This window comes from Gadus chalcogrammus, chromosome 7 (assembly GCF_026213295.1).
Source record: "Gadus chalcogrammus isolate NIFS_2021 chromosome 7, NIFS_Gcha_1.0, whole genome shotgun sequence".
In the NCBI taxonomy this organism is placed as follows: domain Eukaryota; kingdom Metazoa; phylum Chordata; class Actinopteri; order Gadiformes; family Gadidae; genus Gadus; species Gadus chalcogrammus.
Genome location: NC_079418.1, coordinates 28,720,527 through 28,853,762, shown reverse-complemented (window position 1 = coordinate 28,853,762; position 133,236 = coordinate 28,720,527). Strand labels below are relative to the sequence as shown.

General features: G+C 43.7%; 18 protein-coding genes and 1 non-coding gene across 23 annotated transcripts in view; 7 read left to right on the top strand and 12 right to left on the bottom strand.

Moving 5' to 3' along the window:
- Window positions 1-4,085, top strand: part of rhogb (ras homolog family member Gb) — a 10,285-nt gene extending 6,200 nt beyond the window's left edge. Inside the window, exon 4 of the mRNA XM_056595102.1 lies at window positions 245-4,085. Coding sequence (XP_056451077.1) covers window positions 245-520 — 276 coding nt within the window. The 3' untranslated portion in view covers window positions 521-4,085. The remainder of the gene's footprint in view (window positions 1-244) is intronic.
- pgap2 (post-GPI attachment to proteins 2) lies at window positions 1,599-9,614 on the bottom strand. Its single transcript, XM_056595094.1, has 6 exons — window positions 9,202-9,614; window positions 8,476-8,644; window positions 8,106-8,355; window positions 7,632-7,738; window positions 6,809-6,917; window positions 1,599-6,419 (listed from the first exon to the last, which is right to left on the bottom strand). Coding segments are annotated over exons 1-6 (768 nt in total). The 5' UTR covers window positions 9,204-9,614; the 3' UTR covers window positions 1,599-6,288.
- Window positions 9,615-16,437: 6,823 nt separating this feature from the next.
- On the bottom strand, window positions 16,438-17,406 carry LOC130386117 (odorant receptor 131-2-like). The gene has a single exon (XM_056594896.1). It carries the CDS (start codon window positions 17,404-17,406, stop codon window positions 16,438-16,440), a length of 969 nt encoding a protein of 322 aa, XP_056450871.1.
- Window positions 17,407-20,297: 2,891 nt separating this feature from the next.
- Window positions 20,298-21,260, bottom strand: LOC130386116 (odorant receptor 131-2-like). Its single transcript, XM_056594895.1, has one exon. The coding sequence runs from the start codon at window positions 21,258-21,260 to the stop codon at window positions 20,298-20,300; it is 963 nt and encodes a 320-aa protein (XP_056450870.1).
- Window positions 21,261-23,950: 2,690 nt separating this feature from the next.
- Window positions 23,951-24,919, bottom strand: LOC130386115 (odorant receptor 131-2-like). The gene has a single exon (XM_056594894.1). The coding sequence runs from the start codon at window positions 24,917-24,919 to the stop codon at window positions 23,951-23,953; it is 969 nt and encodes a 322-aa protein (XP_056450869.1).
- Window positions 24,920-27,813: 2,894 nt separating this feature from the next.
- On the bottom strand, window positions 27,814-28,776 carry LOC130386114 (odorant receptor 131-2-like). Its single transcript, XM_056594893.1, has one exon. The coding sequence runs from the start codon at window positions 28,774-28,776 to the stop codon at window positions 27,814-27,816; it is 963 nt and encodes a 320-aa protein (XP_056450868.1).
- Window positions 28,777-31,460: 2,684 nt separating this feature from the next.
- LOC130386113 (odorant receptor 131-2-like) lies at window positions 31,461-32,429 on the bottom strand. Its single transcript, XM_056594892.1, has one exon. It carries the CDS (start codon window positions 32,427-32,429, stop codon window positions 31,461-31,463), a length of 969 nt encoding a protein of 322 aa, XP_056450867.1.
- Window positions 32,430-34,877: 2,448 nt separating this feature from the next.
- Window positions 34,878-39,334, bottom strand: LOC130386112 (odorant receptor 131-2-like). Its single transcript, XM_056594891.1, has 2 exons — window positions 38,947-39,334; window positions 34,878-35,794 (listed from the first exon to the last, which is right to left on the bottom strand). Exons 1-2 carry the CDS (start codon window positions 39,332-39,334, stop codon window positions 34,878-34,880), a joined length of 1,305 nt encoding a protein of 434 aa, XP_056450866.1.
- Window positions 39,335-44,683: 5,349 nt separating this feature from the next.
- LOC130386273 (odorant receptor 131-2-like) lies at window positions 44,684-48,173 on the bottom strand. The gene is made up of 2 exons (XM_056595092.1): window positions 48,123-48,173; window positions 44,684-45,788 (listed from the first exon to the last, which is right to left on the bottom strand). The coding sequence occupies exon 2, from the start codon at window positions 45,733-45,735 to the stop codon at window positions 44,767-44,769; it is 969 nt and encodes a 322-aa protein (XP_056451067.1). The 5' UTR covers window positions 45,736-45,788; window positions 48,123-48,173; the 3' UTR covers window positions 44,684-44,766.
- A 3,986-nt stretch (window positions 48,174-52,159) lies between these two features.
- LOC130386111 (odorant receptor 131-2-like) lies at window positions 52,160-53,158 on the top strand. Its single transcript, XM_056594889.1, has one exon. The coding sequence runs from the start codon at window positions 52,160-52,162 to the stop codon at window positions 53,156-53,158; it is 999 nt and encodes a 332-aa protein (XP_056450864.1).
- A 2,392-nt stretch (window positions 53,159-55,550) lies between these two features.
- Window positions 55,551-56,528, top strand: LOC130386110 (odorant receptor 131-2-like). The gene has a single exon (XM_056594888.1). The coding sequence runs from the start codon at window positions 55,551-55,553 to the stop codon at window positions 56,526-56,528; it is 978 nt and encodes a 325-aa protein (XP_056450863.1).
- A 1,439-nt stretch (window positions 56,529-57,967) lies between these two features.
- Window positions 57,968-79,395, top strand: nup98 (nucleoporin 98 and 96 precursor). 2 transcript variants are annotated; one of them, XM_056595065.1, is made up of 35 exons: window positions 57,968-58,141; window positions 59,577-59,688; window positions 60,059-60,154; window positions 60,315-60,500; window positions 60,624-60,772; window positions 60,964-61,071; window positions 61,312-61,492; window positions 61,828-62,060; window positions 62,238-62,378; window positions 62,548-62,680; window positions 62,785-62,877; window positions 63,216-63,356; window positions 63,502-63,635; window positions 63,754-63,941; window positions 64,384-64,500; window positions 64,625-64,817; window positions 65,272-65,386; window positions 65,765-65,878; window positions 66,156-66,294; window positions 66,898-67,075; window positions 67,512-67,673; window positions 68,851-69,087; window positions 69,490-69,616; window positions 70,214-70,494; window positions 70,939-71,117; window positions 71,426-71,706; window positions 72,295-72,579; window positions 73,499-73,656; window positions 74,190-74,330; window positions 74,657-74,817; window positions 75,481-75,702; window positions 76,986-77,227; window positions 77,678-77,832; window positions 78,308-78,419; window positions 78,984-79,395. In XM_056595065.1, the coding sequence occupies exons 2-35, from the start codon at window positions 59,610-59,612 to the stop codon at window positions 79,187-79,189; spliced, it is 5,667 nt and encodes a 1,888-aa protein (XP_056451040.1). In that variant the 5' UTR covers window positions 57,968-58,141; window positions 59,577-59,609; the 3' UTR covers window positions 79,190-79,395. The 2 variants fall into 2 exon arrangements, with proteins under 2 accessions (XP_056451040.1, XP_056451039.1); XM_056595064.1 differs by having other exon boundaries at window positions 63,213-63,356.
- A 2,310-nt stretch (window positions 79,396-81,705) lies between these two features.
- On the bottom strand, window positions 81,706-84,810 carry zmat2 (zinc finger, matrin-type 2). The gene is made up of 6 exons (XM_056595097.1): window positions 84,743-84,810; window positions 83,837-83,939; window positions 83,499-83,622; window positions 83,092-83,165; window positions 82,695-82,840; window positions 81,706-82,439 (listed from the first exon to the last, which is right to left on the bottom strand). The coding sequence occupies exons 1-6, from the start codon at window positions 84,758-84,760 to the stop codon at window positions 82,296-82,298; spliced, it is 609 nt and encodes a 202-aa protein (XP_056451072.1). The 5' UTR covers window positions 84,761-84,810; the 3' UTR covers window positions 81,706-82,295.
- A 390-nt stretch (window positions 84,811-85,200) lies between these two features.
- Window positions 85,201-90,485, top strand: LOC130386272 (uncharacterized). Of its 4 annotated transcripts, none has more exons than XM_056595089.1 (9): window positions 85,201-85,286; window positions 85,717-85,881; window positions 86,324-86,395; window positions 86,569-86,652; window positions 87,280-87,423; window positions 88,049-88,219; window positions 88,711-88,879; window positions 89,100-89,229; window positions 89,487-90,485. In XM_056595089.1, the coding sequence occupies exons 1-9, from the start codon at window positions 85,249-85,251 to the stop codon at window positions 89,549-89,551; spliced, it is 1,038 nt and encodes a 345-aa protein (XP_056451064.1). In that variant the 5' UTR covers window positions 85,201-85,248; the 3' UTR covers window positions 89,552-90,485. The 4 variants fall into 4 exon arrangements, with proteins under 4 accessions (XP_056451064.1, XP_056451062.1, XP_056451066.1 ...); XM_056595087.1 differs by having other exon boundaries at window positions 86,321-86,395; window positions 89,487-90,484; XM_056595091.1 differs by lacking the exon at window positions 86,569-86,652.
- A 3,714-nt stretch (window positions 90,486-94,199) lies between these two features.
- On the top strand, window positions 94,200-101,376 carry fam53c (family with sequence similarity 53 member C). Its single transcript, XM_056595081.1, has 4 exons — window positions 94,200-94,285; window positions 94,725-94,782; window positions 95,681-96,723; window positions 98,258-101,376. Exons 1-4 carry the CDS (start codon window positions 94,205-94,207, stop codon window positions 98,570-98,572), a joined length of 1,497 nt encoding a protein of 498 aa, XP_056451056.1. The 5' UTR covers window positions 94,200-94,204; the 3' UTR covers window positions 98,573-101,376.
- An 8,341-nt stretch (window positions 101,377-109,717) lies between these two features.
- On the top strand, window positions 109,718-113,015 carry LOC130386283 (early growth response protein 1-A-like). The gene is made up of 2 exons (XM_056595103.1): window positions 109,718-110,276; window positions 110,662-113,015. Exons 1-2 carry the CDS (start codon window positions 110,054-110,056, stop codon window positions 112,059-112,061), a joined length of 1,623 nt encoding a protein of 540 aa, XP_056451078.1. The 5' UTR covers window positions 109,718-110,053; the 3' UTR covers window positions 112,062-113,015.
- A 634-nt stretch (window positions 113,016-113,649) lies between these two features.
- trnav-cac (transfer RNA valine (anticodon CAC)) lies at window positions 113,650-113,722 on the bottom strand. Its single transcript has one exon. It is a non-coding gene; the product is annotated as a tRNA-Val (tRNA).
- Window positions 113,723-116,780: 3,058 nt separating this feature from the next.
- Window positions 116,781-120,080, bottom strand: LOC130386109 (uncharacterized). The gene is made up of 7 exons (XM_056594887.1): window positions 119,798-120,080; window positions 119,213-119,329; window positions 118,920-118,950; window positions 118,339-118,439; window positions 118,081-118,139; window positions 117,172-117,510; window positions 116,781-116,795 (listed from the first exon to the last, which is right to left on the bottom strand). Exons 1-7 carry the CDS (start codon window positions 119,802-119,804, stop codon window positions 116,781-116,783), a joined length of 669 nt encoding a protein of 222 aa, XP_056450862.1. The 5' UTR covers window positions 119,805-120,080.
- A 195-nt stretch (window positions 120,081-120,275) lies between these two features.
- Window positions 120,276-125,863, bottom strand: si:ch1073-15f19.2 (T-cell surface protein tactile). The gene is made up of 7 exons (XM_056595083.1): window positions 125,668-125,863; window positions 125,131-125,472; window positions 124,327-124,439; window positions 124,026-124,182; window positions 122,696-123,130; window positions 121,574-121,670; window positions 120,276-121,296 (listed from the first exon to the last, which is right to left on the bottom strand). Exons 1-7 carry the CDS (start codon window positions 125,744-125,746, stop codon window positions 121,176-121,178), a joined length of 1,344 nt encoding a protein of 447 aa, XP_056451058.1. The 5' UTR covers window positions 125,747-125,863; the 3' UTR covers window positions 120,276-121,175.
- Between the last annotated feature and the right edge of the window lie 7,373 nt (window positions 125,864-133,236).

The window sequence follows — 133,236 nt, the reverse complement described above, 5'->3', positions numbered from 1 at the left end:
GGTTAAACACCAACCCTCACTCCAATATTAATGCCATGCAATGCTTACTCTTAGCTTTATTATAAAATATAAAAATCCTACATATTTATGAAAATATGCATCGATATTTATTTAACAGAAAAGTATCCATAGCTTTACAGGAGGTCAAGACACATTTCTTTCACAACTCGTGTCCATGCACCAGAGTGGCATGACGTGTGTGTGTGACTGTGTCCTCCTCCTCCTCCTCCTCCTCCTCCTCCAGGTGTCCCACCACTGTCCTGGCGTCCCGGTTCTCCTAGTGGGCACCAAGAGCGATCTCCGGAACGACACGGAGACCCTGCGGAAGCTGAAGGAGCAGAACCAGATGCCCGTCACCCAGCAGCAGGGCTCGGCGCTGGCCAAGCAGATCCACGCCGTGCGATACCTGGAGTGCTCGGCGCTGAACCAGGACGGCATCAAGGAGGTGTTCGTGGACGCCGTGCGGGCCTTCCTCAACCCCCAGCCCACCGTCGCCAAGAGGCCCTGCGTTCTGCTCTGAGGCCCGGGCGGACTCGCTCACACGGAGCCGTCCCCGCAGACGCCGTGTACCGTCAGAACCCCGCCCCGACGCCACCCTACACCCCTCTAACGAACTCTGGCTGAGCCACCGACCCAACCTGATCGGGACAGGAAGGGACAGTCAGATATAGATATATATATATACATATACATTTATTATTATTTTGTTTTGATTTTTAATCTCACCGAAATGTGGGAGGATGAAAGTGGTTCTTGGGTTTCCGATGTTTCAGATTCTTGTTGCGAAGAGGCCTTCTAAAGGGACCAGGTCAGTCTCACCCCCACTGATTCTGTATGGGCTTTGTGTTTTTTGGTGGGTCTAATGCTAAGCAGGAGGGTCAGGAGGGGCAAGCACAGGGAAAGACCTAAGAGATAAACACTATTTACTGTTTTAAAATGGTACATAGAGTGCAAACTCAAGTTAGGTGAGGGGGGAAAGGATAGTAATATAATACGTTTGCATTGTAGTACATTAAGACAGAAAAATATTTGATATAAGAAACCAGGTGATTCCAAAGACCTCCTTGGCATTTCATTCAAATTATATATCAGAGTGTGTGTCTTAGATCCTAACTGGACAGCACATGCTTTTTGTTGGTTTTCAAAGTTAATTGTACCTGTAAACTCCCCTATTACCATATGCTATTATGGACATCTCTCCACCAAAGTGTCAAAGATCATCTCCTCAATGCCTAACTTATTATTTTTTTATTCAACCAACCGACAAATCCCAATGGTGTCTGGAATCTGCAGTCAGCGCTGCTTTTTAGTAACCATTCAACTAGCTTTTAACTTTGTCGCTTTGAATCGGCGGAAGTGAAACCAGCTTATTTACCATTGACTGTGCTGACACAGAACTCTGGCCGATTACAACACAAGTTTCGAGTTAAGGAAGACACGTCCCAACTCTTAACTTCTTGGTTGGTCAGGGCTTATAGAATGACGTAAACGGTGTAGACTCTGCAACACACTGACATCGTAAATTGAGTTTGGTTGTTTTGTCGTTGTCATTTAGCAGAGGTCCCTGTTTATGCATTTAATGGGATTATCTCTTTAATATTATTTTAAAGATAGCCAATTCCATTCATATCACAGACACCCGTAAAGAATTAATTGCTTACTCTATCTTTGTACATAATTGAGACCAGTGTATGAGTTCCTGTTTCAGCCTACTTTGCAGCCAGCTACGCAAGTGGATGCATATGCAGTGCTACTGTTTACCCCTAAGAGTCTGCGTTCCAGGAAGTCCTCCTTCTGGAGTTTCCTTTGACGAGGCAGGGAGCCACTTCCTCCTCTCCCTCATTTCCTGTCAGGGGATGAGACATTCTGGAACACACAATTAGAACGGTAGGAACTGGTCTATTCGTGGCAACATGGCTGCCATAACGTTTTGATGTTTTTTTTATTGTTATAAGAAGCTACATTTTGTGAATTCTGCTTGTCATCATCTCAATATCCCTGTAACAAAAGTGATACATTCTTAATCTACCTAAAAACATTAAATGTAATCGTAATCAAATTCATATTCTATTTTCAGATTAAGGTTCATGTTTATTTTTAGTGTCTTAGGATCGGGTTCAAACAAAACGTTGATCAGGCTAGTAACTTCCCCACAAGGGTAACAAACTCCATGCAACAATGCTAGGACAGACAGACAGACAGAGATTGCAGTAAATATTATTCATGTTAGCATTTTCCCTATGCATAACAAATCTCAATTTCCTTTTCCCCGGGCCTCACCTTGTGGGATGTCTTCAGTGAATGTCCTTTATTTCGAATATTTATCAAGCTGTAATTTATGTCCTGTTTTATTTTTTTTATTACTTGTTGTGATTGAATATTGTTGGTTTTTGTGCAAATGTTCTGTTCATTCCTGTGCAATTAAATAAGAAGGCACACATTGTCCTGTGTCTGCCATATCACAAGAGGATATTGTGTTGCAATGGGGATTTTTCTGAAATACCTTAGAATAAGCCAAACTCTATTTCCTGAAATTGTCCAGTTGAGGTCTAACCAGGGACCTTTTTCTAAATGACCAAATGTCTAAGAAAAACTTGAAATTATACTAACATAAAGAACTGTTGTGTTAAGGTGGTTTGCATTTTTTTAATGCAATATTATGACCAAATAATATTAATAAAAAAGATTTTATTTATTTGTTAGATGATGGATTTTCATTTTTGCGGTTGGCCTGGTTTCCAACCTTTGTCAGACTAGACCAAACAAGCCCATAACATTGATTTGAAGTTAAACAAAGTTAATTTGGGGGTTTAATAATTTGAATGAAATGTTTTATTTCTGCTGTCAAGCTTCAGACCAAATGCTTTGAGGGCAGAATAGAATAACATGAACCACATAATGTTAAAAAGGGACTGAATTCTGTGTGGATAAACAAATTATGTAGAAGAGGATGTTAGAGAAGCTGGCAAAGGGGAACTCGAGACCATGAGTATTCTTCAAAGTGTGACTCACGTCCTTTTGCAATACCAATTGATCTAAGTTCACACACCTACTAGAACAGGCAATATAGAAAAAATATTCTCCTACAAGCGACTTGGAAAATGCAAACCCTTTCAAACCCATCACAAGTATGTAAAACAGGCTACCTTAAGAAAAAAGCACACACACTCCCCACAAACATATAGTATAAGGCACACATTAGGTAGGTACATTCCACAACATTTGTCCAAACCTGCCATTTACTACCTGTGGTATTTGCAAAGCTTTTCAAAAGGCATAGAGGTTACAGTATGTGCATCATATCTCAAATACTTGTTCATGCTGTTAATACATCAATGGAATAATATTGCATCCCTTTGGTTTCGAGTATGGCAATCCTCAGTCCTTCCCCGCGTCAGCGATTTCAGAATCAAACATAGGGGCAGGCCTTAGAGCAGCCAGCACAACACAAACATTTGCCTATTTCATCATAGTATCATGACTTGACGAATTACTATGATATTAAGCCATCATCTGAATAAAATATTTACATAACTATTTGCATTTCTAATATTATAAACCAATAGGATTGGGGGCTAAAATTGCAGCTAAATGTATTGTATACCTGCACAGTAGGTTAAGAAGGCACCTTAGTCAGGGGTTAATTTACAATGTAGCTCATTGATACAGCCGGAGAATGTTCAGTCCCACAGCAAAAACCATTATGGCACAGCAAATCAAGAATGATCTAGCCTTTGAGCTTGCACTGGGTACCTAGGTATACCTAATCAACTCAACTTAAACCCGTTACCAGGGTGTATAGAAATGTGTTTTCTGATGAGGCTTACACAAATAAAAATAGTATTATACCATATAAAGCCTTTGCTTTTACTGAATGGTCCTCCAACAAAATAGGCTTTATTTGCTTTGATATGTTTACAATACAGTGCATATGATGGTGCAACCGGATAGTCTGGTTAAATATCGTAATTCAGTTCTCAAGTGTGTTTTAAATGTAAGGTAGAGTCGTATGAAAGTCAAACAAACTGCACCAAACACTTATTGATCCACTGTCCAAAACGACCTTCTCCCTGTAAAAAGGAGTTGAACTGGGAAACGTAGTTTCCACAAAGGAATCCATCCTTAAGGGACACAACTTAAAAACACATCAACATCACATCTGAACATTACTTCATACGTTAAGAAAAGACTGAAAAGAAGGGGAAAGCCCCACTGGTCAGAGTGTCTGTATGTAGGATGTACAAACATGGTGCTGTACTATAATAGCTTTGATGACACCCAATGCCCAAAAACATTTTTTTACCCAAATATACTGATGGAATCAAAGCTTTGCATCTAGAAAACACATCAGTTTCATTTTTAACAAAGTCCTAGCTTGTAGAAAATCTCTTGATTACAACGTTGGCATGTAAAAATTAGCTCCTTTACATTTCCATTCTGAAAGATAACAAATATAGAAAGCCGTCAGTCACTAAACGATAATACATTTTATGCTCACATTTTGGTAGCTTATCGTTATGTTTTGGCCCTAGACACCACTGACCTTGAATATACTTGGTTATTAGGGCTGGGTATTCACAATTCAATTCAATTCTTTAGGTCTTGATTCGATTCGATATCGATTAGATTCGATAGTGATCCAATTGCTTCGATGCCGATTCAATAACAAGTAAAGATGACAAAAATACCTAAATATTTAGAATTAACCATTTCAAAATGAATTAACCATTTCATTGTGCTTTAACTAGAAGAAAGGGAATACACCATTGTATAGTATTGTTCCTGAGCTAAACTTGCAGCGTAAAATGCCCCATCTTAACCAGACCAGGGAGAGTCGCCTTCATAAGGCCTACGGCAGCAGAACAGAGCAGAACAGGTACAACAGCTCTTCATGCCACTGATGGACAGAGTGGAATCAGACGACTGTAGAGCTGAAAGGTTTGGCTCATGGAACCAAAGTCTGGGTTCCAAAATCATGAGGATGAAAATTAAATGGGTGGTACCATTTAAATAAAGAAGTTATGTTTTGCATTTAGAATGTGTTTATGTGTGAAGATACAGCCAATTCAAGATAAATCTGAAGTAACTTGTTGAAGTTCCCCTCAAACACGTGAACAAATCCATATCTGAAGTCAATACACAGACCTTCTTACATGCTGCTCACCTCCTATCATACTGCTGTCAGGTATATAGGCCTATCATGACATGGACAAATGTAAATGGGCATGTACATTTAGACATACTGGCTTCTAGATTACAATGACTGAGTATGTTTTTGTTTTGTTTTTATGGAAATAATCTATTAAAAAAAAAAATCTGAATCGAGAACAAATTAAATTGCAGTGCATTGATGAACTGATATTTTTACCCAGCCCTATTGGTTATGCATTTATTAGGTATAATTTGATTCAAGATCTAGAATATTTAACATCGTCCTTTGGATAGATACTTATTCAGGAGCCCAACTTTAACATCATTCCAACATGTTGACCACTATACAAAAGAGTGGAATGTGTGTTTATGTGTGCGCGCGTGCGCTTAACGTTCATTTCGACCACGGCAAGGCCGAACATTGAAATGTTATGACCAATCCTGTGGCCAGTCAGTCGATGCTCTCAGAATGTCCGAACGTGGCTCTGACCGAGAACGAAGTGCTGAGTTCACAGCCGGTGCGAGTGACGTTCCTGCACAGTCAGGAGAGCGCCGGGTAGCATGTGACCTCGCTTGGCCGTGTGTGAGCAGTTTGTGCATGACAGCAAATTAGCTTCCCATCTTTCCATTAACCTCTATTACTTCCTCTGTGCGACTGGATAGACCGTCACTTAAGCTAAAAAAAAAAACTGTTGATGAGCAGGGGGTTTTAAACCAGCTGTTGAAAATGACACATCAGCCCTTTGTTGCCACATTTCATCAGACAGCATTTTCCCTTGGGGAAATACTAGTCTGAGTGTATAGAGCCCTCGGGCAAGGCACTACCGCAACACAGTCTATTTCTGCAGTCACAAACAAAATGTATGCATGTGCTATTTGGTAAATGTATACGCGTGAACGTCCACAAAGAACCCATCTGGTCAGATTTGCATGTTCTTAAGCAGACTACGGCGCGTGGTAGAGAACTAAAAACCTTATGTTCAGAAATGTCAATGATCATCATCGCGCATCAACAGCAGCCTCCCAGTCACCCCGAGAACCACCGTCCCCCTGGCCTGCTCTAGCCCAAGACGTTAGTGTCCGTCAAGGTTTTCTTGAGGCACTGTGGGGGTGGTGGTGGGTGGAGCACTGTCCGGTTCAGTATCGCTTGTCCTCAGGACGCGTGGCCACCATCACCTCCTTGCTCCCAAAGTCCAAGAAGGCGGTCATATGGAAGGCCATGTTGGAGAGGACCACCATGTACTCACAAAGTGCAAACAGGGTGTAGACTGGAAGGAGAGGGAGACAGCAATGAGGATACACACAGAGTGGGGATCGGAGAGAAAGACCGATAAATACTAACAGGCAGAGGCCTGGGAACGAGGAGAAGCACTTTTAAAAATAAAAGCAGAAACTAAATACGACCAACGGGTCTGAACAGAAACTGCAGATTTCAACACATTTAGTCCGTTCCCTGAGCACACTTCCTCTAATGAGGCTGTTATTTAAAGACATGTCTGCTAGTGATGGTGGCTTAGGTTCAGAAATCCCATCAGACGAGTCCACACAAGCAGAATGTTGGTACCTGGCATAGGTCCCCACCAAACAAGTTGTCCAAGTAACTTTTATGGAGGGCCAAAACCATTAGGAAAGAGCCAATGCACCGGTTGCGACTTACTTCCAGATTCACAGTACTTGTTGTGGCGGTTGAAGAAGTACACAGCAGCGATGCAACAGCTGATATTGAACATGAAGATGCGCAATTTCCATCGGTACGACGTCACTTCCTGAACGAGAGAGAGGATTTTATTTAATACGAGATCAAATAAAAGGCACCCTTTGAATTCTAGGAACTACTCGCTATTGTCTCTGGGATGGGTGGAGAAAACTGCAGCTGTGCAGACAAAAAAAAAAGTGAAGTGTAGCACTTCTTTCTGGCCTATTTATTTACCGAAGTTAACAGTACTAATGCTTAACCTCAAATCGTTCCAAACTATTTGAGCGGATTACCCGGCAATCTGGATAAATGGACCCTAGAATGGAATTTCATGAATGAGGAAGTTTCAGCTTTTTTCACACTAGTTACTACAATCAGAAGTCTACATGGTCAAAGATGGCTATTGTGCCTACAACAAAAACACTGAAAGTTCAGGGATATTGTGCCAAAGGGATTCCTAGGGTCAATCGGAAGTCGAAAGGCCTGAGCAGCTATCATGTTGCTTGGCAACGTGTCTGGATAAAGGGCAGAGTGTGAAGCTGGAGTTTGGACCCTAACCAGAGACAGTTAAGCACATTGGGGCGGTAGAATGTAGTGGCCCAAGTTTGGGCACAGATAGAACGACAAGTAGGGTCACAATTTGTTGTCTGCATTGCATCCAAGTGTTATCACTCTGAAGATGGATAATGAATTCAAACCTTAAGGTTAAGACAACGCTCTAAATGGCTTATGGATGCTATTGTCAGACAGACACGCACACAAAAACATAAAAACAAATGGTAACCTCTGGGTGAATGCAGTGTCTCTTGATGACCTGCCACAGCCAGCAAGTGATGAGCATGTGCAGCTGAGAGCTGGCGATGAACACGATGAAGCCGTTTTTATGGACACCTGTGGCGACGGGGAAAGGTAAAAAAAAGGAATGACGCAGTGCAAACAACATGGAAATTGGCACTGTAGTCAATTAGAATATTCTCCTTTTAACACATCAGTGTCGCGTCTAATGAGCGCTTTGACAACTTCTTTCATTCGGCTGCTAAGCGCTGCCTTAAATAAGGCGGACCAAAGCGTCAACTCAGCAATTTCACTCATAAAAGACGACATCCCTCTTTGTACATTAATTTGTTTTCAAAAGAAAAATGTTACACGACACTACAGTGACACTCACTGCCTGTGAAGCAGCACATTTTCAGTGAAACAACAGTGGGGGGGGGGGGTTTAGCAACAGCGAGTGCCGCCCCGGCGTTTGTGTACTGACTGTAGGTCTCGGTGGAGGCCACGTAGGTGAGCAACAGCAGGCCCGTGTTCTCCGCCAGGCCGCAGAGCAGCGCCAGGCCACTGAGCAGCAGCTCCAGCCGCCTCCTCGCAAAGCGCCCCCAGTAGAAGCTGAAGTAGGCGAGGGCCACCAGGTAGCGCGGCGCCGAGTGGAGGCCGATGCAGCAGCGCCAGATGTAGCGCTCCGGCACCAGGCTGATGGACGCGCTGATGGACGGGAGGTAGTTTGGTACCTGTGGCCGGCAACATGAACCGAGTGAGATAAACAGACCTCTTCCGCCCACTTTCACCTTCTAGCTCTCAATAAATCGGTTCCAAGTAGTAATGACGTGTGAAGAAGATACACAGCTTACATGACAGTGTGTATAGGTTGATTCCTCAAAGTGGTACAGTAGTGATAAGGCCAGGCAGGCTAACAAACCGGTCAGAGCCAGCAACACTGTGCCAACCGCAAAATATGTGAATGGAAGCCGGATGAGTGGCTTGTCCTTATCCAGGCCACCATACGGCCCCTGCAGCATCCTGTAAATATCAACACAGCAGGTAGATGGCATAGATAACTAGGTCTTTAGCAGTTGGATTGGTATATGGATCATCAAGGCGATGATAGTTGCTGGTATTCATTCATAATTGCGGGTTTGTTTTGACGCCTACATTCACCAACCTATTAAAAGTCGAAACAGGAACTGAAGGAAAGTAAAAAAGAACCGATTACACACATTTTATCAGAGTTTATCAGAACTTTTAGGAATTTAAATAGGGGAAAACACATATTGTGGGAGTTTCTGGTGAAAGCAGAGTGGACGATTTATCCGAGAATACTCATACTCAATAATCTATTCTGACCAGATTTAAATCAACCACACGAAGCGTTGACATGACTATTAGACGGCCTATTTGAGATAAGCATTAGTAAAACTCAATCATAAGCGCATTATTATGTTGTTACATATTCAATTTTAAGTCGGTCGTGTAGGTATAGCCCTCATCTCCTTATCCGACAGTCGCATCGAATATTAACCTGAAGAAAATCACCAGGCCCAAAACCATTAACAGGGTAGAAAAGCACTAATCCTTACATGGGAATGGTTCGGGTTACATCTGCCAGGCGTACTGTTTTACACCCATTTGACAGAGATTGGCTGTATCACAGTCAGATGAGCTCATTGGTTTCGGCTTTTGGACAGAGCCGATTGTCACTGCGCTGAAAAGAGTGGTACCAGGCATAAACATTGTTGTCACCAAAGCGTCGTCTAGATGTCCACATTTCCCTTGCTAGTTGACAACGACTGTGACTTGATTTGTTATTAATAGTTTGATCCTAAACTCGTATGCACAACTCTGAAACAGGAACTATCGCTATGCATGTCGGCCATCGTTAGCCTGAGGGAATTGAACGCTAGCCTTCTTCCTTCCGTTTTCTTTGGCTATGAAACACCTGCCGACGCATTGCTGCCCCCTACTGTTTGTCTTCTTCTTATTTCACTTTTTTTTTAAAAGCAGACTGCGCATAAAGCAACCGCCAATTTATGGTAATATTACTGATAATAAAATGTAGGAAAATATATTATATTAAAGCTTCAAATACCTCTGTTAGAACTACTCTCTCAAAAAGGTTGAGAGTCACAGCCACAGAAGATGTATGTTTGTTACATGAGCTAATATAAAACAACCCTCCAAATCGTCATGCATGAAATGATCTTACAAGAACTTAAAGAACATAAACCGGAGAACTAGGTAGGCCTACAATCAGAGCATGTCTAATAGAAAGACGGCTCTGGTACAGCTCTGGTACAATCAACGCCAGCTCTGCTACAAACATCACGAAATCTCAACTGGCCAGGAGGTTTGAGTGACAGGTCTGGTGGCCCTCCCTCGCCCCGAGTGGCGAAGTCACGCCTCTTCCGGTAGAGCCCATGAGATCTATGAGATCGACAAATATGAATGGGTTTCAATGGAGAGAAAGTAATTATCTTCTGGTCACAGTCTTTATATGCCCCGGATAACACATATGTTGTTTGTGTATTTAAATGATAATTTTTCATGTCAAGAGTTTGACCGTTTATTGTGCAATTGTTCAGTTAAAGGCTGTAGAGAAAACACAATGAGAAAGACCACACGTCTCAGAAGACTTTCTTTCTGTAAATACGCACACGTTATTCAGAATTCCCTCTATGTGTTATACTGCAATCATCTCAATTTAATATTTGATAGAGGACACAAACTGATACTCGTATTGTAAAGCTGAAGGGCATTAGAGATTGAGGCTAATAATTATTTTAAATACAGCAACTCTGAACATGACCCGTGACCTGTTTAAGGTCTTTACATGTAAAATGTGTTGCCTTTTCAGAAACTCATAATATTAAATGGTAGTTGTACAATTGTCATTTGCAAGAACTCTTTTACCTGGATAAGTGAAAGGTTAATTGACTTAAAGGGGTAGTTCGGAATTTTGGACATAGGGCCTGATTCCGAAGTGAGCATTGGTATTCTATATCACTGGAGACAGTTTTCAACACATTTCATTCAGTCCTTCTAGTTGCAGAGTTCGCTCGTGCTAGGCTAGCGCAAGTCAACGGGCAATGCTAGCCTGCTATTAAAAACAGTCTTACCCACTCCACAGTACACCCGAGGTAAATCAATTATAACGCCAGACTATATATTTAAATGTCTGTGTTGATAGAATAATGTTAGAAATAAAACTAACCTTGCATCGCATGAATCATCGAGGGACTACTTTCTCAGCAGAAGCGGAATTCTACTATGCGCTGGTTAGGTTTGTAACCGAATCACGACAGAAGAACGTAAACAGAGAAGCGTGGGACAGAAGCGCAATTGAACGACTAGGCAACATGATGGTTCAGTGTGCTTTTAGAAATTGTAGAAATAAACGGTACAGATGGGCACCACAAAGTTTCCACCAATTTCCAGTGTGAGATCCAGAAAGGACTCAACTGTGGCTTGTTGCTGCTGGCTTTGACATCAAAACACCGGCTCGTACATGTACGGTTCGTTGGATACAACAAATTCCTCATAATCGTCTTCAAAAGCAGATGCATCGCTAACTCCTCCAAACGTGGCCATATCTTGTTAATTTAATACGCTTGTAGAATTCCTTCGTTCACTGTACTCTGCGTTTGTAGCAATGACAGCGGCAGGTAACCTAGGTATCAGTCCGCCGCTGCCGTAGCCTACGTACAGGAATATAAACACTGCTGCTGAGACCCCGCAATTCCCTCAAAATGCAATGCAATGCAAGGTTGGTTTTATTTCTAACATTATTCTATAAACAGACATTTAGATGTATAGTCTGTCGTTATAATTGATTTACCTCGGGTGTACTGTAGAGTGGGTAAGACTGTTTTTAATAGCAGGCTAGCATTGCCCGTTGACTTGCGCTAGCCTAGCACGAGCGAACTCTGCAACTAAAAGGACTGAATGAAATGTGTTGAAAACTGTCTCCAGTGATATAGAATACCAATGCTCACTTCGGAATCAGGCCCTATGTCCAAAATTCCGAACTACCCCTTTAAGCATCTGAAAATGCTTAATGTCAACCCCTATATTGTTCCTCATTTGTCTAACAATAATGTTAATTATCAATTTATAACATCTCCTACAACTCCAATACCACAGGTTTAATTTTACTGTAGGAAATTTGTGCTCTGATTGTGATTCTGTATTGCACCACTGGAGGGCGCATTGGTTCCATCTCATTCCCTCTATTTCCCTCTATTGACACATTCATTTCAAACTCACTGCAAAGATACTTTACCACACAAAAGCACATTGTGGTTGTGTTAATTTTGATGACGGTCTGGATAGTCTTAATTATAGTCCAGAAATGGTCAGCTATTAATGCTAATGTCATCAATATGAAGAAACAATGGATACTGTGGTTGTGGTAGGCAGTTAAAAATTGAGTTGAAGAGTAAAAGAAAAGCCTACAGCCCAGTTAACCAGCCTATCTAACATGTATTTAAAGTACAGAGTTAGATACTTTGGCCCTAGCAGCAGCCAATAATCAACAGAGGCAAAAAAATACTTGGCAAAATAAAAATGAGCAACATTTGTTGATGTACTATGAGACAATCCTTACTTTGATTTAAATAAGCAGTATGACTTATGTCCTTTGGTGTGCAAAAAATCATATCCAATGTTTTATTTAGTGGCTGATTGGTTTATTTAAATTAAATATTGATTACATGTATTAAGAGGGGGGACCCATCGGCTGGTGCCTAATGCATACTGTCTCTAACATTACATGTATTGCCCTACAGTCAAAAGGCTAGGTAATTCTTACCATAAACAAAGCTTTAAATGGCATTTTATTGTTATGAAATCATAGAGAATTAAATGAAATAGGCAGACAATTAATACAATAATACTACATCTAATTAGTATTATAGTTGAAAAGCAGTTGTTTATGTTTGTGGGTACACTTTTTGCTTGACAGAATTACGTGGATTTTGGTAGTGGGTAGGCATCGAAGACATTGTGAACAGCGACCTATTGTCTCATATTCTGCGTTCAGTTAGGATATTGCATTTACACCTTTATTTTATTCGGCTTTTTGACTTACGGTTTCTCAATTATTTTACCCTACATTGTTTAAAATCAGTTAACTTCCAGAAACAATCCTGAAAATGTTATGACAAGTGTGAAACTAGCATATTGGGCCATTTCATTCCTAATAAGAGGTGTTGTATCAAGATCGGTCTGATCATTTGATCCCTAAAGCCATAAATCAGACAACTAAGACACCTGGGGAGGGTAATGAGGAGAACGAACATAACAAACCAAATGATCTTGAAAGTGATCATATCTAGTTTCCCACTGAGGCCTTTCATTATCGTGTTCACCAGGGTAGATGACAGACTCAGGCTCAGCTGAATCATGTGCAACAGGACTGTCTTGGAAGCCTTATTGGCTGACACTTTGTCAATGGAGGCGGCCTTGGCCGCCACCATTACTCCCACGTAGGAAAGGATAATTATCAGGCCAACTGACACAAACTCAGCACAGACAAAACCACTCTCAAACTCAGAGAATATTTTCAACTGGAACATGTTGCTCTTACCGCAGGGAACGCCCATGAACTGACCAAAGGGTCTGGAATCAAGAGCCGTTAACATGATAACTCTGATCAACATGTTGGCAATGCTGATGACCCAAACCACGGCAATGGCCCCGTATGTGGTGGGGACCGTGACGATGCTGGCGTACCTCAGAGGGAAACACACAGCCACATATCTCTCCAACGACATCACGGCCAGGCTGAACGGCGATGTGACAGTGGTAATTATGGTCGGTATAAGGACTAGAAGGCACACTAAGCGTGTCATGAACACAAGGCCATAGGCCAGGAGAAGCATCATCTGAGCCAATGCCATCTGTAAGGTTTCAGCCAATAGGAGGTTGTAGAGCAGGAGGTAACGGGAGGTCTCACGGAACACAGGCTTGCTTCTCAGTGTGTACAGCATCACACAGTTTATGTAGAGGAAGATGACGGATGGGATGATAGAGAAGACGACCCGATATCCCTCCAGGTACTCTCCGTTCCCTTCAGAGGGAGAAGAGTTCTGTTGCAGTTGGAATTGGTTCTGCATGGCCTTCTCTCAAATCAGAATGTATCTGAAAGCAGAATGACATTATATACAAAGATTATGTTTAGACAAACACACAGGGACATAACATCCTTGATCAATGTAGGCCTATTTGAAATTATTCTTTTTTTTTAATGTAATCGTGAAAAGCACTTTTTCACCTTGCATCATGTTCGGAGGAAAGTCAACTAAACAAACCCATAATGCAGAATTACCAGAATACCAAAAAGGCTACAACAAAACAATCTCCGAGTTTGAGTGAACTCCTGGTTAAACTCCTGAGGACTCCTGAGTGAAGAGGAGAATGTCTCTTTTATAAATTGTACTGAAATACTTAGAACACCTCTTCATACATCAATTCATACATCATTAAGGACTGGAGCCCCACCCACCAGCATGTCCCTGCTTATGAAATAACAGTGCAACAAAAAATAAAATTCATCGGTCCCTTGACAGGATACCAGGTGACTCAAAATGCAGTGGTAAAAGTTGTCCGTTCACAAATCTTTGATAAAATCAATATCATTCACTTTTTAATTGCCATGTGGTAGTTTTTGTATAAACGTGCTTGGTATTTGCTATGCATTTACTACTGGGACGATTAGATTTTTTTTCGTCATGTTTGTATCTGGATAAATGTTTTTAGTCTAATCCCAACACAAATAAAATGTTCCTTTGAATAAGTAACCATGTATCTTTAAAGGTTCTCCACCAAAGGCTAATCTGTTTGTGACAAAGAAAAACATAATTCTGCTATCAAGCATGGTCTGAGAGCAAGCATAACAACATTATTGCAATCAATTAATAATCTTTCCACCGTAGGCATATGATGGGAAAAAGCAAAGATTTGCGTCTTTTTCTGTCCTGTTCAGTTGGTTCTATTTGGAGTTTGACGCATGGTAATAAAGAAGAACCTATCTACTGTTTGTAAGATTAGCTGGGGTGACTTAATGCATTCTTAATTTCTGCTTAATGGAAGCATTGCTTCATACTGTGTGCACGCTAATACATTTGAAAAGGTCCAATCTGAATTTATTTTGATGTGACGGAGCTGGAAATGAAAAAATACTAGATAAAACTTTTGACATTAAAGTACTATTTCATGTCTTGTCTTAATTTGAGATTCATGACATCGATCCCATATTTTGAACTCAGTTTGTGGTGCCATTGACTCTCGCCTATGTTGTGAACAAATGGAATTCATTAGCTGTGTGTGTTATGGCCATTCTGTCATGGTCTGTCGGTTTCCTTGTCTTGTTTAGGTGTGTTACATGTTTTACTTTGGTATCAGTCTTGTTTCTCCCCATGTCAGGTTTCCCTCCTGTGTGATTACTGCGCCCTCCCCTAATGTGTTTCAGCTGTTACTCGTTGCGTGCCCTGTGTGTGTTTGGTATTTAAGCCCTTGTCTTTCCTTTGCTCCTTGTCTGATCATTTTAGTTTGTGCTGAGTGTGTCCTACCTGTGTTCCCTGCGTCACCCTTGTTCCTTGCCTTTTGAGTTAATAAATTATCCTTTTACCTGAACTGTCTGCGATTGGGTCCTACCTGCCTGCCTGCCACCCGCTAACCGCGACCCATTCAGCGTTCTATGTATGATCAGGACTTTGGATGAGGTTCATGGGGGTATCAGGGACAGTTAGGGCCATCTTTCCCAGAAGTAGTCAAGATACATAGCAGCCTTAGTAATATAGTAAACAAACACAACGATAGACTTTTATATTCCGACAACATAAAAAAATAACTAAGTGTTTTGGTACAATGAAATCCTTTAAAGGCAATATTTTAAATTGCAAAGCCTGTTTGATTGTTTAAAAAGTTTGGCATTTCATTTTGAATGTAATTAATTAAATGTAAATATTTCTAAACATCTCATGCTCCTTTATATACCATTAGTGGTTAACTTGTTCCTACTACACACCTCCATCTCCTTCCATTGGCCGTTGTGTTAAAACCTTTTTGTGATATACTAAAAGGAAACACATTTCATTTGGTTGTCTGTTGTCTGTCTAGTAGACATTTACATCCATTCCCTCAATAACAGAAACACATGTTCAACATGTAAATATTAACTCAAAACCTTTATTTACTGATAAGCAAGCATTGTAACATTCTATATGTTCAAAACGACTTAGAAGGGGACAGGGTTACACAACATGAACATGCAGCCTTACCTCCCAGCAGAGGGTGAAGAAGCTCTAACGCCTTGGGTATAAAAGTTTGAGATGCAGTTTCTAATCAAACATTTCAAGAATGTACTTTCACATGGTTCTTGTTTATCTTAATTAAAGAAGCACCTCAAGGAATGTATTTTGTTTGGATGCAATTGTATGCACTTGACTAACAAAAAAATACAAATACACTAAAATATTCTATAAGAAACAGGAACACATTTTACTGAAGTAAAGGCCTATGTACTTGCTCTTCCTGTCAGATGCATAGAATACAGAGATATAATGGGCCTATAAAGGCCTATGTATAGAATACATAGAATACAGAATACAAGAATAAGATTAGTGTATTCTGAGTTTTGGTTTGAGTTGCTGGAATATGGAGAAGTGAAGTTAAAGCAGTAACTTTAAATTATTTTCTTTATTTTACACCTTTAAAAGCGAAAAATTTGCAGAAAATGTATTAAGTGTAGTATAGTCTACATTTTATGTTGTGTTCCGTAACATAACGAAGGTTACTGTTAGCAGGTGAAAGTTCGCTTATTGATTTATATATTGAGTGTAAGACTTGAATATTTCGCAATTAATTCCTAATCTGAGGTGTCGTATTAAAATCGGTCTGATAATTTGATCCCTCAAGCCGTAAATCAGACAACTAAGACACCTGGGGAGGATGATGAGGCAAACGAACAGAGAAAACCGAAGATGCCTGAAAGTGATCGCATCTACTTTCCCATGTAGGCCTGTAAATATTGTGCTTACCAAGGTAGATGACAGACTCAGGCCCAGCTGAATCATGTGCAACAGGACTGTTTTGGAAGCCTTATTGGCTGACAATCTGTCAGTGGAGGCGGCCTTGGCCGCCACCATCACTCCCACGTAGGAAAGGATAATTATCAGGCCCACCGACACAAACTCAGCACAGACAAAACCACTCTCAAACTCAGAGAATATTTTCAACTGGAATAGGGTGCTCTTAGCGCAGATAATGCCCATGAACTGACCAAAGGGTCTGGCATCAAGAGTCGTTAACATGATAACACTGATCAACATGTTGGCGTAGCTGATGACCCACACCACGGCTATGGCCCCATATGTGGTGGGGACAGTGACGATGCAGGCGTACCTCAGAGGGAGACACACGGCCACATATCTCTCCAACGACATCACGGCCAGGCAGAACGGCGATGTGATAGTGGTAATTATGGTCGGTATAACAACTAGAAGGCACACTAAGCGTGTCATGAACACGAGGCCTACAGCGAGTAGAAACATAATCTGAGCCAATATCATCTGTAAGGTTTCAGCCAATAGGAGGTTGTAGAGCAGGAGGTAACGGGAGGTCTCACGGAACACAGGCTTGCTTCTCAGTGTGTACAGCATCACACAGTTTATGTAGAGGAAGATGACGCATGGGATGAAAGAAACGACAACATTAACTCCCGCCTTATTCTCTCTGTTCCCGTTGGTGGTAGAAGAATTCTGCTGTAGTTGGAAGTCGTTCGGCATGGCCCTATCTGAATTCAGAATGTAGGGAGTTCCCATCTGAAAGCAAAGGGACACAATGTATACAAATATACCGTTTAGACACTCAAAAAGACAAGCACACACAGGGACATAATGTCCATGATCAGGATATTTGGAAGGGTTCTTACTTTTCAAGTAATTGTGTAAAGCAGAAATTCAGATAGTGGTTATTAACCTCCTCTTTCATCATGTTCAGAGGAAGAAACGCTAAAGAAACCCATAATGCGGGAATACCAGTGCATTGAAAAAAGACAAATTGTTCTGTTATAATCCAACTAATACAGAAAAGGAAACCAAACAAGTTAATCAAAATGATAGTTTGGAGTTTGGGGGATAGAAGGATTCAACTTCTGAGGACTGAAGAGGAGAACGTCTCTTTTATATATTGTCCGGAATTATTTAGATCAATTGTTCATCCATCATTTCATCATTCACGATTGACCACACCCCACCATCCTCCACCTGCTCACGAAAGAACAGTGCCACAAAAAAACAAGTGTGTCGTCAGTCTGTTGACAGGATGCATTCACCACGTGCAAAAGCAGATCTGGGACCAACAATGCAGGGTTACAATTTGTCAGTTCACAAATCTTTGACCACATCAATATATTTTACTTCTAATTGCCATGTGGGAGCATTAGTAAACACATGCTTGATATTTGTGCTGAATTTATGCCAAAGGTGTGAGACAATTTGAGTGAAATCATTGTTTAACTCATGTATGCCTTCATGTGCGTATACGGGTGGATGAATGTTTTTGGTCGTACCCTACAGTCTAACCCCAACATAACATTTTCCTGACAGAAAGTCCCAATTCATCTCATGAAGGTTTTCAATCAACAGCAAATCTGTTGGTGACAAAGAAATGGTTAATACTGCTATCAAGCATAGTGTGAAAGTATGCGTATTAACATGATTGTAATCATCTTTCAGCTTTAGGCTAATGATGGGAAAAGGCCAAGATATGGATCTTCTTTGTTGAGATCAGTTGGTTCTGTTTTGAGTTCAACGCATGGTAATAAGGTAGGGCTTATCTACTGTTGGAAAGATTAGCTGCGGTGGCTAAAAAACATTGATAATATCTGGTTCATGGAAGCACTGTTTTACACAGTAACTTTGCTGATTAAATATAAAATGTCAGATCTGAATGGATTTCGACGTGTTGGAGCTGGACATGAAAAACGTATGAGATTAAACCTGCTGCGAAAACAATACACTAATATTTCATTGTCTTGTGTTCATTTGAGAATCATGAAATCGATTCCATATTTTAAACTCAGTTTGTGGTGCCTTTGACTCTCGTCTATGTTGTGAACTAATGGAATTCATTAGCTGTGTGTGTTACGGCAATTCAGCGTTCTATGTGTGATCAGGACTTGGGATGAGGTTCATGGAGGTATCAAGAACATTTCGCACCATTTTCCCATAAGTGGTCAAGATACATAGCAGCCTTGTTAATACAATATACAAACACAGCAATAGATTTCTATATTCCGACAATATAAAAAAATAAATGTACAAGTGTTTTGGTAGAAACACCTCTGAATGCAATGTTTTAAATTGCAAAGTCTACTTTGATTGAATAAAAAGTTATGCTTTTAATTTTGAATGTAAATAATTAATTGTTAATGTTTCTCAACATCTCATGCTCCTTTATATACCATTAATGATGGTTTAACTTATTCCTACTACACACCTCCATCTCCTTCCATTGGCCGTTGTGTTAAAACCATTTTGTGATACTAAAAGGAAACACATTTCATTTGGTTGTCTGTTGTCTGTCTAGTAGACATTTACATCCATTCTCTCAATAACAGAAACACATGTTCAACATGTAAATATTAACTCAAGACCTTTATTTACTGATAGGCAAGCATTGTAACTAGAGCTGTCAAGGGATTAAAATATTTAATCGTGATTAATCGCATCAATGTCATAGTTAACTCTAATTAATCGCGATTAATCGCAAATTCTTTTTCTATGCTAAATATCCCTTGATTTTTTTGTCCCATAATTCTTCTCATTTTAATTATCTTATCAACATGGTGAAGTGCATCGGCTTGCCTTGTGCAAATGATTTTTTATTGATAACAACATTGGCATAAACACTGATCAAAACAGGACGATACAAAAAAAGAGCCTATAGTGCAATTAAACGACTGCTTTGAACAAATGTCATTTCAACATAGCAGTCAGGCTACTGCTTCTTTGTTTTGAGCCAAAGGAAAAAAAAATAAAAAATTATATCGCGCGATAAAAAATGTAACGCCGTTAAATTTGGTTTGCGTTAATAACGCGTTTAACTGACAGCTCTAATTGTAAAATTATATATGTTCAAAACGACTTAGAAGGGGACTGGGTTACGCAACATGAACATGCAGCCTTACCTCCCAGCAGAGGGTGAAGAAGCTCTAACGCCTTGGGTATAAAAGTTTGAGATGCAGTTTCTAATCAAACATTTCAAGAATGTACTTTCACATGGTTCTTGTTGATCTTAATTAAAGAAGCACCTTAAGGAATGTATTTTGTTGGATGCAATTGTATATGCACTTGACTACCAAAAAAATACAAATATACAAAAATATTCTATAAGATACAGGAATACATTTTACTGAAGTAAAGGCCTATGTACTTGCTTCCTGTCAGATGCATTCATACAAGAATAAGGTTAGTGTATCCTGAGTTTTGTCTTGAGTTGCTGGAATATGGAGAAGTGAAGCAAAAGTAGTTACTTTAAATTACTTTCTTTATTTAACACCTTAAAACCGAAAAAATGTGCAGAGAATTTATTAAGTGTATTATAGTTTAAATTTTATGTTGTGTTCCGTAGCATAATTAAGTTCATTGTTAGGAGGTGAAGGGTCGCTTATTGATTAATATCTTGAGTGGATAACTTGGATATTTAGCATTTTAATTCCTTGTCTGAGGTGTCGTATTAAGATCGGCCTGATAATTTGATCCCTCAGGCCGTAAATAAGACAACTAAGACACCTGGGGAGGATGATGAAGCAAACAAACAGGGAAAACCGAAGATGCCTGAAAGTGATCACATCTACTTTCCCATGGAGGCCTGTCAGTATCGTGCTTACCAAGGAAGACGACAGACTCAGGCCCAGCTGAATCATGTGCAACAGGACTGTCTTGGAAGCCTTATTGGCTGACAATTTGTCAGTGGAGGCGGCCTTGGCCGCCACCATCACTCCCACGTAGGAAAAGATAATTATCAGGCCCACCGACACAAACTCAGCACAGACAAAACCACTCTCAAACTCAGAGAATATTTTCAACTGGAATATGGGGTTTTTACCGCAGGGAACGCCCATGAACTGACCAAATGGTCTGGAATCAAGAGCCGTTAACATGATAACTCTGATCAACATGTTGGCATAGCTGATGGCCCACACCACGGCTATGGCCCCATATGTGGTGGGGACCGTGACGATGCTGGCGTACCTCAGAGGGAAACACACGGCCACATATCTCTCCAACGACATCACGGCCAGGCTGAACGGCGATGTGATAGTGGTAATTATGGCCGGTATAAGGATTAGTAGGCACATTAAGCGTGTCATGAACACCATGCCAACGTTTAGTAGAGACATCATCTGAGCCAATGCCATCTGTAAGGTTTCAGCCAATAGGAGGTTGTAGAGCAGGAGGTAACGGGAGGTCTCACGGAACACAGGCTTGCTTCTCAGTGTGTACAGCATCACACAGTTTATGTAGAGGAAGATGACGCATGGGATGATAGAGAAGACAACCCGATATGCCTCCAGGTACTCTCCGTTCCCTTCAGAGGGAGAAGAGTTCTGTGGCAGTTGGAATTGGTTCTGCATGGCCTTCTCTCAAATCAGAATGTATCTGAAAGCAGAATGACATTATATACAAAGATTACGTTTGGACAAACACACAGGGACATAACATCCTTGATCAATGTATTTGAATTATTATTTATTTTTTTATGTAATCGTGAAAAGCACTTATTCATCTTGCATCATGTTCGGAGGAAAGTCAACTAAACAAACCCATAATGCAGAAATACCAGAATACCAAAAAGGCTACAACAAAACAATCTCCGAGTTTGAGTGAACTCCTGGTTAAACTCCTGAGGACTCCTGAGTGAAGAGGAGAATGTCTCTTTTATAAATTGTACTGAAATACTTAGAACACCTCTTCATACATCAATTCATACATCATTAAGGACTGGAGCCCCACCCACCAGCATGTCCCTGCTTATGAAATAACAGTGCAACAAAAAATAAAATTCATCGGTCCCTTGACAGGATAGCAGGTGACTCAAAATGCAGTGGTTAAAAGTTGTCCGTTCACAAATCTTTGATAAAATCAATATCATTCACTTTTTAATTGCCATGTGGTAGTTTTTGTATAAACGTGCTTGGTATTTGCTATGCATTTACTACTGGGACGATTAGATTTTTTTTCGTCATGTTTGTATCTGGATAAATGTTTTTAGTCTAATCCCAACACAAATAAAATGTTCCTTTGAATAAGTAACCATGTATCTTTAAAGGTTCTCCACCAAAGGCTAATCTGTTTGTGACAAAGAAAAACATAATTCTGCTATCAAGCATGGTCTGAGAGCAAGCATAACAACATTATTGCAATCAATTAATAATCTTTCCACCGTAGGCATATGATGGGAAAAAGCAAAGATTTGCGTCTTTTTTTGTCCTGTTCAGTTGGTTCTATTTGGAGTTTGACGCATGGTAATAAAGAAGAACCTATCTACTGTTTGTAAGATTAGCTGGGGTGACTTAATGCATTCTTAATTTCTGCTTAATGGAAGCATTGCTTCATACTGTGTGCACGCTAATACATTTGAAAAGGTCCAATCTGAATTTATTTTGATGTGACGGAGCTGGAAATGAAAAAATACTAGATAAAACTTTTGACATTAAAGTACTATTTCATGTCTTGTCTTAATTTGAGATTCATGAAATCGATCCCATATTTTGAACTCAGTTTGTGGTGCCATTGACTCTCGCCTATGTTGTGAACAAATGGAATTCATTAGCTGTGTGTGTTATGGCCATTCTGTCATGGTCTGTCGGTTTCCTTGTCTTGTTTAGGTGTGTTACATGTTTTACTTTGGTATCAGTCTTGTTTCTCCCCATGTCAGGTTTCCCTCCTGTGTGATTACTGCTCCCTCCCCTAATGTGTTTCAGCTGTTACTCGTTGCGTGCCCTGTGTGTGTTTGGTATTTAAGCCCTTGTCTTTCCTTTGCTCCTTGTCTGATCATTTTAGTTTGTGCTGAGTGTGTCCTACCTGTGTTCCCTGCGTCACCCGTGTTCCTTGCCTTTTGAGTTAATAAATTATCCTTTTACCTGAACTGTCTGCGATTGGGTCCTACCTGCCTGCCTGCCACCCGCTAACCGTGACCCATTCAGCGTTCTACGTATGATCAGGACTTTGGATGAGGTTCATGGGGGTATCAGGGACAGTTAGGGCCATCTTTCCCAGAAGTAGTCAAGATACATAGCAGCCTTAGTAATATAGTAAACAAACACAGCGATAGATTTCTATATTCCGACAATATAAAAAAATAACCATAAGTGTTTTGGTACAATGAAATCCTTTAAAGGCAATATTTTAAATTGCTTTGATTGTATAAAAAGTTTGGCATTTCATTTTGAATGGAATTAATTAATTGTAAATATTTCTAAACATCTCATGCTCCTTTATATACCATTAGTGGTTAACTTGTTCCTACTACACACCTCCATCTCCTTGCATTGGCCGTTGTGGTAAAACCTTTTTGTGATACTTAAAGGAAACACATTTCATTTGGTTGTCTGTTGTCTGTCTAGTAGACATTTACATCCATTCCCTCAATAACAAAAACACATGTTCAACATGTAAATATTAACTCAAGACCTTTATTTACTGATAGGCAAGCATTGTAACATTCTATACGTTCAAAACGACTTAGAAGGGGACTGGGTTACACAACATGAACATGCAGCCTTACCTCCCAGCAGAGGGTGAAGAAGCTCTAACGCCTTGGGTATAAAAGTTTGAGATGCAGTTTCTAATCAAACATTTCAAGAATGTACTTTCACATGGTTCTTGTTTATCTTAATTAAAGAAGCACCTTAAGGAATGTATTTTGTTTGGATGCAATTGTATGCACTTGACTAACAAAAAAATACAAATACACTAAAATATTCTATAAGAAACAGGAACACATTTTACTGAAGTAAAGGCCTATGTACTTGCTCTTCCTGTCAGATGCATAGAATACAGAGATATAATGGGCCTATAAAGGCCTATGTATAGAATACATAGAATACAGAATACAAGAATAAGATTAGTGTATTCTGAGTTTTGGTTTGAGTTGCTGGAATATGGAGAAGTGAAGTTAAAGCAGTAACTTTAAATTACTTTCTTTATTTTACACCTTTAAAAGCGAAAAATTTGCAGAAAATGTATTAAGTGTATTATAGTCTACATTTTATGTTGTGTTCCGTAACATAACGAAGGTTACTGTTAGCAGGTGAAAGTTCGCTTATTGATTTATATATTGAGTGTAAGACTTGAATATTTCGCAATTAATTCCTAATCTGAGGTGTCGTATTAAAATCGGTCTGATAATTTGATCCCTCAAGCCGTAAATCAGACAACTAAGACACCTGGGGAGGATGATGAGGCAAACGAACAGAGAAAACCGAAGATGCCTGAAAGTGATCGCATCTACTTTCCCATGTAGGCCTGTAAATATTGTGTTTACCAAGGTAGATGACAGACTCAGGCCCAGCTGAATCATGTGCAACAGGACTGTTTTGGAAGCCTTATTGGCTGACAATCTGTCAGTGGAGGCGGCCTTGGCCGCCACCATCACTCCCACATAGGAAAGGATAATTATCAGGCCCACCGACACAAACTCAGCACAGACAAAACCACTCTCAAACTCAGAGAATATTTTCAACTGGAATAGGGTGCTCTTAGCGCAGATAATGCCCATGAACTGACCAAAGGGTCTGGCATCAAGAGTCGTTAACATGATAACTCTGATCAACATGTTGGCGTAGCTGATGACCCACACCACGGCTATGGCCCCATATGTGGTGGGGACAGTGACGATGCAGGCGTACCTCAGAGGGAAACACACGGCCACATATCTCTCCAACGACATCACGGCCAGGCAGAACGGCGATGTGACAGTGGTAATTATGGCCGGTATAAGGACTAGAAGGCACACTAAGCGTGTCATTAACACCATGCCAACAGCGATTAGAAACATCATCTGAGCCAATGTCATCTGTAAGGTTTCAGCCAATAGGAGGTTGTAGAGCAGGAGGTAACGGGAGGTCTCACGGAACACAGGCTTGCTTCTCAGTGTGTACAGCATCACACAGTTTATGTAGAGGAAGATGACGCATGGGATGAAAGAAACGACAACATTAACTCCCGCCTTATTCTCTCTGTTCCCGTTGGTGGTAGAAGAGTTCTGCTGTAGTTGGAAGTCGTTCGGCATGGCCCTATCTGAATTCAGAATGTAGGGAGTTCCCATCTGAAAGCAAAGGGACACAATGTATACAAATATACCGTTTAGACACTCAAAAAGACAAGCACACACAGGGACATAATGTCCATGATCAGGATATTTGGAAGGGTTCTTACTTTTCAAGTAATTGTGTAAAGCAGAAATTCAGATAGTGGTTATTAACCTCCTCTTTCATCATGTTCAGAGGAAGAAACGCTAAAGAAACCCATAATGCGGGAATACCAGTGCATTGAAAAAAGACAAATTGTTCTGTTATAATCCAACTAATACAGAAAAGGAAACCAAACAAGTTTATCAAAATGATAGTTTGGAGTTTGGGTGATAGAAGGATTCAACTTCTGAGGACTGAAGAGGAGAACGTCTCTTTTATATATTGTCCGGAATTATTTAGATCAATTGTTCATCCATCATTTCATCATTCACGATTGACCACACCCCACCATCCTCCACCTGCTCACGAAAGAACAGTGCCACAAAAAAACAAGTGTGTCGTCAGTCTGTTGACAGGATGCATTCACCACGTGCAAAAGCAGATCTGGGACCAACAATGCAGGGTTACAATTTGTCAGTTCACAAATCTTTGACCACATCAATATATTTTACTTCTAATTGCCATGTGGGAGCATTAGTAAACACATGCTTGATATTTGTGCTGAATTTATGCCAAAGGTGTGAGACAATTTGAGTGAAATCATTGTTTAACTCATGTATGCCTTCATGTGCGTAGATGGATGAATGTTTTTGGTCGTACCCTACAGTCTAACCCCAACATAACATTTTCCTGACAGAAAGTCCCAATTCATCTCATGAAGGTTTTCAATCAACAGCAAATCTGTTGGTGACAAAGAAATGGTTAATACTGCTATCAAGCATAGTGTGAAAGTATGCGTATTAACATGATTGTAATCATCTTTCAGCTTTAGGCTAATGATGGGAAAAGGCCAAGATATGGATCTTCTTTGTTGAGATCAGTTGGTTCTGTTTTGAGTTCAACGCATGGTAATAAGGTAGGGCTTATCTACTGTTGGAAAGATTAGCTGCGGTGGCTAAAAAACATTGATAATATCTGGTTCATGGAAGCACTGTTTTACACAGTAACTTTGCTGATTAAATATAAAATGTCAGATCTGAATGGATTTCGACGTGTTGGAGCTGGACATGAAAAACGTATGAGATTAAACCTGCTGCGAAAACAATACACTAATATTTCATTGTCTTGTGTTCATTTGAGAATCATGAAATCGATTCCATATTTTAAACTCAGTTTGTGGTGCCTTTGACTCTCGTCTATGTTGTGAACTAATGGAATTCATTAGCTGTGTGTGTTACGGCCATTCAGCGTTCTATGTGTGATCAGGACTTTGGATGAGGTTCATGGGGGTATCAGGGACAGTTAGGGCCATCTTTCCCAGAAGTAGTCAAGATACATAGCAGCCTTAGTAATATAGTAAACAAACACAACGATAGACTTCTATATTCCGACAACATAAAAAAATAACTAAGTGTTTTGGTACAATGAAATCCTTTAAAGGCAATATTTTAAATTGCAAAGCCTGTTTGATTGTTTAAAAAGTTTGGCATTTCGTTTTGAATGTAATTAATTAAATGTAAATATTTCTAAACATCTCATGCTCCTTTATATACCATTAGTGGTTAACTTGTTCCTACTACACACCTCCATCTCCTTCCATTGGCCGTTGTGTTAAAACCTTTTTGTGATATACTAAAAGGAAACACATTTCATTTGGTTGTCTGTTGTCTGTCTAGTAGACATTTACATCCATTCTCTCAATAACAGAAACACATGTTCAACATGTAAATATTAACTCAAAACCTTTATTTACTGATAGGCAAGCATTGTAACTAGAGCTGTCAAGCGATTAAAATATTTAATCGTGATTAATCGCATTGATGTCATAGTTAACTCTAATTAATCGCGATTAATCGCAAATTATTTTCCTATGCTAAATATCCCTTGATTTTTTTGTCCCATAATTCTTCTCATTTTAATTATCTTATCAACATGGTGAAGTGCATCGGCTTGCCTTGTGCAAATGATTTTTTATTGATAACAACATTGGCATAAACACTGATCAAAACAGGACGATACAAAAAAAGAGCCTATAGTGCAATTAAACGACTGCTTTGAACAAATGTCATTTCAACATAGCAGTCAGGCTACTGCTTCTTTGTTTTGAGCCAAAGAAAAAATAAATAAATAAATAAATAAAATTATATCGCGCGATAAAAAATGTAACGCCGTTAAATTTGGTTTGCGTTAATAACGCGTTTAACTGACAGCTCTAATTGTAAAATTCTATATGTTCAAAACGACTTAGAAGGGGACTGGGTTACACAACATGAACATGCAGCCTTACCTCCCAGCAGAGGGTGAAGAAGCTCTAACGCCTTGGGTATAAAAGTTTGAGATGCAGTTTCTAATCAAACATTTCAAGAATGTACTTTCACATGGTTCTTGTTGATCTTAATTAAAGAAGCACATTAAGGAATGTATTTTGTTGGATGCAATTGTATATGCACTTGACTACCAAAAAAATACAAATATACTAAAATATTCTATAAGATACAGGAATACATTTTACTGAAGTAAAGGCCTATGTACTTGCTTCCTGTCAGATGCATTCATACAAGAATAAGGTTAGTGTATTCTGAGTTTTGTTTTGAGTTGCTGGAATATGGAGAAGTGAAGCAAAAGTAGTTACTTTAAATTACTTTCTTTATTTAACACCTTAAAACCGAAAAAATGTGCAGAGAATTTATTAAGTGTATTATAGTTTAAATTTTATGTTGTGTTCCGTAGCATAATTAAGTTCATTGTTAGGAGGTGAAGGGTCGCTTATTGATTAATATCTTGAGTGGATAACTTGGATATTTAGCATTTTAATTCCTTGTCTGAGGTGTCGTATTAAGATCGGCCTGATAATTTGATCCCTCAGGCCGTAAATAAGACAACTAAGACACCTGGGGAGGATGATGAAGCAAACAAACAGGGAAAACCGAAGATGCCTGAAAGTGATCACATCTACTTTCCCATGGAGGCCTGTCAGTATCGTGCTTACCAAGGAAGACGACAGACTCAGGCCCAGCTGAATCATGTGCAACAGGACTGTCTTGGAAGCCTTATTGGCTGACAATTTGTCAGTGGAGGCGGCCTTGGCCGCCACCATCACTCCCACGTAGGAAAAGATAATTATCAGGCCCACCGACACAAACTCAGCACAGACAAAACCACTCTCAAACTCAGAGAATATTTTCAACTGGAATATGGGGTTTTTACCGCAGGGAACGCCCATGAACTGACCAAATGGTCTGGAATCAAGAGCCGTTAACATGATAACTCTGATCAACATGTTGGCATAGCTGATGGCCCACACCACGGCTATGGCCCCATATGTGGTGGGGACCGTGACGATGCTGGCGTACCTCAGAGGGAAACACACGGCCACATATCTCTCCAACGACATCACGGCCAGGCTGAACGGCGATGTGATAGTGGTAATTATGGCCGGTATAAGGATTAGTAGGCACATTAAGCGTGTCATGAACACCATGCCAACGTTTAGTAGAGACATCATCTGAGCCAATGCCATCTGTAAGGTTTCAGCCAATAGGAGGTTGTAGAGCAGGAGGTAACGGGAGGTCTCACGGAACACAGGCTTGCTTCTCAGTGTGTACAGCATCACACAGTTTATGTAGAGGAAGATGACGCATGGGATGATAGAGAAGACAACCCGATATCCCTCCAGGTACTCTCCGTTCCCTTCAGAGGGAGAAGAGTTCTGTGGCAGTTGGAATTGGTTCTGCATGGCCTTCTCTCAAATCAGAATGTATCTGAAAGCAGAATGACATTATATACAAAGATTACGTTTGGACAAACACACGGGGACATAACATCCTTGATCAATGTATTTGAATTATTATTATTTTTTTTATGTAATCGTGAAAAGCACTTATTCATCTTGCATCATGTTCGGAGGAAAGTCAACTAAACAAACCCATAATGCAGAATTACCAGAATACCAAAAAGGCTACAACAAAACAATCTTAGAGTTTGAGTGAACTCCTGGTTAAACTCCTGAGGACTCCTGAGTGAAGAGGAGAATGTCTCTTTTATAAATTGTACTGAAATACTTAGAACACCTCTTCATACATCAATTCATACATCATTAAGGACTGGAGCCCCACCCACCAGCATGTTCCTGCTTATGAAATAACAGTGCAACAAAAACAATAATTCATCGGTCTCTTGACAGGATGGCAGGTGACTCAAAATGCAGTGGTTAAAAGTTGTCCGTTCACAAATCTTTGATAAAATCAATATCATTCACTTTTTAATTGCCATGTGGTAGTTTTTGTATAAACGTGCTTGGTATTTGCTATGCATTTACTACTGGGACGATTCGATTTTTTTTCGTCATGTTTGTATCTGGATAAATGTTTTTAGTCTAATCCCAACACAAATAAAATGTTCCTTTGAATAAGTAACCATGTATCTTTAAAGGTTCTCCACCAAAGGCTAATCTGTTTGTGACAAAGAAAAACATAATTCTGCTATCAAGCATGGTCCGAGAGCAAGCATAACAACATTATTGCAATCAATTAATAATCTTTCCACCGTAGGCATATGATGGGAAAAGGCAAAGATTTGCGTCTTTTTTTGTCCTGTTCATTTGGTTCTATTTGGAGTTTGACGCATGGTAATAAAGAAGAACCTATCTACTGTTTGTAAGATTAGCTGGGTTGACTTAATGCATTCTTAATTTCTGCTTAATGGAAGCAGTGCTTCATACTGTGTGCACGCTAATACATTTGAAAAGGTCCAATCTGAATTTATTTTGATGTGACGGAGCTGGAAATGAAAAAATACTAGATACAACTTTTGACATTAAAGTACTATTTCATGTCTTGTCTTAATTTGAGATTCATGACATCGATCCCATATTTTGAACTCAGTTTGTGGTGCCATTGACTCTCGCCTATGTTGTGAACAAATGGAATTCATTAGCTGTGTGTGTTATGGCCATTCTGTCATGGTCTGTCGGTTTCCTTGTCTTGTTTAGGTGTGTTACATGTTTTACTTTGGTATCAGTCTTGTTTCTCCCCATGTCAGGTTTCCCTCCTGTGTGATTACTGCTCCCTCCCCTAATGTGTTTCAGCTGTTACTCGTTGCGTGCCCTGTGTGTGTTTGGTATTTAAGCCCTTGTCTTTCCTTTGCTCCTTGTCTGATCATTTTAGTTTGTGCTGAGTGTGTCCTACCTGTGTTCCCTGCGTCACCCGTGTTCCTTGCCTTTTGAGTTAATAAATTATCCTTTTACCTGAACTGTCTGCGATTGGGTCCTACCTGCCTGCCTGCCACCCGCTAACCGCGACCCATTCAGCGTTCTATGTATGATCAGGACTTTGGATGAGGTTCATGGGGGTATCAGGGACAGTTAGGGCCATCTTTCCCAGAAGTAGTCAAGATCAGCCTTAGTAATATAGTAAACAAACACAACAATAGATTTCTATATTCCGACAATATAAAAAAATAACCATAAGTGTTTTGGTACAATGAAATCCTTTAAAGGCAATATTTTAAATTGCTTTGATTGTATAAAAAGTTTGGCATTTCATTTTGAATGTAATTAATTAAATGTAAATATTTCTAAACATCTCATGCTCCTTTATATACCATTAGTGGTTAACTTGTTCCTACTACACACCTCCATCTCCTTCCATTGGCCGTTGTGGTCAAACCTTTTTGTGATACTTAAAGGAAACACATTTCATTTGGTTGTCTGTTGTCTGTCTAGTAGACATTTACATCCATTCCCTCAATAACAAAAACACATGTTCAACATGTAAATATTAACTCAAGACCTTTATTTACTGATAGGCAAGCATTGTAACATTCTATACGTTCAAAACGACTTAGAAGGGGACTGGGTTACACAACATGAACATGCAGCCTTACCTCCCAGCAGAGGGTGAAGAAGCTCTAACGCCTTGGGTATAAAAGTTTGAGATGCAGTTTCTAATCAAACATTTAAAGAATGTACTTTCACATGGTTCTTGTTTATCTTAATTAAAGAAGCACCTTAAGGAATGTATTTTGTTTGGATGCAATTGTATGCACTTGACTAACAAAAAAATACAAATACACTAAAATATTCTATAAGAAACAGGAACACATTTTACTAAAGTAAAGGCCTATGTACTTGCTCTTCCTGTCAGATGCATAGAATACAGAGATATAATGGGCCTATAAAGGCCTATGTATAGAATACATAGAATACAGAATACAAGAATAAGATTAGTGTATTCTGAGTTTTGGTTTGAGTTGCTGGAATATGGAGAAGTGAAGTTAAAGCAGTAACTTTAAATTACTTTCTTTATTTTACACCTTTAAAAGCGAAAAATTTGCAGAAAATGTATTAAGTGTATTATAGTCTACATTTTATGTTGTGTTCCGTAACATAACGAAGGTTACTGTTAGCAGGTGAAAGTTTGCTTATTGATTTATATATTGAGTGTAAGACTTGAATATTTCGCAATTAATTCCTAATCTGAGGTGTCGTATTAAAATCGGTCTGATAATTTGATCCCTCAAGCCGTAAATCAGACAACTAAGACACCTGGGGAGGATGATGAGGCAAACGAACAGAGAAAACCGAAGATGCCTGAAAGTGATCGCATCTACTTTCCCATGTAGGCCTGTAAATATTGTGCTTACCAAGGTAGATGACAGACTCAGGCCCAGCTGAATCATGTGCAACAGGACTGTTTTGGAAGCCTTATTGGCTGACAATCTGTCAGTGGAGGCGGCCTTGGCCGCCACCATCACTCCCACGTAGGAAAGGATAATTATCAGGCCCACCGACACAAACTCAGCACAGACAAAACCACTCTCAAACTCAGAGAATATTTTCAACTGGAATAGGGTGCTCTTAGCGCAGATAATGCCCATGAACTGACCAAAGGGTCTGGCATCAAGAGTCGTTAACATGATAACACTGATCAACATGTTGGCGTAGCTGATGACCCACACCACGGCTATGGCCCCATATGTGGTGGGGACAGTGACGATGCAGGCGTACCTCAGAGGGAGACACACGGCCACATATCTCTCCAACGACATCACGGCCAGGCAGAACGGCGATGTGATAGTGGTAATTATGGTCGGTATAACAACTAGAAGGCACACTAAGCGTGTCATGAACACGAGGCCTACAGCGAGTAGAAACATAATCTGAGCCAATATCATCTGTAAGGTTTCAGCCAATAGGAGGTTGTAGAGCAGGAGGTAACGGGAGGTCTCACGGAACACAGGCTTGCTTCTCAGTGTGTACAGCATCACACAGTTTATGTAGAGGAAGATGACGCATGGGATGAAAGAAACGACAACATTAACTCCCGCCTTATTCTCTCTGTTCCCGTTGGTGGTAGAAGAGTTCTGCTGTAGTTGGAAGTCGTTCGGCATGGCCCTATCTGAATTCAGAATGTAGGGAGTTCCCATCTGAAAGCAAAGGGACACAATGTATACAAATATACCGTTTAGACACTCAAAAAGACAAGCACACACAGGGACATAATGTCCATGATCAGGATATTTGGAAGGGTTCTTACTTTTCAAGTAATTGTGTAAAGCAGAAATTCAGATAGTGGTTATTAACCTCCTCTTTCATCATGTTCAGAGGAAGAAACGCTAAAGAAACCCATAATGCGGGAATACCAGTGCATTGAAAAAAGACAAATTGTTCTGTAATGATCCAACTAATACAGAAATGGCAACCAAACAAGTTAATCAAAATGATAGTTTGGAGTTTGGGTGATAGAAGGATTCAACTTCTGAGGACTGAAGAGGAGAACGTCTCTTTTATATATTGTCCGGAATTATTTAGATCAATTGTTCATCCATCATTTCATCATTCACGATTGACCACACCCCACCATCCTCCACCTGCTCACGAAAGAACAGTGCCACAAAAAAACAAGTGTGTCGTCAGTCTGTTGACAGGATGCATTCACCACGTGCAAAAGCAGATCTGGGACCAACAATGCAGGGTTACAATTTGTCAGTTCACAAATCTTTGACCACATCAATATATTTTACTTCTAATTGCCATGTGGGAGCATTAGTAAACACATGCTTGATATTTGTGCTGAATTTATGCCAAAGGTGTGAGACAATTTGAGTGAAATCATTGTTTAACTCATGTATGCCTTCATGTGCGTAGGTGGATGAATGTTTTTGGTCTTACCCTACAGTCTAACCCCAACATAACATTTTCCTGACAGAAAGTCCCAATTCATCTCATGAAGGTTTTCAATCAACAGCAAATCTGTTGGTGACAAAGAAATGGTCAATACTGCTATCAAGCATAGTGTGAAAGTATGCGTATTAACATGATTGTAATCATCTTTCAGCTTTAGGCTAATGATGGGAAAAGGCCAAGATATGGATCTTCTTTGTTGAGATCAGTTGGTTCTGTTTTGAGTTCAACGCATGGTAATAAGGTAGGACTTATCTACTGTTGGAAAGATTAGCTGCGGTGGCTAAATAACATTGATAATATCTGGTTCATGGAAGCACTGTTTTATACAGTAACTTTGCTGATTAAATATAAAATGTCAGATCTGAATGGATTTCGACGTGTTGGAGCTGGACATGAAAAACGTATGAGATTAAACCTGCTGCGAAAACAATACACTAATATTTCATTGTCTTGTGTTCATTTGAGAATCATGAAATCGATTCCATATTTTAAACTCAGTTTGTGGTGCCTTTGACTCTCGTCTATGTTGTGAACTAATGGAATTCATTAGCTGTGTGTGTTACGGCCATTCAGCGTTCTATGTGTGATCAGGACTTGGGATGAGGTTCATGGAGGTATCAAGAACATTTCGCACCATTTTCCCATAAGTGGTCAAGATACATAGCAGCCTTGTTAATATAATATACAAACACAGCAATAGATTTCTATATTCCGACAATATAAAAAAATAAATGTACAAGTGTTTTGGTAGAAACACCCCTGAATGCAATATTTTAAATTGCAAAGTCTACTTTGATTGAATAAAAAGTTATGCTTTTAATTTTGAATGTAAATAATTAATTGTTAATGTTTCTCAACATCTCATGCTCCTTTATATACCATTAATGAGGGTTTAACTTATTCCTACTACACACCTCCATCTCCTTCCATTGGCCGTTGTGTTAAAACCTTTTTGTGATACTAAAAGGAAACACATTTCATTTGGTTGTCTGTTGTCTGTCTAGTAGACATTTACATCCATTCCCTCAATAACAGAAACACATGTTCAACATGTAAATATTAACTCAAGACCTTTATTTACTGATAGGCAAGCATTGTAACATTCTATATGTTCAAAACGACTTAGAAGGGGACTGGGTTACACAACATGAACATGCAGCCTTACCTCCCAGCAGAGGGTGAAGAAGCTCTAACGCCTTGGGTATAAAAGTTTGAGATGCAGTTTCTAATCAAACATTTCAAGAATGTACTTTCACATGGTTCTTGTTGATCTTAACTTAAGAAGCACCTTAAGGAATGTATTTTGTTTGGATGCAATTGTATATCGACTTGACTACCAAAAAAATACAAATATACAAAAATATTCTATAAGAAACAGGAATACATTTTACTGAAGTAAAGGCCTATGTACTTGCTTCCTGTCAGATGCATTCATACAAGAATAAGGTTAGTGTATTCTGAGTTTTGGTTTGAGTTGCTGGAATATGGAAAAGTGAAGCAAAAGTAGTTACTTTAAATTACTTTCTTTATTTAACACCTTAAAACCGAAAAAAAGTGCAGAGAATTTATTAAGTGTATTATAGTTTACATTTTATGTTGTGTTCCGTAGCATAATTAAGTTCATTGTTAGCAGGTGAAGGGTCTCTTATTGATTAATATCTTGAGTGGATAACTTGGATATTTAGCATTTTAATTCCTAGTCTGAGGTGTCGTAATAAGATCGGCCTGATAATTTGATCCCTCAGGCCGTATATCAGACAACTAAGACACCTGGGGAGGATGATGAGGCAAACAAACAGAAAAAAACGAAGATGCCTGAAAATGATCATATCTACTTTCCCATGGAGGCCTGTCAGTATCGTGCTTACCAAGGAAGACGACAGACTCAGGCCCAGCTGAATCATGTGCAACAGGACTGTTTTGGAAGCCTTATTGGCTGACAATTTGTCAGTGGAGGCGGCCTTGGCCGCCACCATCACTCCCACGTAGGAAAGGATAATTATCAGGCCCACCGACAGAAACTCAGCACAGACAAAACCACTCTCAAACTCAGAGAATATTTTCAACTGGAATATGGGGTTTTTACTGCAGGGAATGTCCATGAACTGACCAAAGGGTCTGGAATCAAGAGCCGTTAACATGATAACTCTGATCAACATGTTGGCATAGCTGATGGCCCACACCACGGCTATGGCCCCATATGTGGTGGGGACCGTGACGATGCTGGCGTACCTCAGAGGGAAACACACGGCCATATATCTCTCCAACGACATCACGGCCAGGCTGAACGGCGATGTGATAGTGGTAATTATCGTCGGTATAAGGACTAGTAGGCACATTAAGCGTGTCATGAACACCATGCCAACGTTTAGTAGAGACATCATCTGAGCCAATGCCATCTGTAAGGTTTCAGCCAATAGGAGGTTGTAGAGCAGGAGGTAACGGGAGGTCTCACGGAACACAGGCTTGCTTCTCAGTGTGTACAGCATCACACAGTTTATGTAGAGGAAGATGACGCATGGGATGATAGAGAAGACGACCCGATATCCCTCCAGGTACTCTCCGTTCCCTTCAGAGGGAGAAGAGTTCTGTGGCAGTTGGAATTGGTTCTGCATGGCCTTCTCTCAAGTCAGAATGTATCTGAAAGCAGAATGACATCATATACAAAGATTATGTTTAGAAAAAACACACAGGGACATAACATCCTTGATCAATGTATTTGAAATTATTCTTTTTTTTTATTGTAATCGTGAAAAGCACTTATTCACCTTGCATCATGTTCGGAGGAAAGTCAACTAAACAAACCCATGATGCAGAATTACCAGAATACCAAAAAGGCTACAACAAAACAATCTCAGAGTTTGAGTGAACTCCTGGTTAAACTCCTTAGGACTCCTGAGTGAAGAGGAGAATGTCTCTTTTATAAATTGTACTGAAATACTTAGAACTCATGTATCAATTCATACATCATTAAGGACTGGAGCCCCACCCACCAGCATGTCCCTGCTTATGAAATAACAGTGCAACAAAAAAACATTTTTTCATCGGTCTCTTGACAGGATAGCAGGTGACTCAAAATGCAAGTTGTCCGTTCACAAATCTTTGATAAAATCAATATCATTCACTTTTTAATTGCCATGTGGTAGTTTTTGTATAAACGTGCTTGGTATTTGCTATGCATTTACTACTGGGATGATTTGATTTTTTTTCGTCATGTTTGTATCTGGATAAATGTTTTTAGTCTAATCCCAACACAAATAAAATGTTCCTTTGAATAAGCAACCATGTATCTTTAAAGGTTCTCCACCAAAGGCTAATCTGTTTGTGACAAAGAAAAACATAATTCTGCTATCAAGCATGGTCTGAGAGCAAGCATAACAACATTATTGCAATCAATTAATAATCTTTCCACCGTAGGCATATGATGGGAAAAGGCAAAGATTTGCGTCTTTTTCTGTCCTGTTCAGTTGGTTCTATTTGGAGTTTGACGCATTGTAATAAAGAAGAACCTATCTACTGTTTGTAAGATTAGCTGGGGTGACTTAATGCATTCTTAATTTCTGCTTAATGGAAGCATTGCTTCATACTGTGTGCACGCTAATACATTTGAAAAGGTCCAATCTGAATTTATTTTGATGTGACGGAGCTGGAAATGAAAAAATACTAGATAAAACTTTTGACATTAAAGTACTATTTCATGTCTTGTCTTAATTTGAGATTCATGACATCGATCCCATATTTTGAACTCAGTTTGTGGTGCCATTGACTCTCGCCTATGTTGTGAACAAATGGAATTCATTAGCTGTGTGTGTTATGGCCATTCTGTCATGGTCTGTCGGTTTCCTTGTCTTGTTTTGGTGTGTTACATGTTTTACTTTGGTATCAGTCTTGTTTCTCCCCATGTCAGGTTTCCCTCCTGTGTGATTACTGCTCCCTCCCCTTATGTGTTTCAGCTGTTACTCGTTGCGTGCCCTGTGTGTGTTTGGTATTTAAGCCCTTGTCTTTCCTTTGCTCCTTGTCTGATCATTTTAGTTTGTGCTGAGTGTGTCCTACCTGTGTTCCCTGCGTCACCCGTGTTCCTTGCCTTTTGAGTTAATAAATTATCCTTTTACCTGAACTGTCTGCGATTGGGTCCTACCTGCCTGCCTGCCACCCGCTAACCGTGACCCATTCAGCGTTCTACGTATGATCAGGACTTTGGATGAGGTTCATGGGGGTATCAGGGACAGTTAGGGCCATCTTTCCTAGAAGTAGTCAAGATACATAGCAGCCTTAGTAATATAGTAAACAAACACAGCAATAGATTTCTATATTCCGACAATATAAAAAAATAACCATAAGTGTTTTGGTACAATGAAATCCTTTAAAGGCAATATTTTAAATTGCTTTGATTGTATAAAAGGTTTGGCATTTCATTTTGAATGTAATTAATTAAATGTAAATATTTCTAAACATCTCATGCTCCTTTATATACCATTAGTGGTTAACTTGTTCCTACTACACACCTCCATCTCCTTCCATTGGCCGTTGTGGTAAAACCTTTTTGTGATACTTACAGGAAACACATTTCATTTGGTTGTCTGTTGTCTGTCTAGTAGACATTTACATCCATTCCCTCAATAACAGAAACACATGTTCAACATGTAAATATTAACTCAAAACCTTTATTTACTGATAAGCAAGCATTGTAACATTCTATATGTTCAAAACGACTTAGAAGGGGACTGGGTTACACAACATGAACATGCAGCCTTACCTCCCAGCAGAGGGTGAAGAAGCTCTAACGCCTTGGGTATAAAAGTTTGAGATGCAGTTTCTAATCAAACATTTCAAGAATGTACTTTCACATGGTTCTTATTGATCTTAATTTAAGAAGCACCTTAAGGAATGTATTTTGTTTGGATGCAATTGTATATGCACTTGCTTACCAAAAAAATACAAATATACAAAAATATTCTATAAGAAACAGGAATACATTTTACTGAAGTAAAGGCCTATGTACTTGCTTCCTGTCAGATGGATTCATACAAGAATAAGGTTAGTGTATTCTGAGTTTTGGTTTGAGTTGCTGGAATATGGAGAAGTGAAGCAAAAGTAGTTTTCCTTCACTTCTCCTAACTAACGTTGAGTATTTACATGTATTTTTGAATTATTTCATGATTATACGGTCGAGTCAAATGTCCATTTAAAAAGGGTATAATGCACTATAATGTCACATGTGGCATTTAACACCTTAAATAAGTAATTATTTAAGTTGTTAAATAATTACTTTCTTTATTTAACACCTTAAAACCGAAAAAATGTGCAGAGAATTTATTAAGTGTATTATAGTTAAGCAATAGATCACGCCAGGCTGTGGTATGTGCTCATTATACCACTGTTAAGGGGCGTTGTCCGGCCCCCACGTGCAGCGGAGGGCCGGCGACCCCCTTCACAGTGGTATAATGTGAGCACATACCACTGACTCAGGTGAAGGGTCGCTTATTGATTAATATCTTGGGTGGATAACTTGGATATTTAGCATTTTAATTCCTAGTCTGAGGTGTCGTATTAAGATCGGTCTGATAATTTGATCCCTCAGGCCGTAAATCAGACAACTAAGACACCTGGGGAGGATGATGAGGCAAACAAACAGAAAAAAACGAAGATGCCTGAAAGTGATCACATCTACTTTCGCATGGAGGCCTGTCAGTATCGTGCTTACCAAGGAAGACGACAGACTCAGGCCCAGCTGAATCATGTGCAACAGGACTGTCTTGGAAGCCTTATTGGCTGACAATTTGTCAGTGGAGGCGGCCTTGGCCGCCACCATCACTCCCACGTAGGAAAGGATAATTATCAGGCCCACCGACACAAACTCAGCACAGACAAAACCACTCTCAAACTCAGAGAATATTTTCAACTGGAATATGGGGTTTTTACCGCAGGGAATGTCCATGAACTGACCAAAGGGTCTGGAATCAAGAGCCGTTAACATGATAACTCTGATCAACATGTTGGCATAGCTGATGGCCCACACCACGGCTATGGCCCCATATGTGGTGGGGACCGTGACGATGCTGGCGTACCTCAGAGGGAAACACACGGCCATATATCTCTCCAACGACATCACGGCCAGGCTGAACGGCGATGTGATAGTGGTAATTATCGTGGGTATAAGGACTAGTAGGCACATTAAGCGTGTCATGAACACCATGCCAATGTTTAGTAGAGACATCATCTGAGCCAATGCCATCTGTAAGGTTTCAGCCAATAGGAGGTTGTAGAGCAGGAGGTAACGGGAGGTCTCACGGAACACAGGCTTGCTTCTCAGTGTGTACAGCATCACACAGTTTATGTAGAGGAAGATGACGCATGGGATAATAGAGAAGACAACCCAAACTCCCGCCATGTCCTCCTCCTTCCCGTCAGAGGGAGAAGAGTTCTGTTGCAGTTGGAATTCGTTCTGCATGGTCTTCTCTCAAGTCAGATTGTAGGGAGTTCCCATCTGAAAGCAGAAAGACATTATATACAAAGATTATGCTTAGACAAACATATACAGGTCCATAACATCCATGATCAATCATTTCGGAATGATTCTTCATTTTTAATTTAGTTGTGAAAAGCACTTATTCACCTTACATCATGTTCAGAGGAAGGTCCAATAAACAACCACTTAATGCTGGAATACCAGCATTCCAGAAAGGCTACAACAAAACAATCTCAGGGTTTGGGTGAACTTCAGGTAAAATCCTAAGGACTGCTTGGTGAAGAGGAGAATGTCTCTTTTATAAATTGTCCTGAAATATTTACCGACCTCTTCATACATCAATTCATACATCATTAATGACCCCCACGCCCCCAGCAACTATGTGCTTATGAAATAACAGTGCCACAAAAACAAATGTGTCATCGGTCTCTTGACAGGATGTCAGGTGACTCAAAATACAGGGGTTAAGAGTTTTCAGTGCACAAATCTTTGATCAAATCAATATCAATCACTTTTTTAATTGCCATGTGGTAGTTTTTAGTGAAGAAAATGTGCTTGACATTTGCTCTGCATTTACTGCAAAGCTCTGAGACGATTTTTTTTTTACTCATGTTTGACTGTATGTGGATGATTGTGGATGAATGTTTTTGGTCCGACCCCACAATATAATTTTCCTTTAAATAAGTAGCCGTGTATCTTTTAAAGGTTTGCCATCAACAGCTTATCTGTTAGTGACCAATACATATTTAATTCTGCTGTCAAGCATGGTCTGAGAGCAAGCATAATATTATTGTAATCATCTTTCCACTTTAGGCTTATGATGAGAAAAGGCCAAGATTTGCATTTTCTTTGTTGAGTTCAGTTCGTCTATTTGGAGTTTGACGCATGGAGAACCTATCTACTGTTTGAATGATTATCTTACGCCACGTCCTGCCACACGGTCCAACACCCCCATCTAGTGGCCGCTTGGCGCCACTGGTCCTCACTCCCTCTACACACCTGTCTGCAATCTACAATCACCGTTCCCTACTTCAGCCAGGGATCTGCAATCAGCCGGCGCTAGTTCGTCGTTTACCACTACTCAGTTAGTGTCTGTCCTACCAGCGTTATCCTAAGTCTAGCCCGTTTTCCCTGTCCTCCAGTAACCCTTTTTCCTCCATCTGTAGTTCTCCTTTCGTCACCCTGACTAGTAGTCTACTAGGCAATAGTAAATGCACTTGTCTACCACAAAAAATACAAATAGACCAAAATATTCTATAAGAAACAGGAATACATTTTACTGAAGTAAAGGCCTATGTACTTGCTCTTCCTGTCAGATGCATTCATCCAAGAATGACGTTGATGTATTCTGAGATTTGGTTTGAGTTGCTGGAATATGGAGAAGTGAAGTTAAAGTAGTTACTTTAAAGGTGCCATGGCATGAAAATCTCACTTTATGAGGTTTTCTAACATTAATATGAGTTCCCCTAGCCTGCCTCTGGTCCCCCACTGGCTAAAACTTGCGTTCGGCGTAACACTCACACTAGGTTTTCTGCTCGCCTTTGAAAAAACGGAGGCTCAAGCGCGCTGATTTTGAATTCCCTGGCCCGCCCAGAGAATTTGGCCCGCCAATGAGGGTGCACTCACACTAGGCCATCTGGCCTTGCTGTTGGCCGTTTTCACACCTAACCGTGCTCAAATGGCCCCATTGTTCTCTGGCCTGCACTCACACTAGGCCATCTGGCCCTGGCCGTGGCCGTTGGCCGTCGCAACTGTGGCCTGGCCACGGTAGGCTCTTGTACATACGTCATCACGTCGTAAATAACACGTCATCACCAAGCGTCCGCTGCATGGACCATAATAAAGTCTGCCGCCAGTCAGAGTTTTAACAACATGGACAATAACACAAAGAACACAGTTCGCACTTTGCTGAGTCTGTTGCTTATTTGGATAAATGTTTACCATTTAATGAGAAAGAAGGCTCGTCGCCTTTATTATGTCCGTGGTCGTCGCATGGACTATACGTCATCCAGCTCAGGTTGCGTAGCCGCGCGTGTGCGCGTGTCGGCTCATTAGCATCTGTACCGTAGCGGCCCGTACCGTAGCAGCACACCTCTCCCAAGTGGCCAAATTAGCCTGGCCTGGCCAGACTGGCCACACTCACACTGGCAGATTTGAGCACGGTTGTGAAAGGTGTGAAAACGGCCACGGCCACGGCCAGATGGCCTAGTGTGAGTGCACCCTGAGACACAACCGTGCGAGCGCCACATGTGTGTGTGTGTGTGTGGGAATACACACTGTAATGCAAGTGTTTCTTGTCGGTTCTTTGACGTCTCTTGTATTTCCACAACGAGACTCTAGTGGGGGTTATCTCGGCCATGGTTGAGAAGGAATTGGGGGAAAGGAACTTTGGCTTTGACTCCCTGAAGTACATGAACTGCGACAAGCCGCCGGTTGCCGCGAGGCACCGTCGCCGCGAAGCACCACCGCCTGGTAGCGGGCAGCCGGCAGCAGGCAGCGTGCGGTTCAGTCTACTTCAGATTGATGTGAAAGTGAAAGAACCAGAGACGTCCCGACGAAGTCGTTTGTGATTCATAATATCGTCTGGAGGCGCACTAAGCTTTTTGCCGTGATAATATGTATTATATGATATAGATATCTATGTATTATATGATATTATTTAGATATAGAGCTCCAGGACTGTAACGCAAGTGTTGTATACTTCCTTGTTATTTGGATAACCGTTCTGCTTTTGGTGTTATGGCGCATAACACGTCGGACCTTCATCTCTGGTATTTCTACAACGGGACTCGTAGTGAGGGTTATCTCAGCCATGGTTGAGAATGAATTGGGGGAAAGGAACTTTGGCTTTGACTCCCTCAAGAACATGAACCACGACATGGAGGAGAAAGGGATTGCTGGCCGCGAATCCCGCTCCCGCTTGAGCCCCGCTTCCCGCTGCCGAGGGAGCACTGCCGAGGGACCACCGCCTCGGCGCTGCAGGAGGCGGAGGTGCCTAAGCGCTGCCCGGCAACAATCCCTTTCTCCTCCATGTCGCGGTTCAGTCTACTTCAGATTGATGTGGACGTGGAAGAACCAGGAAGAGCGGTCGTTTGAGATTCATAATATCGGCTCACACAGCTTTTGGCCGTGATAATATAGATTATATGAAATAGATATCTATGTATATGATATTATTTAGATATAGAGCTCCAGGACTCACGTGTGTTCTAGAATATTTACAGAACACGGCTAAAGGCTGTGTGCGCCTCACCATTGCGATACATCCACTGTAAACAGAATGCATGGTACCGTGGCTGCAAGCTGCTCAGGGCCACACCCCCACCCTCCTCCTTGACCCGCCTCGCTCCTCCTCATTTGCATTATAGCTACAGGCACCAAAACAGCGCATTTGGGAGAAGATCAATGTGCGACTGGCTTGGAGTTGCTGTAAATCTGCACCACGGCTGAATTTCGGGAACTTCTTTGAATACTGTGTTAGTGGCCCACTAATACCTATATTACAGCATCCATAAAATAGCATGTCATGGCACCTTTAAATTATTTTAGATATTTAACACCTTTAAAACCGAGAAATTTGCAGAAAATGCATTAAGTGTATTATAGTCTAAATTGTCGGTTGTGTTCCGTAACATAATGAAGGTTACTGTTAGCAGGTGAAAGGTCGCTTATTGATTTATATATTGAGTGTAAAACTTGAATATTTCGCAATTATTTCCTAATCTGAGGTGTCGTATTAAGATCGGTCTGATAATTTGATCCCTCAAGCCGTAAATCAGACAACTAAGACACCTGGGGAGGTTGATGAGGCAAACAAACAGAGAAAACCGAAGATTCCTGAAAGTGTTCACATCTACTTTCCCATGGAGGCCTGTCAGTATCGTGCTTACCAAGGTGGAGCTGGAAATTAAAAACGTATGAGATTAAACCTGCTGAGAAAACAATACACTAATATTTCCTTCTCGTGTGTTCATTTGAGATTCATGCAATCAAGCCTATATTTTAAACTCAGTTTGTGGTTCCTTTAACCTGTAGCCTGTGTTGTGAGCAAATGGAATGCATTATCTCTGTGTGTGTTATGGACATTAGCAATCTATGTATGATCAGGACTGGGGATGAGGTTCATGGAGGTATCAGGGTCTTTTAGGACCATTTTGTCCCAGGAGTGGTCAAAATATATAGCAGACTTGGTAATATAGTTAACAAACACAACAATAGATTTGTTTGCTACGACAATATAAAAAAATTAATGGATTCCTTTTTTCGCTACAATGAAATCTGGTGAATGCAAACTTTTAAATTACAAACCTACTGTGATTGAATAAAAAGTTTGGTTTGTAATTTTACATTGTATAAATAAAATGTAAATGTGTCTTAATATATGATGGTCCTTTTCATACCATTAGTGGTGGTTTTACTTGTTCCTACTTCAAACCTACCATCTTCTTTTTAAAACGTTGTTGTACTACTTAAACACTTTTATTTAGTTGTTTGTCTGGTAGACATTTTCATCCATTCTCTCAATAACAAAAACATATTCAACCTGTAAATATTTACTCAAGACCTTTATTAACTGATTGGTGAGCAATTTAACATTTAATGTTTTCAAACGACTTATCAGGGGACTGGGTTACATAGCCTGAACTCACACCCTTACCTCCCAGCAGAGGATAAAAAAGCTCATCTACAACATGACAAACATTCTGTACCGCCTTGGGTATACAAGGTTTGAGTTGGAGTTTCTAAACAAGAAAGTTTAAATCTACTTTCACACAGATTCTTGTTCATCTTAATTTTAGACTCAATATAGACTTAATATATCTATAAAAAACGGAAATACATTTTACTGAAGTATAGGCCTTAGGCTGTACATGTCAGATGCATACATGCTAAAATAAGGTTGCTAAAATATGGAAAAGTTAAGCTATATCGGTTATTCAAAATTAATATTTTTTAAACTCTTTTAAAACCGAAAAATATTACCTAGAGAATTGAATGAGTGTATGATAGTATACATTTGATGTTGTATTCTGAAATATTATTCAGCAAATTACTTGAAGGTGAAAGATTGCTTATCGATTAACATCGTGAGTGTGAAAATTGTACATTTTAAAATTAATTCCTAATCTGAGGTGTCGTATTAAGATTGGTCTGATCATTTTATCCCTCAAGCCGTAAATCAGACAACTAAGACACCTGGGGAGGTTGATGAGGCAAACAAACAGAGAAAACCGAAGATGCCTGAAAGTGATAACATCTACTTTCCCATGGAGGCCTGTCAATATCATGTTTACAAAGGTAGATGACAGACTCAGGCCCATCTGAATCATGTGCAACAGGACTGTCTTGGAAGCCTTATTGGCTGACACTTTGTCAATAGTGGCGGCCTTGGCCGCCACCATCACTCCCACATAGGAAAGGATAATTATCAGGCCCACCGACACAAACTGAGCACACACAAAACCGCTCTCAAACTCTGAGAATATTTTCAACTGGAATATATTGGTCTCAGTGCAGAGCATGCTCATGAACTGACCAAAGGGTCTGGCATCAAGAAACTTTAACATGATAACTTTGACCAACATGTTAGCAAGGCTGATGGCCCACACCACGGCTATGGCCCCATATGTGGTGGGGACCGTGACGATGCTTGCGTGCTTCAGAGGGAAACATACAGCTACATATGTTTCCAAAGACATCAGTGCCAGGTTGAACGGTGATATGACGGTGGTAATTATGGTCGGTATAAAAACTAGAAGGCACACTAAGCGTGTCATTAACACCATGCCAACAGCGATTAGAAACATCATCTGAGCCAATGCCATCTGTAAGGTTTCAGCCAATAGGAGGTTGTAGAGCAGGAGGTAACGGGAGGTCTCACGGAACACAGGCTTGCTTCTCAGTGTGTACAGCATCACACAGTTTATGTAGAGGAAGATGACGCATGGGATGAAAGAAACGACAACATTAACTCCCGCCTTATTCTCTGTGCTCCCGTTGGATGTAGAAGAGTTCTGTTGTAGTCTGAAGTCATTCGGCATGGCCTTGTCTCAAGTCAGAATGTAGGAAGTTCCCATCTGAAAGCAGAGTGACACTATATATACAAATATAACGTTAAGACACATAAACAGAAAAGCACACACAGGGACATAATGTCCATGATCAAGATATTTGGACGGGTTCTTACTTTTCATGTAATTGTGAAAAGCAGAAATTCAGATAGTGGTTATAGACCTCTAACATCATGCTCAGAGGAAGAACCACGAAAGAAACCCATAATGCAGGAATACCAGTACATTGAAAAAACTAAATTGTATTGTAATAATCCCACTAATACAAAAAAGGCAAAAAATAGTACTTATATAACAACAAAACAAGATTACACAAAATGTTTGGGTTATAGAAGTGATCAACTTCTGAGGACTGCTGAGTGAAGAGGAGAATGTTTATTTTATAAATTGTCCTGAAATATTTAGATCAAACCTCCATCCATCATTTCATCATTCATGATTTACTCCACCCCCCAAAGTGTGTCGTCAGTCTGTTGACAGGATGAGATCGCCACGTGCAAAAGCAGGTCTGGGACTCACAATGCAAGGTTCAAATATGTCAGTTCACAAATCTTTGATCACATCAATATTATGAATTGTTTTATTGGCATGTGGGAGCTTTAGTATACACGCACATGATATTTTGTCTGAATTTACTCCAAAGGTGTGAGTCAATTTTAATGTATTGCATTTTTGTGTGTGGATGGATTTCTTTTTTTTTGGTCTAACACAAACAAAATCTTCCTGAAAATAAATCAACATGTACCTTTTGAAAGTTCGCCATCAAAAGCTAATCTATTTGTAACAAATACATGTTTAATCCATTCAATCAAGAATGGTCTGAAAGCAAGCCTAATAACATTATTGTAATCACCTTTCCGCTGTAGGCTTATGATGGGAAAAGGCCAAGATTTGCATCTATTTTTGTCGAGTTGAGTTGGTTCTATTTGGAGTTTGACGCATGGTAATAAAGGAGAACCTATCTACTGTCTGAACGATTAGCTGGGGGTGACTTAAAAACATTGATAATTACTGATCAATTTAAGCATTGCTTTATACTCTGTGCATGCTAATACGTTTTTAAAGGTCCAATCTGAATTGATTTTGAAATGTTGGAGCTGGCAATGAAGAAATTATGAGATGAAAATGGTTGAGAATACATTAAACTAATATTTCATTGTTTTGTGTTCATTTGGGAAACAATGTTTTGAGCAAGTGGAATGTCCTATCTGTGGGCCCTATTTTAACGGTCTGTAACGCAAGTGAGAAGCGCCAAGTGCAATATAGCTTTGTGGGCGGTTCTATGGCGATTTCGCTGTTTTAAAATAGCATCTGAACAACGCGCCACTGACTTTAAACCAGCTATTTCCTGGTTTGCGGCGCAAGTGGTTTCTGAAACTGCATAATAGCACCAGGGAACGTTTGCGCCAGAACAGGCCTCCTCCTTTCGCCGAACCGCCCCCTTGGGGCGCAAGATCATCCCCTAATTTACCGACGCGTGGCACAGGAGGGAAAATAACGCTCTGCGCCAGTTGCTAGCAACGACACATGTGCCAGTGATTATGGGTTGAGCACCGAAACTCGGTTCCAGTAGGGAACCGGTTCCGACGTAAACGGTTGTAACGAGATCGAATAAGAACGCACATTTCGGTTCCTCATAACGGTGCCTGACGTTTTTTAACGCCCCTTGCCCCGCCCCCATGGTGTTGCGGCGTCAACTTGCGTTACTGCTGGGCGCTATACAGGTACTAACTGAATAACGGTGTGTATTTTCGTTAGGATATGATTTTTTTATATAGCCTACCGCCATACCGGTGTATTTGATTACACAACGTTCGGAACGCAGCGCTGCGCGACTCTGTTTCAGACGGGACCCTTCTCAATGTTGCGGTAAACAAGCATGGTACGACTACGACTTTCTTTATAGGTCCATGACTGCGAGGCGTGGTATTTCAGGCCAACTGGTAAAAGAGTGTGTCACGGCTTTCAAACATATAAACCATAAAGCCTATTGGCGCCTCGAGACTCAGGACGGACTTGTCAATTGAAGATCGGCAGGCTGTAGTGGGTGAACGTGAATGAACGTGTTGTTTTGGATGCATGCATCCAAAACTTGCTGTTCAAAAACCAAATCAAAAACAGAGTCGTTATTCGCTTCAAATACTTTTTCTTTTCAAAACTTGGGGATTAATACAGCGCGGTACCGAGCGGTTGAAAACAATGTTGGCGTCTCCTGTGGCTGCCTTGCGCACATGAGTTATATTACTTAATATGACTTTGGCAGTAATGTTGCGCCATGATGCGTGCCTGCCTGCTTTCAGTGGGTCATTACAATTATTTGTCATTTTAAAAAGATATGTATCAGTCACAGCACTCACAGCAGCCTCTTCGGGGAAGTCGAGTAATTGGATGCCAACCGTAAATCTTGCATATCAAGTAGGCTAGCAAACACCGTTGCCATTCAACTGTGTCCGCTGACTTTCTGCTTAATGCAAGTGTGTGCCGTTTCGTTTTTTTAAGTACCGGTTTGAGAACCGTTTTAGCACCGGAACCGTTTGAAAAGTACAGAGTATGGCACCGGTATCGGATAAAACCCAAACGATACCCAACCCTAAAGTCGGATGCAAGATAGGGCCCTGTGTGTGTTATGGCCATTAGTTGTTCGATCAGGGCTGGGGATGAGGTTCATGGTGAAGATCAGGGACTTTTAGGACCATTTTGTCCGGGGAGTGGTAGTAGTCTTGGTAATACAGTAAATGAACAATACATTTCTACAAGTCTTTTGGCACAACAAAACTCAATACAATATTTTGTATTGCAAAGCCTGCTGTGTGATTGTATAAAAAGTCTGGTTCGTAATTTTACATTTAATAAATAAAATTGTTTCCTATTATTTCATGGTCGTTTTTATACCATTAATGGTGGTTTAACTTGTTCCTACTTCAAACCTACCATCTGCTTTTTAAAACTTTGTTAAAGAAAACACATTTAATTTGGTGTCTGTTGGGTAGATATTTACATTAATTCCCTAAATAACAAAAACATCTTCAACCTGTAAATATTTACTCAAGACCTTTATTAACTGATCGCTGAGCATTTTAATATTTAATGTGTTCAAATGAGTAAGCAGGGGACTGGGTTACACAGCATGAACTCGCACCCTTACCTCCCAGCAGAGGGAGAATCAGTTCTGATGGATCCCCAAAGACCTCGCCTGGGGTATAGACAGTTTGAGTTTGAGTTTCTAAACAAGAAAGTCAAGGAATCAACTCTCACACTAGTTCTTGTTGATCTTCATTTTAGATGCACCTAAAGGAATGCATTTTGTTTGGATGTTATGCACTAATAATATAAATAGACTAAATACATATATAAGGATCAGGAATTAAATAGAGGCCGATGTATTTAATGTAAATGTAATAATATTTACTCAACATATGCAATAATAAGGTTATGGATTCAATTTTTTGGGTTTCGAATTGTTCAGACTTTAATTCAAACTTTTTAAGATTACTCCAAACCCACGGGCGCTTTTAAATGTTGTCGCGCGGCCCTAATACTGTTTCTTATAAACAACGCTTTTCAATCAAATAAATTGTTTCTTGAGGCCACACAGCCTTGATTAGCTCTGGGCCTCAGCTGGGTGATTGCCTATTTTCCTCAGCTTACACCAAAGAAATATGAGCACACATTCGTGCAGCTGAAGCGACATTCTGCCCCTTTCATTGCGACAGGCTATCAAGTTGTATACATTGTATGTTGGGTTGTGAGAACTGATATTCTACCAGCAGAGTATAAAAAAAATTTAGCTGAGGAGGATAACATTTTAAAACAGGAAACTCTGAGTTTATGGTATTTGACATTCTGTGGATGACCAAAGATAACGCAGTCGTAAGCTTCTTGTGCCTTTTAAGCTTTTAAACATGAAGGGTTTCTGTCTTCTGCCCACTGACTTATTGCAGATGGATCAGAAAGTTAGTCTCCGTTTGTCAAAGTAAATTTGTTTTGGTAGAATTTCAGATCTTTGGTAGCTCATGCCCATGCATATATTTATAAACTATTACAATTCGCCATTCTGTCATTGGCAAAATGTGCACACAAATCTATGTAATTCATCAAAGTTAACAAACTGTAAACATGTCTATTGACAATGGCACTTTGTTCCCTGTGCCTCCCTCTGGTAGTGTGGCCAGGGGTAACACACAACATCTAAATCCTTTTCCCCTCAATACAAAAAACTATAATGCAACACATATTTACTAAAAACTTTATGAACGGATTGGTAAGCATTTTAATATTTAATGTTTCCTAATGAGGTAGCAGGGGAATGGTTTACATTTTATAAATCATTACCTCCCTGCAGAGAGTGTACAGAAGCCCATCGGCCCTGATGGATCCCTGATGACATTCTGTACTTCCTTGGGTATTAGCATCCCACAAGTTTGACTGGTTGCTTCTAAGCAACAAGAAAGTTAAGAGTCTCCTTTCTCCTTGGTTGTTGTTGATCCTTAATGTGGATGTAAACTTGCAATGTTCTAGTTTTCCATGACTGATCTAGAAGAAAGGCCTGTAGTTTTAACAGTTTAATTAATACATCAGTGGTTGCTTTCAAAACTCTGCACAGTGCGCTCATGAATGACCCACTAGATGGAAAATTAATCGATTTGAGTGTTCTTGATTCCTCCACATTAGTGAGCTGAAATGGGTACCACGAACATACACAACCCATTAGCACAGCCACAATAGTATTGTCTGGACAGTAAATTCGCAAATTAACACTTGTTTAATGGCACACCTCCCATTACTGTTGCATGCTAAGTCTTAGTGTTGACCTATAAAAGGTCACCATGTGGAAGTCTAAATGTGGAAAGGAATGATTTAACAAAAAAGTAAAAATAAGAAAGTTGTTTCCTTGATTGCCATTACCATATTTCCTACATGCCACTTTATCCTTTGTTGACATTAAAAGCGTTGATACACAATTTGTTTTTATTGCAAAGGTCAGATTTCTTTGTTTGGGTGTTAATATCGCAGCTGTCTTTCATGTTTGTATAAGCCGAGTGACTAGAAGGCCAGCCAGCGCTATATTAATTGTGAGGAATGTCGATGTACAGTAACGCCAACGACACGTGAATTCCGATATAACTGTTCACACTGAGGTAGCATTGCAAAAACACAGAGGTGTATTATAGTCAGGACCACATATGAAAGTCGCCTCAATCAGAATGGGAAATAAATTTAGTACCACTGGATTTGTGCTGTTCACACTGTTCTGAAAAAAGAGTTCATATGAGCGGAACTTGTATTTTCATTTAATCCTTCACCAACCATTAGAGCAGGGGTTCTCAAAGTTTTCTTTATATTTATTAAATTTTAATTAAATTAAATTTGACCTAATAATAAAATAAAATAAATGTATATATATATATATATATTATTTTTTTACTTACATCTGTATGTCATTGCGGGCCGCCAGGAATGTTTCTGCGGGCCGCACTTTGAGAACCAATGCATCAGAGCATGCATTAAGAAGGCGATGATATCGCAATAGGAAATAACCATTAGAACAAATGACGCACTTGAGTATGGACATATTTGGGTTAAAGTAAGAGTAATAATAGGGAAGAGAAAGTGGAGTATTTCGTTACGTCAAGTCCTCTATCCTGTAATATTTCTGAGGGACTCAAGTTATTCAATATTCTTCGGTTTAAATAATTTGTTCATAAATTACATAATAATAATAATCTTATAATCTTAATCTTAATAATAACACTTGTTTTCATGTGTTCATTTGTAACACTAAGCTACGATAGAGCATTTCAAATAGGTGTGGTGATAGAGCGCTATATACAGGTGCACATATCGCCATCTAGAGCTCTATGCTATTTTGCATCCACATTTTAATAATTGTACAAGACACAAGTAAAAATTCTTTATTTGTGGATCTGTAAATATCCACAAATAACATATAATTTTGTCGACCATCCATTCAATGTGAATTGTCTACTTAGGCTTACAATTTCAAGTTAAGTAGGGGTTGTTTGTCTGCCTGAATCCATGTGAATAGTCTTATAGAAAATAGTGATTTAATGTAATTTGTATTGCTAAATAATACTCATCCCCCTTGAATATATTCATGAGAAAAAATGTTACATCATCCTGGATGACGTATGTTCTAAAATAATTGACAATCTATATACAGGGAGGATGAGCAGGGCAAAAGGCCAGACCACACAGGGCTGGAGCAGCACCACTTCAGTTGACTCTAACAAGTTAGACTTTTATGAATGGGATTTTATGTTTTCATTCAAATTTGAACCATTTAGCTTCTTTACATGATATTGTTGATTTTGGTCTGTTTAGGGAACATATGAATGTTTTCATTTTTTTTTTATCATTTGTAACATTGTTGTTCATGGCCTTTTTTGTTCCAGCGGTAAGGCTCGGTGCAGGACATTTGAGGGCTAATGTCAGCAATGGTTTGCAATATCTAGAAAATCAAGAATATATTTTGTACACCACTTTCTCTGTGGGGTTAGGCTGTACTTTTCTATGCTTGAACTGTGTTCTCCTGTACACCTTGAGGAGCAAGCCAGTTTTTCGTGAGACATCCCGTTACATTCTGTTGTATAATCTGCTCTTTGCCGATACTGCTCATCTTGCATTAAGTTTGTTATTGTACATACTGGCTGTAAGCAGACTTATGCTAACAATGTCTGTTTGTGGTTTGCTTACCATGTTCTCTATTTACGTTGAATCGATCTCTCCTCTTACTCTGGCAGTGATGTCTGTTGAGAGATATGTGGCTGTGTGCTTTCCTCTGAGACATGCAGACCTTGTCACCATCAGAAAGACCGGAGCAGCCATTGCTGCTGTGTGGACGGTCTGTTCTCTCAATATCGTCATACGGGTGTTAATACTTGTTTGGCGACCTGACTATGAATTGAATGAGAAAATGAAGGACTTCTGCTCAAAAGAGGCAATGTTTCTGACACCAATGACTAAACATTTTGATGAAGCATATTCCAGTTTTGTGTTTTTATTTGGGGGTCTTGCAATTGTATTCTCTTATGTTGGTGTGACTCTGGTTGCCAGGTCAGCCTCGTCAGACAAAGCTTCCGTCAGAAAGGCAGGAAAAACTGTTTTACTTCATTTCTTTCAGTTGGTCCTGATACTAACCTTCACCCTCAATTCTATCATCCTCACAGCCTTTGCAAGACAATTGGACAGAAAAACTCTGGTGCGTTTGTCCATTATAATCTTTGTGTGTTTGAATCTATTTCCCAGGTGTCTAAGTGCTCTCATTTATGGCCTCAGGGACCAAACGCTCAGACCAGCCCTCCTGAACAACATCGGTTGTCAGTTAAGATGCTTGGTCGGCCCAAACAAGACTAAATTCAGAAAAAGAACCTAGGGAAGCTGATTGGGATGGCACACCTCCCATTACTTCTGCATGCCATGTCTTAGTTGTGACCTATAAAAGGTCACTAAGTGGAAGAACATTTTTAGAAAAGAATGATTTAACAAAAAGGAAAAAATAAGAAAGTTGTTTCCTTGATTTACTTTTTGCCACATACCACTGTATCCTTTGTTGACAGTGCAAGCCTTGATATTCAATTTATTTGTATTGCCCAGGTCCTATTTCTTTGTTTGGGTGTGAAAATTGCAGCTGTTTTTCATGTTTATACAAACCGAGTGACTAGAAGGCCAGCCAGCGCTATATTAATTGTGAGGAATGTCAATGTACAGTAACATCAACGACGCATGAATTCCGATATAACTGTTCACACTGAGGTAGCATTGCAAAAGCACATGTATTATAGTCTGGACCACATATGAAAGTGGCCTTAATCCGAATTGGAAATAGATCATGTTCCATCGGATTTGTGCTATTCACAATGTTCTGAAAAGATATTTATCTGAGTCGCATATGAGCAAATATTTGCTCATGGATTAGGACATCTTATCTTTGCAGTGGGAACGAGGGACTTGCAGTGTGAACAGAGCCCTTTGGAGTATGATATATTTTGATATATAGCAGAGTAATACTGCACACCAGAGGTGTGGGGATTATTATTTAATCACTCACCAACCATTAGAGCATGCATCAAGAAGGCGATGATATCGCAATTGGAAATAACCATACAAACAAATGACGCACTTGAGTATGGACATATTTGGGTTAAAGTAAGAGTACTAATGGGGAAGAGAAAGTGGAGTATTTCGTTACGTCAAGTCCTCCAACTACTACATTTCTGAAGGACTCAAGTTATATGCTTTGATTTAAATAATTCATTCATAAATTACTTAACAATAATAATCTCATAAAACACTTGTTTTCATGTGTTAATTTCTAATACTAAGCTATGATAGTGCATTTAAAATAGCTGTGGAGATAGAGCGCTATATACAGGTGCACATCTCGACATCTAGAGCTCTTTGCTAACCGATTTGCTTCCACTGCATAAGCCTTCTAGACCACTAACATCTTCTGAGGCCAATTTATTAATTATCAACAGAGTCACGAAACATGGGAATGCAGGATTTATTGTAGTTATTATGCAACAAATAGCTGGAATAAACTCCCAGAGGATTTAAGACTTGCCCCAACTCTGAGCACCTTTAAAACAAGACTGAAGACTTTTGTTTGCTTTAGCTTTCTGCTAAATCTTAAATACATTACACTTTCTGAAAAAAAAATTAAACTTTGCCTTTATTTTCTATTTTATTGCTAAAATGCCTTTATAACATTCCCTTTATTTTCTATTTTTACCAGAAAGATACGTGATCTGATACCAGAGAGAAGGATAAGGGTTTGAGACCTAAGTTCTGTCTGGGTTAGAGTCCTAGAATCTGGGTTTGAGTCCCAGAGAAAGGACCAAGTTCCTTTAGGTCGGGTTGGAGTCCCAGAGAAAGACCTTTGATTCATGGTTATAGTCCCAACGTGTTTCTGGGTTAGAGTCCTAGAATAGAGTCCTAGAATAGAAAAAGAGTCCTAGAGCAGAAATTGACTAGGATCCGGGTTGGAGTCCCAGAGAAAAGACCCATTTCCTTTAGGTCGGGTTGGAGTCCCTATGTGGGTACCAGAAAGACTGTTGATCTGATTTTAAATACATTGCACTTTCTATTTTACTCATTTCTTTGCATATGTTTTATTTTACTTATCTATTATTTTATTGTATGACAATGTTTATATGTGAAGCACTTTGAGTCTGCCTTGTGTATGAAAAGTGCTATATTAATAAAGTGGCCTTGCCTTGCTTATGCTTTTTTCGCATCCACAATTTAATAATTGTAAAAAACACAAGTAAAGATTCTTTATTTGTGGATCTGGAGATACCCACAAAGTTATCCATTTTTATTGACCATACATTCAATGTGAATGTTCTACTTTGGGTTAAGTTAAATACGGGTTTTCCCTCTGCTTGAATCCATGTGAATAGTCCTATGGAAAAATAGTGATTTAATGTAATTTCCCTGGGTAAACAAAACTCATCCCCCGTGTAACACATTTAGAAAAAAATAATTGCGTCATACTGGAGGACATATGTTCTGAGCAGGGAAAACGGTGATGAGCAGGGCTAAAGGCCAGACCACACAGGGACTGGAGCAGCACCGGTTCAGTTGACTCTAACTTGGTACACTCTTATGAATGGGAATTCTTGTTTTTTTAATTCAAATTTAAATAATTTGGCTTCTCGGCATGATATTGTTGATTTGGGGGAACATATGAATGTTTTCATCTTTTTTTTTTTATTTATCCTTTGTAACGTTGTTGTTCAATAACTTTTTTGATTACAGCTGTAATGCCGGATGCTGGATATTTTAGGGCTAATGTAAGTGCTGGTCTGCAGTATCAAGCACAACAAGAATTTATTTTGTTCACCGCTTTATCTGTGGGGTTAGGCTGTAATTTCCTCTGCTTGAACTGTGTTCTCCTGTACACCTTGAGGAGCAAGCCAGTTTTTTGTGAGACGCCCCGTTACATACTGTTGTATAACTTGCTCTTTTCAGATACTGCTCATCTTGTATTAAGTTTGATAATGTACATACTGGCTGTAAGCAGACTTAAGCTAACAATGTATGTTTGTGGTTTCGTAACAATGCTCTCTACTTTGGTTCAAGCCGTCTCTCCTCTTACTCTGGCAGTGATGTCCGTCGAGAGATATGTGGCTGTGTGCTTTCCTCTGAGACATGCAGACCTTGTCACCGTCAGAAACACAGGAGCAGCCATCGCTGCTGTGTGGACAGTCTGTTATTTCAATATCTTCATACGGGTGTTAATACTTGTTGTTTGGCGACCTGACTATGCATATAATGAGAAAATGAAGGACTTCTGCTCAAAAGAGGCACTGTTTCTGACACCCATGTCTAGACGTGTAGATGAAGCATATTCCGGTTCTGTGTTTTCATTTGGGGGACTTGCCATTTTATTTTCTTATGTCGGTGTGACACTGGTTGCCAGGTCAGCCTCATCAGACAAAGCTTCTGCCAGCAAGGCAAGAAAAACTGTTTTACTTCATTTCTTTCAGTTGGTCCTGATACTAACCTTCACCTTCAGTTCTATGATTATAACAGCCATTGCAAGAAAGGTGGACAGAATAACTTTGGTGCGTTTGTACAATATAATCTTTGTGTGTTTGAATATATTTCCCAGGTGTCTCAGTGCTCTCATTTATGGCCTCAGGGACCAAACCATCAGACCAGCCCTCCTGAACAACATCTGTTGTCAGATAAGATGCTTGGTCGGCCCCCTCAAGTCAAAGGTCCGAAAAAGAACCTAGGATAGCCGATTAGGATGGCACATCTCTTATGACTTCTGCACTAAAAAATATGCTTTGGTTAGAACCATCTTAGTGGGACTATTATAAGATAAACCATATAAATGGTTTATCAGTGGAAGGTTTTTTTGGAAAATAATGATTTAACGAAAAGGAAAAATGCATAAACATTTTTGCTTTTGCTCTTATTTAGTGATTTATTTGTAAAGAATTTAACTATTTTCAACCGGCTAAATTATGACTGATTCACCATCTCCACTTTTTAGAAATCCAAATTTCTAAAAAAGTATCTTGCTCTAGTTGTTGCCATCATTATGAACACCCTAGCTGAAGGGAAACACACAGCAACTGTATTTGAAATAATGTAGAAATTATTACCTTAACATACACCAACACACCAACTATTACAGTAAAAGGTGATGACTGTATTGTAAATACATAACACTAATCTTGATATTAAGGTTAACTTTTCTGTGACCATGATAACCAAATCGACAAATATAAACTTTGGTATTGCTTTAAAAAATAAACATACAATTTGAGTTGTATAAACTGTTGGAATTATAATTACCATTATTTTTGACCGGGGGAGCCCAAGCGCAGACGCAGCAATAAAATCAGAGGTTTAATGTAATGATACGCTACAGGCACGTAGTGCAAGTAGATGAGCACACGGGTGTATGGCAGGCTGGTACGGGGTTCGTGATCCTGGGTCAAGGGGAACACAGAGATAATGAACAGGAGGAAATATGGAACACAAAATATATTTAGTAATACGAACTTCACTAATGCCTGGTTATCTAGCACTGTTGTTGAAACAACGATCTGTCGATAAGTGGGTGAAAAGCCGGGGTTTAAGAAGAGCCGAGATGATGACCGGAGATGGATGGCAGGTGTGCATGTCGAACAGGTTTAGAACAGAGGAAAACGAATGAAAGCCTGGCCCATTGCACCGACAATAAGACACCAGGAGGGGGAGACAGAGCAAAGCACATGTAGGGTACGGCCAAGGCCGTAACGCTTAGAATACGTTAATATTACACGTTGTGTTCTATTATTCGCCTTTGAGCTCCAGGATTATTCATCTGTGGCAGCCAACGTAGATTCATCTCAATGAGATCAAGATTGGCTTGAAAAGCTTTCTCATGAATTAAATTGAACTTAACTTTAAAAAAAAAAAGCTCCCCACGAACTCTGCTTGCTCCATGCCACTTTGGTGGCTGCCACTCCACCACCTAGGTGGCATTAACTGGGCTCCTCCAACAATCAGGAGACAGGGTGATGTTGTTAGTGTTCTTACATCTGTGTTTCTTCAACAGTTAAAGCAGTAGAGAGCAGTTGCAGAGAAATTAAAGCATCCTAAATTATCCGTCAAAGGCTCGCCAAAGAAATCTCGCGAGACGATAGTATAGTGACGTACGTGTTATGTGTTTTACGTGTTATGCTGCGCCGTGACGTTGTTTGGCTGCAGTTTTCCCTCCTCGCTGAGAAAGCTATCCGGCAATGCTGTTTGGCTAGCTAAGGAGAATTTGAATCGTTAACGATATTGAATTTTATCTTCCATATTGTGGTGAACGTACGACAATAATTAGACGCAAATCCGAAGGTTATTAAGGGTATGTAGACCAACTAATGTATCCCTCTCAATGCGTTGTTTTGGTGTCGTTGACGTAGCTACATCGTTTAGCATCAACGCTAGTTTAAGCTTAACTACTTGATAACGCACTTTATTTACTTGGTTGCGAACCGTCAATTCAAAATTCAGATGGAAGATGAACTTGTATTTACCTTGCAAACGTTTTTAATGCTTAATGATCACTTATATTATGAGTGAAACTAGATTAGTATTTTGGTGTACAGAGCCATGCTAGCTTTTCGTTAGCCATAGTCCACTATGTTAACTTGAGTTGAGCATGGGAAGTCTTCCACTCATCGTATCAGCCTTAATGTTTATCTTGGCAGCAATGGAAATCCTTTTTCTTCCTTACACCAAACAACTTAAAGCTAGGAAATACAATTTGCGTAAATGATGTTATGGAAGCTCGAACCACTAGTAAATAACACGTGGAAGAGAATGGTATGAACATATTTATTTGCTGAAGAATAATAAGTTATCAGTTTTAAGGTCAATTCAATTGTATTTTTATAGACCTTAGTCACAGTAAATCTCAAAGGGTTTTGTATTCCATATATTTTTGACAGCCCTTCAACCGAGGGATGGGAAGGAGAGCAAAGGGGGCCATAATCATGCATTGTATGACAAGCAAAATTGTAGAACAAATAAATAAAGAAAAGAGTGCCAGTGAGCAAGCTGTTAGCCGGCAGCAGTGTCCACAATCTGCATCACCGCAACACACTAAAACAGACAGCATTACAGATAGATGTGGCCTGGTAGACAAGAATCTGCAACCTTTTGTCTGTCACTTCAATACGCTCAAAATACATGAATTTGAAAGAATGCATGCAAAATGTGAAAACTACAATGGTCCAAATGAGACTCAGTATGTCGTTTGAAAAAACTACAACCTCTAGTCTCTGTGGAATTATGTTATAGAGTGCACACCATTGATGCATTCAACTTGAAAGTATTCGGCTGGATTTCGTTGTTTTTTTTCCACTCAGCCCTTGTGGTGTAGACGTGTGCCGCAATTGGACATCCATTATATCCTAAACAAGTTTTTAGCAGCTCTTACATCTGTATCTTTGTTTTCCAACCATGGTAAGCGCACGCAAACTTCCCTGGCTTGGTAGTTGGTAGCTTTCTCTAAACCATGAGAGAAAGCCCATTAAGGAACAAATCTACAAGTTTCGATGCCGTGTTGACACGCCACAGCGCATGCTCATGGACGTGCAGGCCTGCAGCTACAATTCTGTGCAAAGAAAGTGGCTGTATATATGCCGGCCTATTTTTGATATTTTTCTGTGTAGCCTGAAGTCCAGGCATAACTAATAAGAGAAACATTGATTATGTTTCATGTAGATGACGAAAATGTTTTGGTGCTGATGAACGACGTGCCTGTTAATGTGTGCCATTCTTTTCTCTATCCACAGAGCAGGCTTATGCAGTCTTGCTAGCCAATCAAGATGTTCAACAAGTCGTTTGGTGCTCCCTTTGGAGGAGGGACCGGGGGGTTCGGGACCGCGTCTACTTTTGGCCAGCAAAGTAAGTTTTGGCCTTTGAGTTGACAGTAGTTGACCGCAGTGTCCGTAAAATTTGGATCATTCTAAAATAACTGTATTATAGCTCCATGTCAGGCAAAGCAGGCATATTAAAGACATCATTTTGCACTCTAGTAAGTTGGGATGGCGTTTGCTTTTATTGATGACAATTTGTAGAAAAAGTGATATTTGCATTGATCAACTCAGAAAATAATTGTTATTTGCAGCCCTAGAACTGACATTTGTCAGCATGTTGAGGCTACGCAATTGTAACCTGCAAGTGAAAAGTTAATTAACTTTTCGGGCAGATAAATGATAAGATGAATAAACACTAATTAGTGATTGTCCTGTCCTGGCCTCTTTCCCATTTGCAGATGCTGGCTTTGGAACCACTGGAGGATTCGGAGGATCTGCGTTCGGACAGACAGCCACCACTGGGGGCCTATTTGGGGCAACACAAAACAAACCTGGTTTGTCGCCCTTTTTATTTGTACACAAGTTTCCCAAACAGTACTTCATGCAGTGATGGGACAGTGAAGCTTTCGAAATGTCGCTCAATTCTACCATGCTACTGTGTTCTTCCCACTGAGCCTGAGTCAATTCCCTGATATGCTACTGTTCCCTATCCAGGAGGTCTCTTTGGATCCAGTACCTTTAGCCAACCAGTGACGTCCTCCGCCACGAGTGGCTTTGGGTTTGGCGCTGCCGGTGGAACAACCACCAGCCTGTTTGGTAGCACCAACCCCGGAGCAGCCACTGGACTCTTCTCCCAACCCAGCAATGCGTTCGGGGCCAGCAAACCGGCTGCTTTTGGCAGTGAGTGGCGACAAATATGATATTTTCCAAATATCATCCCCAATGTGTGCTGTCGGCCCACCGGCTCTTTAGTCCTTTCGTATTTGTTGATGGCACGTACGTACGCACGCTCTTCTTCCCCAGCATTCGGGACCAGCACAGCGAGCAGCGGAGGTCTGTTTGGGGCCACAAACACCGCCTCCAACCCGTTTGGGGGCGCCGCCACGGGCTCCCTGTTTGGAGCGTCTGGGTTCACCGCGGCCCAGCAACCAGGAACGGCCCTCAAATTCAATGTGAGGATCTCCCATGAGCCACGCACCTTCCGGTCGGACCCCGAGTCAAGAAGTCTCAGCGATCCCATCGGTGGAGCGTGTTGTCGTCTGCGTCTTCGGGACATCCCAACCATACTCGCCTGTATTAAGAGATACTTTCAACAAGGTGTAGTTGAACGAATAATGGATGCATACCTTTTTCCCCCCTGCAGCCCCCGACAGGAAGTGACACGATGGTGAAGAGCGGTGTGACGACGAGCATCAACACCAAGCACCAGTGCATCACCGCCATGAAGGAGTACGAGAACAAGTCCCTCGAGGTGGGTCAGGAAGGCCCCGTGGACCGAGCAACACACACGCGTGAAAAAAAAAAACGTCCTCCCAACATTTGTGCACTGCGGGAAAGCGCTTTGTTTGGTGGAAAAAAAATATGTGGGTTGCGCCGGCAAAAGAGTCGTGCACGGGTCGCTGCCTGGTGACGAGGATCTTCTTATGCGTGCTGCTGAAGTGGCGGGGGTCACGTCCCTGAGGGTGAACTCGTCTCGTGTCTTGTTGTGCAGGAGCTGCGTCTGGAGGACTACCAGGCAGGCAGGAAGGGCCCCACCAACCCCATGGCAGCGGCGACGGGCGGGCTGTTTGGAGCTGCGGCTCCCGCCACCTCCACCGCAGCCACGGGGCTGTTTGGCTCCGCAGCCGCCAACACGGGCTTCTTTGGACAGGCCAAGACCGGCTTCGGCGCCAGTGAGTCGATTGAGTCTTCATCATGTGATTGGGTTTAGGATGGTGGCGTGTTGTGTCTTTGCACGTATGTAAAACAGTGGTGAGTGTTCTGGGTACGTCTTGAAATGAAGGCGTTCACTGTTTGACTGTCAAGATTTAAAGTTTTAACAAAATATGTCTTTCCTCTTCATGATGCAGAAGGGAAACGGTATTAAATTATTAATTGAATAATCTAAATCAAAGTAAAATACCGCTGCATTGACTATTCCCTAATACTGCTCCTACCATTACTTGAGGCCCCACTCCTTCCGATCTGTCTCCATGTTTCTCAAACTGTCCTGATGTTTCCTGTGCAGGTGCCGGTGGGTTTGGGGCGGCCACTGGGAGCCTGTTCGGCCAGCAGACCCCACAGCAACAGCAGCAGCAGGCGCAGCAGCAACAGCAGCAGGCACAGCAGCAGCAGCAACAGCAGCAGCAGGCTGCGGCCGCCAGCCTCTTTAAGCCCTTTGGTCAGACCACCACTGCACAGAACCCAGGCTTCTCCTTCGGCAATACCAACACCATGGGCCAGGCCAACACCAGCACTATGGTGAGTCCTCATAATGCGCTGCCGTCTCTCACACCTATCTATCCCAAGAAATCCTGTGGAGTCGAACGAATGCGTTATCATTTTTGGTTCAATCGAACCGCATGCATTAATACAGCCGTGAGCTGATTCTGAAAGCACAAGCGGTGCGCGTGACCCGGTCGTGTCCTCTCCTCTCAGGGTTTGTTTGGCAACACCGTGGCCTCCCAGGCGGGGGGGCTGTTTGGTGCCGCGGCCCCGGCCAGCGCGCCCACGGGCTTCGGCGCGGCCACCGGGCTGTTTGGACAGACCAACACTGGGTTCGGCGCCGTCGGCACACAGGTACGACGAACGGAGTGGCATATACCTCGTGAAATGCATGTTGTCCTTCAGAAGGCCCGGTGATTAAAGTCTGCCGTCGTACAGCGAACACCATGCATACACGATTCTGTACCAGGCACAAGTCAAGCGACCTCGTCTGACATGCGTCCGTCCTCGTCTTCTCAAACAGAGCCTGTTTGGAAACAAGCCGGCTGGCTTCGGCGCGACCACAACCAGCACCCCCTCGTTCGGTACCAGCAGCAGTCTGTTTGGCAACAAGCCGGCCCTGACGCTGGGCACGGGAGCCAACACGTCCGCCTTTGGTAAGCGGGGGCAGGCGTGACACCAGCGCTGACCCTGATCGGCCTTAATGGGTCAAAGGATTGAGTTCTCCCTGATGACCACGCTGTGCTTTTGCCGGTTGCAGGGTTTGGTGCCAACCCGACGGGTGGGGGTCTGTTTGGTAACAAGGCGGCGCCGGGGGGCCTTGGGACGGGCCTGGGAGCTGGCTTTGGAGCAGGTAACCGTAGATGCACCGCTAGGTTGGATGGGGGTTTTGTGTATTAAACCATAACCTTATCCAGACATGCCATGTCTATGATGTATTTACATTAGTAGGGTAATTGAGCAGATGTTTCCACGTCGTAGAAATGTTAATATGTATCAGAAAAACACATTCACTAGAAAGGCATTGCATTATGAGATCAGCTGTTTTTCTCCGTAGTAAGGAAAACGTGTGTGTGTGTGTGTGTGTGTGTGTGTGTGTGTGTGTGTGTGTGTGTGTGTGTGTGTGTGTGTGTGTGTGTGTGTGTGTGTGTGTGTGTGTGTGTGTGTGTGTGTGTGTGTTCCCCCCAGCAGTAGGCACGGCCCAGACGTCGTTGTTTGGCAACACCCAGAACAAGCTCGGCACCACTCTAGGAGCCATGGGAGGCTTCGGTGCTGGAGGGTTTAACACCGGAGCCAGCACCCTAGGCTTCGGCGCCCCACAGCAGCCCGTCGGTCAGTGCCCCCCCCCCACCTCTCCAGTCGACAGCATCCACCTCTCCCTTCATAATCAGTTTCTTAGTCGCTCGGTGCCTCTGTTTTGCTCTCATTCTGCGAGTGTTTTTTAGAAGGATGCGTGTGTTTGTCGTTGCCCCTCCAGCGCTGACCGACCCCAACGCCGCCGCCGCCCAGCAGGCGGTGCTGCAGCAGCAGATCAACGCGCTGGCGTACTCGCCCTTCGGGGACTCCCCCCTGTTCCGGAACCCCCTGTCCGACCCAAAGAAGAAGGAGGAGGTGGGTCGCGCTTCCTTCGCTGTACAAGCGAACAAGATTTATTTGTTTTTTAACGGCGATCAAATAATAATTTTTATTTTAAATGTAAATCGTCACTTCGTCAACCCATCGTTCGCAGCGATTGAAGCCGACCAATCCGACGGCTCAGAAGGCTCTGACCACGCCCACCCACTACAAGCTCACCCCGCGGCCCGCCACCAGAGTCCGGCCCAAGGCGCTGACCTCGTCGGGGGCTTCCAAGTCCCAGCTGTTTGACGGGTTGGACGATGACGAGCCCTCCCTCACCAACGGAGCCTTTGTGCCCAGGTACGGACCGCCACTGGCCCCCACCGTACACCTCGCACGCACGGAGACTCCGGTCCAGGTCACAACCAGGGCGTCCGCAGGCGTGCCACCATTTATTACGTGGATTTTTCTGAGGTTGCATCGGTGCTGTAACCGTCATATGTTATCAGGGTGCAGCCCAAAGAAATTATGCTCTCTTCCGTCATCCTCTCTTCCAGCAAACCATGTAACATTTAGAATAAGTCTTGTTCTGTGCTTAATTTAATCAGTGGCCATCTTTTTGTCCCCCAAAAAGTATTGGTTCTGCTCTATATTTATGGTTGCTGTGTGTGTGTGTGTGTGTTCTGTCCACCGATAGAAAGCGTCAAGAAGCTGTGTTTGTATTTGTTCTGCCCTTTATTTATGGATGCTTTATTTACTATCAACCATTCTGTGTGTGCGTGTGTGTTCTGTCCGCCAATAGAAAGAGCATCAAGAAGCTGGTGCTGAAGAACCTCAACAGCAGCCTGTACAGCAGCCCCATCAACAGAGACACCGACGACCTGGCCTCGCCCTCGGAGTACCCTCACAACGGCCACAGGTACACACACACACACACACACACCACACACACGGCTCTTCCCTCCGAGGCGGTGCTCTTGTAATCGTGTCATCTCACGGCTGGCCTACAGTTGCCTTTAATCCAATCCTTCCCCTTCCCCCAGCCACATGATGGACGATCAGGACGACCTCCGGGACATGGTGGTCGGCGGGGAGAAGGCGGAGGAGGACCTGGAGGTCACCCAGTTCTACGTGAACCCCATCTCCAAGCCCATCCCGCAGGGTCGCTCTCAGGCTGCCCTGCAGGACACCATCTGTGAGCTGAACATGCAGCGGGCGGTCAGGAACGGCCCCGAGGTAAACGCACTGGAGGTCCCGACTAGGACGGTGGCTGAAGGGTCTGCCCAATGGTCCATTGTTCAAAATCATTTTTTTTTGGATACCCCTTAATCACCATTACAGTCTCAAAGGGCTTAACAGGCCAAGTATGTATGACACCTCCCTTCACCCAAGCCCCCAAAAGGGCAAGTAAAAAGTCCCTTAAATCAGCAAGGAAGAAATCTTGAGAAGAAACGCTTAGTAGGGGATCCCTCCCTCCAGCGATGGTCAGGAGTGCAATGGGTGCCATAATTGACATGCAGGTAGATGCATGCAAAACATAACATTAAATTGATGAACGGGTGCTGGCCGGTTAACCATGAGGAGAGTCCAGGCATACAGTCACCGGAACACGCTAGAACAGGCAGAATAGACTGGTGTTGAACCCTTGGTTGTTGTAGAAAATAATGATGGATGACTCTGTGCTCCACAGCTGAGCTGTGAGGATGTGTCCGTGTCTCTGGGAGAGGACTCGCTTCAAGGGGAACGTGAGGAGGAAGAGGAGGAGGAAGCGGTGGAGGACCTTCAGATGGCTCCTCATCCAGCCGGTCAGTGTTCTTCTTCTCTCTGTTCACACACAGACGCACACCTTTTTATCGATTTAATACGGTTGTGTGGCTGGTTGGACCCATCCACCACCCTAACCCTTTGCCCAAATGATTAACCGCTTTGAATTCAACAGTTTTAGGCCCAATCCAATTTCTACCCCTTACCCCTTCCCCTTACCCCTTCCCTTTCCCCTTACCTCTACAAAAAAAGGGGGAGGGGTAAGGGGTAGAAATGGGATTGGGCCTTAGTCTGTAGTCTCTTGGATTCTAATTGAGTTGTAATACCCTGTTTCTTATGACTGACTAAATGCATGGCATCAGCGTGGAAGCCATTCTTTTAAGTTTGATACGAACACATCTCTCTGTTCGTTGCTACAGGCATAGTGCTGTCTCGTGTGGGGTACTACACTATCCCGTCCATGGACGAGCTGGCCGAGATGGTCGATAACAACGGACAGTGTGTGGTGGAGAACTTCACCATCGGCAGGAAAGGTAATGACGCATCTACCTAGATAATGTATGCAAACCATCCATGAGAGTATTTGGTTGTCATTCTAGTTTTAGTCTCCACTGGTGTGTCCAAAATGAAAAGCCATTTTACAGCACTGCTTTTAATGTATTGTATTTCAAATGATGGATGAGTGAGTCAATTGGTAATTCTGTAATTTTTCGTTAATATTCATAATATACGCATCTAAAAGAAAATCAATGGATGTCATTTGCCGGTGATGGATTGCCTGCATGCTTCATCGTCTCGTGCTCCCTGTAGGCTACGGTTCTGTGTTCTTCTGCGGGGTGGTGAACGCGACTGGGCTGAACCTGGACGAGATCGTCCACTTCAGACGCAAGGAGGTCATCGTCTACCCGGACGACAAGAATAAGCCCGCCCAGGGGGAGGGTCTCAACAGGTGAGTGACCCGCTGCAGGGTGCCCTTATCTTGGCTCGCTGGGCATGTTGGGCACGTTTATCTATGTCAAGATTAAGGCCCAATCCCATTTCTACCCCTTACCCCTCCCCCTTGTTTTGAAGGGGTATGGGGAAGGGGAAGGGGTACGCCTTCCCCATACCCCTTTAAAACAAGGAGAAGGGGGAGGGGTAAGGGGTAGAAATGGGATTGGGCCTAAGACACAAAAATACACAAAGATGCTTTATGGATAGTGTTAAATAGTTAGGGGGATTATGAAATATTTTTGTGCTTCCTTACTGTTACTGACTGGAGATCTGAAGATTCGTATGTTTCTTTTACAATTCAATAGTTAAATAAAGATGTGAATATCTATTCATGCATCAATTAATCTCAACACAGGTCTGGCCTAAATGAAAGAGCACTTTATATGTTGACTGCTTCCAATGTTGTGTTGGTCATACTAGTATAGAATGATTTATAACTTGTTTAGTGAAAATAAAAAAAATAAAAAATTGCATACTAAATCAGTCAGGCTAAGACTGCTGTAGTCTCTGTTCTGGCTTTCTCTCTGAGTCACTAACGCGCTCTCCCCTCCCCCCAAAGACGTGCCGAGGTGACGCTGGACGGCGTGTGGCCCAACGACAAGACCACCTGCACCCAGATCAAGAGCCCCGAGCGGCTGGGAGACATGAACTACGAGGGCCGTCTGGAGAGCGCCTCGCGCAAGCAGGGGGCCCGCTTCCTGGAGTACCGCCCCGAGACCGGCTCCTGGGTGTTCGAGGTGAGGGGCCGCAAGCGCTCTTAAAACGCCTCTGTTGGGGCTGTTTGTCCAAACGGGCTTCGAGGACCTCGACAGGCCAGCCTAGCACCAGTGATGTTTGAGTCCCTTTTTAACAAGGGGTACTCAACCACCGGTCCGCGGACCGGTACCGGGCAGCCGAGCATTGGCCACTGGGCTGCAGAGAATAAGAAATAAAGCCTTCCCGAAAAGATTATTCTTAACAATGGTCCTACAGTATCTGTGTTCATTAGATTAGATAAGACAGGCATATAATGGTTTCTGTCCTGGTCGCTGCACTAGCGACCCCTACTGGTTGGTCGGGACGCCTACACCCTCCCTGCGTATTTGAAAATATTTCAAATATGTTGGCGGGCCTCAGTAATATAAATGTTGAGGAACCCTGTCCTAAAGCACACCTTTCTCCTCACCTCACCAGGTCGTCCACTTCTCCAAATACGGCCTCCAGGACTCTGACGAGGAGGAGGACGTGCCGTCCAAAGCCGATCCCAAGAAGCTGAAGACGATGCCGTCGCTTCCCCCCTCCAAGCTGCTCCAGCAGCTCCCCCCCTCGCAGCTGCAGGGGGCGCCAAAGGCTCAGGTAGACGGAGCTGCCGGTGTCCACCCACATCTCTGACATCAACATCATTTGAGTATAGGTCTTAGGGGAGCAATCCTCACCCAGAATACTAGAGGAATGAAGGAAGATTGATGGTTTTAATATGAACAACTACAGGCATCCGGCTCACCGGACTTCATTTCATTTGTGTGCATGGAAGGGGTGTGTGTGTGTGTGTGTATGTGTACGAGGTTTGGGTGAAGTGCTCCCTTGATTACGATTGGGAATTCATCTTGCCACATTGTGTCTGGTTTTATGGCATTAAAAAAGCCTATTTTCTTTTCTGATGCCTTCGAACCCACTTTGGGCTATGAATGCTGTATATTTTACCATGTTTGTTAACTGAGTTAATTAATTGATTTTAACTTCATCTTGGTCAATGATGGATGATAACAAAACGGCTGATTTGGATGAAGTGCCTTTATGTCTTAAATGCAAGCTAAAGTAGATATTTTTGCTGTTCTAAAACGCTTTGCGTTTCCATGTGGATGACATGACGGGTTGCAATTGTAGACTATACTTAAATTAATCTTTAAGTTAATTTTCAAGCGGAATGGATGGGTTGTTAGCTTGCACTGTTTCACAGTAGCTTCAGTATAGATGGGTTTTTTTGGAGATTTTTATAGAACCTTCCATTTTTATTATGCATTCTATTATTGTGACACTTATTCAGAATAAAATGCAAAAAAGTATTTACAAATTTGTACAACAGCTCTGTTACAGGCGTGGTCTAATGTTCCCTAGATGGCCTTTTTGGCTGTCGATGAACCAGATATTTTTGTATATTTATTCCAGATTTTACATGTTACATTATCATGCATAAGCTGCAATTCAAATAACTGGAAGGAGAAATATATACATTTGTACGACCAATGTCTGTGGTGTTAAGTTGTCATGATATTGATCCCGATACCAAGGGTTAATGAAATAAAGTTACTGAAGTGAACCTTCACACGCTGGTCTGTTAGCTCTGTTTCACTTCATTACATTTGAGCTTTACTCTATACATGTCATATTCTATACGAAGATACTGCTACATACTTGTGTGCTAGAAACTGAACATACCTCTATGATCGTTCACACACCTCTCTGTGTGCGTTGTGTGTTCGTGTGTGTGTGTGTGTGTGTGTGTGTGTGTGTGTGTGGTGTTCTGATCCAGTCCACCGCCATCCAGGAGCTCGCCAGCGGCCTGGCGGAGCTGGACAGCGACATGGCTGACATCACCCAGGGCTCCCTGGCCGACAGCCTGCTGGGAGGGGAGGAGGACTGGGGCTCGGACGCCTTCAGCAGCCGCCTCGCCGGCCTCGCCACGGGCCACGTGCCCTCGGAGCAGGAGCCCGTCTCGGCCTCCAGCCAGATCGCCTCCTCTCTTGGGATCAACCCCCACACCCTCCAGGTACAGCCCGCCGGCGTCACGCACCAGGGGGGGCACCCAGGGGGGCACTCAGCCTTTCCGTTGGGAGTTTGAGTGTTCAGTCAGGTGTCAGTGTTTAGAGAGACTCTACTTTCTGGGGAATTTCAATAAGGGGATTCAATCCATTTAACATGAGATTGACAATTTTTCGTCATACCTAATTATGTATGTTTTACATCCCTCAGGATCCGCCACATGTTTAGTCTTTTACACAGAACTGATTTGTTTGATCTTCTAATAATTAGTGGTTTTGAACATACATTGACGTAAATAAAATAAGCTTGACCACTTTTAATAGAAATGCCCTTGATTTTATAATAGTCACACTGTGCCCTTAAAACTAATATTCTCTGGGCACTAATCTTATTTATTTCCTTCGATCAGATCATGAAGGCTTCTCTGTTTACCGAGGATGACGATGAGGACGACCAGGAGCAGGGGCTGATGAAGAGCGCCGTAGATTCCTCCTCCGGCCGCCGTCTGGTTCCCAGAGTGCAGAACAGGCCCTCGGGTACGCTCCTATGATCTACTTCCCATTTGGGTGGCATGTGGCTCAGGAGGGTAGAACGGGTTCGCTGGCAACCGGAAGGCTGCTAGTTCGATCCCCGGGCCCTCCTGATCCGAGTGTCGAGGTGTCCCTGAGCAAAAGGCCAAACCCTAACCGCTCCCTACGAGCTGGCTGTTGACTTGCATGGTTGACACCGCCGTCTGTGTGAATATCAGGCAGGGATTGTAAAGGTCTTTGAGTGGCTACTGGTTAGAAAAGAACCCTGAAATAGGGTGTGCATTCATAGGCTATGAATGCAGTCCATTTGTTTTCCCTAGCGCTGCTTCTCTGTCCTTCTGAAGGCTGATTATGGTCCCACGTTCACGCTTACGGACAAGTTACTTCCTTGCGGACCCTCCTTGCGTCCACCGCAAGGGCCGGACGTGCGGCTCCCAAAAAATGTAACCTTCCGTCGAGGCGACGCAGCAGCAAGGGCTGTGATTGGTCCGCTCACCTAAACCCGAAGCAGAACCATAAAGGTTCTCGACTGCGTCGAAGCGTCTGCGTTGCGTGAACGTGGGACCCTAATCAGCCCTTAACGCTGCGTCTCTCTCCCACCAGTCGGCGGTCTCCTCCAGGCGCGCTTCTCCTCCGGCCTGTTCGCCCAGGCCCCAGACCCCTCCCTGCGAGACGGCTCTCCCTCCTCGGCCAAGCTCCACCCTTCCCTCTCCCGGGCTTCCCCGGCGAGGGGCCAGACCCCCCGGGGCTTCTCCTGGAGCGCGGCAACCCCCGCGACCTCCTTCCTCCTGCCCGCCCGGGCCCCTGAGCCCTCCATCCGCACCGTGGGGGCCCGCCGGCTCGGCGGCCCCGTGGCCTTGAAGGAGTCCGTCACCCTGGGCAAGGTGGGTGCAGGCAATGGCCCCCCTGGCTGCAGCGGTCTGTTGTCAGGACTCAAAGCTGATTCATAGAATTGATTTAGTATGAAAAATAAGAGGGCGTGAAGTGAACAGATAGAAAAACATTTGAATAACGCTAGAGCTGGCGATTCATTTTTTTTTTTCGTAATTCGAATTTATTGTTTAGGACAATATGTAAAAAAAAAAAAAAAAAAAAGGGTTAGGGTTAGAAAAATTAAATCTAAACTTAAAAAAACTACATATTTTTCATTTTATATTTTTCCTTTATTTATATATTTTTTCTTTTTTCTGCCAAATCGCCCAGCCCTAGAGCTATATTGAGAACCCTATTCCATGTGGGACGTTCCTGCTGGGTCTCCCTGACCTGGTCCGCCCGGTGCTGTGGTTCAGCCTTGCACTAAACAGCCTTGTCCCTGTGGCGTTCCTCAGGGAGCCCTGCTGATGGACGCTGGCCTCTTCATGGGCCGGTCGTTCCGCGTGGGCTGGGGCCCCGGCTGGACGCTGGCCCACTGCGCCCAGCAGATCAGCGCCCCCCACTCCAAGGAGCCCACGCACAAAGGCCACAACGCGGACTTCAGCTTCATGCCTCAAACCGTGCGGAGCAAAACGTACGCATGTACCCGTGCACACACATAACACTCCCCCCTGTGTGTCTTTGGAGCACAGAGGAATGGCCGCCAATGGGATGTTTCGTGAGCCCCCCCCCCGAATTACTTATGGCAACCCACCTATATGGTTGTTAAAATGTCTTTATTAGGTGTAACTCCTTGAGATTAACCAATCTCGTTTTCTTGGGGGTCCTTAACACACACACAACATAGTTCTTAACATCGCACACACGCACGCACGGTTGAATTTGTGGCGGTCGTGGGGTAGTTAACCTGTCCCTCCCTCTCCTCTCCCCCCTTCCCACCAGCCTGACGGACGGCGCCTTCAAGGTGGTGCTGGAGCAGGTGTCGGGCGTGGAGCCCGAGCACGAGAAGGAGGGCGAGGAGGAGGAGGAGGAGATGGAGGGCGAGGAGTCGGCGTCCAGGCTGGCCGTGCTGCAGCGCCCCCTGGAGATCTGTCTGAAGCACAGCACCGTCAGCACGCCGGAGGGGAGCACGTGCCCCCTGGTCCAGCCCCAGCTCGGGGTCTCCGCCCTGCACGAGTACGCCCAGTGGATCAGCAAGCTGCAGCAGAAGGCCGACGGGGACGGTGAGTGACAGAGGGACGTGCTCCCGTATTCTGGGGCGCTGTCACACCAAAATTGTACCGGGGGGCGAAAATGTTACCGCCGGCGCCTACGTAATCTGCGTTCGAATATTCCAAACCTGCCTGCCAACTGATGATCGCGTAGAACGTTGCCTGGCAACGGACGATCGCGTCGAACGATGGCGTCTATTTTGTAAATTAAATTAACACAAGCTAGCTAGGCTACGATACACTTTAAACACTCAGTTTAAAAGCCAAATCCGATTAAACATTTAAATACAATACAAATCTAAACTATGATACACTTTAAACCCTCAGTTTACTAGCTACATTTAATACAATACAATATAAAGTAAAAACAAGCGGTATCTGTATTATGTTATATCGTCTTGATGAGCGCGAATGTTTTTGAAACCCGCCTGGCAACGGACAATCGTCGATCTATTACGTAATGTTTCGAACGCGGATTACGTAGGCGGGTACAATTTTCGGCCCCGGTACAATTTTGGTGTGACGGTGCCTCTAGCGTCTGTACTAGAAGTATTGGAAGGGAATATAGAGTAGGCTGAAGTGTACCCTGTGCTCCTGTAGTGGTGCTGGGCTACTGGGCCGAGGTGTGGACCCTCTGCGAGGCGCTGTGGGGCCGCCTGGGCTCCTCCGAGGCCCTGGACGACGCGGACGACGCCGAGGCCCCCGACGAGTACCTGCAGCAGCTGGAGAGGAGGCGGGCCTTCTCGGCCTGGCTGTCGAGCGGCGCCACGAGCCGCGTGGAGGAGGAGGTGGGCAACGCCGGCAAGGAGAACCACGCCGAGGCCATCTTCAGCTACCTGACCGGCGGCCGCATCAGCATGGCCTGCCGCCTCGCCCAGAAACACGGTAGGGCTCGGGGGGGGGGGGGGGGGGGGGGGGGGTCGGAGTCCCATAGGGCGAGCTGGAGGCCCTCCCAGTTAGTAGGAGGGAGACTCTCTGAATTCAGAGGACTTCTCTGGCGGGCTGTGCAGCGCTGTGACGTGAGACAGCGGAGCTAGAGGGGTTTCGGGACGGGTCCGTAATAGGGATGCACCGAATATTCAGCCGCCGAACATGTTCAGCCGAAAAACATAATGTTCGGTTTCGGCCGAAGGAGTAAAAAGGCCGAACATAATACGCCGAACATTTTCATTTATTTATTAAAAAAAAAAAAAAAAGTTTTACTCATTTATTTAAAGGTACATTGTTCTTAAATTCTTGCTATAATGTCTGCTGGAATGTTAGAAAACGTTCAGTATTAAATAAATATTTTGTATCAAATTTGTAATTGATTTTTTTTTTATAGAAAAGCAAGACAAAAAAGTTTATAAAGGACATTTAATTGTTTGATTTATGCAATGGGGAAAAATTAAAGCAGAATGAATGAAAAACATTAAAAGACACATTCGGTATTCGGTTTTGGCCTTCGGCCAACTGTTTCAGTATATTCGGTTTCGGTTTCGGCCAAGAATTTTCATTTCGGTGCATCCCTATAAGATTATTTTAAACAAAGAGGTATGTTTTTTAGACTGTAGAATACCTACAGCTATCAGTTATAGGATGTCGATGTGATATTGATGACAAACTAATCCCAGACCTAGGCTGGGATCAGTTTGTCCTCCCAGACCTAGGCCTAGTGGTAACTTGGCTCTCCCTAGGGGGAGCCAAGTATTTGCATTCCGTCAACTGTTCAGGCTTTGTGTTGGATGATGTTTGCATAGCCATGCGTTCTAAGTGTGCGTGTGTGTGTGTGTGTGTGTGTGTGTGTGTGTGTGTGTGTCTCCAGGGGAACACCGTATGGCCGTGCTGCTTGCCCAGGCCATGGGCTCCCAGCCCTGCAGGGAGCTGCTGGGCCTGCAGCTGGCCGACTGGTGCCGCATGCAGACGGACTGCCACATCAGCGAGGACCGCCTACGCATCTTCACGCTGCTGGCCGGGAAACCCGTAAGCCCCCCCCTCTCGACTGGTCCTCTCTGCTGGTCCTTTGGCTCTCTGCTGGTCCTTTGGCTCTCTGCTGGTCCTTTGACCCTCTAGTGGTCCTTTGGCCCTAGTGGTCCTTTGGCTCTCTGCTGGTCCTTTGGCTCTCTGCTGGTCCTTTGGCCCTCTAGTGGTCCTTTGGCCCTAGTGGTCCTTTGGCTCTCTAGTGGTCCTTTCGCCCGTTCGTTGTGCCAACTGAGAACTTGAAATTTTCTCCTTAAAAAAAATACACAAAATGTTAAAATCGAAAATCTTAAAATCGAAAAGAATAAAAAAAAAAAATATCTAATAATCCTGCTGTTCATTATTGCAATTTCTACAAAAAAATCGAAATCTCAAAAAAAAAAAATGTAACTAATTGCACAACCTTACTATTTGTTACGTGTGGCTGCGGCCACATTCGGCCCTCCATCCAGGGGCCTTGGCTGGACAGGCAGGGCGTGAGGGCCCCCCCCCCCCCATCGCCTCCCGATCTGACGTTCATTCACCCCCCTCCCCAGGTGTGGCAGTCCTCCGAGTGCCTGGTGAACGTGTGCTCCAGCCTGGACTGGAAGCGCTGCGTGGCCGTCCACCTCTGGTACATGCTGCCCCCCACCGCCTCCGTGGCCGACGCCCTCGCCAAGTACCAGGACGCCTTCCAGGTCGGTGGTCTCGCGCTGTGGTCTCACGCACTTCTTTAAAACTTAACGTGGGCTCTATATAGGTATAGATATCTAAATCTATAGATATAAGGGGTCTAACGATAAAAAAAATAAATAATAATTCGCTAAGCAGCGAAATGAAACGCATATCAAACCTTAAAAATGTCAGTACGAATATGCGTATCATCGCACCCCTAATAGATATAGATATATCTATAGATGGATGGATCCATCTATCTTAATATCTATGTCTGTCTATCCAGTTGTGTATCTAAATGGGTAAAACATGCCCCATGTGTGACTGATGTGTGCCCTCCTCACCTCAGGGTGACGGGGAGACGGGGCGGTACGCCTGCGCTCCTCTGCCCCCCTACCTGGACCCGTCCCAGGGAGCGGACATGGAGGAGGACGAGGACGAGGAGGAGGAGTCGGCCAAGCGGCCGCTCTACGACCTCTGCTTCCACCTGCTCAGGCTGTACAGCGACAGGTAGGCCTCTCGACCCTGATCAACCTGCGCATGGTCGGCGACGGGATCGCTTTTCTTTCATTTTTTTGTTCCTTTTCATTCCATTGCTGTTGGTCGGACTTGATCGTTTTGGAGGAAGAGCAGAGTTTTCTAACCTAAACAACCCGAAAGGTCCCTCCCCTTTTCTACACCTGTGATTGAGGGCCCCCCTGAACCAATGAGGGACGATACACCTTAAGTGGCCAGAGACGAGCCGGGCGTGGACTAAAATCTAGATATTCTAAATCTCCAGTCTTTTCAAACGCGCATTTCACTGCCGGATGGCGCTGCCATTTCTAACTAATTGCACCCAAAAAAACGCTTTTAAATCCTAGACACCTACAGGACCTTTTTAAGCAGCCTAGCAGGCAACCCTTCCAATTCATCCAAAAGCATATCTTCAGGCTTCAACCTTTCCATGGTGTCAATGTACTTATTTGCACTACCTTCATGACACACATGTGTATCATTTATCTTCCATATTACCCATGTGGATACCTTATGTTATCATCTTGTTTATGTTGAAAGTGTATGCTGTGTGTGGGACTTGTTCAAGCTACTGTGCCTTTGAAGTTCCCCTGGGGATCAATAAAGTACACATCTATCTGTCTTGGAACCATGACAACCCTCCCCTCCTCCCACCAGGCACTACAGCCTGCACCAGCTGCTGGACCCCCTGGCGGTCACCTGGGAGCGTCTGGACTACCGGCTGAGCTGGCACCTGTGGGGGGTGCTGGGGGCGCTGCAGTACAGCCACCTGAGCGGCCCGCGCCAGGGCCTGCTGCACGCCAGCTACGCCGCCCAGCTGGAGAGCGCCGGCCTCTGGCACCTGGCCGTCTTCGTCCTGCTGCACATCCCCGACCACGCGTACGTTACCGCGGCAACCCTAACCGAACCGAACCCCACCGGGCGCAAGCCTGGAGGCCCCTTCGGTCGTCGCCGATTGTTTTGGACGTTGCATGACAGGGCGTCCCGGTCGTTAAGTGTTTGTCGTGATTTATTCCCGTGATGGTTGACGGGAGGGGGCAGCGGTATAAGTGTGCTGACCACAGAAACCCGTTCGCAACACGTCAGTACCCGTCGTACTGACCTGCTCGGACAAGAGCTGATACTGATTGGCCGGGTTACTGGCCGGTTATGGTCCCACGTCGACGCAACGCAAGGGTCCACGCAGACGCTTCGACGCAGTCGTGAACCTGTTTTGGTTCTGCGTCGGGTTTTAGCGAGCGGACCAATCACAGCCCTCGCTGCGGCGTCGCCTCGACGCAAGGGTACAATTTTTGGGAGGTGCACGTCAGGCCCTTGTGGTGGACGCAAGGAGGGTCCGCAAGGACGTAAGGGGTCCGTAACCCCCCTTGCGTTACGTCAACGTGGAACCACGACTAAGCCTTTAGTCCTGTGTGTCCATTGTTTTTAAAAACACCCGATTTCACCGTCAGATGCAAAGCAGAAAGACGTGCAGGGATCTCCTCTCCATCCGGTGGTCGGTCTCCTCCCTGGTACGGACCACAGTAGCTGTGTTCGGAATCGTTCCCTATCACGGATATAGTGCACTATATATAGGGTGCTCGCCATTTTGTAGTGGTGTTCGAATTCTCAGTGGTTAATTACATGCACTATATAGTGCACTTAAAATACCCAAAATTTGAGTGTACATACGATGTACCCTACATGTGACTCCCGTATACCACAATGCAATGCGGTCGTGTTTTTCCGGAGAAGGAGCTGAATAACGAATACGTTTAATGATGGAGTCTCCGGCTTTCGTTTAGAATTGTCAACTGAATTCTCGTTTGTTCGTTCCCTATATAGTGCACTATATCATGAACACTATATAGGGAATAGTGAGTGTATGGGGAACGATTTCGAACACAGCTAATGTGTGTATGTTAACACCCTCCCCCCCTCTCTCTCTCTCTCTCTCTCTCTCTCTCTCTCTCTCTCTCTCTCTCTCTCTCTCTCTCTCTCTCTCTCTCTCTCTCTCTCTCTCTCTCTCTCTATCTCTCTCTCTCTCTCTCTCTCTCTCTCTCTTCCTTCTCCCTTTCTCTCTCTCTCCCTCTCTCTCTCTCTCTCTCTCTCTCTCTCTCTCTCTCTCTCTCTCTCTCTCTCTCTCTCTCTCTCTCTCTCTCTCTCCCTCTCTCTCTCTGCAGGCTGCGGGAGCGCGCCGTCAGGGAGATGTTGAGCCTCTACTGCCCCCTGCAGCGCACGGAGGACTCTGACCGCAGGGAGCGCTTCCTCACCGAGAGGCTGCTGCTGCCCGAGCAGTGGCTCCACGAGGCCAAGGCCATGCGGGCCCGCCGCGACGGGGACCGCCACCAGGAGGCGCTGCACCTCTACCAGGCCGGCTCCTGGAACCACTGCCACAAGCTGCTCATCCAGCACCTGGCTTCAGGTAGGCCCGCCGCTGCCGACGCCGCCTCGCCCCATCACAGGCCAAACCAAACGCTCTGTGATGGTACCGAGTCTAGTTCAGCCTGTTCAGGCACACAAGTGGTTGTGATTAGCCTAGTGGTTGTGTCCACCTCGATGTGTGACGGATGATGAACAACGTTTGCTCCAGTCATCCGGGTAGGCTGGTGGACCGATCTGTCCAGCGCACATCTGGGTGGACACGCCCACTTGTGATGTCAGAAGATGCCTGTAAAGACTAATCACACTCACACTGGGGGGTATCATATGTATATGATACCCGATAAAGGTGGTATCACCTTTAAGGAGCGGGTAAAAATGGGGGATTTATTTCAGAAGACTTTTATTGTGAAGTCGAAATTAAAAAAGACAAACGCAACCGCCCACCCACCGAAGCGCTCCTTCTCCCCCCCCCCCCGCCCGCCCTGCCCAGACTGCATCATCAACGACAACCACGCCTACCTGTTGGAGTTCCTGGGCGGCCTGTCCCTCCCCGAGCGCAGCGTCGGCATCCAGGACTGGGACACGGCGGGACGCGTGTACCTGGACTACATCCGGGTCATCCAGAGCCTGCAGGACATCCAGCAGGTACTACCCTACCCGTGTGGCCAAAAGGAATCACAAAGCCGCTAGAACCTGCGTAATGACGTCAAATGTAATCACTCCATTTGCATTCGAGGGGGATCCGGGCGAAGAAGGAGGAACCCAATCCCAATCGTAGCAAGCGATTGGGATTGGGAATGGGCGGGGACTGGAGATGAGGGAGTGAAAGACGAAGAGAGATGTGGGATAACATGAAAGAAAGTCGCCAGATTTACCGCCAGTCGCTAGATAAGCTTTTTAGTCGCCAGAGATGGCCAGAAGTCGCTAAATCTAGCGTCAGCGGCAACACTGCTCCATACCATACCGGCCCTCCGTCCCGGGGGCTGTGGTCCGTCCCGGGGGCTGTGGTCCGTCCCGGGGGCTGTGGTCCGTCCCGGGGGCTGTGGTCCGTCCCGGGGGCTGTGGTCCGTCGGGCCCCGTCCCCTCCCTCATGGCGTCTGTCCTGCTCTCCTCCTCTCAGATGGACAGCCCCGGCTACGAGACGGAGCGCCTCTACACGGAGGTGACCTCGCTCTGCAGCCGCATCCAGCTGCTGCCCTGCACCACCGCCAAGGACTGCCTGGCCCAGTCCGGTAAGACCCGCTCCGACCGGCCAGAACCGGCCGCTCGGTCAGACCCACAATGCAACAGTGGGTGACCGACTGCGGCCGGGCGCTTTTCTTTGGGGGATTGACGTCATTGTTTTTTCATAGATGAAACTCCCTCCTACCGGGTTTTCTTTGTTGCACATATTATGGGATGGTTTTAGCTCGCTGAATCTGAAAACATGATTATAAATGGGCCTAGCATATGTGCAGGTAATATGGTGAGAATATCAACATGAAGTGGGTGGTGCTAACACTTTGAGGAACATGGGCTTGTGCTTCACTTTCGCCTTTTTATATCAATGGCTTTTCATTGGACAGAATTACCACACTTTTATGCAAGTATTCAGATTAACTTCATTTCATTAACGTGGTTTTCAGAATCAAATCGTTTAATTAAAGCGGACAATTATCCCTAACCAATATTTACTAAACGATTACACAATTTTTTGAGAAATTGTCCAATTTCCCCCCTGCGTTCCCACAAAGTACCCCTAAGTACCCCCTACCCCTCTCCTGAGCAGCCCTGACCTAACCTTCTCCCCCCTCCAGAGATGGCCAAGCGCGTGGCCAACATCCTGCGGGTGGTGCTGAGCCTGCAGCAGGCCGAGGAGGGGGGCGCCGACCTCCTCCTCCAGCCGCCCCACGCCAAGCTGACGGCCCTCATCACGCGGCTGCCCATGCCCGAAGACTACGCCCTGGAGGAGCTGCGCGGGCTCACCCAGTCCTACCTCAGGCACCTCATTGACGTCCAGTGACGCGGGCCAACGCAGGAAGACACGGGTGTGTCCTGACACCCGGGCACAGTGAACGGCTACGGCGCCTTTTTCCTTTTTCTTTCTTTTTTTAAAAAAAAAGGGGCCGCGGAGGAGGATTGTTGAGGTTGACGTGATGCAACGCGGGCATGCCCTTGCACTTAACGGGACGCAAGTCACCATGGGAACGACTCAGTCAGAAAGCGTCGTGCTGGGGGGCGGGGGGGATGGGGGGTGGGATGCTGACAGGCGTGTCTGGGGAGAAACGGCCGCTGAGTCCGGGAACTACCACCAAATCATGCAGAACCAAGGACCCTTTTGGATTCGGAGATCGTCTTGACACGTCGGCCATGATTGTTCTGTGTCGTCTTCGGAGTAGGGGGTGAGGAGGCATGTGGCGACCAGATCGGACTGATGGAAAGGTTAGGGATGGACGCTGAAGACTCAAGACTACTGCCCCGACTCTTATACAGCCGCTTGGATATGGTGTCTCTGTTGGAATGGAAATATGTTGTATACCTATCATTCCGTGTGTGTGTGTGTGTGTGTGTGTGTGTGTGTGTGTGTGTGTGTGTGTGTGTGTGTGTGTGTGTGTGTGTGTGTGTGTGTGTGTGTGTGTGTGTGTGTGTGTGTGTGTCCATGGAGATGTTTCGTGAATGCAAAAAAATTAAATCTTGTTATTCATTAGAATGGCGAGCTGTTTTTAGTTCATTAAAGTATATTTTCATTTTCCCACATAGCTCCCCAGAATGTTTCGATTGGCCTGTTGGTTGAGTTGCGTGTGTTTTGTTGCACCGGAGGATGCATGTTTAGTGTGTGTGTAAGCCAAGCATTTAAATGACTTTAAATACGGTTGTATGGTTTGGCTCAACAAGACACTTGGCCACATGATGATGAAAGGAACACGATCGGATTTCTTTGTCAATATGTGAATAGCGATGATCTATCTTTCTATAGAGAATAACTCTTGTATAAAGACAGTTGGACAACTTACGATGTTTATGCTTTTGGATGTTTCCGAGGAGACTCAGTAAAAATTGTAAAATGCGGAAAGGTCTATTTTTGTAGGGTTTTTCTTACTCTTTGGGTGTGCATGCCCTAGCCAGGAAGGAACTTTGTGCGGTTCTAGAGAATGATTTGACGTAAGGTTTCTATTGTATATTGAACATACACTTTTGAGTTTCATTCCATTAGTGTGTTCATAATATATAACATTGCAATGCGTGTTGTGACGTTTGACTTTCAGAAGGTACAACTGGGCTTTTAAACAGCGGCTGTCTGCGATGTATTTACACTTCAGACACGGCCATTTGTACTGAACGCCTCAAAGGGTATTCGTTGGATAGCATCCTGAAGGGTCATTCTAATTGCTGATGTAGTGTTGTCATAGATACCTGCCGACAAGTCTTTAGTTTGTCTGAAATGACACATCAGATTTTTTTTTTTCTTTGAGATGTGTGTGTGTGTTAAGAAATCCTCACTCGCAGAATATTGATGCACACAGTGCCTTTCCCGTATTGAATCTCTAAAGTGTGTTGCTCCGTGTGTGTGTGTGTGCGTATGGTTTTAATAAAGTGAATTAAAGTGTAAAAGTGACCTTTTGAAGTTGGTGTATTTGTGACGTCTAGGATTCAAGTAGTTCACCAAGAAAATGGTCTATTACAAAAAACTTGAGGTGGAGGTTAATAAATATAGAACTATATTCCATATTGCTCTATGAAAACTATTCTCCAAACCGCTCTGAATGTGACCATTAAAGGGATCTTATTGCACCACCAGGTGTGAGTGATAAGCCATTACAAGCCTGCCTTTTCCTGTGTTCTAGTGACAGCATAAGTGGGAGTGTACTGTCCACCTTGATCTATGATTGATAGCTCAGGCTACTAGCCTACCTAGTTGACTGTAGCAAATGTTTCTTATCTATACATCTAGGTGGAGACTCCCACGTGTGATGTCACTAGACACAGAAGGGCAGATTTTCGAACGGCCTGTAATGGCTAATCACTCACACCTGGTGGCATAGGGGCCCTTTAAAATGCAGAAATCTCTGCCTATTTGTAAACAGGCATGGCGGGGAGAGTACCTACAGCCTACTCTGCATGTACTGGACTAATTGGTAAAGTGCACCATCTATAGGCCACTACAAGAATAACAGTTTGACCTGGGAACATGAGATTTATTTATAAAAAGTTATAAAGAAGTCCATTAGCACTTATAGGGGCACCACTTCACTATTTAAACTCAAATGACAAAAGGAAATACAACAAATAAAAGGTTTCATTACTAAGCAGATCAAATGTTCAGTTAAGCAGATTTCATTTCAGCTCCAATAAATGACTTTTCCATTTGACCGACCCCCAAAAAACAGCAAACTTTGAAACAAGTTTTCCCTCTGTTCAGCCAACTCAGCACTTGAGTGACGCGAAGGTGCTTGTTGTTCTACACTGAGGAGGAGGAGGAGGAGGAGGGAGGAGACCAGCCTCTGCTGCCATTGGATGAGAAGCGAGAGGTCCATAGAGCGCGTGCAAGGGCGGCAGCACAGGCCCCGCCCCCTCAGACAGCCTGCAGGCGAACAAGCCGAGAGGGACGCTTTGACATCAGCCCCTCGAGTTTAAATGCAGATCGGTGTACATAGAAGTCACTACAATGAGTGACGAGTGGACGTGCGATGGACAAATTAACTACAAAAAGGGCGACGGGGTCTCTCCGAGGTCAAAGGTCAACATCTGTCATGATGAAACTGATGTGGGCATTGAGCCAGCGTCAGACAAGAGCCTCGCCATCAAATTAACTTACACACCGACCTTGGACCGCACAAGATAGCTGATCCTATCCATAAGAACAAAACAAAAAACAACTCGATCATGTTCGAATAAACCTAGACATTTGGTACTTCGCTAATAAACGTTCCTCACAGCCATCCACATACAAGAACCTACCAGACATTTTGGAAAGCAACCGGTAATCATGCTTCACATACAGATAAAACACTGGCTGCAGAACACGGGGGCCCACACCAGCCACAGTGAGCGGTAGACAGAAACCAAAAGACGCGAAGCCACTGGTCCCATTGGGGAACCCAGTGGGGAAGTCTTTAGGGGGGGCTGAATCAGTGCGCCTTCTTAGCGGCACCGAACCCGGAGAAGCCCATGACAGCCGCCATCTCGTCGTCCTCCTCAAAGTCCACGTCGTCGTCGGCCCTCCTCTTCCTCTCCCTCATCTTCTCCTTCTTGTAGGCCTTGGCTTTCTCCTCCTGCGAAGGCCGGGACACGGGGATGGAGTTACAGTCCAGTCACTCAACACCGATCAGCACTCCAGAAAGTGTATTTATTAGGATTACAGGATAAGATATAGGATATGAGTAAAACTGAACAAAACCTGTGTGGACCCCATCAACAATAGTTTTTATTAGTAAAATAACACTCCAACAATAAATAATAATAAGAAGAAACCGTGAAGTGGCCAATAGATATTTTCTACTTCATGGTCATATCTCAGTGGAGCTCACCTCCTCTCGAAGCTCCTTCATGCGCTCCTCAAAGTCGTACTCCTTCTGCTTCTCCTCCATCTTCTTCTTGTTGGCCTCAAAGCGCTTCTTCACTTGGTCCAGGGAGGAGCGCTCCACCCGCATGGACATGCCCAGGTTCCTCTGGTCTGCAGCGGGGACGACGCAAGGGAACCGGCGTCAGAGAGCCATAACCTCCGTGGACAACGTCCCATTTACATTAACATTTGAATAAGTGTCTTGATCAGGGAGTCATCGACAGTCCAGCTAGGAGGAGCCGGGGATCGAACTAGCAACCTCGCGGTTACAAGTCAACCTGCTCTACCTCCTGAGCTACGCCGTCCCAAACCTTCCTCCTTTATGTGACCGGTTAATGGACGACGAGTCCTCTGTTACTCACGCTTCTTTCCGTTGATGTGGTCGAGGAAGTTGATTGAGTCCTTCACCACGCAGTCACACACATTACAGTAGTACCTGGGGGAGGAGGAGAGACGGACAGGTCAGACACACACATACCGACACATAACCTAAAAGCAGAAATTGTGAGGTTAGTTGTTGTTTTTTTTATCTCGAGTCAATATTTTACTGCTGACCACTAGCATGTTCCCTGTGGATAAACGGCTGAATACTTTCATCCACTGTCTGAATGGAAAAGTCAGACATTGAGAGAAAGTCGGGTCGACACCACAACGATTAAAGAACTAGCTGAATGGGTAAAAAGGGAACTTCTTTGTTTGCATAACTTTAAATGCAATGGTATGTTCCTGAGAAAAGCAAAAAACGAATAAAAAGATCTGGTTGAAGTACCCTCCCATCTCCGCCTGTGGCGTGGTCTTGGTGATGACGATGGTCTTCCCCAGCTTGGACTCCAGGTCCACCTTGTAGTCTCGGTGGCGCAGGAGTTCCCGCTTGACTGGGGGCACCAGTTTCCCTGAGAGAACACCACAAGAGACCCCAGGTTAGGTCCGGCTCCACCGAGCAGGTTTCAAGAGCAGGAGAAATGACCAATCAATGCGAGGATTTAAACAGTGACACCGTGGGTGTGTGAATTGCTTCCTCAGCTCAAGCTTTATAACTAATGACTGATAACTAATTATTCTCATATTGATTCAGATTTATCCCAAGGATTAGGGGGATCAATTTACCATCTTTCTTATCTCGCTCTTCGTCAAGCCGCCTCTGGGCCATCTGTTCGTACTCATCTTTGTCCCACTTCCGGCGGAAGTCATTCTTACTATTGTTGTTGGACTGTAACAAAGAGAGAGAGAAACACACACAAACAATTAATACACAGAACTGCTCACATTTTCATATTGAGTTCATCATGACTTACCGCCAGTAGCAGCGCCAAATAATGATGATTCCGGGGGGGGGGGGGGGGGGGGGGGGGCTAGATGGTTTATAGCAGGGGCTAATACATTTCGACGCGACAAATAATACTAAACACTACAATATGATACGAATCAACCAATCTAAACACACAACAAGCCGCAACAACAACAACAAGCCGCAAGTCATAATCACTTACTCAAAGGAAAAGTAGGATATCATGGTTCAATTTTGATACAAGTCAGTCCGATGTCTTTAAGTTGTTATAAATATAATTATTAAATTAGAATCCAATTGTTAAGCCGAAACTTTCAGGTGCAGATGTTCAATGTAGTTACAAATGAGAGTATAAGTATTGTATGGCCAAACATACGTATTTCATTATATATACGTAGTGAGATACGCCTTTCCACAGAGGGAATCTATATACGATAAGGTATAGACGAAACGATCATCTATCATGAACATCCAGAATAATTTAAACATTTTAAATGATGAGGAAATGATGAGGAGCGAGCTTCGTCCGTCTGTCTGTCTTCCCCCGAGCCACTGAACAACATCAAGTACATCTGGTTCAAACAGGAGCCTCGGGTCCATTTCAACATGTACAGATGTACCCACACTGTGCCTACTGCAGTTTTCTTAAACGTACATATATTGTTTGAACAATAGTTGTATTACGCTTCGTCTTTCTTCTATACTTATCCTTGTATTATACTTACACCGCTACCAGACGCCATCTTGTTTACCTTATGACAAAATACGACTGTCGCAAAATGATTTATTTTGAAGAGCGCCACACCGCCACCTATTGCACCGGAGAGGGCACGACAACAAACATCACATTTACATTTAGAATGACAGTCAATGTTATCACGAAATGTACAATTTATGACAGCCCAATCATATATTATTGTCGACATTTTGTAACGCGAATATTGTAGCTTGATTTGTAAGAGAATACGTTATAATACAATTATCTTGAGGTCATTATATGATTTAAAATACATGGCCCATAATTAACCTGTAAATAATGTAGGAGGGCTTATCTTTCCTATCTTAATTTATATTTCCTTTCGTTATATTCCGGCAAGATGGATAAGAGGTTTGTCTACCTATGTGACGTCATAACCCCGCCCACATCACCTGTGGCCAATTTAAATCTGTCCCCTTCTGTAATGGCATCTCTCAATACGCGGTGGCGAGTTCAGACGGCGCGACTACAGGGATGGAAACCACGGCTCACAGCCCGCTGAACAACTCTGGGTAACAGCGGTGTTGGCAGCGCATTCAAATCACTATTCAACGCTCACATCGATTTTTATTATAATTGAGGAACTTAACCAGGCGTTTGATGCGGTTTAGCCATGCTTTTTTTTTTGTCGACCTGGGCTTGGATTGTGTGTCCCATGGTTATTTATTAATTTTTGAAAGTGAATCTCAAGTCATCTGTTTTGTCAATTGTTCATATGATTAAAATTAGTTCAGCTGTGCATTTGCCTTCTGGCTGAAACGCAGTCCTTTTAATAGGCTCTTGTATGCAATTTGTTAGATAATGCTTTAAATTAAAATGGTTGAAGCAAGATCGAAAACTACATTATAAAAAATAAAGTGTGTGTTATCAGGTGTTTCTAATCGAACGGACAATGTTTGACTCCTCCCCCAGTTACTGCTTCTCCCTCTCTTTCCCCCACAGCCTGTGTTGCAGCCCCGGTTCATGCCTCTGTGCCAAAGGCTGGTCGACCGCGGTGTGGAATGGCCTCCCTGACCGGGCCGTGAGCCTCAGCCCCAGGGCCTCCTGCTTCAGCCCCGAGCCCTGGCTCCTGCCCGGGTGCAGCTATGTCTACGACAGCCTGGTCAGGTAGGGGCCGCTCGGCCGCACATCGCTTCAGATCTGCGCCTCAACAAGCCTACCTGCCAGACCCTTTGTGTTAAGATCTCGTGTTAAAGGGCTAGAATATAGCTTAAAAGTTCATAAAGTGCCAGTGCTCCCGTGGTGAATTTCGTTACATAAACTTTAACGCACTGCTCGCAATTCTTTTCGTTATTTCTTTTTGGCCTACAATAAGGAAAGTAAATGGAATATTTTGCATTTCAAACGTTGCACGTTCAATGCAAAATGTTCAATACATGGGAGGAATCAATTGTGGTTCCTTTGTCTAGGATGGGTATAATTTCCTTTTTTGTAGGTCATGTTATCAAATGGCATGGCCTCCTAAAAGGTGCGTCCATCTGTCATCAGCATTGACTATTTAGTACATTGTTATTCATTTGGCTTCATAAAATGTTTATTATTCCAGCAGTTCCTCTCCAAACCGCTCCACCCCCACCAGGGCCAGTCCTCATGAGGGAACCTGGACGGGCAAACCTCGAAGGTAGACCTTTGACTTCCCCTAGCCTTAGTGGAGACTGTTCAATTGGAGATTTCCCGTTGCAAATGCATGCTGACCTCCTTTAGGCTTTAGCCATGGTCAAATAATGAATAGACTCGAGTATTGCATCCCACATTGGATTCTGGATCTAAAAGTTGGTACACGTTTCCAATTAGGTCATCGATCCTAGAACGCTGCATTCTCAAAGTGTCAACCAGCAATGTGGCTGTTGGAACAGATGACCTGGATAATAGCAGAAAGTCTGTAACTAAATTTGCTTGGTTTTGTTAACTTGGGTTCCTTGGGTGCATGCATTTCCACTGGGGGTGGGGAGTTGTGTTTTTCGTCTGGTTAAATCCAATCTGAACTACTCCACCCGTTCTACCACCTTGGTTAAAGTTTTGGGCATAGTAAAGTAAACCGTCTGGTACCGCCATCGCTAAGAGCTAGCAAAGGTCGATCAGCAAAGTCACAACTTTTCTCGGTTTTGGGACCTCAGTGGTGGAACGAGCTCCCTGCCGTTCTCAGGACCGCAGAGTCGCTCACTATCTTCCGAAAAAGGCTCAAGTTCAGAGTCCACCTCGACTCTGCATAGCCACCCTCCCCCTTCTGGCCACCACATTGTATTGTATTATTGTACTTAACTGTGTAGCAACTGCAGTAGCTGCTATCATTGCTGTAACACGGGGAATTGGTTAGCCTAGCAATTGTTTTACTTGCACTTGGTTCTATGAACATCCTTACTGTACCGACGGCGATATATTGTTGCACTTCTTCAAGCAGCTGTTTTTGGAGGTCCTGTGTGTACCTTTTAGTTTCTAAGTGCGGGACCGGTTCTCACCTGTTGGGCACGTGTCTGGTTCCTGGCCCTCGCGGTCTCCTCCCAGGCCCCAGGTGGGCTGCTGGTACGGGCGCTCCCTGGACCCCGCCAACCAGGAGACCAACACGGCGGTCCTGAAGAGACGGCAGAAACAGATCCAATACGGCAAGAACACCACTGGCTACCAGAACTACCTCCAGCAGATCCCAAAGTAAGGGCTAGGCTCTGGTGGCCAGTGACCAGGGCAGGATATTCCGGGTTAGAGACCGGAAATAAAACTGGCACCCTCTGACCTTGATCGGACTACCTCCTTGAGAACGTAACTACGGTGTTTAGGATAAAAGATGATCAAAGTTGTAAGTGAATGCACTGGGATTCTGATTCAACTTTATTGTCGATACAGTGACGACTAAATGCATTTGGAAATCTAAATAAAAGTGCAATACAGCAGCAAAACTAAAATGACCTAGTGAGGTATGAGTATAATGGATAAGGGCAGCATAGATTGACAGTACAATAACAAATAATCAAGTGTATTGGATGCAGGGTATTTTTATTCAAGTCAAGTAGTATAGTCCAGGGGGGTGGGTGGTCCAGCCGTTGGGTGAGGAGGGGGGCATTTCCTGGGTGAGGGGTGGGATTTCAATAGTGTAACAGCCTGGGGGAAAAGCCCATGTATTGTTATCTGTAAGTGCCAGGGGTCTTTCTGACCCTCAAGTCAGCGAGCCCATTTTAGTTGTTCTTTCTCTTCAGGCCTGCTGGATTCTTCCGATGGTATTCTAGCCTAGTGCTCCAGGGGGCTTCGAAAGTGATTGGTTTTTCTGTGCACCTCCTAGGCACCTCAGAGACCCCAAGGTCCATCCCTCCACCCCCAACAAGTACAAAAAGTACAGCCGGCGCTCCTGGGACATGCAGGTGCGTCTGTGGAGACGGGCGCTGCACATGTGGGACCCCCCCTCCGAGGGCCTGACGGAGGGCTCCGAGAAACGGGACCCAGTGGATCAGCTGTAGGTGGCAGGACGCCTCATTCACACTCGGGGCCTGGCACTCGTAATGGGCGTTTGGTTCTTGACTGTCATTCAGGTGGTTGTGGTGTGTTCTTAAAGGGAAACCAAACACGCCCGTTTCTGCTAGTCCTCATCCACTACCGGGTTTAAATGATTGTATTATCGTTAACACTGATTTTATTTTGAAGAAAATGAGCTGTGTCATTTCAGGCTTCTGCTCTTTAACAAGCCCCTCTGGCTTGTGAGTGTTGGTAACTCAAAACGAGCTGCAACGTGTGCCTCACAAAAGGGCATGCGTTTGACCCAAAGACGGCAATATGAGGCCACGTTAACTCTCTATCCTAAGTTTTCAAAACGTTGTGCATTATAAGTCCGGATTTGAACCAGGATGAATCCATAGCCCTACCGTTTGACAGGCTGAATCCCTTTCCATCTAAAAGGAGTCGTCAGGGTTGGGTGGCGCTTTGATGCGTCTTGCGTTGCCATTACAGGCAGTGCCAGCTGGAGAAGATGACTTCACAGCTCTGCGAGGATGAGGAGAAGAAGCACATGGTGAGAGAGGAGACTCCACCGGCCTCCGAGACCTCCTCGCTGTCTCCTCTCTCGATGACCGGCCTCGGGGACCTGAACTGCCCTCCCCAGCATCCCCAGATGTACCTGGTAAGACCTTCTCCCTCCTACCACACATCACGAAACGCTTCCATCGCGGTTAAAACTGGATGCCACCATTTTCCCTCCCCATCGGTTGTGGATCATGGGTTTAAAGTCGTGGACGTTGGATGTTAAAACAAAGTGACGTAACCTGTCACAGAAGGATGCTTCCATTAAAGTTGCATCTTAAAATCTATTTGAGTTACACCTGAACTTTGCTTCTTCCAAGGTGCCTGAGAGGACCTCCAAGCAGCCTCGCTCTCCACCTGGCCTGAACTACTCCTTCACCAGCCAGCGGACCACCAACGAGAACATGATGGGGTGGCTGCGCTTCCTCCTGGAAGGCGGGCACGTTCATGGTGAGACCCGCATATAGAAAGTTGGTCATTTAATGCGCCTTTTTAAAAGGAGCTTTATCCATTCAGTCATTGGTCTACCTTAACGCGGCCCAATAAACCATTTAAAGACAACCACTTAACATGTATGCCGATGGGTTGATCGATTGCGGACCTCGTCTACAATTCGTAGATAGTTTGGAAAACGAATGCAGACATGTGACATAATAAAATTCAGAGGCATAAATATGTGACGGTAATCACTTTCGCTGGTCTTCTAGATCTTTCCCCTGATGACCAGCAGGTCCCTGTGGCCACTGATCACCTGTCGTGGGTGCCATACTGATCATTATGCGATGTTCCAAGGTCTTATCCACAAGACTTGCTTTGTTGGCTGGTTTTTGATGAAGGTCAGTGGGCTGAATTCCAACTCTGCTAAAACACTCATCATCAGACACTGAAGACGGTGGCACAAGGAACTCTGGATCCTTGGCTTCCATCAAGAAAACTAGCTGTCACACTCTACTTTTGGATCTTTATTGTTTCTGAACCTCGTGCATGAGGCTGTGTAATGTGCAGTCTCTCACCTGTTTTTTTTATTTCACATACATTGGGTTGTCTTTTAAGATGGCTGTGATGCGTTTAATGCTAAAAGTCGATTCACGGATCATGAGAACATGGGACAGCATTGTCCGTCATCATATTGGCGTCATGACAGTCACCACTTAGGCAAGCTCCCTCCACTTGTAGACTTGTGATGCCATTTTATAGTTCTGACCTCTGACCTCGAGGTGGAAATTTACCGGTTGGCCTTGAAAGCATCTGTAGGCTGAACAGTTGGGGATTATAGTATTGAGAGGACTACCTCCGTATGCAGAGGTCTGCACTTAACTTTTTAGTTTGTCACTACCCTCACACTCTTAAGCTTACTTGGGTGCCTAGGTTTCTGTTGTCTGCTTTTCACCAGAATAATTGTTTGTGTGCACTTATTCTTTGACATAATGACACTTTGACTGATGCCTTGTACTCTATGATATAATCAATATTTTCACTTCGTTGTTTGGACATTTCTTAATGCTCCGGGTTCCCTCAGCTGCTTTCTTGAAAGAAAAACGTGATACTGGGAATGGCTGTCTTTGTGTTGTACGTTTTACTTTTTTTGTTCCTCAATGTCATTTTGTGCAGCTTGAATATTGAGACTGTTATGGAAATATTTAAAAGGATAAAAACTAATAAAGATGGAAACGTGTTACAAATCCAAATCTTGTTTTACCTTTTTGTTTGATCAGAGGACGCTATATCGGAAGATGGCTAGGTGGATGGGCCTATGACTTCGATCTTTACATAATTGCATCTAGTGAAATGGTTGTACGAAAGATTTAAAACCTCAACCACGACCTGCTGTGAATGACACTTAAAAAAAATCCCGTCGATGGCAGTCCAACTTTCACAAATGCACGATTCTGCAATCTAATTTCGAAGAGATTGTACGAAGTGTGATATACAATCAAGCGCCACTTAACGTGCCAGAGCTGGTAAACAAGCAATGTAGGCTATTATAAACTACAAGTCCCATCATCCAAACAGCCATGCGTCGGGAGTCTAATTGCATATCTACAACGGCTCATACGGTTATGAACAAAAAATAAAATATTGATGGTCGTCTTTGTTAAATAAATAAATATGAAAATAATATTAATTCAGATTTATTTGATTCCAACTCGAGTCCACGCCGTCGTCCCTCCTACTCTGCTGGCACCGTAAACGCTATTTATGAATCCCGATCGCTCACGGGCGTGTGGACGCAATTAAAACACTCGGAATAAAACGACGCGGGGAATTGATTGTACGTAACGATATCTCCACACGCAATATAACACTTTTTCGATGGAGGTTTCATAGAAATGTAATCCGACTCGACATTCAGTCACTGGAAGAAAAAAAAAAAACGGCATCGGAGCAGACGAGCGGTACGGTGTTTTGCTTTTTTGATACTAGGTCAACACACCCGAGACGCACATTCTGTCCTGACACCGTGCGACCCGCTCAACTCCAAATCGGTTAATCCATCCTAGCCGGTTCACCTCCGAACGGCAGCGGGTTCGACCAGGTAAGATCATCTTATTCCCCGCGACTAAAACCACCGCGCATCGCTGTGTCTTGTGTCTGTGTAACGGAAACCATCTCTGTCGCTCGCACCGCCTTCGCAGCATCCGATCGTGCGGCTCGGCTCGCCGTGTTTTCCGACATGCGAACACAGTGGTCCAGATAGGCCGGCTGATGGTGTAACGGTGGCGGCTGCTGCTGCTGAGATTATTAGCATTATTACCACGGGCTCCACTGATGTGTTCATGGCAGCCATTATGCCTTTAACATAGATTACATAGGGGTGGCGTGATGGGGATGCCCGACAGACGGCCGTAGCCGAGCGATTTGGGAAATCTGTGTGAAATCGCCGTAGGGTAAGTTACAATGTTGATCTCCCGAGCTAACGATGGAACAGGTCAACATGAGCTAGCTAGTGTTAGCCGCTACCGCTAGCCACAAGCCCCCGTGGATGCAAGCGAGCTAACCGGAGCCCACTGTCTGGTCTGCAGACGTTGATCCTGTTTATCGCCCGTTATAAACGTTGCCAGCTATTTTTCAATAAGAGGATCATGCACCGTGTATTTTTTTTTAGGTGACCGACCTTCAGAAGTGTGAGATGTAATTATTTAAATCTAAATGAATGGATGAAATTGTAACGTTAGTGATGTGTGTATGTGTGTGCGTGTGTGTTTGTGTGCGTGTGTGTGTGTGCAAATAAACGCAAGGTAGCTAATATCGTGGCGTTCCTTATCATTTTGTCATTGAGCCATTTATAGCTATTCAACATTTAGCGCATTGATTTATTTGAATGGGAAGGTAGCTCGGTTTAGCATTTCCTATTGAAAACAAGGGACTGCGCTAGCCACGGGCTACGAGCAGATTATGCCAAGCGGCCCTTGGTCCGTCATCACAGTGCAATGGCACCTTGTTAGGTACACAAAGTGCCCGTTTTCATTGAGGAGGGCCCGCTACCACATTTAACACTTCACAGAGATCCAATGTAAAAAGAAAATACCGAGATTTTTCAGTTGTCGGTGTTTTCACCTACACGCATTCAAAGGACCATCCCCATCATAACAGCAAGTGAATCCTATATCTAGACATTCATTATTTCCAACCTCACCAATGTTGAAAGGCGAATGAGTAAGGCTAGTGAGTTTTACTTTTTTTTTATTGAGAAACATGATTTTGCATACCGATAACGGGTGCATCTTTTAATAATTGGAAAGAACATTACTCTCCATACACACACATGCAGACTCAATTCTTACTAGCAATCTATTGCCATCAAAGCAGTGAGTGGATCATGCTCAGCTATTGAGCCACAACTTTTAGTACACATTATGGTACACATCAGCCTGGCCAGTGCTAATACCGGGGTTGAAGTGTGTGTGTGTGGACAGTGAACCACTGATATGACCTGCATTAACTGCACCCAGTCCAGTTGGGAACACACTGTCACACATCACTTTGAAGAGATGTGTCGCTCTGAACATTCTCAGTACAAAATGAAGCAAGAGCTTGCATTAGCCTGACATTTTGGCACAACTTGGATTGTCAGGTTTTAATACAACTTTCCAAGGCCACATTTGGATTGTAAGATGCATACAGATTCTTACAAAATAGGATACTTAAAGGAAAATAAATCGATTTAATCTTGTATGACACTAGGCGTCATAGTGTTACATTTGACATAACATATATATTTTTGTGATCTGACTTAAGGGTGTGTATGTTTAGATCTGCATTATACTGTGAATCATAGTTTAGCATAGAGAATTAAATTGGATCCAATCTTCTGCATGCCATGTTGGTGGATCGTTGGCTGCCAAGATTCAACCCAAATTCTATTTAGATTTTTGGGAGTCCTCTTAAGTGATCCACTGTCTGGTTGTTGGAGGATGTCCGAAGCCAGCGAACTAGCTTGATGAACAGATTAGTGTTTATAGGGTTGCTTCAACATCAAATTGAAGCAAATAACCACACATAGATTGCTGTTAATGTTTTTCTGTTGTACATGATGTTAAGGAACATACTTATTGGGTTATCAGAGAAATAAGCATGTACTGTTTTATACTAATTTAAAATATTCTGATATAACAATGGTAGGATAATAAGTGCATTTTAGGAAAACATTCGTCTAATTGTATGTTATGGCCAAAATCTGAAGGTTTTCCACATGCTCATGAAGTTTTAATTGAATAGTGAATTTCTCTCACTTTGCCACCTCTGAATAAAGTGGGTAAAAACTCCCACAATCCCTGTAATGGCATCTAACGACTTGATCTACATCATCGTCATCCGTCAAATGCAACGAAACCAAAAGACAGCAGGATTTATGTCTGTTTAATTTACACTGACCCTGAGTGGGATTGTTTGACTTGGAATGACGGCAGACCATTTCCATGTATTGTTGAATGCACCAGATTGAACCAAACACAGCCTAATAGTGCATCCTAAAGGTCAATAACTGATCCAACTTATTGCCCTTTGTAAGTCGGGTCTATTGAGTATGCTGAGCTAGACCCCGCACTGGTATGATTATCTACAGCTGCTTAACACTAATGGCTTACCTGCTGTCCTCCGCTGTAGGTGAGTTGTCGGGAGGGGACTGCTGCCTCCAAAATGTCTTTGTGATAGTGGGAGGGGCTACCTGTCCATGAGGAGGAAAGGAGGAGGAGCCTCCAACTCTTAAGTCCCTCCCCGTCCTCCTGAAGACGGACCCAACGGACCGACGCCTACTAGGTCACACCTCTTTCCCTCCCTCCTTCCCCTCCTCCTCCTTCTCTCCCTTCTCTCTCCTTCTCCCGTCCGTTCTCCCCCCTCGGCCCGGTCTCTCCGCCCCCCCCTCTCCCCGCTCCCCCCCCCCCCCCCCCCACCCCCCCACCCCCCCGGTCCCTGCCACCATGCCATGGTCCCACTTCTGGTGGTGGAGGGGTTGTGGAGCCAGACTCTGAGAGGGAACGCCGCCCATCCTGGGGACATCTACCTGGTAAGGATGCAGTGTACAAAAATGGCGCGACGTTTTCGTTTTCTTGACAACTGTGTTTATGGCTGTGACCGATATTTTCCAACAATATTCAATATCCGTCCCCATGTATTTGTGACCTTAAAATCCACCACCGTTGCCTTGGATGGGGCGTTGAAATCTGTAAGGGATTTGGATGTTAAACCGTCATCCACCCAACACCTTTCTGTTGTTTTCCACTGCATTAAGCGGCGTGCGGTGGTCCCTATAGAGACCACAGCCCCTCGTTCTTAGACTGCCCACAGAGACCACCCTGACACCTTTTGTCACTGTAGCCGACACAAAATATTGATGACACATTTTTTGTGTATGAATTGTGATCTTTCTTGACGTGTCTTATCTCTGATTTTGCTAATCTCTCTGTCTATTTTTGTCCTTCTCTCTGCCTGTCTTTCAATGTTAGTCCCGGCTGGACCCTAAAAACTTAACACATTGCTGTTCCCCAGATGGCTTGATGCCAGGTGAGTAATACGTAAAAACACTGCATGAGTTCAGTATAGGGCCCACTTTATTGGGGTAAAACTTGGGGCACTACCCAAATTAAAACACCAGCCTCATCAATGATGTCATCAGGATTCAGGACGTCTCACAGTTCACAGGCAAACATTTCAAATTTAACTACGAGAAATAATCTTTGTGCACACAGGAATACAGATCATTCCTACAGACAAAGTGCCTTTGAGTGGTAGATGGTTCAACTTGAGGGGTCTTTATATTTTGCTCAAGTCGACTTCAGTGGTGAAATCACACATAAAATTCACCCGGCTATCGTCAAGCAGAATTTAATAGCACTCCTTTTAATATGTGAGCCAAAGTATATCAACACAATGTTTTAGTTTCCGGTGGCGTGCTGTTATACTCTACAACTCCTGAACAGAGAAACTGTGAGGCTTTTATCTATAATTAGCTCCATGTTAGTTGAACGAAAAAAAGTCTTGTGACCCGTATTTTATTTATTCAGGCTGTTTATTGTCTCCGTTTCATAAGCATAATGTTAACTTTTAGCGCAAAATGAGATGTTTCCTTTTCCAACAAGCAAGCCATCTGGTTGTGTCCATAGCAACAGGGCTAAGCTTGTCCTGACCTCACGTTCTAGCTCAACGAGAAACTACTGTTCCAAGAACATGGAATACACAACACATAAGTCTAATTGTAAACCGAATACACGGAAGGAAAGCGACAAGGAAAAGTGCATGTGAATGGTCGCAAATGCGCGATTACAGGTGCACGTGTAGACATGAGTCACATTCGATAGACGGTCGCTCACTGCCGCATTAAAGACCAGCAGTTGACCCTCAGGTACCTTCCTGATTGTTCTTTCGTAATTATCGTTAACGGCCTCATCTCTCTCCGTCCCAGAAAGCAGCTGTTGGCAGCTGTGCCCTCCCTCCAAACCTGGCCTGCAGGGGGGGTTACTGAGTTCCAGTTTCCCCCCTGGCCCTGTGCCCCTCATGCCCCAGGACCCACACCTCCAAGAGGGGGGAGACCCCTTGGATCCGTCCCCTCCGTTCCCCCATCAGCACCCTGCCCTGGCGCCCAGCGCCTCCGCCTCTCAGCTGTCTCTCCCCGGAGCGGTGGCGGCCCCGCCCGGGCCCGGGCCCCCCCCTCCCCCGCCCCCGCCGCCCAAGCGCCACTGCCGCTCGCTCTCGGTGCCCGAGGACCTGTCGCGCTGCCGCTACTCGTGGCGCCCCAGCGCCTCGCGGGTCTGGACCCCCGTCAGCCGCCAACAGTACCACGGCGGCGTGGGCATGGCCGGGGGCGGCGCCATGGGCGGGGGGGGCGCGGGCATGGGGGGCGGCGGCGCGGCGGGGCCCTGCCCGCTGCGCGCGCCCAGCTCCTCCCTGAACTCCTCGCTGCACTCCTCGTCCAGCCCCACCTTCTTCAGCCTGGCGCTGTCCCCGGACTCCCCGCTGCCCTGGAGCTTCCCCTGGGACCCCAGCGAGGCGGCGGGCGGCGGCGGCGGCGGCGCCTGCTGCTGCTTCTTCCCCTCGCCGTCATCCTGCTCCTCGTCGCCCTCGCCCCTGCACCCGCCGCCGCCGCCGCAGAGGCGCTTCTCCCTCTCCCCGGTGCTCATCCGCGACTCGGCCGCCTCCACCGCCTTCCTCCCCCCCCCGCCGCCCGTGCCCTGCCACGCGGCCGTCGGGCCCCCGCCCCCAGCCGGCTGCCACACGGCGGCGGCGGCGGCGGCAGCGGCGGGGCCCCGGGCGTGCCCGGCGGTGCCCGCCTCGCCCTCCTCGGCCTGCAGCACGCCGTCGTCCCTGCGCCGCGCTCTGCCGCCGCAGCTGCCCCGCTGCCACTCCCAGCCCTGCGACCTGCTGCTGCTCAAGCCCGGCCTGAAGCGGCGCCGCGACCCCGACCGGCCCTGCGCCCGGCCCGTGCTGGACTTCACCAAGATGACCCAGGTACGGGCCGCGCCCCTGGAGCCCCTCGCTCTTTGGGGTTGATGTAACTTTGAGTGTGACCCACGGCAGAACTCTAATTAGCTCCAGACGGCGCTCTGTAAAGTACACGTGCATGATGTTTTACTGTAATAGTGTAGTAACACGGGTTCGCTGCAACAGAGCAGCACAGAAAATAAAAAACGTGAAAAATATTTATCCTAATAACGATAGTAAGTGTAAGTGTCATAGCCCCAAAGGATTTAGAATTATTAGGATAAATAGGATTAGTAGTAGTAGTAGTAGCATCATCAGTTGTAGTAGTAGTAGCATCATCAGTTGTAGTAGTAGTAGCATCATCAGTTGTAGTAGTAGTAGCAGCATCAGTTGTAGTAGTAGCAGCATCAGTTGTAGTAGTAGTAGCAGCATCAGTTGTAGTAGTAGCATCATCAGTTGTAGTAGTAGTAGCAGCATCAGTAGTAGTAGTAGTAGCAGCATCAGTTGTAGTAGTAGTAGTAGTAGCAGCATCAGTTGTAGTAGTAGTAGTAGCAGCATCAGTTGTAGTAGTAGCAGCAGCATCAGGTGTAGTAGTAGTAGTAGCAGCATCAGTAGTAGTAGTAGCAGCAGCATCAGGTGTAGTAGTAGTAGTAGCAGCATCAGTAGTAGTAGTAGCAGCATCAGTTGTAGTAGTAGTAGCAGAATCAGTTGTAGTAGTAGTAGTAGTAGCAGCATCAGTTGTAGTAGTAGCAGCATCAGTAGTAGTAGTAGTAGCAGCATCAGTTGTAGTAGTAGCAGCAGCATCAGGTGTAGTAGTAGCAGCATCAGTTGTAGTAGTAGTAGTAGCAGCAGCATCAGGTGTAGTAGTAGTAGCAGCATCAGTTGTAGTAGTAGCAGCATCAGTTGTAGTAGTAGTAGCAGCATCAGGTGTAGTAGTAGTAGTAGTAGCAGCATCAGTTGTAGTAGTAGTAGTAGTAGCAGCATCAGTTGTAGTAGTAGCAGCAGCATCAGGTGTAGTAGTAGTAGTAGCAGCATCAGTAGTAGTAGTAGCAGCAGCATCAGGTGTAGTAGTAGTAGTAGCAGCATCAGTAGTAGTAGTAGCAGCATCAGTTGTAGTAGTAGTAGCAGAATCAGTTGTAGTAGTAGTAGTAGTAGCAGCATCAGTTGTAGTAGTAGCAGCATCAGTAGTAGTAGTAGTAGCAGCATCAGTTGTAGTAGTAGCAGCAGCATCAGGTGTAGTAGTAGCAGCATCAGTTGTAGTAGTAGTAGTAGCAGCAGCATCAGGTGTAGTAGTAGTAGTAGCAGCATCAGTTGTAGTAGTAGCAGCATCAGTTGTAGTAGTAGTAGCAGCATCAGGTGTAGTAGTAGTAGTAGTAGTAGTAGTAGTAGCAGCAGCAGTAGTAAAATGACATTGTTAAACTAGCATTTTCCTGCACGATGTGCTAACTTGTTCCCCATTGGTGTCCCGTGTGCGTGTGTGTGTGCGTGCGTGTGTGCGTGTGTGCGTGTGTGTGTGTGTGTGTGTGCGTGTGTGTGTGTGCGGGCCCTCCGACGCCTCCAGACGCGTAGCATCGACCCCCACTGTTTGGAGCGAGGCGGGGGCAGGCTGGCCTGCGGCGGGGACATATGCATGGGCCTGGAGCCCTTCCTGGGGGACTTCCGGGGCTCCTGCTCCCCGGCCGAGGGCCTGGGCCGGACCAGCATCGGCCCGCTCAGCGAGAGCGACGAAGAGTGCGGGGAGGAGGACGAGGAGGAGGAGGAGGACGACGGCGGCGGCGGCGGCGCGGTGGACAAAGGGGAGCGCGAGGCCGCCCTGCAGGCCGTGTTCGAAAGGGATTGTACAGAACTGGACTTGAACATGATCGAGGAGAACTGACCCTCGTCTTTGTAAATTGGAAGGTCTTTTACTTTGGTTCCTTTCTTCTTCTTCTTCTGTTTCGCCGAGTATAAGTTATCGCCTCCTCCCCGCTCCCGTTCCTTTTTGGTTTCTTTTCCTCCTCTGTGAATCACATCGCGCAAAAAAAAACAAAAAACACTCGATTCCCCCCCGGGGTCGCACCGGGGTGATCCGCATAACGCCAATCAGCAGGGCTCTCAGGAACAACGCCTTCTCTCATTGGATGAGCTGGAGTTAACCGCGGCTGATTGATGACAACGGTTATGATTTGACTACCGCCACCACCACCACCACCACCATCGTTAAACTCAGTGCTGGGTCTTAGCGTTTGTAAACCCCCTGGGAGCCGCCCGTGAAAGAGATGGTAAATAATAGCCAGGACTTTGAGACGTAAAGAACACCGGTCAGCTTATACGTTCAACATTAAATGAATACCTTGACATTTGAGAATCTCGTCGCATTAATTTTTTGGCTGAATTAGTGTCACATGAGGACTGGCGAGTCAAAGCTTGCTTTTCTGTGATTTACCTCGAAAAACATCACCCTGGTATTGTTTTTCGGGAATTGTAGAATGACAAATTGAGACCAATTCGAGGAACCGCGGCTGTCGGTCGAATGGCGGCATGGCGTTTTGTTTCCTAATGTTGCAGACGAGTTCACATCGTCAAGGTTTCCATTTAATAATTAGTGGTGGTTGGTGTCCAGTACTCATGGACGCTACCACACTCCGGCTAGTCACCAGACTGCAGTGTTACCCTGTCGTATTCTCCAGTATCGCCATGCCACCGACCTTACGAAGTAAGCCTAGGAAAACCCTGACACCCCATTACAGAATTCATCAAAATGCTGCAGATGAAACCTAAACCTCAAGGCCACATAGTGCACTTACTATTCAATTAAACGTGTCAGGTGCTTAGTTTTTTTAATGAAACTTAAAAGAACTGGGTATGCTATATCAATTAGCGTACCCAGTTCTTTTAAGAGAAATTCTCTTTTAAGAAGCATGTGACGTAACGTATGTATGCACAGTCCTTACGAAAAATAATAAAGTGCATACGCATTAACGCGTCAAATAAAACTAGGTTAATTTAAGATTTGCATGACTGTAAACTGATAGCTGAAGCTAGCACTAAAATGACGGACGTCAATGAAAGTCGACATCGCAGCACGAGCATAAATGACAGGGGTAGATATTATGTAAGGTGTAGTCCCATAGGTTCAGAGCAGAGCCCATACCACCACAGTCTTAATAGGTTATCTTGCCAATATCTGAAATGGTGTTTGCCAAATCACACCAGTAGTGCTTATAGGTTTGAACCTTCACAATTGCTAGAATCCTGCCCATAACATAAAACCAGATGAACTTCATTATTCCCATACAGGAAATAAGGGGAATCAGGACTACATACCAGGTGGGATAACTGGAGGAATAATATTATAATTAGTATAATAATTATTGGTATACAAATTATAATACCAAATCAACAGTAAGCAGGTTTTCTGGACGAAGAACTTGATGGGTAAAGGCGTTGGCATGGCGATACCTGGGATAGCGTTGCAGTTTGGTAAGACCCAACAAGGCCCCACTGAGTACAGGTAGTCACTGACGCTGTTGTTCCATGTGAGTGTACACACATTCCTTTACCAGTAGCTCCCAAACAGTGCTGTTGAAAAAGTCTGGATGGTGCAAGCGGCTGCTACATTCATTTACAGTGTGTGTGTGTGTGTCTGTCCTACTCGTCAAACTGAGCAGAGCCCTGATTTCTAGAATCCCCCCTCACCCTAAGTCATCGCTTTAGCCCTAACCCTGCTATTGAACCCAAATGAACACCCCTAACCAAAACACCACAAATATGAACATGATTCAATTGACTAAAAACCAATCTTGACGCTATCAAATTAATGTTCCATCACTCGATCCCCAAGATGAGCTGAAACAATAGCTAGACGTAGCCAAATAGAGATGGATTGCTTTATCGCACAGCCATGGTTATCAGTCAATGAAAGATGCTTTGCATAGTTACAGAAATCCACACTACTGAAAATGTCTTAAGCAGGATGATGAAATGCACAAATCAATCATATGAGAGAGCTCTTCTGCACTAAAACCATGTGTTGGCCCCCACCACATGGAAAGTAAAACCTCATTAGGAATCAAATGGATGAACATGGCTGTGTTGTTGAGTCATAGCCCCCCCCCCCCCGAAACATCCTTAGAAGTATTTTTCAATTTGAAATTGAGATTTCATTGATATCTGCCACCAGCTCTAAACATGTTTCCGCATTATTTATTTATTTGCAAACTTGCATAGAAAAGCAGTTTCTGTCCTCACTTGCAGAAATGATTTTTTAGCTTGAGAAAATAAAAGTATACAGGAATGCTCCGAATATACATACTGTCTGTTCTTGGAGAGGTACAACAAGAGGACTTCCATATACTTCATTTCAGCATTGTTGCATTGGATTGGATACAACTATCTACTAAACATCTGACATATGGCTACCTGTTCTGAAACATTGGAGCAGGTTGAATTAGTTAAAAACGCAGTGGGAACTCTTTCGGCCTTATCCCTCCTTACTATGCCAGTCGGCTAGCCACAGGGAAACTGTCTAGTGGTATTTAAACAGTAGGGCAGTAGTGGGACATCCTAACTGCAGCGATTGTCGCACCTACGGACGAGGCAGGATTCAGCAGAGTAGTCCTGGCTGTCTTGCATAGACGATACCTTCTCCGCAGCCAAGGGGCATACAAACCTCTGTGACCCAGTGTTTAAAAGGTTGACTTCCGGCGGGAGCCCCCCCCCCCTTATCGCCCCCCCACCCACACACTGATAACAAAGCTCAGATGTTTTATTGCAACCAACCCCTTCCCTGGTGGTTTTTGACATGACACACATGAGCTCCAGTTTGAATGCTACCACAATGTTCATGCATTCTGTTCGCTACCATCTGATAGTTACCTGAGTGCAACACAGTGTCTGAACACCACAATCATCTTTTCTGGGGAAGACTGAGTAGAGACGGTGTGTACAGAACCAAGTGATGGAGGCTGACGCCATTAGACTCAACACATATTGTATTTATATTTACAGGCTGAGGGCCAGACCTGGGGCTGAGTGGGTTCAGGGATTCCTAGGCCCAGGGTTTCTGTTCCGCCTGGGGCATACTCTTGTTTAGATACAAAAGAAGAATATTAAAATGCATGTTCAAAAAGTCAAATTCAAGACAAATTATGAAAGATTACTTTTCTGATCTACTGTCAACTACGTTTTCAAAAAGATTATGGGTGGAAAAAAATAAACGTTACCAGATTTTCAAATAATTTACAGACAAAATGCTGAAGTGTGTTTGTCTGGATTACTGCACAACGTGACGGGAACATGCGGCGGAACGCAGCCTCCGCGGCGGCCGTCCTCATGTCTCGGTCTCATCCCACCCGCCACTCTTCACGGGAATCATCACAGTCTACTCATGGAATTATAACAGTCAGCATATGCCTTACAAGTTATTCTTTCCTCAAAATTGAGTGCAGCGAGGATAGACAGCGATGAAAATTTGTTCATTGTCTGTAGTTGCTTTTTTTTTTTATAAATATGTTTGTTCATCACTGACTCGGATGGGTTGATGTAGGCATTCAATGCACTGTGTTTAATGAGTTATCAAGAACTTCAAAATGGAAGAGGCCACTGTATTCGGATGGTGCACTGTAATATAATATTATACTGCTGCAGCAACCATAATCATTTAAAAAAATGATGGAAAAAAAATAAAAGAAAAAGATGTGTAAAGATGTTAGCTGAGAGACTGTAGGCAGGTCATCTCTGTCTTTTAGAAATGTTTTTTATTGTATGTGTTAAAAAAATGGAGGCAATTTCAAAAGTTTGTGTATAATAAAGATTATTGGAAATTATTTTACAATGAAAAGGGAAGAAAACGGTGTACTTGTTATCTTATTTATTATTTAGCTTACAATACAAGGGATTATGTCCTTTGTTAAATGCACGCAATAGGCTACGTTTACCATTTTAAGTGTGGATCATAGAGGGAAAAGGGGAGCAGGCATTTTAAATCCACTAGTCAACCGATGAATTCTCCCTCTGTAACAGTTTACAAACCTACATGAACTGACAGAAAGATCTTCACCGAAGACTAAACCCATGCTATTTATTGTCCTCTCATTTACGAAACTCACACAAGGTGGAATCTTGCGAAGCAAGTATGGAATCAATAGAGTTTCAGCAGTTACAGGTTTAGCTAAAACATGTGAAAGCTTGTTAAACCATTCGTTTTTTCTTTAAATCTTTATCTTCATGTATGAAGACGCAACTGGAACAGGAATCTGTTGTGATTTACAATGGCCAATAGGGGGCGGTAAAACCTATGATACAAAGAGAAAAACTACTTATTTTGACATATTTCATTTTTTTTTTGCATCCAGGTAATAAAAACAGAGCTAAATAGCTTGACTCGCGTTATTTATAGCCCTCGCTGCTATAGCAACTACAGTCTAAATACAGCATAGCATTCTGTTACAGTGATGTTCATGATAACAAACACACGCTCCTGCTGCTGGTGACGCGCGCTGTTGTCCCACGCACGAAAACAACGTTCCGTTAGAACCGTCGGTATCTATAGCGGTTTGAAAACTTTTATATTTTAAACATTTATATTATTTATTTATTCAAGATTTATTTGCTGAAATACTTACAAATTTGTCAAATGACCCGAGGGCTAAAGTCCATGTAATATCTTTGTGTAAATCGGTAGCCAGCAGGCCTATAGGCCTACTGTCCTGTCATGGGTTGGTAGTTTTGTTAAGCTAGCTGACATTTAGATAATCACTTTGGCCTTTAAAGAATCTCGTGCTCGATATAGTCTACAGTTAACAACCATTGATGCCTGAAATTATTGTCATGTATCATTGACATTATGATACATGTCTCCGTCATGGAGTGACAGAGTCACGACAGTGTGTGTGTGACCGTGTGTGCGACCGTGTGTGTACATTTGACTGACAGGGCGGCCAAAGACAGCGATCTGAATGTTCTGACCAAGTTAGATCTACATGAGACTATAAAGTATGACCCAGACTTTTTGGAGCAGCTGAAAGGATCGGTGAGCAGGCTGGCCAGGCTGGACGGCTAAGGAAACATGCGGGGATAAGCAGCTCAAATAAACAGGCTGGGAGCTAACACTTGACACTAAGGACACTTCGGCAATTGACAAGGCCTTTTTAGTGTCCTTATTAGCCCCAACGATGTGGTAAATTGTTTGTGTCTGTCTGTGTGCATGCCTGTGGGTGAGTGTCTGTATGCACGTGGGTGCGTGTTTGTGTGCGATCTTTTGTGTGTGTGTGTGTGTGTGTGTGTGTGTGTGTGTGTGTGTGTGTGTGTGTGTGTGTGTGTGTGTGTGTGTGTGTGTGTGTGTTTGTGTCTGTTTGTATGTGTGTCTGTGGCTGAGTGTGTGTGTCTGTGTGTGTCTGTCTGTGTCTGTGTGTGTCTGTGTATTTGTATTTGTGTCTGTGTGTGTCTGTGTATTTGTGTCGGTGCGTGTGTGTGTGTTTGGTGTCTTTTGTGTGTGTGTCTGTGTATTTGTATTTGTGTCTGTGTGTGTCTGTGTATTTGTGTCGGTGCGTGTGTGTGTGTTTGGTGTCTTTTGTGTGTGTGCGTGCGTATCTGTGTATGTGTGTGTGTGTGTGTGTGTGTGTGTGTGTGTGTGTGTGTGTGTGTGTGTGTGTGTGTGTGTGTGTGTGTGATCTTGTGTATGCGTGTGATTTCATGTGTGTGTGTCAAATCTCGTGAGGTGGGTGCGTGTCTGTTTGTGTTTGATCCCCTTCTGTTCAATGTGTTGTGCTTCGTGCCGCTGACTGTTTTCAGATGTTAAACTGCCCGGTCAGTTCGGAGAGGATCAGCGGCGGCGGCTGCTGCCTCTGGGCCTCAGATGGAGGAACAATGTTCCTGGTCTGGTGGAGCATCTGGTGGAGCTTCACATCATCACCATGATCAACCCTGAGAACCAAATCCGCGTGTTCTATCAGGACACACCCTGCCTGCTCCTCACCCTGTCTCCTCTTGGGCCATCACGACCACGGTCAGTGAGTTCACTGGAGATCCAACCGCAATGCATCGCTTCCTCCGGTGAAAACGTAACACATTCAAGCGGGAGGCTGTGACTTAAGGTAATTTAACCAAGATGTTATGGGACTTGAAGCTAGATAAGCCATCTTGGAGTAGATCGATTTTGAAGGAATCCAACGGAAACAATCCCTCCCCTCTCTTCAGGCCTCCTTCCAAAGCCACTCAACAATGCTAAAAGCTCGCTAGCTTTAGCAATAGCAATGTCTAGCCTTGTCAAGGACGCCGGTCATATACAATAAGTGCACAGGCAGAGCGTGCACAGGTAGCTGGATAAGTAGGGAGCCAGACAGGGAAATTAGGGAAATTATTGGACAGGCTTATTAGAGGCCTAGGACAGCCACCACAGATACCAGATTTCTATCTTATTTTTTATCTGAGTATTGATTGATATATTGATTGCTGTCTGGTGGTCAAGTTCATGGTGCAGTATGTTCTTCATCCACCTGGTGGCGGCTACAACCACAACATTGTAATCAAACCCTACGATCAATAACACAGCAACTACAAAACACATATTACTTAATATTATTAATACAAATAAAAAAAGCACAAAAGTCTTCATGATTTGGGTTTGAACCATATTGTGTCATTACGATCAGAAACTGGATCTTCCTCGTGTGTGTTCTGAACTCAGGCTAATTCTACCAATGTGGCGGTGGCGTGGATTTAAAAAAAAACGACATACGTACCTGCATAGTGTTAACGTATGTCCGTGTCTTATCTCTCTGTCCTGTGTGTGTGTGTGTGTGTGTGTGTGTGTGTGTGTGTGTGTGTGTGTGTGTGTGTGTGTGTGTGTGTGTGTGTGTGTGTGTGTGTGTGTGTGTGTGTGTGTGTGTGTGTGTTTGTGTGCATGGATGTAGAATGTGTATTACATTGCTGCGGAAACACCAGCTGTTCACCCACGTTTCCACGGTACAGCCTTTATGAGGCCATTGGCCACCCGGAAGCTGATGTAGAGCTACAGTGCAGGACCTCAATGTGTTGATGAGCAAAGTTATTCGCAGAGTAAATACACGGTAAACGTCTCACAGGTAATGTCTTCATCTAAATAACCCATTGGCCAGCACTGGGTTAATACCACAAAGGTCTAAACTAAAACAAATCAAGCACTTATACTATAGGTACTGGCCTGCTAGCGTCGTTACTGTGATTCATGGCCACATCAGATAAAGTATTCTTTTTAATAGAATTATAATTGCATGATTTGCATTAGAAGTAAGTTGACATTCCGTAGGCAGCAGCTGGAGAAAGGGGTGTTTTCCACGGTGAAGCAATTAGTTCTGGCCAATATAAGATCCTGTTACATCGATTCAGACCTGCATTCGCTGTGTTGATGGCTGCCCTGACCACGATCACGGGAGGGTACATCACATCACGATTATTCAAACGATTATTTTTGAAAACACGATGTATTTATTCAGCATGTCTCTCCCAAAAACCCTTTGTAACTGAAAACTTAGGAATCTCGCCTTATAAAAGATACACTTACAAAATGCACAAAATGGTCAAAAAGAAAATGTTAAACCCTAAAATAATGTACAGATATGCATCCAGCTGTGTGGATACAGATATGTATCCAAAAAAATCGTAGAATCGATCATAATAGTTTTGTGATCGTTTGACGCTAAAATCGAAATCGAGATCTAAATTCGATTAATCACCCAGCACTAGGTCAATCTGTGCTCGTCCGACGTAAGGAGAGCGAGGTGGTCCTCACCACCGGAGATGTGTTCAGCTAAGGAGCTCTCTAAGCAGCGGCATACTTGGGGTGATACGGGCATCGCCGACAACTAGGTCGACCTCAGGTTCCTCTCCAAGGAGGTCTTCGATGAACTGTACCCCCATTACCACAGGGCCGTGGAGAAAGTGTCTTTTCGACCCAGGTTTTCCAACTTGGTCGGTTTAAATTTTACAAACTCAAATTAATGTTTGTAAAATTTAAATAGCATTTAGTCATGAAAAGTAGTATGTTATAATAAACTTCTTCCCACCCCTTTTCGAACATGTTACAATTATCAAGTATTTATCATTTATGAATCGAATTATGCTTTCTATTTTGTTTAACATCAATAATTTCTGTATGATATATATTTTTTGTTTTCTTTTACATGTTCGAAATAATCAAATAAATAATAAAAAATAATAATTTGTCTGTGTAGTTTTTGACACTGTGTATTTGACAATATGTCCAATATAATTGAACACCTTGTATTGCGCTTGTATTTTTCTTCGTCGTATTGCTGTTAATACTAGCAATGAAAATACATTCAATGTGTGCGCTTCTCAGGAGGAGAGTAGTGTTACATCACCAACGTCAAGAGCAGACTTCAACCCACACACCCAGGCACGCACACACACACACACACACACACACACACACACACACACACACACACACACACACACACACACACACACACACACACACACATACACACACACACACACACACGCAGTTACATACACGGAGAGGCACACATTCAGGCACACACACACACACACACACACACACACACACACACACACACACACACACACACACACACACATTCAGGCACACACATAACACATGTTGCTTCCTCAGAAGAAACTATACAAGCTGTCAAAGAGTTTGACTTTTAATCACAGTCATCTGTATGGGCTTATAATAGACCTTTCGACTGGCTGATGCTTCTTTCATTTCATGACTCACTCGCCTCCTCATGTTTGGACCTATTGAGCCGGTATATTTATGTGGGTGGTGTGTTTCTCTCAGTATGTTTATCTTTTCATAAAAATACTTGAATAAATATTCCAGACCTTGGTTGGTGAGTCAGCCTGTCTAAACTAAACACATTAGCTTATGAAGAACGGTACAACTGTGCTGTATATGGGCTAAAAAATATTTATAGGCCCGATATATGTTTTAATAATTCTTCCATCATTTCAGCATTTTATCATCTATTATAATGGACTGACTTGGCAACATAACTTCTCAAGGTTTTATGGCACATCTTCTTGGTTGTAAAAGGTTTCAGAATTATTGAAAACAGTGATTTACATTAAATGCTTTAAAATTAAGACACAAAAAAAATTACTTACCCTATTCTGCTTTGTATTCAATGATTTTTTCCCCTTTCCGGCCTACTAGGCCTACAGGCATTATCAAATGACGTTATTCAGTTGTTTTATGACATATGGTGTATGGGTGGGGATATACCAGTTAAGCTTTGAATCCTAATCCCCTGTAGGACTATGACGGTACATAGGAGTAGATCTCCTATGTACCGTCTATGTTTGACTCTGTTTGAACAGTGTTATCTGTTCACGAATACATTCAAAGGTGTGTTTGACCACAAACCTTTGGCCATCAACAAGCTAATAGGCAGGTACCATTGCTATCCTGGTTATTCAGTCTTAATGCGTTTTTGGCTGTTGTTGCAAATTTAGGACAGACCATTCGGGCGCATCTGGCCAATGACGACTACCGTAGTTTACAACAAGAAGCCTAGTCTGGTCAAGGTGTTAACTGCTAAAGCGAGCCATCTTTGTACGATCTGCTTCTCTTTACTTGGGTATTTAGTGACGTGTCGAACTACGCCATCTACTGGTATGAGGCAGCATAGCATATTATCCATGTAGCCGGCTATAACATGGGAGCCCCTGGTCTTCACCCTGACCAACAAGAGAGCCAGGTGTAAACACACACACACACACACACACACACACACACACACACACACACACACACACACACACACACACACACACACACACACACACACACACACACACACACACACACACACACACACACACACACACACACACACACACACACACACAAGCGGTGAAGAAGATAACGCGTTAATTGAGGAGCATGTCGCGTCCTCATATTTCCACTCCAGACTTATATGTCAAACATATGCGTCTCCCCTGACAGCTTTTGCCCTCAAGAGGAGATTTATCTCATGCGGCTGTGTTGTGTGAGGTGGCGGCTGGGACAGGCGAGCTCATTGAAGGCGGGGAGCGATCAGCGCAGGTATGCGGTTGATCCTGTACGGTTGGTCAGGGGGAGAGGGAGGCACCCTGTGGAGCGGCCCGAGGCGGCTCACCTGCTGCTCAGACCGCAACAGGGCCGCTGCAGGGAGAAACGTGAACGTGCGGGGTTGGCAGACGGCGCAGGAGAAGAACGGCGCTGATGTTGGTAATTTGTTAACTTTATAGACTGGTTAGACATGCGTTAACAGTGCTCTAGAATCGGTTGACTTTTGCTTTTTAATTTGTACCGTTTGATATGCTAGAATTTTCTGCGTTGGATAAAATATTGATTAAATTACCAGAAAGCTGAAATGGTTATTCTAACATTTTATTACATTTTTATCGATGCATAAGTCTTGAAGGTTTTAGAATAATTGATTCCATAAATTAAATAATAAAATATTTCAAGTCGATTTAGAGTTGTTTTATTTTATAAGACTGCAAATGGCAAGCTGAAATATAATATAATATATAATATACTTTTTTTCTACTTGCCTATAATGAAACATATACCGGTACATTGCTTACATTTTAAAACAGTCTGTTGTCACTTTTATTCATGCAATAATCGCTGTGGGACTTGCAGGGTAGGGTTCCATTTATGCTAAACGCCCAGATCAGCATTCTTAGAGGAAATACCATGTATGGGCATGGAAGTAGGACGCTACCGGAACCACTCCATATGAAGAGCTGCTGCTTCGCTGTAGCAGTCGTTTCCGGCTATGGCGGCGCGCTAAACTCACACAACGCATACCGTTTATGTCATGTTAGTAAAAGCCTGGCTGGTGCACCGAGTTTTCTGTGTGGAATGATCGATAAATTACCCACAATAAAAAAGCATGAATATAAAGTGCAACTCCTATCCGTGTCTTTCTTCCGAGGACAATGCCCAAATATGGGCTTCCTCACGCCATATTCGGAACTTAGCGTCACGACAAGAGGCTTTATAAGGCGGGGAAGGCTCATTGAAACAGAGCATAGATTCCCAAGTTCAAGCGCTGTCAACAGTCCACTGAAACACGCATCCTCCGCGCTGACTTTGAAGTCATATCTGGATAACAAACTCAATTCACGCATTTGTCACGCATCACTTAACATAGGCTTATGCAACCTTCTGGATTCAAGACGACATCATTTCAATCATTTAAGTCTGCACCACCATCATCAACAGCGGCAAGAGTCCGACCAAAGTGTCTCTCCACCGGCTACACAGACATCGGTGGAAGCTGAGACAGCGGAACAGATTTCAGATCCGCAGCGACTGGACACTCGTTTGAGCAGCAAGTCCCAGGACATCCGTGACATGGCTGCGGTCAAGACAGAGCGGTTTCTTTCCAGTCTGCAAATATCCGACCCTCTTGGCGGCTTTGCGCCTCCTCACTCGCCGCTGGACAGCTATCAGAAGCTGGAGGAGCTTCACCTGTTGCTCCAGAGCGCTGCAGCAGGGAACTCTTTCCTGACCGCCTCTACTGACGGACTGGGCTTTCTGACCGGGGAGAGCGGAGACGTGGATCGTCCTTGTGGAGGTAAGGGGATCCTCCGAATAATAAATAATAATATTTTTTTATTTTTTACAAAAATGGTCTGAAAGAATAGCTGTAATTTTCTGTTTATTGCCATGCAACCAAAACGATATAGGCGTGTGTGTATTATTGCATAATTGGATCTTTAAAAACAATTGCATTCACTTACTTTAAACTGCGATGTCGCAACAAATCAAATTTCAAACAACATATTTCATTATGCCAATAAATCATTGACTCTTCAAGCTCCAAAGCGAAACTAATAAACGTTTCCTGCATCATTTAAAAAAGGTTGCCCTGTAAAATAGTCAGATTTTAGAATAATGCTGCAGAAATAAGCCAAACCAACAACCACTATAACGTCTCTTTCCCCCTCCGTCTCATCCAGACAGCCTCCTCGAGCTTTCGGCCTGCTGTGAGGAATCCAAGATAATCTCAGAACTCCTGGGTATCCCCTCATTCCCTGCCCGTCTGCCGCCGCTGGCCTACAGCGGCCGCTTCACCCTGGAGCCCTCCCCGGCTCCCAGCTCCACCTGCGGCCCCACCAGCACCACCCACAGCGGAGGCAACATCTGGCCCGAGTCCCTCCTCAGCCTGGTCACCGGGCTGGTCAGCCTAGCCACTCCCTCCTCCTCTTCATCCGGAGCCTGCGAGCTGTCCTCCTCCTCCTCCTCCTCCTCTTCGTCCGTGTCTTCCTCCTCCCCGCACACGTTGCACCCGGAGTCCGTGGGCATGGACCACTCCATGGCGTTCCCCTCCCAGGCATTCTCTCACCCGTCGGTCCAATCTCCGTGTGCTCCCCTCGCCTACCACAACCCGAGCCCCGCCCCCAGGCACGCCGCCCCGGCGCCCCCCTCCATGATGCAGATGATCCCAGACTATCGCCTCTCCCACCACCACCCCCACCCCCACCAGCAGCTGCAGCAGCAGCAGCAGCCAGGGTGCGGTCTCGGCCTGCTCCCCCAGGACCAGAAGCCCGTCCTGGGCCAGGTGCACGACCTCTCCGTCTTCAACGTCCAGCCGCAGCACCAGCAACCTCCCCTCACCCCCCTGTTCACCATCAAGGCCTTCTCCAGCGGCCAGCCCCAGTCCCAGTCCATGGACATCCCCCTGGGCCACGGCCTCACCGGGGCCCCCGGGGGCCCGCGGGGCAAACCCCTCCCGCTCCGAAAGCACCCGCTGGGCCGGCAGTACAAGAAGACCCCCAGCGAGCGGCCCTACGCCTGCCCCGCCGAGGGCTGCGAGCGCCGCTTCTCGCGCTCGGACGAGCTGACCCGCCACGTGCGCGTGCACACGGGCCAGAAGCCCTTCCAGTGCCGCATCTGCATGCGGAGCTTCAGCCGCAGCGACCACCTGACCACGCACATCCGCACGCACACCGGCGAGAAGCCCTTCGCCTGCGCCCACTGCGGACGCAAGTTCGCCCGCAGCGACGAGTGCAAGCGCCACGGCAAGATCCACCTGAGGCAGCGCGACCGCAAGATGGCGCCCGAGGCGGCGGCGGTGGCGGCCTTCAGCTCCGCCTCCCCTTCCTCCTCCTCGCCTCGCCCGCCCTGCAGCGACCCGGGCGCCACGTCCGAGTACTGCTCCTCCCCGTCCAGCCCCTCCCTCTCCTCCTCCCCCTCCTCCTCCTGCGGCTCCCTCTCCTCCCCCACAGGGGCCTTGTTCTACCCCCCCTCCTCCGTCTACGGACAGGGGCCCTCCTCCTCCTCCTCCTCCCCGGGCCTGAGCCCCCACTGGGAGCACGTGAGCAGACGCTCCTCGCCGCACGGCTCTGACGTCTGCTGAGTGCGGGAGAGAGACAGAGAGACAGATGGACAGACTCCACCAACCAGGAGCAAGACGTGGCGGTTCCGTCCGGATGTGATGCGGTCACACCAGACCGGTGCTGTCGGACAAACTCAAAAGACTTTGATCCAAAGTATTTTTTACTTTTTTTTACAAATACCAGCCGCGATGACCAAGAGAGGTTTAACATGCTCTGTAAGACCAATCACGTTACGATAGTTACAATGCCAAGTGTGCGCTTGATCAAATGTTTTCTATGTCCTGTGCCTTTAGCAATAATGCTTGACGATGGTTTGTATTGAGAACGTGCACAAAGATTGTATTTCTGTAACAAAAATAGGATTATATATTTTTTATTGTACATGTAAATAGTGTATACCTGTATAGTGTACTTGTTTAACAGTAATGGGAATGTTGTGTTGGTACCTACTGAGTAGGTATTTCAATTATGGTGAAGTTTATATGCAGTTCATATTTGAATTGATTGCATACTGCCTTATAGTGCCTTATTTTTTGTATCTGTATGGCTATTTGAAAGCACTTTTCTGCCAAAGAAGAAAAACCACTACATAATATGCCCCATTCAATAGGGTGTTGAAAGTAAATAAACAAAAAAATGAACACAATTGAGTTTTCTGTTTCTCTGTCGGATAATTAACTAGACAATTTCCAAACTTAAATAAAAAAAAGTATAAGATCATTAATATTTTATAAGTGTTGGCTATAATGACTAAAAATAATCTAAGACTAGCAACCGTCGGTTCTTGAAACCTAAAAATAATGAAAGATTAAATATTTAGTGCTACTATGGATATAGTTGTACTTGCGACAGCTATGAATACCTAGGCTTAGGCTATTTGCGGTGCGATTACTGATAATTTTAAACTCCGTACGGCATAGATTCCAATGTAATGTCAACCTATTAAACTTAACGGCACATTAACCACCAAAGGCAGGTAGTGGCAGGCCGCCTTCCCTCCCACTTTTAATAGACTCTTGTCTAGGATTTACACTTATGCGTTTGTATTGAATGAGCCAATAAAATCGTCACTGGCTTCCCCGGTCCAACAAGTCAACACCCCGGTTGCCCATGCAAGGATATCCTGCTTCCGCAATCGACATCCTGTTGCCCAAATATGGAGTTTCCTGGTCGGTGCTGGCAAAAGGCCTGTAACACAAATAAGTCAAGAACTCTTCTACCCTAGTCTATTTATTTCCTTCTCGCCCGCGCGTGTTCGTGTTTACGTGTGCGTGTGTGCGTGTGTGTGTGTGTGCGTGTGTGTGTGTGTGTGTGTGTGTGCTCCCCCAAGACAAATACATAAAGAAGGACGATTCAGTGGTCTTTGGACTTTCGAAGATAGTAGTATACATATATTTAAATGCTATCCTTATCTTTCTTTCAAAAGATCTGATACGGAAGCACTACTATGGGCTCACACACGCACACAAACACACACTCACATCCAAACACAAAGGTTTCATTATTATTATCATTGTTATGTTATATTGATGAATTATTGATAATCGTGAATTATATGTAGGTGTTTTAGTTGATAGTGGTCAAAATTAGGAAAGTATTTCCAAAAAGTGTTTCCGCCCGGTTTCGAACCGGGGACCTTTCGCGTGTGAGGCGAACGTGATAACCACTACACTACGGAAACTGAGTAAACACTGGCCTAACCAGATTCTTATCAATTTCCACAATGACACTACTGATGTCATATATGTTTGGCCACGCGTTGGAAATAGTGCCGCTGATCCGCGTTTGGTTTTGGAGTCCCGTAAAGGAGGACTTATTAAATGACAATAAAACAGGCCTAAGTCTAACATATCTTTTTTGTGGTTAATAAATGTTGCATGAAAGTGTATTGCATTAAATAGAAGTCGTGACATTTTTTCAAGCAGGGCAAATCAAAGCAAATATTTTAGTGTAAGTAATAAGTCTGATCTCATGAATGAATTGGTTGTGAATAATTCATTTCTATGCAAAATCTATCTCTGATGATCACAGATGTGTTCCATTAGTGGTACAAGCGGCCCTGAAAGCTGAAGAAACGTTTCTAAAACGAAGGGATATTTTACAGAAGGCTGAAGTCAATCAATACAGAAGGCTGAGCTCGGGAGAGCGCAGTGCCATTTACAAACACCAGAGGGAGCTATGCTTTAGTTTGGGCTGACAAACTCAATTTGTGCAGGGGCCATATCCCACACACACACACACACACACACACACACACACACACACACACACACACACACACACACACACACACACACACACACACACACACACACACACACACACACAATGTCAGAAAAATACACAATTGCATAAAGTTATTACGTTTGTAATTACACAACAGACTCTCATAATGAACAACGGAAAATGACTTTCTTCTCAGGAAGGATCACCGTATATCAGGAATGTTGTCTGTAGTCAGGACAGCTCTGAGGCCAACCTGAGCAAATCGACCTGTCTGAGTCTGCTGGTTCATCAGGTAACTACCAAGTCCATAGCATACTATATTGGGCAACTTCCTCTTGGGGGATGTTGATTTGGAAAGGTGGATGCAAATTGTGTGTCCCTTTTTCCAGGGCCTGCGTCGTGACACTCATGGTGTTTATAATCAACATCATTGTGGTAAACATTGATGAAAAACTAATTTGATCCTCTGTGGTATGGTCTTCTCGGGCTAGGTATGACTTGGAGAGTGGTAAATGTTCAACACGTGGTTTATTCTAACGGAGACACAAGGTAAACAAGCTTGCCTTCTAAAGATGGTTCATGAAGCATCTCTCGAAACACAAGTAAGAATTCAGTTTATATTGGAAGTGGGCGGAATGGTAAATCAGCCACGCCCACAGTTTCTAATTTAAAAACCTTTGGTCTGTCTTGGCTTTGTCAGAAATGGCAAAGTGGCCATGTTTGTAGTCTTTAACTTCTCTGCAAAATCATAAAAACGTATATGCCCATTATGTGCAGAAGAAACCATTCATCACTGTTGTTAGCTTGAAACATGTCATCAGAAGTAGCATAGACTCAAATAATTTACATCAACATGTCCAACTGTGACAAGGTCGTGGTGCATACTCTACACTTTGCATCGCGGGATCAAAGACCTGGGTCTCAATGTGGTCATGTGACGTGTCAACACGTCGGATAGTATTGTACTGTAAGTCTCACAGCAACTGCTTCACAATGTAGGCCGTTTTCAACAGGCACTTTGTAAATAGCTCTGCCAGATGTGTTATTATTAGATCTGTTGCTACCTTGATTCTTTGCATAGCTTGCATCGTTTCCTTTTTTATTTTATCTGATTTGAGAGTGTGAGAACATTTTAGAGAATGTGTGTCTTTGTTTGTGTGATTGTGTGTGTGTGTGTGTGTGTGTGAGAGAGAGAGAGAGAGAGAGAGAGAGAGAGAGAGAGAGAGAGAGAGAGAGAGAGAGAGAGAGAGAGAGAGAGAGAGAGAGAAATAGAGAGAGAGAGAGAGAGAGAGAGAGAGAGAGAGAGAGAGAGAGAGAGAGAGAGAGAGAGAGAGAGAGAAAGAGAGAGAGAGAGAGGGAGAGAGAGGGAGAGAGAGAGAGAGAGAGAGAGAGAGGGAGAGAAAGGGAGAGAGAGAGAGCGCTTTGTGCTTCATAATCTCTACCACTTCCTGTGTGGTGCACTAAAGATGAGCCATTTACAGTTGTATTGCTGTGTGGAACACATGCAATGGAAAACATTTCAAGAGAAAGTTTCCTCTGATAAAAAAATTCTGGATCAAAAAGAATTATGCATCCTATGACTACACCGTAACTTAAAATAATAACAACTCACATTGAAGGCTTTGCTTTTTATTATATTGTCCACAAGTTGTGACAAGCTAGACGTCCATCATGTAACGCACGAATACCGGTATACATTATGCATTTCTTTCATATTTCAGCTATATCTTTTTATATAGATTGCCGTGACTAACAATATTTACAATGTGTAGTATTTGCTACCCTGCCCTCAAAGGCCTCCCTGGACCAGTCGTGCTGCATTTCCGCCGCCCCGCACCGTTGAGATACAGGAGCCTGAGCACACGCGTTCCGGTGTTGAGTTTCCACTGAGCAGCGCGGGTCTAGCACCTCGGCTGGCTCATGCTAAGGCTCACTGCGCGACTTCACGCCAGGGCTGAACCTTGGCATCTTGGCCCAGACCGGCCAAATGTTTTGTCTGCTTGCAAAAGCGTGCCATGGCGGTAGGTTTCATATGGGTCTGCTCGTGCCCCGCCCTGAATGGGGGCCTTGGGTGACCACCACCCAACAAACCAGACGTGGGTCGAAGAGTATGTTTGTGCTGGGACAATGTGCGACACGGTACAGCTGCAGAAAGCTAGTCTAACAATGTTTTATTTATGTCCAATTCAAAACGTACACATTCTTGCATGTGGCTTGAGGGCGTGCCTGTGTGTGACACTGAATAATCGTAAAGCTGTATGGCTTGTTACTTTGTTGTGGGTCGCAGTATTCGACGTTGGGCGCGGTGTAGCAGGCAGCAAAAGTAGTGACACATTAACCTGCGCTTGAACTACAGGTGCGCGGTTTAAAACACATCAAACACTGCCCCACGATCACACCCTGTCCTGCGGTACATCGTCTCGATATGCGGGACGGGGGACAAACAGTGAGGTCCCACATCAAGGAGGACACCTGCTCACCTCGTGAACTACTCCCTATAAACCAAGCGTAGGTTACAGCACACTGCCCTAGAGCAGGTTTTACCAGGGGGGAGCGAGCTAAAACATTTCCGATTATTTGTTCCGTTGTCGTCTGACCTTAAGGCGGGATTCGGCCCGCCGGGAAAACGCCAAGACTTCCGGACGGTCGTTCAAGCCCTGCTCTGTGCGGTGTGCAAGCACAACCAGACAGCCGGAAGTCGCCCTTGTCATTGTGGACGCGCCGTGATCCCGGCGGGGGATCAAAGGATCCCTCCGAGTGTTGGCAGACCGAGCCTCGGTCATCCGTTTCCCCCCGCTAACACCGCGCCTCCAGCCAGACCTCTGCCCCCTCTTCCTCCTCTCCCTCCTCTCCCTCCTCTCCCCCCTCTCCCTCCTCTTCCTCCCCACTCTCCCTCTCCCCCGCCGGCCCCCAGGCGCCGTTCCGGAGCGGCCAGTCCCCGTCGGCGCCCCAGGTCGGCGGCCGGCTCGTCCCGGGCCACCCGTCGTCCCGTCCTCGCTCCTCCGTCTCCATGGCGATCTGATGGCTGTTGAGGTAGATGCTGCTGTGGGAGGGGCCGGGGCTGCCGCCCCCCCCCGAGGAGAGCCGGCCTTCCTCTGCCTCCCCGGGGGGCCGGAGCAGGGTGGCCTGGAGGTCCGGGCGGGGGTCCCCGGTGGGCCCCGGGTGCACGCCGTTCTTCTTCTTGTGGCCCCGTTTGGTCTCCTTGAGGTCCAGGGAGGCGTAGTTCATGTGGGACTCTGAGGGCTGGTGTCACACGCACAGCGATGGTCATACGCATGTACAGCGGGACTGGGACACACACACACACACTCACACTCACACACACACATGCACACACAGGCCCACATGCACACACATGCACACACACACACACAGACACATGAACACGCATTTGAAATTTGAACAGGAGCACATACGCTCACACAAACACACACACACACACACACACACACACACACACACACACACACACACACACACACACACACACACACACACACACACACACACACACATGACCAGGAGCTCATACGCTCACACAAAAAGACAAACACACACACGCACACACACACACACACGCACACACACAAACACACACACTCACACACATGCACATGGGGTACACACATGCCCAGGCACACACACGCACATACTGATTATAAACTCTATAGTCAGGTAGCGTCTATAATAGTTTACAGTATATGGGTTTAACAATTATCCACATTGTTCTTTATTTCTGATTATTATGATCATCATGCTCTGTCTAGTGTTCTCAATCCTTTTCCTAGCACACATTACGGTCATACCAGGTACCTTGTTGCCTTGTGCATGCTGCAGGGTCATCGATTCTCGAGGCGCAGTGCACCCTTTCACTGTTTAAAGAGTGCAAATAAATGATTCAAACAAAGCGCGTCAGTCTCAACTGCAAACTGCTTATTTCGGCCACAATGAATACCACATTCGATAAACATCGTTATGCGATGTGACACACAGAAGGAAGGAGGAAAGGAAAGACTTAAACGAAACACAAACACTCGAAAGCTCTACAGATCTTGTCCCACTTGGCCTCACCTCTTCTTACTTTGAGAATGTTTCCATAAATAGGATTCTCTTGATGCTCGGGGATATCATCGTGAAAGCGATAGACTCCATTCTCCATACTAGAGCTGGAACTGGTCAGGACAGACAGGGAAGAGGAAATTGTAATAATGTGTGGTGGACATTATGTTACGGCAACCCCCTGTTCATAGTTTACACACATTGGAGCAAAACAGTCTGGGCCATGAGCATATCTAGGGCCCTACTGGTATAGATAGAGCTAGGGCCCTCCTGGTAAAGATGGACCATAACTACAGCCCTACTGGTAAAGAAAGAGCTAGGGGCCCTCCTGGTAAAGATGGACCATAACTACAGCCCTACTGGTAAAGATAGAGCTAGGGCCCTCCTGGTAAAGATGGACCATAACTACAGCCCTACTGGTAAAGATAGAGCTAGGGCCCTCCTGGTAAAGGTAGAGGCCATAGCTAGGGCTCACCTGGTATAGATGTATAGATAGGGGACACAATAAATGCTGCAGGATTCCTATAAATACACCGACACACACAGACACACACGCACAACTTAGTGGTGGCTATGCCCCAAAAATGCTGTACCTCTGTCCTTGATACCTCCTCTCGATACTGTCTGAAAAACAAAGAAGATCCACAGTGTCATGGTTGTCTATGCTGTATAATAGTAATTCCATACATTTGTAAGAAAAAACATTAGGTTTGACCATAATGTTACGTAATGGCAATTCAAGAGCAATTTTTACGTAATGAATTTCCATATTAAAGTTACCAAAGCAATGCTGTAAAGATATTATAGTATTTTAAAGACAATTACATGTGTTCCTTTGTTTCCTCTCTGTATTGAGACACACAGAGTTATGTAGTGGGGTATATACCTGTCTTTGAGTTTTTCCTTTGTCTGAGGTAGCATTGAACAATGTTGACGCACACTGAGATCAGCAGGGCTATGGCCATCACCACCAGAGCCCCCATCAACATAGGCTGACATTTTTCTGTAAACACACAAACATAAACCTCAATGCAAACTCCTACACACTCTTCTAATAGCCAGGCGATGTTAGTACACTCGTGAGTACTTTACGGACATCAAGACTGTGAGCTGTAGCGTGTACTCCCAGGTATTTACTATAGAGAACCTAAATCAACCACACATAACTAAACTGTTTGATTCAAGCAATTAGGCAATGAAAAAAAATGCTTACACTAATATCCTCAACTTAACAAATGAACATGAACATGAAGTTGTTTAACTTAGTATATCTGCATTTTTTCATTGCCTAATTGCTTAAATCAAACAAATGTTTAGATTTACATTTATTTATAGACTTATAGACATTGTAATGTTACAGATTCCAATGCTTTTGAACCTATAGACAGGAAAATGTTGCAGAATACGAATGTTTTTGAACCTATAGACATCACAATGTTGCAGAATACAAATCTATTTTAATGTATTTTACCTGGCATGTTTCAGTAGATCTTTCACGACCATGTGCTGAATCAGTCGGTCCAGGGCGGTCCCAGGTCTGGCTTGCTCTGCCTGCTTAGATCTCTGGTGGATCCTGGTTGAATGCTGGTTTTCAGTTGAGAACAGGAAGCTATGTAACCTCCAACGTCTACAGAATCGACATCAGCCTATTCTTTCAAATGTAACAGACTTAAATAAAGCACCACAGCTCTTTTATACATTAAAGAGTCGCTGTTCCATTCTTTGAATTCCACTCTCTTGAGTTGATCATATTTTATTCAAGATATCTCTATTAATAATTGCATCCCCCCCCCCCCCCCAACAGCCACACCCACACAGACACAAGCACGCAGACACAAGCACGCAGACACACACACACACACACACACACTTTGACACATGCTAGATTGCATATCATTTTATTAAAGATTGACACTTTACATCAAGTGCTATATTGTTTCAGAAAATATTCAGAAATAAGCACACAACTGATATCTGATATCTGATAATAACGATATCTGATAATAATATCAAATTATCATATTAATAATGAGCATTTTTTATTTATATATATACATATGCATAATATATGGATATTTTTATACGTTAAGATGATACAAATGTGTATAATTATATGTATATTCATATATATAATTGGATAAGATAAAATATAATCCAGATCAAATTTCGGTATCTAAAAGCATAGTAAGAAAATAGCATTTCCTGTACATTCATTTATTACATCGAACACCTAACCGGTCAGCCTACACAAGTGGTTTGTGCTTCATGTGGTGCAAGTCTATCGATGTGGACCATTTACAATAATTTCTCATCTAGATATCCTTATTGCCGGCATGCAGTCACTCTGCAAAATCGAAATGGAAAAAAGACAAAGCAGGAAGTTGAGGTTCTTAAAAAAAGAGAAAGAGGCCTGCACACCTGTGCACGGATGTTGTTTGATCATATTAAGCAGATGGAAAGAAGATATGACATGGAGCACAGCACATCTATATATGGTAACAAGATGAAGCACAACATTGAAACACACGTTGTTAAAGCACACAATGCCGTGGGAACTAAACAGAGCACCAATCAGCTTTAACCTTTCACTCATCGTCATGTGCATGCTCTATGTACACACACAAACATTGGCACATACGCACACGCACACGCACACACACACGCACACACACACACACACACACACACACACATGCAGACACACACTCACAAACACACACACACGCACACACAATGTTGCTCTTGCGAAACAAACTATGTGTGGAATGAGTCTGGGTATAATATGTTCATATTTCTATGCAACAGACCAACTATCCCTTTACATGCGGGAGCACGGAAAAATGAAGTCATCACTGTCCCCCAAGCTCTCCCTCCCACGTGCAGCTGCTGTTCATTGGAATCTGCTGTGGCTTGAGTGAGGTGTACTTCAATGGAGGAGGCGGGGGTTTGAACGGAGGTGGAAGGTCCAGCCTGGGTACGGAGGTGAAATACATTCATGTTGACAGTCATGAAAAAACCGAAAGAGCTAGTCTGCCGGTTGTTTGCCGTTCCTACTCGCATTATCACGCTTGTTCGATATGTAGATACTGCAAAATGGGAATCATCACACAAAAACTAAAAAACTAAAAAACTAAAATTACGTGAGGAGGTAACAATAACACTGTCTGGTCGGTGAGGCATTGAATCAAGCGTAAGACACACAGCATTTATTCTAGGCACGCAAGGTCGTTCGAAAGAAGCATCTCACCTCTTTTGGACGATGTGTCTCCTGTAGAGAACTGTGAACACGACAAACAAGACCAGACACAGAACGATGGCCAGCCACCCATAACTAGACGTAGAGCCTTTGGAACAAAGCGGAAAACATAGTCAACATCTCACAGGACCGTTCATAAGTGTCATGGGAACTGCCCCTAACCCATGGCTGATTGTCGCCTTATTGCTCTGGAATAGATGACTAGATGACTAGATGACTGGATGACTGGATGTCTCCTGTGATTCATTCAGCAGCCCCCAGGTTTCCTTCAATTGTTTCAGCTGTCTTCAGTATAGGCTATTGTATTATTGAATTATTGTATATTTTTTTTGCATTATTTTATTATTATTATATGTGTCTGCTTGTCTGTCTGGGAACTTATCCCTTGTTTAATTTATTTAATTACCCTTTTTTCCTCAACGTTGTAGTCCCTTTCCATCTAAAGGACCACAATGGAAAAAAGCCTTTGGGCTTTTGGGTTTTTTAATCCTTTTGAACACTTCTGTTAATTGTTGTTCAATAAAGTTTTCAATCAATCAATCAATCAATCAATCAATCAATCAATCAATCAATCAATCAATCAATCAATCAATCAATCAATCAATCAATCAATCAATCAATCAATCAATCAATCAATCAATCAATCAATCAATCAATCAATCAATCAATCAATCAATCAATCAATCAATCAATCAATCAATCAATCAATCAATCAATCAATCAATTGTTATGTCGGCCTTTCGTTTTCCTTTCTCCAGTAGCTTAGGTACATGCACACTGCCCCAGCAAACACCAACACCCGACTCTAGCACTTGGGCTGTTTCGATTTCGACCAATTCGACCAAATTCTTGTAGGCCAACAAGAAACTGAATCTGAAAAAAGCCAACAACCACAAACGTGCACAGAGCACCGGCCCTGATGTTGGCGTTTGATGGTGCCAGTTGGAGACGGCTTTGTTTTGTTTCAGGTTAGTTTTGTCGGTTAGATTAAGAATACACCTCAGGATGGAAGGGCCTTCAAACTAAGTACCGAACCCAACTCCCCTGCTCCGTCCGCTGGGTCAACACCAGAGCACGGCCCACAGAGGGGGCTGCGATATGGGGGGGCAGTACCTGATGTCTTCACGATAACCACCGTCTCTTCGGTTGTCAGGCGGGAAGAGGAGAGGTTCGCGGTTGTCCTCGTCAGGCCGTCCGGGATGTCGGTCTCAATCTCTACTGTGGTCAACGTGGCTGTGTGTTGCTGATCCACATCCCCTGGGACGCGCTCCTCCGTGACATTGCCCGCCCTTTCAGTGGACCCCCGGTGGGTTTCTGAACCCAACGTCGTCGCTGAGGAGCTGCTGATCGGCCGCACGGTAAAGGATTCGTTGCGGGACTCTGCGGTGGTGTAAGTGTTTTCCGTCGTGGCTTGAGTAGTAGGGACTGAGCTGGAGACGTTTTGGCGGGTTTCTAATGTGGAGGACGCCTCAACAGGCCCGGTGGTTGGCACGTACACCACGCCGGTACTTGAATGATTTGTATTCTGGGAAAGAATAGTAGTCCACTCTGTGAAAAGGAGACGTGTTTACATGGTTATTGGTGTAATTCAAAATAACCAATATGCCATGTTAAAATGGTATGGTAGATGTCAGTAGGCTGATTATGGACCCACGTTTGTGCAGCACAAGGGGGTTTAAGGACCCATAACGTCCTTGCGGACCCTCCTTGCCTCCACCACAAGGGCCTGACGTGCACCTCCCACTAATCGTAACCTTCCGTCGAGGCGACACGGCAGCTAGGGCTGTGATTGGTCCGCTCACTAAAACCCGACGCAAAACCAAAAACAGGTTCACGTCTGCGTTGCGCGAACGTGGGACCATAATAGGCCCTTTTAGTATCAGAGTCAGATTGTTTATTATGTGTCAAATATGAGAAATATCCCGTGAAAGAAAATATTAATGATACATAACTTGTATAAAATAAGGTTTGTATGGAGCTTTACTAAATGAATCACCAACTGTATTACGTTAAATAAATGAAAACTGCTTTTTGCGCCAGCTTTCTTGAATTCGTCCAGCCGATCGCGGTCACAACCACAGGCCCTTTGATGATGGTGTGAAGATTTAGGGTATCTAATGTGTGCGTAGCTCACATTGCGGTTTTGGATGGTATAAAATGGGTTGGAGGTTACTCAGATACAGTTGAAACAGTAGAAGATGTGAATGCTTCATCTTTACTCAGTCTTAACAACAGTACATTTAAGGCAGAGATTCACTTTATTTGTATTGGTTTGTATGTAGAGTTGTAGGCCAACAGCATTTGTAATATATCATACATCTCGGAGATGAGATACCAATGAAATATATCAGATTTAATCAGGTGAATTTAATCGCACAAAAAAAAAAGTTCCCATGGATTTAGCTCCATGACCATCCAACGAAATCCCAATCAGTAACCTCACCTGTGCTTGGGCTTTCGGTCGGTGTGAGTACTGTAACGTTAAAACTCCTTTGCATTGTCTTGTGTCCAGTGGAGACCGTCAGTGTATAAACTCCTGCTTGAGACTCGTCCATCACCACAACCTCCAGGGAGCTATTCTCTGACACCAAGGTTCCATCCTGGGCCAAAGTCAGGGCATGAATCTTCATTAAACTTTTGGTTAAATACTACCATGGACATTTACAATTGCTTACCATTTCCTTCTCATTAAATGAACAACAGTGGATGAAATGGAACCTATTGAGATGTGTTTGTGGACTTACTTTAAACCACTTGTAGAGTGCCGTAGGATACAGACGTACTTCACATTGAACAGTGACATCGTCCCCAACAGACACTTCCAGAGTGCTGTCCTTATCACATGTCACTTCCGCGTCTAAATGGAATTAAGGGCAAACGGAGTCAATCATTTACACCTTGTTTACACTTTCTTCCACTGCTCAAAACCTTGGCGCGCATCGCAGTCATTATATCAAACACAGAACAAGACCTTAAATCATCATAGTGCCACCACTCATTGAAGCGAGTCAGACTCTGACCAAGAGTTGACCTGAAAGCCAACAACTGTGTCCTGAGGGCGCTTACATGTTTTTGCAGTTTAGCTTATTTCAAGCATTATTCCAATAAAACACGTGTATTTCACCAATTAGACCGCTCCAGAAATGAAATGTCTTTGTCGGTACAGCTCAATTTCAATGTGACATGCTATAACATTTTTTGGGGAGAAACCTGTGATATAGTATATATCTATATCTATATCTATATCTATATATATATATATATATAGATATTATTATGGATATTATCGGCATTTGCGTCAACCCCTGCTTTATCAACAGCGTCACTCCAAAACGATGATATGGTGAAATGACCTGAACCGTGAATTTGGGTGGGGGAGTCAGGGGGACTTCTACCCCCGTCCCCATTAGATCCTACGCCCATGCTACTCAAAATACATGCTTTAAAAGAAAAAACAATACATTTAGACTATTTACATTCCAAGTGTATAAAATATGCATGGGTATAATATAATATAATATAATCCATATGAACAATATATTTCATACCTTTAACTTCGAGCCGTGTTTCTCTGCTCATGGAGCCGTTTGGATATGTTGTGAGATCACAGACATATGTCCCGCTGTCATTTACCTGCGTGTTGAAAAGCTGCAGATACGAGCCCTGGAGTGCATCAATATCGGCAATCTCAATTTGCAACGAAACATTCCTGAAATAGTGGGGTCCGTTCTTCACATTGTGAACAACCAGCTTTAAGCTTGGCTTCTTGAGCCATTCGATTTGGCTGATTTTTATATCAAATGTATCGTTGAAGATGCACGGTAGGCTGATGTTCTGGCCCACTGCTACCTCTTCTTCTTCAAAGTGGATCACTTTTAAAGCCTCGAGCCCTGTCAGACACACCGAAAAGGCCGTACGGGACATTAGTGCCAGAACACATTTTCACACTTTTTCCCCATCTTACTCTTACAGTGCTTATACTGATGGGTGTATGTCTGGTGTCTTGGTAATAACAAGATCATATCTGCATCCATAGGTGTCAGAGTATAACTCATACATATAATGCACAAATGAACTGGTATTACCTTGCAGAGCTGTGCCAAATAGCAGAAGGGAGAATATAGCTCTTAACATATCCTCAGGCAAATTCTCAAAAAACATCATTTATTTGGTGGACTCCACTCCACTCACCTAAAACAGCAACAACACAGACACACACACCTTGCTCTAGACTGTGTAACAGGATTGAAGCATAGAAAAGAATGAGTGAAAAACAGAGGATGTGAGCGAGACAAAGCCAACACACAAACACACGCTTGATCACAGGAAGCAACAGCGAGACGCACCGCCAGCGACGCAGCCTCCCGTGTGGTCTAGTGGTCTAGCTGCAGACACAGTGGAACAAGTCACAGAACACAAATGTGAAGAGAGCTGACCAACTTGTGTCATTGATTCTAACACAGATTCCATGTGAGTGTTGGCAGTTGAGGTTTTAGCAGTGCACCTACGTCATGGGTCAGGTTATAGAACCATAAACCATAAACCATTAAACATTAGATGATTAGATTAATCCTTGATCAGACACATCTTCTTCTACATCAGGTTGCTCAATTTCTTAGTTCGTTTTCGGCTGATTGCGATTGTTGTTTCTTGATTGATTGTCTTTCCCACACACAGACACACATGCACATGCAACACAAACAAACAAACAAACAAACACACCCACACACACACGCACATGCACACATACACATACACACACATGCACCCTAACTGATCTTCCGACTTGTGGATTCAACTTGAATTTAAGAATTGTACACACAGTGCACATACATGATATAATTTATGTGTTCATCAATCACCAACACACACACACACACACACACACACACACACACACACACACACACACACACACACACACACACACACACACACACACACACACACACACACACACACACACACACACATTTTACCCCTTTGTACAGCTCCATCTACTGGTTAAAGGGGACCTATCAGGGTATAGATATTAGGGAAAACTATCTCAATGCTTTTTGTCTGAATACACAAATGTATCTCTTAATGCATCATCCCCTTATTTAAAATGGATGATACAAATGATTGTTTTGTAAGGATAACTGCCTATTGACATTTGGGTACTTGGTACTGTGTCATACGAAGTAGAATTTTTAAGTTACAGAAATTGCAGTTTTCCCATTCACTGATGCAGCATCTAGAAGATACATGAATATTCTAAAACCGGATGTTTCATATGGGTTTTCCATTAAGGAGCTGTCTCTTAAATCACTCCCTGATTAATTCGGGATGCTTATCTCTGTGTTGATTGGACAGCTTTTCAAGTCAACAGCTGGTGCCAATAAGGCGTTCAAGAAAGATATTGATATTTGAAACAACACGTATTTCACTTTCATCAGTGAATAAACCTGCGTGTCCTTTATTGGATTAGTGCTTGTCTAATATTGTGGAATTGTGAGTATTTCCCTAGGTGGAAAAACTTGATCATATTAGGACTGGTATTATACCAATGGTCATCTTCTATCGCTACTCATCGCTCGAAAACCCAATGAAAACAGATCGCACAAGTTTTTAATTATATTTTTAAGGCAAACATTGTTTATTGTCAGATGACGTTTAATACGTTGGGAAATACATCTTTGCATTTGACAGACCTGCCTAATGCTTCTTAGCCACAAGAGGACTATTTTGACTATTTCAGTGTAACATTGGTATTACGGCAAGATAGTGATTGATAGTGATAGTGAAAACAATGTGTGTAGGGGAAGAAGTCTGCATTTACAATGATTGTTCGAAATATAAATTTGTGTCTGTGTTGCTGTCCACCATCAGCTCACTGGAGTACTTCAGTAGGAGTCAAGTCTCCTAGAGAACGAACGAGATGAATGAGACAAACGAGAGAGAAGAAATCAGGTTGGTTCGTTCTTTTTACAGATTCATTCATTCAAACTGATTTGGTCGCACACGACCAGGGGCTTAGGAACGAGTTTAACATTGGAGGGGACACATATCGGAAACCTGATAGATCCATTAATGGTTTGAACAGAAATATGTCGACAATGAACCACACTGCAAAACATTCACAAATGTATTTTATTCTTCTATAAAGATAGATTTGTAAAGGAAAACACATTTTGATTGACAGTATTGAACTGATGCATATCAAATTAATTCTTTAATTGCAGGCCTTATCATACAGTTTTGTAGACTGATAAATAACATAGGAAGAATATTGATCTAAATTTGAATTCGTATTTTCTGAATACCTTTTCTTTTCTTAGTTGTATCTTATGCCTCACTGAACAGACACAGGCAAAGGTTAAGGTTAAAGGGAAAAACAGCATCAAGAATTTGAACATGTACACCAACTTGTTTTTACTCTCGAGTGTGTGATATTCTTCCACATTTCCACTAACTAATTGGTGTGCAAAGGTAAACGAAAACGACATTAGAATGGATGTAATGAACTGATAAATATCAATTACTGTGTAGTGTTGATACAAATAAAAGCTAGATAGCGCTGTAGTGTTATCCAACAGCGTCAAACGTGCCGTGGCACACAAGAGGTTGAAAAACACTGGCCTAGGCGAAAGAGCCATTGCTACATTTTTCCATAGCTTTCTTCCAATTGTTGAATCCAGAAATGATAAAGGCGGGCTCGGATTTTACAGCAAATGGTGTGGGTTTGTCCTGGTGTACTCTCATGCAATAAAAACACAAAACCCCCTTCTGTACTGCATCATAATGTAGCCATGCAGGGAAAGTCCTTCTACCACCGCTCTTGGAAGGAGAGAGTTCTCTTAGACAGACCTTGAGTTTCAATTAATTTTGGATGTGGCTGATATGACTCCTCTCTCTCTGCCCTGACTTCAGTGTCTCTCAGCTGTCTGTCCCTGCACTGAACACCCTAAAAGGAAAACAGTCACAATGTCACACAATGCAACAAGACTGCAGTTACTACAAGCACCCTAACCCTAACCCTTTAAAGGGGACCTATTATGCTTTTTCGACTTTTATGACCTATAAACGTTGTTATAATGATTGATAGTCATGTTTAACCAAACACAAAAAACGATGTAGATTTTCGGGAAACTCTTCCTCTCATCTGGGCGCTTTCAGCCTTCTCTGTCAACGCTCCGTTTCGTCCTTCTCCGCCCCCTCGCCCCCCTCCTGCCAACCCAACTCCGTTGTGATTGGTTAACTTCCTTGAAGCGCGCGCGCGGGCAGATTTGACCAGGCATATGGGGGCACGGCAGGAGTGCCTCTACGTAGATGATTGCCCGGAAATGTGAACAAGTGAATCGCAAACGTTGTCCCGAGTGTTTAGCGCTCTGCACAGCCACCCCAGACTGTCAGCAAGGAATACTTCGAAATGCATGTACGTCATTATTTGACACTTAAGTATGGTTAAACAAACATGACTATCAATCATTCAAACATCATCATTGTAACAACGTTTATAGGTCATAAAAGTCGAAAAAAGCATAATAGGTCCCCTTTAAGGTTAGGTGAATAAGGTATAGAAAAGTACTGATGGTAAAGCTAGTGGAATATTAAAATCATGTTTTTAATTTTAAATTTTCACTTCTTATCATGTTCAAATTTCCTCTCATGATCAACAACCTAACATCACCTCACTCTTCATATACTGTAGCACCTACCTGCAACTCTGCAGCGCTGGCTTTCACTGCATCACTCTCACTGTTAGTGTCCAGCTGGACGTCATCTGATCTCTAATATGAAAGCAGTGGAGATGAATGAGGCATAGAAAAATACTGATGGGATTGTCAAGAACAAAGTAAAAACATGCAGACAAACTCCTTTCTAGATGTGGGAGATGTGTGATGTTACTCGTTTTCAGGTGACATGGTTTAAGTTAATAGAAAAATAATGTTCTTTTTACAATCATCTTAAATAAAATCGCTTTTTGTCCTTTAGTTTATTGTAAAGTCTGCCACATTTTCGCCAGCAAACGTTGGCTAGTAACGTTCATAATAACAACTTTTACCAAGCAAGAGTGTAGTAGTTAGATGTTGAATCACAACATCAGCAACTCTAACGTTAGTCTGAAAATATAATTATCCTCCTGGATAAAATTGTGACCAACATTTCCTTACTTATTTTTCTTCCCCTGGAGAAAGAAATCATTTAAACTACGCTGCTGCTGTCTTTTCATCTCAACGGCTCTAACCTGTCGCTAGCTGCAGACACCCGCATCTCAAACAGTCTGAGCCGTTGAGGGGACGAAGGTATGCCCCCAACTTAGCCTTTTAGGCAGGGATTCGAAGGCGTTTCCAGCCTGAAGGCCTTAACTCCCAACCGCCCCCAACCCTGCGCGCTGCCTTAAAGGCTCCGTGGGGGGCATACAACACCATTCATGGGGCCGGTGACAAGACACTGTGTTGCGCTTTCAAAATAAAAGCAAGTGAGTAAAATATTTAAAAATCAATTATTCTGCGGTATAATCTTTGGGTGGGACAAATGCGCCTGTCTCGAGCACACACACACACACACACACACACACACACACACACACACACACACACACACACACACACACACACACACACACACACACACACACACACACACACACACACACACACACACACACACACACACATTTTACCCATTTGTACAGCTCCATCTACTGGTTAAAGGGGACCTATCAGGGTATAGATATTAGGGAAAACTATCTCAATACCTTTTGTCTGAATACACAAATGTATCTCTTAATGCATCATCCCTTTATTAAAAATGGATGATACAAATTATTGCTTGTTAGGATAACTGCGTATTGACATTTGAAGGGTTGGTATTTGGTACTGACTCCATTATGAAGTTGAAGTAATCCGATAATATGGTATTTGTACGTACTTGGCGATTATTGATGACATCTTAGTCTCCTTCCTTTGGTACTAGTTAGTCAAATATTTGAATTAGTTATGGCTTGGAAATAAAAACAAACGATGTAAACCATACATTTTTCTAAATAAATAACTCAAGAGCACTGCAGCTTAAATGTGTCCAACGGAAAACAGTTCATCCTTCTTAAGCACTAATACACAATAAATATAAAACTAACCACACAGCATCCCAGCAAAAGGAAGCTTTTACCTCTTCTGGGTTGGCCCTCTTACACAGAAAATGTCATTGCACTAGATTGTTCTTCCAGTGTCATAACCCCCCCCCCCCCCAACCCCCCAAGTCTACAGCCTTTCGGTTTGTGTGCCAGAATACTAGCGCACGTACAGGGCTTCTCTGGACTGCCCGCTGCAGGGGAAAACTTCTATTTATAGTGCGCTGTGCTATGCACTGAGCTCCCAGCATGTTGTATAGAGAGACGGGATGAGTCTCCTACGTTCTCCTCCCTCCCCTCTCCCCTGGCTTTCTTCTGAGACACTGAACTATCTCAGCTCAGTAAGCTAACCCTGCATTTGTGGGGTATCCGTGTGCGCGTGTGTGTGTGTGTGTGTGTGTGTGTGTGTGTGTGTGTGCGTGTGTGCGTGTGTGCGTGCGTGCGTGTGTGCGTGCGTGCGTGCGTGCGTGCGTGCGTGCGTGCACGTGCGTGCGTGCGTGCGTGCGTGCGTGCGTGCGTGCGTGTGCGTGTGCGTGTGCGTGTGTGTGTGTGTGTGTGTGTGTGTGTGTGTGTGCGTGCGTGTGTGTGTGTGTGTGCGTGCGGACTGCGGACACATAGAAGCTAACCAGACACGGTCTGAAGACAGGGCAGCAAAGTCTCTCGGACCACTTTGCGTTGCCACTCTTGCTTTTACATGAGTCACTGTTTCCTTCGAGTTTAATGCAGGCCTAAATTATTCATGTCGGTCCCCATCAGCCCAGCGGCCGCCCGAACCCTTCCCAGGGAAGAGCCTCTGGAGTGGGGAGCTGAGAGCCACCGGGCCTCCCTCAAGGCCCCTCTGAGATGGCTCTCCGTGTCCGTCCCTGCACCACAGCACCAGATGGAGAAATCAAGAGACGGCCTGACTTTACTGATACTCTGACATTACACATTCAGAGAAGAGGAAAAACATCTACTCGCTGATTTTGTCGCTCTACTTTCCAGTACTTTGTTTTTATAAACTGGGTCTGTACGCAGCAATTGTAATGCAAACGGAAGATTACGTAAATGTAGGATTACTTTGAAATAACGTCAATTTAGATTGGATGTCTGTGTTGTCGTGTTAGATGAGAACAAAGAAAGACGACAGCTGTGAATAGACAACGTTTCTCTTCTTTGGGATTATTCAAAAGTGCCGCTTAAATGCTTATAGCTTACCTGAAATTGTTCACTTTAGCGTGCAGATATCTCGAGTAGGAGTCAGAGGAAATATACAAATGATGTCAGACGTGCTCTTTGTGTGTGTTTGGGTGCCCAGACGTTGTGTTAAGAACTCTGTCACATTAAAAGGATTCGGAATGTAGCTCAGGAGGTATCGTAGGTTGGCTGGTGACAGCAAGGTTGCTAGTTCGCTCCCCGGCTCCTCCTAGCTGAGTGTTGAGGTGCCCCTGAGCAAGGCCCAAAACCCTAACTGCTCCCGACGAGCTGGCTGTCGCTTGCATGGCTGACGCCGCTGTCGGTGTGTGAATCTGCGCATGATTTGGTGAATGTCATTGTAAATCGCTTTGCGTGGCCTCTGGTTACAAAGAAGAGCTATAGATAAATTTACTATTTGTGTTGTGCAATTTGTTGACTGTTTGGAAGCGGGAAATTATTATTTAGAGTAGGATTCTGTGAAGTATGCACTTTAAATCATAACACTAAACTTGGCCAGGAGGTGGCCATCTAGATACTTCTGTTGGGTATACAAACAGTTTTGGATTGGTAAGACATTATTGTGTTTTAAAGGAAATACCATTTGATACCATGCACTTGCTGAAGAGCTAACCAAGCGTTTAATATCAAGCTGATCTGTCAAGTAATGATTTGTCCATGAATAAGGGCAAAAAGGCATTGAACAAAACATAACCCCACACACCACCACTTTACCAATAACTGCATTCCACCATAGCCAGTGTCCAGAACAGATCAATTTATTGTTAACAATCACTGTTTTGGTATAGCGTACTTCAGCGAATGGAGTAAAGAAACCACCGATTAAAAGAAGGTCTAGCTAACAATCCGATAAAAATAAAATAAATAGAAAATAATCAGAGTAAAGTCTAGTAATTTCATGTTCATATGAATACATAACATCTACAGTATAAGTTAATCAATTCAAGCTACTGTATACATACATCACCAGCATGCACAATACTATATTATGGAGAATATTGGAGCAGCTATCGTTCATTGACTCAACAGTATAATAGGCAAGTGCATTTCTTCACCAATAACATACTGAACACAGAGGAAATCCACAAACCTCAAATCTGCTTTTTGATCTTCCATTTAACATTGCATGTGCTCTGTGAATTATACGAGATCGCTCTTCAAGTATGTGGTGGACGTCCACCTCGTGCCATCGTTTGGACATCCCAAATGATTTTTAGGATAGGGAGTACAACTCATAAACTAGGGCCCACATGTGTGATGTTCTAGCAGGGGTGTTGATCCGATTGTGATTCATTTTTGCTCGTTTCACTTTTGGTTTGGATCTTGAAATCCTCCATTTGTG

Coding starts and splice junctions, on each gene's coding strand:
- pgap2 (XM_056595094.1), bottom strand. Junction 7,739..8,105: donor GGCCTCCACCGAGACCTACA/GTCAGTACACAA, acceptor CCGTCGCCACAG/GTGTCCATAAAAACGGCTTC. Junction 6,918..7,631: donor GACACTGCATTCACCCAGAG/GTTACCATTTGT, acceptor TCTCTCGTTCAG/GAAGTGACGTCGTACCGATG.
- LOC130386117 (XM_056594896.1), bottom strand. CDS start 17,406: ATGCCGAACGACTTCCAACTACAGCAGAATTCTTCTACCACCAACGGG.
- LOC130386116 (XM_056594895.1), bottom strand. CDS start 21,260: ATGCAGAACCAATTCCAACTGCCACAGAACTCTTCTCCCTCTGAAGGG.
- LOC130386115 (XM_056594894.1), bottom strand. CDS start 24,919: ATGCCGAACGACTTCCAACTACAGCAGAACTCTTCTACCACCAACGGG.
- LOC130386114 (XM_056594893.1), bottom strand. CDS start 28,776: ATGCAGAACCAATTCCAACTGCCACAGAACTCTTCTCCCTCTGAAGGG.
- LOC130386113 (XM_056594892.1), bottom strand. CDS start 32,429: ATGCCGAACGACTTCCAACTACAGCAGAACTCTTCTACCACCAACGGG.
- LOC130386112 (XM_056594891.1), bottom strand. CDS start 39,334: ATGTCGTTGGAGAGATATATGGCCGTGTGTTTCCCTCTGAGGTACGCC. Junction 35,795..38,946: donor CATGATTCAGCTGGGCCTGA/GTCTGTCGTCTT, acceptor CTCCCTCTGAAG/GGAACGGAGAGTACCTGGAG.
- LOC130386273 (XM_056595092.1), bottom strand. CDS start 45,735: ATGCCGAATGACTTCAGACTACAACAGAACTCTTCTACATCCAACGGG.
- LOC130386111 (XM_056594889.1), top strand. CDS start 52,160: ATGGCCTTTTTTGTTCCAGCGGTAAGGCTCGGTGCAGGACATTTGAGG.
- LOC130386110 (XM_056594888.1), top strand. CDS start 55,551: ATGCCGGATGCTGGATATTTTAGGGCTAATGTAAGTGCTGGTCTGCAG.
- nup98 (XM_056595064.1), top strand. CDS start 59,610: ATGTTCAACAAGTCGTTTGGTGCTCCCTTTGGAGGAGGGACCGGGGGG. Junction 60,773..60,963: donor GAACGGCCCTCAAATTCAAT/GTGAGGATCTCC, acceptor TCCCCCCTGCAG/CCCCCGACAGGAAGTGACAC. Junction 66,295..66,897: donor CAGGGGGAGGGTCTCAACAG/GTGAGTGACCCG, acceptor CTCCCCCCAAAG/ACGTGCCGAGGTGACGCTGG.
- zmat2 (XM_056595097.1), bottom strand. Junction 83,166..83,498: donor CCACAGGCGGAGATGGGAGG/GTACTTCAACCA, acceptor CTCCTCCCCCAG/GTACTACTGTAATGTGTGTG. Junction 82,440..82,694: donor TGAAGGAGCTTCGAGAGGAG/GTGAGCTCCACT, acceptor CGGCCTTCGCAG/GAGGAGAAAGCCAAGGCCTA.
- LOC130386272 (XM_056595087.1), top strand. CDS start 85,249: ATGGAAACCACGGCTCACAGCCCGCTGAACAACTCTGG. Junction 87,424..88,048: donor TACCTCCAGCAGATCCCAAA/GTAAGGGCTAGG, acceptor TGCACCTCCTAG/GCACCTCAGAGACCCCAAGG. Junction 88,220..88,710: donor CGGGACCCAGTGGATCAGCT/GTAGGTGGCAGG, acceptor TTGCCATTACAG/GCAGTGCCAGCTGGAGAAGA.
- fam53c (XM_056595081.1), top strand. CDS start 94,205: ATGGTCCCACTTCTGGTGGTGGAGGGGTTGTGGAGCCAGACTCTGAGA. Junction 94,783..95,680: donor CCCAGATGGCTTGATGCCAG/GTGAGTAATACG, acceptor TCTCCGTCCCAG/AAAGCAGCTGTTGGCAGCTG. Junction 96,724..98,257: donor ACTTCACCAAGATGACCCAG/GTACGGGCCGCG, acceptor CGACGCCTCCAG/ACGCGTAGCATCGACCCCCA.
- LOC130386283 (XM_056595103.1), top strand. CDS start 110,054: ATGGCTGCGGTCAAGACAGAGCGGTTTCTTTCCAGTCTGCAAATATCC. Junction 110,277..110,661: donor CGTGGATCGTCCTTGTGGAG/GTAAGGGGATCC, acceptor CGTCTCATCCAG/ACAGCCTCCTCGAGCTTTCG.
- LOC130386109 (XM_056594887.1), bottom strand. Junction 118,440..118,919: donor AGGAGGTATCAAGGACAGAG/GTACAGCATTTT, acceptor TGTCCTGACCAG/TTCCAGCTCTAGTATGGAGA. Junction 117,511..118,080: donor AGCATGCACAAGGCAACAAG/GTACCTGGTATG, acceptor GTGTGACACCAG/CCCTCAGAGTCCCACATGAA.
- si:ch1073-15f19.2 (XM_056595083.1), bottom strand. CDS start 125,746: ATGATGTTTTTTGAGAATTTGCCTGAGGATATGTTAAGAGCTATATTC. Junction 123,131..124,025: donor GACCGAAAGCCCAAGCACAG/GTGAGGTTACTG, acceptor TCCTTTTCACAG/AGTGGACTACTATTCTTTCC. Junction 121,297..121,573: donor AGACACATCGTCCAAAAGAG/GTGAGATGCTTC, acceptor CTCCGTACCCAG/GCTGGACCTTCCACCTCCGT.